This window comes from Sinohyriopsis cumingii, unplaced genomic scaffold (genome assembly GCF_028554795.1).
Source record: "Sinohyriopsis cumingii isolate HCF-2022 unplaced genomic scaffold, ASM2855479v2 utg002725l, whole genome shotgun sequence".
Lineage (NCBI taxonomy): Eukaryota > Metazoa > Mollusca > Bivalvia > Unionida > Unionidae > Sinohyriopsis > Sinohyriopsis cumingii.
Genome location: NW_028316283.1, coordinates 6,135 through 150,313, shown reverse-complemented (window position 1 = coordinate 150,313; position 144,179 = coordinate 6,135). Strand labels below are relative to the sequence as shown.

The following is a 144,179-nucleotide window of genomic DNA, read 5'->3' as shown; positions in this document are numbered from 1 at the left end:
CATTACCAGTATCACCGGATTCCTGGGATACAGTTATTATTGTGAGAAATGTGATTATGGTTATAACAATCGAGAGCAACACAAGAATTGTGGATTGAAATGCCCAGGATGTTTGGCCTCTCCACCCTGTCTGAGCGAAGAACCAGTGCCTTGTTCGACTTGTCTGCGCACGTTTGTCAGCCCTGCCTGTTACCAGCAACATTTGAAAACACAAGGTTCACAGAAGAAATGTGCTTGTCAACTCCTGAGATTGTGCCCTACGTGTGGACAAGGCATACTTACCAACAATGCCAAGGCACACGTATGTCGAGGAAAGAAAAAATGTCACATTTGTCACCACATCGTGGACTTGGAACACGAATGTTACGTGCAAAAATACCAACCCCCACCAAAGAAAGAGGACGGTCACAAGAAGAAAGGCAATTTCATCTTTTTCGATTTCGAATGGATGCAAGAGACTGGCATTCACATTCCTAATTTCTGCGTGGCTCATCGAGCGTGCGAGAAGTGCATTCAAGAACCTATCTTCAGTCATTGCCCTCACTGCAGCAAGATTCCTGGAGGGCGTGAAAAAATCTTTCGGGGACCGAACACGTTAGCCGATTTTGCCCAATGGGTCTTAAACCCCATCGACAAGACGTGGAGCCAAGAGGACATCGAACGTTACGGAGATTGTCATCGTCATGCCACGGTGATGGCTCACAATTTCTCCGGATACGATGGACAGTTTCTTTTGAGGTACTATACGGAACATGGCACCGAACGTCCTAAAGTGATTTTGAACGGAGCCAAAATCATTTTCATGCAAGTGGGACAAGTGCAGTTTAAAGATTCGATGAGTTACTTGGCCATGCCTTTGAGTCGAATGCCTAAAACGTTTGGAATGACAGAAATGGCTAAAGGGTACTTTCCACACTTTTTCAATACGGAAGTCAATCAACACGCCGTTCTACCCCATTTGCCTGAGGCTCACTATTACGACCCCGACAACATGCGTACCGAACAACGAGAAGCTTTCTACGCTTGGTACCAGGCTCATGCCTCTGACCCCTTCGACTTTCAGGAAGAAATGTTAAAGTATTGTCGTTCCGACGTGGACATTTTACGACGTTGCTGTGGAAAATTTCGAGAACTGTTCATGGAACACGGAGGGGTCGATCCTTTGAAAGAAGCTTGCACCATTGCCAAAGCGTGTTCCTTAGTGTACCGCCAACGATTCATGCCTGAAAACATCGTGGCTGTCATTAGTCCTCAAACGACTCACTATGTCAAGCGTCAATACTCGGTCAAAGCCCTACGTTGGTTACATTACTTGTGCGACAAGGAAAACAAATGGATTCAGCATGCCCGCAACGGAGGAGGCGAAAAGACCATCGGAACGTATTCGGTAGATGGCTGGGACTTAGAAAACCCCAAGATCGTGTACGAGTTTAACGGCTGCTTATTTCACGGATGTCCCGTCTGTTACCCTGACCGTGACACTAAAAATCAGTTTTTGCAATGAACCATGGAAGACTTGTACCAGGACACTTGTCAGCGGCGCCTAAAGTTGGAACAGGAAGGATACCAAGTGGTGGAAATGTGGGAACACGAGTACGATCACCGTATGAAAACCGATCCCGAGTTTAAACGCCTCGTGGAAAGTTACCAGTTCATGGACCCACTGAACCCGAGGGATAGTTTGTACGGAGGAAGGACCAATGCCACCTGTTTGCTGTACCAAGCCGACGAAGAGAAAGGAGAAGAAATCAAATACTTGGACGTGTGTTCGCTGTATCCCTACGTGTGCAAATATTGTCGCTTTCCTGTAGGGCACCCGCAATTGTTCACGGAACACATCGACCTGAAAAATATTCGACAATACGAAGGCTTGATCAAGTGTAAAGTTTTGCCTCCCACGAACCTATACCATCCCGTCTTACCTCACCATTGTCAAGGCAAACTGATGTTTCCCTTGTGCCGTACTTGTGCCGAAACGTGCAACCAGGACCAACCTTGCCATCACAGCCAGGAAGAACGTGCCTTGACGGGAACCTGGGTCAGCGTAGAATTGTTCAAAGCTCTGGACATGGGATACCAACTGTTAGAAGTGTACGAAATTTGCCACTTTCCCAAGACACAACAGTACCACAAGGGTGACCCTACTCAGAAAGGCATTTTCGCCGACTACGTGGATGCCTTTTTGAAACTGAAACAAGAAGCCAGCGGCTATCCTTCCTGGTGTCACACTCCCGAAGACCAAATACAATTCAAAGAGAAATACTACGCACAAGAAGGCATCTCTTTAGACCACATCGAAAAAAACGAAGGTAGGCGATCGTTTGCCAAAGTGATGTTAAATTGCTTGTGGGGTAAAATGGCACAACGACCGTGTTTACCCAAGACGGAATATTTGACAGAACCTTCCCGCTACTTCCAGATGATTCACGACAAAACCAAATACATGAAACACGTGGACGTCGTTCGAGAGGATTTGATCTTGGTCAATTACGAAGAAGATCTGGACTTTGTACAAGACGACCCTTTTGGAAATGTCATCATTGCGGCTTACGTGACAGCTCATGCTCGCTTAAAATTGTACGAAGCTTTAGAACTGTTAGAAGAACGCGTCCTGTACTTTGACACGGACAGTTGCATTTACATCCATCACCCGATTCAACAGCACCCTGACATCGAAGGAGACCGTTTAGGAGCCTGGACAGACGAGCATCCCGACGACAAGATTCTAAGTTTCGTCAGTGGTGGTCCCAAAAATTACGGCTACGAATACCGGGACAAACAAGGAGAAGTGCACACGACGTGCAAAGTGAAAGGACTGACTCTGAATCATCGTACCAGTCGAGTGGTCAACTTTGGGGTATTGAAAGAAGCCTTGCAATCGGGAGAGGATGGAAACTTTAAAGTGACCACCTATCAACCGAACAAGATTGTACGTTTACCCACTCACCACATCGTCAGTCGACCCTTGGAAAAAGTCTATCAAATTGTATACCAGAAGCGAGTGCGACTTCCCAATCACTTCACCTTACCGTACGGTCACGTCGGTATTGGTCTGTATATGAAAAGGAACCCTAGGCAAGATCGATAGTTCATTGTTCATTGAAGTAACTTACCATGTCGTTGACGAAGAAGAAACCAGATTGGTTAGGAGTCAAATGTTGGACATCACCGAGACCAGGGTTTTGAGGCTTTGGACACAAGAGGTGGCCCAGTATGCACGAGAGTTATTCAAGAAAAAAAGTTACTTTTCAACCTGTGTTAGTGACGGTGCCAGAATAACCCGTCACCCAGGACAGGACTGTCGTGGGCAGGCCTGAAAGACCCTTTCGGGAGGACACTTGTGTGACCTTACCCCCTACTATAGAACTGGTTAGAACTTTACCCAAAACATGTTGTACAGACACTTGTGTTTATTCCACGTTCATGGTTATCATGTGCCTTTTATTCTTGTACTTAAGCCTTTGACTTTTATGTATTTTTGTCTTTCGTATTCATGTTTGAAACATTCAATAAACGTGTTCTGAAAAAGTATATAAACTCTTGTCTTGTTCGTTTTTCGTGTCACAAGTGACATTTCTCACACCATGGCTACCTCTGCTGTCTCTGCTCCCTCTTCCTCTACTGTCAAAGTCATCGACGAACACTTAGATCGTGCCAGTTGGGAGGCTTTGTATCTTCGCCATCCCTTTAACATGCTCATTGCTGGACCTAGCGGTTCGGGCAAAACCGAATTCGTCAAACGTTTGATCGAACATAAACATCATTTGATCGATCGACCCTCTCAACAAATCGTGTGGTGTTACAAAGAGTGGCAATCGGCGTACAGCCTCTTGCGAGAAAGTCAAGGCGATTCCATCGTGTTTGTGGAAGGCATTCCTAAAGAAGACGACGGCATCGTCTCTGACTCCCGTCTAACCCATTTGGTCATTTTCGACGACATGTTAGGAGAAGACGAAGAAGAAATTAAACTGTGGTTCACGCGCAAAGGGCATCACCGTAATGCCAGTGTCGTTTACATCACCCAAAATTTGTTTCAACAAAGTAAAGCCCATCGCACCATCAGTCTCAATGCGCATTACGTGGTCTTGTTTAAAAGCCCTCGAGATAAATCGCAAGTGCAAGTCTTAGCCAAACAGTTAGGAACGCCTTGGCTGACTCAGGCGTACGACGATGCCACTCAAACTCCACACGCCTATTTACTCGTCGATTTGAAACCTACGACTCCCGAGGATTTGCGATTTCGTACCCACTTGTTTCACCACTGGTGCCAAGACGGAGGGCCTGTCCTGTACACGTCTCCGTCCTCGACTTCATTTCACTCCCCATAAAAAATCTATAAAAACCTCAGACCCTTTTTCGTCTGTCTCACTCTCAGTGCGAACATGACGTCCCTTCAGTCGCATCTTCCCGTCAAATTGATTCGTGCCTTGTATGGCATCAGTCGAGAAAAAGATCCACAAACACGAGCTCGTGTCTTAGAAGCTAGTCTCAAAGAAGTCTTACGATGGTTCACGGTGACGGCACGTCAATTACTCCAAGGAATCATTCAGATTCCTCATCAAACCAAACGCTTTTTCGATCGAAACAAAGTCGCTTTGGTCCAACTGGCCGATCCCCGCATCGACACTCAAACCAAAAAACAAATCATTTTGAAACCTGGAGGGAGCGGTACTCTAGGAGGGGTCATCATTCGCTCTCTCTTAAGATGGGATCCTAATGCCCCCAAAGTTATCCCCAAGACAAAAGTCCAACGAAGCCCCAAGAAGAAAAAGACCAGGTCCCCAAGGAGAACTTCTCCAGTGGCAGGACCCTCCTCTGACCAGACACCACCACCACCCCGGAAAAAGAAAAGAAGCCCCCAGAAAAAGAAAAGTCCACAGAAAACTAGCCGCAAGAGAGGCACTTCGGCCAGGACGCAACCTTACACTCGCAAACCACGACCTGCCACGGCAGTGACTGCGTCTCCGGCAGCTTCACGTTTGTCCACTTCTCCGTTAATGACACCCAGAACTGAAGAGTACTTGGAGACGTTGATCACACCAAGAACTTCTCCGTTGATGACCCCCAAAAGAACTTCCCCAGTGGCAGGACCTTCCAATTTAGTGGCAGTGGCTGCTGCTCACAAAGTACCTTCTCCCAAAATCAAAGTTCAAGAAAGATCGGGCATGTTACAAAGTTTACTGGATTTGTCCAAGCAAGAACTGGCTCGATTTAGTCCGTTACGTACCCCTGCACGACGTGTCATGCCTGTCCTCAAACTAATACGACGTAAAGACAATCAGTGGCGACGCGTTCCAGTATAAAAAAGGCCTGTGACCAAGTCGGGTATCAGTGTTTTTTGGTGCTCCTGAAGACTCAAAGATGTCACCCTCCAGAAAACCCCAAGGAAAGAAAAGGAAAGGACTGCCACCACGTTTAGCCAAACATGGGGACATGTTATCTGTCCTGTCCAAAGCTTCTCCACCCCTACGAAAAAAACTCATTCAAACAGCCTCCAAAGAGGTCATCGATACCGTGTGCGAATGTTGTTTGAACGTTTTGAAAGGCACGATCCCTTTGTCCAAACACCAGAAACAATGCTTAGGCAAACATCGTCACGTTCTTCGCCAAATGGTTCAAAAGAAAATTCCCATTCGTCAAAAAAAGAAGATGTTAGTGCAACGTGGAGGTATTTTACCTCTCTTGTTAGGCCCCATACTGAAAGGAGTCTTGGGAACCATGTTGGGAGGACTGGTGGGAGCAAGATAAAAAGGCCTCGGAAGTTCCAAGATCTCAGAATCGACCCCTGACAACCCCATGGAAGGACGAAAACTAGCTTTAGTGCCTTACAAACGATGGATGGAATACCATCGGTGGCAAGAACAACACACCCCGCATTTACCTCCCAATCCCCATTTGAGCGAGATGTCCCAGTTACAACACGAATTGCAGTCCTTGATGGATCGCCAAGATTTGTCCGAAACAGAAAAATCACAAAAGTACGGTCAACTCTTGCAACGACTGCAACTCTTTCACCAGAAAGCTTTAGACGAAACAGCTCTACCCACTCTGAAAGATTTTAAGACCTTGATGAAAAGTCCAGCACCAGTACCAGTACCAGTACCAGTACCACCAGTACCCGTGACCAAGACAGAAAAAGGAGAAGAAGAGGAAGGGTTTCAAACTCCACCAGAAAAAGTACGCAAGTTAACAACACCACCTACCTCCAGAATTGGATGGATTAAAAAGATGATGGCCACCCCTTCTTCCTCACAAGAGAAAAAGAAAGTGAAGACAGAAGTGAAGACAGAAGTGAAACAAGAACCGATATCCCCCGCTCAGACATCCTTCTCCTCTTCGACACCTATTGCTGGCCGCACACGCAAAGCATTGCAATCCAAGAAAGTACCCCAAGAGAAAAAGAGTAGCATCCTCCAAGAGTGGGTGTCTTATTAACACACCAACCAACACAAAAAAAAATGGAAAAAGTCTTAGCCAGCATTTACTACGATCCCTCCCATCCTGCAGGTTACGCAGGAGTTCAAAAATTGTATCGTGCTGCCAAAACGCGACTGAAAAGTCTCCGTTTACCTCAAGTGCAACGATGGTTACAAGAACAAGCTACCTACACTTTACACAAACCCATTCGACGCAAGTTTGCCAGAAGTCGCACCCGAGTGGAAGGCATCGATCATCAATGGCAAGCCGATTTAGCCGATGTCTCTCATTTGGTCAGCTACAATCGTGGCTACAAATATTTGTTTTGTGTCATCGACGTCTTTTCCAAATTTGCTTGGGTCGTACCCTTGACTTCCAAATCGAGCAGCGAGTTAGTGCGAGCCCTGCAACGGGTGTTGAAACAAAGCGGTCGTCACCCTCTTCGATGGCAAACGGACAAAGGCACCGAATTTCTGAACCAAGCTTTCCAAAAAGAATTAAAGAAACGTGACATTCATTTTTTTACCACCGAGAATCCCGAAACCAAAGCCAGCATCGTGGAACGTTTTCAACGCACTTTGAAAGAACGCATGTGGAAATATTTTACGCATCACCACACTCTGAAGTACATCGACATCTTACCGCACCTGGTGCAAGCGTACAACCAATCTTACCATCGAAGCATCGGACGTGCCCCGCAAGACGTGACTCCCGACAACGAAGTGCTGGTGTTTGAGCGCCTGTTTGGTACGTCCCCGACGAGGGCTGTCCCCAAGAAAAGTGGAGTGTTGGCCATAGGAGATTGGGTGCGCATTGGCAAAACCAAACGCACTTTCGACAAAGGTTACTTACCTAACTGGACGACCGAATTGTTTCGCGTCACTGGACGAGTGCATGGCCGTCATCCTGCCGTCTATAAATTGGAAGACATGAACGGAGAAGTGCTCAAAGGAACGTTTTATTTGCCCGAGTTACAACGTGTCACCAAAAAAGAAGACGACGTGTACGACATCGAAAGCATTCTCGAACGCAGAACCCGTAAAGTGGGCAAACGACGTATCAAAGAAGTCAAAGTACGTTGGAAAGGATATCCACCCAGTTTTGATTCTTGGATCGACGCTTCGCAAGTCATCGACTATAAAAAGAAGTGACCATCATGCCCTTTCACACAGCAGACGCAGCTACGTCGACCACTCCTCCTTCACCTAGTTCTTCTGTGCAAGATTTACAAAAACAACCCTTGTGGCTGTGGTGTGGAGAACGTGTGCCTAAAACGCAAATCGTCTTTTTCTGCCAAATCTTCGTGGTGTATTGTGTCATCGGGGCAGCCATCGCCAATTTGAGTTTGCAACAAGGAGACAAACAATTGTGGACCATTTTATTGAGCAGTTGCATCGGTTACCTGCTTCCTAATCCCTCCCTGAAATTCACCTCGAACGGGAACCCCGGGAACCTTGTGTCCAGTGCCAGTGCCAGTCACCACTTCAATCACAACCAGAACCCCATTTTAGACGGAGACACGCCTCTGACGTCCAGTAGCCCCTCGGACAGCCACAGAACTCTGGAATTATGAGTCACCAAAACCAATTTTACTTAACCTTACCCAGTGACAGTTCCATGGAGGTGTTTCCCAAGAACACGTTGTGCTGTTACACGGCCAAATTACCTCAAGCCATCCAGTTAGATCACGAAGCCCATTGGGAAGTGGCTTTAGTAGAAATGATTCACCCGACCCAAGTCCTCAATGTCCTTCCCAATCAAAATTTTTTTGATGTGGAAGTTCATGACGAGCAAATGCAACAGTGGATGGATAGCAATGTCAAATATGACAAGAAAACCCGTACACAAAAGTACACCACCTATCACTTGTTCATTCCCCCAGGCTATTATTTTAGTGGTCAACATTTGGTCAGCACCATAACCTCCAGGTTTAATGTCGTGTTTCTGAAAGCTTTGGAGCATGTCAACAAAAATGTCACCATGGAGTACCACAAAGCAGCTCGTCGCTTCTTGATGAAATTTGAACGGAGTAAAATCCTGTCCATTTTATTTTGTCCTGAATTGTTTGACATGTTGGGCGGAGACATGGACATGAGAAAGACCATGATCAAGAAAAACGAATTACCCATCGTTTACGACAACGAGTCTTTTAGCAAGTTATTTCGTGCCCCGGTAGAACTGAACCAAGGACTGAATTTGATGTTCGTGTATTCCGATGTGGTGGAGTACAACGTGGTGGGACACACCTCCGTACCGTTACTGCGTGTCATTCCTTTCAAAGTGGATTCTGCCACGAACACTGACGAGGAAGGTGGAAACACTTACCACGTCCACCGCGAATTTGTCCATCCTCACTATTTGCCTGTCAGTAAGTCGTATTTGGACACGGTCAACATTGCTATAAAAGGAGATCTGGGACAAAATATTCCATTCACCAAAGGAAAAGTCACGGTGAAACTCCATTTTCGAAAACGGTTCTCTCACGACTCTTAAGTCATGTATCCAGTGTACCGAGGGGTTGCTCGACAGCGAGGACACGGCTTAGGAGATATGTTAAAATCGGCCTTTCGTTCGGTGGCCCCGGTGTTGAAACCGATGGTGACACGCGGATTGCACGCCTTGAAAGATGCGGCACTGACGCAAGGCAAAGAATTTCTCCAAAATGTCATCATCGACAAACAAAACCCTAAAGAAGCCTTCATGAGGGCAGGCAAAAATGTCTTGCTGCAAACGGGCAAAGACATTTTAGGCCAACGAGAAACACCTATAAATGCCCTGCACGCTACCGAGTCAAGCATTCAGCAAGGACAAGGCAGAAAGAGACGACGAAGAAAACACCCTTTCACCAGACTTCAAGCGAGAAAGGCCAAGAAAAGAAGAACCGTTCGAGACTTAGACGTTTTCGATTATTGAGAAAAGAGACAAAAAAATGATGCACCGAGAATCTTGCGCTTGTTCCAAGACGGAACTGGATCTGTTTGCCATGCCCCCCACGATGATGACGATGCAAGAATCCCAGTGGGTGGAATTTCACCCCGTCTCCTCACTGACCGATTCCGCTCCCATCGAGTTTGAAATCAAAGGACAGCCCGAAGATTACATCGATCTGAATAGCAGTTACTTGTACCTGAAAGTCAAAATGCTAGATAAGACTGGAGGTGCTATAGACGATGAAGCAGTAGCTCCCGTCAACAATTTCATGCATTCCTTGTTCAGTGGAGTGGACTTGTATTTGAATAACAAACTGGTCAGTAGCAGCATGGATACTTACCCTTATCGTGCCTACCTGGAAAATCTCTTGACGTACGGAATAGATGCCAAGAACACTCATCTCAATGCCTGTGTGGTATGGGAAGCTGACGAACCTACCAAGTTTGAAATATTGGAAACTGATGAAAAGAAAGACAACAATGATGGATTTGTAGAACGAAGAAAGAGAATCACGGGAGCCGACACAAGTTTAGAACTGATGGATCGTTTGCATTTGGACATGTGGTTGCAAGAAAAGTATTTGCTGAACGGGGTTGATGTCCGCCTGAGACTGAATCGTAGCAGTGCCGCTTTCCATTTGATGGCTGATAGTGACGGTTACAAAACCAAAATCCTAGAAGCCAGACTCTACGTACGCCGTGTGGAAGTGTTACCTAAAGTGGGAAACGACATCAGTCAGACGTTGAGCAGAACGACCGCCAAGTATCCCATACGTCGCGTGGAAGTGAAAACCTTCACCATTCCCAAGGGACAGCGATCCATGATCGAAGATCATCTGTTCCAAGGACAGTTACCCAAACGTTTGATCGTTGGTATCATCGAGAATACAGCCTTCAACGGAGCTGCCGAAAAAAATCCTTTCTACTTTCAACACTTTGGCGTGTCCAAAATCGAAGTCAGTCGCGATGGCAAGACCTTGTGTACCGGACCTTTCGAACCTGACTTTAAAAAGAAGAATTACTTGAGATCGTACTTGTCCTTGTACGAAGCCACCGGACAGTTAGGAACCAATACCAGTCACGGTATTACGTACGAGGATTATGCAGGAGGCTACGCTTTGTGGGCTTTCGATTTCACTCCAGACCAAGGCAGCGACGAGGGACATTTCCACCCTATAAAATCCGGCCAGATTCGTGTGGAAATTCAGTTTAAAGACCGAGACCCTGATGAAACGGTGAACGTCATCCTGTATGCAGAATTCGATAATACGATAGAAATCAACAGTTTGAGAGAAGTCATCCTAGATTACTAGAAACCATGGAAGACTGTTATCCCTCTTTACCTAGTGGAGAAACTTTTAGTGTTGCATTGTTGTTAAAAAATGTTAGAGTTGTTGTTGTTTAGTGTTAAGTGATTTTTGAATAAAAAATGTTGTGTTTTGAAAAAATTGTTTGATGATATATTGTTGGATTATTGTTAAAAATGTTTGTTGAGTTGTTGTTTAGTGTTAAGTGATTTTTGAATAAAAAATGTTGTGTTTTGAAAAAAAATGCCTTTGTCTTTTGTTTAGCTATAAGAATGTTGGATTGATGCTCTTTCATTTCTTACTATCCCTCTCATGACACTCACTAAACGTTGCGACTCAAAAACCGTGTGGGGGATGTTTTCCTTCACGTCCGCGCTTTGACTTTAAGAACCGGGTTGTTTCCAGTCTAACCATCCATTGTCGACTCATCCTCCTAAGAAGATGTGCTCCAAACTAGCTAAACTCAACGAAGCCTACGTGAATTTGCATAGGGTCAGACACAGTCTGATACCGAAGCCAGAAGAAATAGAGAATGTGAGAATGTTAAAAATCACTGAAGACCTGATAGAAGAGCTCTTCAGAGAAGAAATGAACAGGGAAAAAGAAGAATGGACAGAGAAGTACAGACTTCAGAGACAGCAGCAACAACAACAACAAGAGCAGCAGCAGCAACCTGAAGCTGACAGAGGCTTTGTCGATTGTCGTATCGACACCAAAGAGTTCTTCTTCTCTTTCCGAAGAAGCAGACCTATCGCCAGAAAGTCTATCCTCAGAGGACATCGCATTCTTAGAAACTAAAAAGAATGCCATAGCAAACAAAAAAAACAGCCCTTTTCAGGGCTACCCAATACTCTAGAAAAGAAATAACAATAGATTTGCCAATGTGTGTAGGTAGAGTAGTGTGAAAATAAACACTAACTCTTTTTTAAAAAAAATGTGAGGGTATGTGTTTGTGTGTTTGTGTTTGTAAGTGGTTAAGTAAGTTGGTATGGATAGTAGATTAAAATGATGTCTTTTTTTTTTTTTTTTTTTTTTTTTTTTGGTGTTTGAGGTGTAAATTTGGGGTTAGATTGGATTGCTTTGCGTATGTGGATAGTCTATTGAAGTGATTTATAAAAAATTTTAAAATAGTGATGGGTAGCATAAAAAGTGAGTGAGTGTTTCTTTTAGGTCCACGCGTTGTTGTTTTTTGGTCATGATGTAGGTAAGATCAATTTTATGTTTTTTGGGGATGTTTTCCTTCACGTCCGCACTTTCACTATAAATTGAAACTCGTTCGGCAGTCCAGCTACCCTTGTTGATTGATCAACACCAAAAATGAACACGAGACTGGAGAAACTGTTGGAACTTCATGTGCATCTGGAATATGCCAGGCGCATATTAAATGAACTGGCCGCGGAAGCCATTGTGGAGGAGTGAAGGATAAGAGAGGAGGAGGAAAGAAGAAACAAAGAAGAGGAGGAGAGAAGATATAAAGAAGAAGAGGAAAGAAGATACAAAGAGGAAGAGAGAAGATACAAAGAAGAGGAGGAGGAGGAAAAGGAGAGAAGAAGAAGAAATTTCAGAATCCCAGAGAGCGAAAATTGGGATTCTGAAGCGACATATCCTGCCTCTGCTCTCTCCCCCAAAAAGGTAAAAAGTAACTGGGGGACAAGATGTGTATGCGGCGCCAGGCCTGGAAGGTGCCACCATTAACCAGGTGTCCATGAAGTTCCAAACAAAAAAACAGCCCTTTTCAGGGCTACCCAATACTCTAGAAAAGAAATAACGATCGATTTGCCAATGTGTGTAGGTAGAGTAGTGTGATTATAAACACTAACTCTTTTTTAAGATAGTGTGAGGGTATGTGTTTGTGTGTTGGTGCTTGTAAGAGCTAAGGTATGTTTGTGGGAATAGTAGATTATGGGTTTCTTTATTGTTTCTTAGCGTAGGTGAAGAGTATAGTTAGGGTTCTGTAAGCGCTCACGTACGATTGTGTGGATAGTAGATTATGGATTAGTTTATTGTTCTTAGCGTATGTGGAGAGTATAGTTTGGGTTTTGTAACCGCTCACGTACGATTGTGTGGATAGTAGATTATGGATTCGTTTATTGTTTCTTAGCGTATGTGTTTGTGTGTTTGTGTTTGTGTTTGTACCCGCTCACGTACGATTGTGTGAATAGTAGATTATGGATTTGTTTATTGTTCTTAGCGTATGTGAAGAGTATAGTTTGGGTTTTGTAAGCGCTCACGTAAGATTGTGTGGATAGTAGATTATGGATTTTGTTTATTGTTTCTTAGCGTATGTGGAGAGTATAGTTTGGGTTTTTATTATATGAAATGAGAAAGTATAGTTTGGGTTTTATTATATGAAATGAAAAAGTAGGGGGATGTTTTCCTTCACGTCCGCGCTTTTCGTATAAGAACCCATAGTATTCGTCGTTCAAACCATTCTGCAAAGAACAAAAAAAGAAGATGGCTTCTAACCAAATGGACAAAATGGAAAAATTGCAAAACGTCCTCGACAATTTAGGAATGATAGAACAAATGTTGGTTAACCTAAACGAGGATCACTATTCTTATAGTCCCCATCGAGTGAAGATGGAGATAAACAATTTACGAAAAATGAAGGTAATCATCAGTGATCTGTTGAAAGAAATAAAGGAGGAGAAGGAGGATGAAGAGGAAAGGATAAGGATGAGAGCATGGAATGAAAAAATTGAAAAAGAAGAAGAAAATGAAAAGAGGAAGAAAGAAGAGGAGGAAGAGAAGAAGAAAGAAGAGCAGGAGAAAAAAAAGAAAGAAAAGAAGAGAAAGAGTGTTGGAGATAAAATAAGAACTTGGTGGAGAAAAAGAAGAAACTAGAAGCAGAAGAAGAAGAAGAAAACCCAAAGGCCCTTTTCAGGGCCAGCCATATTTCTCGAAAAGAGATAGCCTTTCCATTGCCTACCCCTTTTTTTAAAATTTAAATTTAAATTTAAATTTAAATTTAAAAAAATTTTAAAAAAATAAATAAAAAATCCCAAAAGCCCAAACTCTATTCCCCATGTTAATTTCCCTTGTCCCTGACAGACCCAAACTCTATGTTAAATTCCCATTGTCCCTAAAGTGACCCACGATTTCTCTCCATGTTAAATTTCCATTGTCCCTAATCTGACCCAGGGGTCTTTTTAATGCTAAGTCCCATTGTCCCTAATGTGCCCCACTTAACTACTCATGTTCGAAAAATGCTTCGCTAGGAGGTCTGCCTTATCTTTATTTGTTATGGCATTTTTAATTTTTGGGGCTGAGGTAGTTGCTTTCCCTTTTATGGCTTTTATCTTGTCCCATATTTGTTTTGAGTTTGATTTTAGACTCAGTTTAGAGCAAAAGGTTTGCCATAGATTAATTTTAGCAGTTTTTATAGTTTGTTTTAGTGCTTTTTCTTTATCTTTATATTGCTGGAAGTAGATAGGATTTTTGGTGCGTTTATATTTATTTAAGGCCCTTTTTTGTCTTTATGTGCTATAGTGCACTGTTTAGTCCACCATGGTACAGGTTTTTTTTTTTTGGATATTAGTTGTCTTTGGTATGCATCGGCTAGCTGCTTCTATAATTGTGTCTGTTATGTTATCATAATACATGTCAATACCTGGGCTTTCTAAGTTATCTGGATTTACTCTAGCTAGTAATAACTGGAATTGGTCCCAGTCTGCCTGTTGGTACCTCCATTTAGGTGGGGTTTCGTTAGGAATGTGTTGAGTTTTTGTTTGAATATTGATTGTGATGGGAAAATGGTCACTTCCTAACGTATCTTCCTGATCCACCCACCAATTTGTGATTTGAGCCAATTTTGGGGTAGTGATGGTTAGGTCTATGGCTGAGAGAGCGCCATCCTCATGGTTTAATCTAGTGTTCGACCCGTCATTTAAGATGACCAGATTGTTCTCAGTTATCCATTTTTCAACCATTTTTCCTCTTTGATCTTTCTTTTTACCTCCCCATAATTCACTGTGTGCGTTGAAGTCGCCACAGATCATTAGATTGTTGTTGTTGTTATTAGTGATTGCCTTTAGTGAGATTACAAAGTAAAAAGACCATAATAATTTTAATATTAAGTTAAGTCTCAACAACGTTAACGTTGACTTTAATATACAGTGTATACGGACTAAAAGAAACACACCATTGACGCCAAAAATGATCACTATGTCTACCGTCAACCAAGGCATGATCTACAAAAATCGAGCTAATGTATACGCATATTTTACATGTTACACACGTAAAACATTGAGAATTGCACCATACCAACTCTAAATATATTACCTGAATTTTCAATTTTCACTTCAAGACCTACATTAATCGCCTTGAACGTAAAAATACACGTTAGAATGTAGCACAGTCAAAGCTACAAACAATTAGCATAATGCATGTTGAAATAATGTAACCAGTGATATCTGTTAGAAAATATATTACATTCATAATTCATTATAGCAACACTTTAAAACTTAATTGTGATAATACTTTTTAAAATTTACTTTTTGCTGTTACTCATAATAGGCTTACAGGAGATAACGGTCAGTTCGTTGACAATGTCAACAAAATTTGAGTCATTCGATATCGATACACGTAAATATACAGGCATGACATCATTTAAAATACGCTTCTGTATCAGTGACTAAACACTGCCTTCATTTGCATTGTGCCTCTATGTATATTTCATCCTAAACCACTATAAATAACGTCTTAATACGCATTCTATAGACGTCTGATGTTTTCATTTTTCCTATGAACAATTAACTTACTAAAGTTTGTATGTAAGTACTTTGTATAGAACGAAACTACCATATATCTTTTTTATATTCAATATATAAGTAATTATAGTTGGAATTGTTATCAAACAATTCACGACATAAGTGTATATCTTTCATCATACGTGTTGTATTCACCATAATGAGTATTGATTGTTACAAGTTCTGTCACAAGGGTCATCGTACAAATGTACATATGAAACTTTATTCATGTGTTTTCTTAATAAATAATCATCTTGTGTTTTGGTTCAAAATGAATCAAGAGTTCGAGTTTACCCCATTCTCCCCTCCTTCAAAAGAAACATACTCATCCATTCAGTTATACTCCTGTGTAGTCTTCTGGACCGAGCATGGCCGTTACAGTAAGCAGCCAATCAGAGAGAGAGATGATGATGATATTCTTTTATTCCTCCATTTTCTGAAGATTTTAAGACAAAAAAGAAATGCATTTAAATAAATAGAATCACAAAAATAGTGGATTCGTTACTTATTGAATTATTTCCAATAGCAAACGAATAAATAAATTAAAATCATTACTAAACTATATATATATATATATATATATATATATATATATATATATATATATATATATATATATATATATATATATATATATACGATAGAACATTTGAAAATGTATCCTCACAACAAAAATAGTTAGTTTCCTAATTGCTTTGCAATCCAGTACAAGTATTTCTTTCCTTATATTCTGAGTGAGTTCTCTATTGAATCGAATATATAATATCCTTTATCTTAATGAAATACTTGGTAGATAGTCTGATCATATTTATCCTTGCCTCAAATTCTAAACGTTCTGATATGTCATTTAAACCACCAAGTAGTATAATCAGTATAACATCATCGATCTGATCACAGAAATCACGGTAAATCACTGGAGGCGTATACGAAAATAGACTTTCCATCAAGTGGTTTCTGTCGTCTGAGGTTAAGGCACATCTCATCGAAATGTGCAAAATACGGTCTTGACTCATTTTGCCACATAGGGGACACAGTCCAGGTCTTGCTTGCATTCCTCCAATACGAATTAATGTCCCATATTCCATTTTTCTACTTGAGTCAGTGTAAGCTATTTTCCATAGATGATGCATTTTTAGTCCTGGATTAATTTTTAAAAATCGACCGAATGCCTCTGATGGATTTCTGATACTCATTTCATGTTTTCTCTCCTCAAATATCTGTATTCTTGTCCCAATTAAGTTTTTCCATGCTATTTTGTTTGGAAATTTTCCCGTGAAAATAAAGTCGTTGAGATAGTCTTCTAAATCATACTTTTTGAGTACAGTATTTATATCATATATAAAAGAGTTAAAGCTATGTTGGGGGTCAAAAATCAAATTTCCAACAGCCCAGAGGAAAACCTTTTTAGCAGTTAAGTTTGCTGATGTTCTACACATGCGACCAAGGAATACGAGTTTTTGCTTATCTATGCGAGCTTCCATTGATATCATCCCCAAGCATGATGTCGTAGATCCAATAGGCGATCTTTGAGGGAAATCTTGTACTCTCCGGGCGAAATATCGTTGTATTTTCTCCATTGATTCAATGCCCTGATATGACATATTAAACCAGAGTTCTGAGCCATACAAAGCAGACGGCAATATAACTCTTTCCCAGACTTTCACAGAAACAATAGGATTCATCCCATTTGCATTTAATCCAATTGAGTATAGTGAGTTTGTTACACGTTTAGCTTTATCGTACGATAGACTATACGATCATTAGTTTTCATTGATTGTGAAAAGGTAACTCCTGCATATTTCACTTTTTTTGCTCCAGGAATATTCTGCGATCCCAGAGTAATTCCATTTGATGAGTACACTTCATTTTTTTTGCTAAATATCATCCAATTACTCTTGTTAGAGTTATATTTCAATTTCCACTTCTGTGCATACTGATAAGCTGTATTCACGAGTATTTGCAATCCATTCAGCTTAGAGCTTAGTAGAGTAGTGTCGTCTGCCAAAAGCATCCCAGGTATGTTCATCTGATTCACTGTTATCCCGCAATTAGTCATTACTAGTTCATTCAATAGGTCATTTATGTACACGAGAAATAAAAAAGCCGACATTACACGCCCTTGACCAACGCCTCTCCGTAATGGAAATGTGTTCGATATACATCCTCTACACGCTACACAGGCACTTGACTGTGTGTAGGAATGGGCGATTATTCTCCATATTTTTGCATTAATTCCTAATATTTTTAGGTTTCTTGTAGTCGTCCACAATGCCACAGTCTATCGAATGCCTTTTCGTTATCCAGAAAAACAGCATATACATTAGAGTTATGATTATTAAAGTACATCAAACATTCTTGAAGAGTAAATGCAGCGGAGATAGCTCCAGCCTCGTTATGAAATCCAATTTGATAAGGATGTGGAAAGCTTATTTTGTCTAAATACTTTTGAATTCTGGTCATCAATATTTTTTCAAACAATTTTCCCAGACAAGATGTCAATGTTATACCACGATAATTCACCGGATCCTTTTTATCTTTACCATTTTGTTTGTATATCGGTATAATCATCCCACATCTATATACATTAGGTAAATACTCATACTGGATCATGTAATTAAAAAGGGCAGTTAAATGTCTGATTAAATATTTTCCATCATACTTTAAGTGCTCATTCGATACGCAATCAATGCCTGGTGATTTTTTTGTTTTTAGAGACTTGATATGCTGCAACACTTCTTCCTCTGTAATATTATTACATTTTATGTTATCAGTCTCTAGTTTGCTTTCTTCGTACATATTCTTCATTTTGACACAATCATTATGTTCCTCATCTGTTGTACCACTTAATTCAGAAAAATATAGTTTCCATAGATTGACACATTCATCCAAAGTATTAGATTCTACTCCTCGAAATGCAATATTACCAATGTCCGATTTATCTTTTCTATTTTCCCGTATGACTGCATAGAATTCGTCTATTCCCATTTTTGCACTCTTTTCTATCTCTTCAAATATGCACTCTTTATATACCTTTTTCTCTAGCCTATGTTTCTTTCTAAACTTTCTTTTCACGTCCTTGTATCTTCTTTTGATGTTACACTCTGTGCTTCTATTTTTTCCTGCTTTGATCCATTCTCCGCGCGCTTTTCTCATATTCTGATGTAATTTTTCAAGCCCACTTTTCTTCCAATATGGTTTCAAGTGCGATTTAAATTCGGACTTTGGAATATATCGGTCTGATGCAGTTATTATACTCTTAGTTATCAATTCATTATATTTCTCTATATCTTCTACCTTTTTACACTCATAGGTGAAATTCAAGAATGCACTAACATCAGATTTATACATGCTCATTTCTAATGGATTTGCCAAGTTCCATTTCATTCTTGGAGATACACGTCTTTTTATTTTCCTTCAATATATCTTTTGCAAGTGCCGCTGTAATAGGTAGGTGATCCGATATTGAGAAATCAATTTTGTCGTTTACTATGTGTCTTTTTACAGCACCTCTAATTATTTCAGGTATTAATATATAATCAAGTGTGGACGTTCGTGACATGTCTTTTGATGTATAAGTGATGTAATGTTCACGTGGTTTTATCACCAACGTAGCAACTATGTTTCTCTGTTCTATTCTTTTTTTGAGAGCAAGATCTCTTCTTAAAAATCTGACATACACATGACCGAATTATGAACTATATGCGTAGCAAATGTTACACTCTAATAGGTTTGGAAGAAACATGTATCTCATGTTCGTCTCTACAATATTCTGTAGAAGCCTCCCTAGCTCTTATCAAAAAGATCCAAAAGTATACTACTACAATCCAACACAGTGTTGTATAAGTTTCCATCAAATAATGTTTTAAATGCTTAAATACGACATTACATCAATTTCAGAAAATAAAAACTGTTGAATGCCTACGTGTAACACCTTGTCACATGAACTGTTTCAAACGAATACACCTATACACAAACCTATGCTAAGGCATGAAAACAAAACTTGGGTAAATACTTGTCATGGTTAGAAATGGTTCAAGACCCTTAGGCCTTTCTATAGCATTCTCCCTCAGTTATTTGTGCTAGAAGTATTGTATATATCTATCACAAATGTTATCCATGGCTCCAAACGACACGCCATTATATATATCCAAGGTCCTGCACATGGCTTGGAATCGAATCGTAAACAAAAATCATACTCAACTAATCTTATACCAACAACCATCAGTTCCTTGTCCTCGTACCAGTTATATTTGTATTATCGGAAGGAACTTATATATATATATATATATATATATATATATATATATATATATATATATATATATATATATATATATATATATATATAGTTATTTATATTTAATTTGCTTTGTTTGTTAGTTGTTTTATTTTAATTTTATTTCATTATATGCTGTTGTAATGTAACATTGTATGTTGGACATCACCTTGTCCAAAACTGAGTAAATTTCTGCTTGTCCCAAATTGACTTTTTTCATTTTATTAATTGTAAACAACTAATATATAATTCAATCATTCTCTATATGTATGGGTTTAAAACTAGTATTATTATTTATAGAAGAAGTAAATATGTTTATTTGGGTAAAAGTTTTGGGATTTCCTGAGTGAATTATGCATAATCCAGGCTACTGTTTTGTAAACATCAGGATCATTCTAGAAGGTTATTTTCCATTAGGTAATTTTTTTTAAAATAGAAAATGCTAATTGTGACCTGAGGTCAAGTAGAGAACTATGTTTAGTGTAACTGAGAGGATTTTATCAGTTGATTTAAGATCTAGCACCTTCAAATTGGATATTATTTTTGTGTCAAGTTGGGTTTTGAATTTTATTTCTTCAAATTATTGAATTCAAGTGATTACTGTCCCTGGAAATACAAAAGTGCTCTGATAAAATTATTGGATAAAGGCATTCACTAGAATTTATACTGAATTAAAACATGGAATTGTATTACTGTGATTCAACAAAAAGACTGTTGACACATCAACACTGTAGGGGTTATAACAGACACTTCATCGCCTTTAGTTTTGGGATTTTTTCCTGACTTCTACTGAATTTTATTCAGGACTTTAAATTACTAGGACTTGTGTCTGTAATTCTTGAATTATTTTGGGATTTAATTCGCAATACCGTAAATTCTTTTTTCTCATTTTCACTTTATATTCTAATGAAATAATGATTTGTGAAATTTTACAAAGCTTGTTGTCTTTCACTCTTTAAGCGCATAGATTCGTGTGTGTGTGTGTGTGTGTGTGTGTGTGTGTGTGTGTGTTAAATGTTTTTCCGTTGTTAGAAATGATGTGCCAACGTTAGACCTGTTATAAAGCAGACTACCTTAGGTCTTTGACCTCTACCTTTACTCTGTAATCTGCGAATAAACATGTGTATGTATCAATTCACATCGTATGTCTTCGTCGCTGAGTAAGACTCTTAGGAAAGCCTTATACATATTGTATAACATCCTACCTTCGGTCCTTGTCAGTGTCATGTACTCATTGAATGAGCACCTATTTATTTATATCCAGTGGAATTCTCAGCATCACTGACAAAAATCAGGAAGATAGAAGCTGGTGTCCCGCATACGAATCCTATCATCAATGTCGTATACACAGTAGCTTCAGCATCGACGACATGGTCACAACAAAATAGCTCTATTAAACATACCGCTGAGGTTATCGGCGTGTACAGGCACTCCGTGTTCAGGTCTTGAGAACTTTACGACGTATCCATGGCGTAATTCCACCGACAGCTTATCTGGAACCGTGTCGGTGACGTTAAATTAGCCCACCGAGGAAATATTTAAATTGGATCCCGAAGACAAAAACTTAACAGCAACTTATCTTGAATTTATTGCCAAAACGCCTCAATTAATTACTTATAGGATGCTTCACATAATGACCACTCAGAATGTTAACATTCCGAACGTCAACATCTCCACGAGCAATCATGCTACTAGTAGCCAAACCACTCAAACCACTAGTAGTCGAGCCACTAGTTGTTCGCCATAAAATAGCCTCCATTGTCGTTTGCAATTGTTTTGTCAGGATGCACTGGACCCATACCAACAATGGAATACTCACGATCTCATGGAATCAACAGGATTCTGTAAATTTCCTGAAACTCGTGAATGCGTAGAGATTCAAACAAGCGTGCTCATGGCAGGCATGGTTGCAAAGTATCACTGACACACACTCACGCATATAGAAAATATCGGCAACACATTACAACCACTGATGCCGTCGTATACGCGTCATCAACCGTAGTAGCTGAAAGAATGACGATATTTGGCACATTATCGGCAACCTATGTATTATCGCCAGTAATAGGAATCGGTATTGCCGTGATTGCTTCCGCTGCTGGGATCCTCAACATTATAGCAATGAAAATATCATCGTGTGCCGCCGGTAAGTTACACAAATATGCGGCATGCTTGCCCAAGAGTGACTATATTTGCGAGCAGGGCGCTAGCGCCCCGAATGATGGCGTTCGGAGTGGTAGCATTTGGAGTGTTACCACTCCATTAGGAATGAATAATAAAAATGAACGATCAGCAAACACGGTTACATGAAAAGGTCGCCGCTAATATACCACCCGCAAGCACAACAATGAGATCAGCGACGTCAACGAAACCCGAGTTCGACGTTATCTTCCCCACCACCATTCCAGCCAAAGAAATCGCACTAGCACAATTGAGTGTTTATAACAGATGGCCAAATATACGATTAATGTCGTCTGGGGGCTTCACTGGTATTCGCGTACAAGAATCGCGACGACGGAACGCCCGACTAGACAGTGGTCGGTCTGCCGACTAGGAGTTATCAAGTTGTACAAATCAACGATGAATTTGACGCCGAATTAAATCAATCACTGGCGCGTAAACTTCCCCAATTGCTATAACGGTACACGAGCCGATGCTGTCAGCGGCCATATAAATATCAATGCCGTAGTCGGCAACCCACGAAAACTCTTTTCCGAGTACGTAATTGAATACCGCGATAAGCATATGCGCTGTCAGATCATCGCGACAATACAACATCTGAACGAAGTGCGATATAACTTTGAGCTATTTAAAGATTATACCACAGACATAGCGACGAACGACGTAGAAATTTCCACGACAGGAATTGCCACGAGGAGTCGTTGATCCAATAGGCAGTCATCGACAAGTATTTTTGCTCGTGATGTCATTTATGTGATTAAATAATTATAATCTAATTAAAAAGATATTTTGCCTTAATTATATAATGGAGTATTCTCAAGAGTATTATTGATTAAACCTTGGGGCGGTAACGCCCCTGGAAAGTTTGATCTTGACAGACTCACATACGAAAAGGGGCAGAAAATCGCCAGAAATCTGTCCCATGCCAATGTACAATTACACAATCGTATTAGTAACGCCAAGCGCGAGTTTAACATCGATGGGGCAGCTCATGTTTGGTCAACGTTCAGAATCTGCACCATCGCCAGCGATGTCAACGTTATCACTGTTGATGCTACAGTGAACAACCAACGGGCAGTGGCGATTATTAGTTACCTTAGATTGACTAGTGGATCTAAGCAGAGATACTTCTTCAGAGCAGAACTGTCCGTTGCCGTTGCCAGCGAAGACATCGCTAGCGATGGTGATGTAACTGACGACGACGCTAATATAACTTGGATTATCCGCGATTTACGTGATCCTGAACAGGAATCAGTGCTCAGTCATAGTGTTGCCGTGTCATATAGAAATTCCTAACCAGGGATGCTGACTGACATAGACATACCATATTACGAGGGGGCATATCCCGTGACTGCAGTAATTTACACAATTTATCCGCTGTATAACCCCTCGATTGATGCTCTTCGACCAATTCGTGGATCTAGTGCTCCGACCACTTGTGGTCCGACTGTTGTTTTAATCTGTGTAGCCAAGAGAATCACCGAACACTTTATGAACGCATTACGAGGAAAGGGCCTTACAGATCTGCGACGCGCGAAAACAGCCGAGTGGGATGAAGGCGTTAGAAAACGTGGAGCCACAATAAGCGATATCTCTGAGCTGGAAAAGAAGCTGAAATTTCCGATAGAGGTGCGAACATTAACCAACGAGATCTTGCACGAGGCGAAGTAGCAATCGAGGGGCTCTCCAATAGTAATCGTTGATCACAACGCACACATGGACGCGGAGTATAACAATATTTTCATTAGAACAACAGGTTTCGTGTTACACCAGTAACATCGTTGAATGGATGGCGTATATCAAGGAGCGCGACCCTGTGTCGGTATGGCTGTTTGGGAGCGATGAACAGTTGGATCGTGAAAGGTCAAATTGCGAGCAATCAGACTGTGAACAGTCCTAATATGGATTTGACCAGTTTGTGACACCATCCGGTACACTCTATCGTCCGCAAGATCTTCATAAACAAATGACTAAGGTTGAGTTGAAATACAACAATGACAGGAATGCCATAAGACAGTTACTAAGCAATTATTTTATTACACCATCGGTGGTTGCCCATTTTCCTGAAGAGAAGAATTCCAGTACCAGTACTCGGCAGCACTTGGGTTGCAACATGTCAACGCAGTCATCGTGACGTTCTGATCACGCTTTCTGATGTAAGGATGGATTTCGAAAATGCTTGCCTCCCTGCGTTATGCCTGTAGTATAGCACACTACCATATGTCCTTGGCGTCCACCGATACCCAGTGAATGAGGATATATTTCTATGAATAATTATCCTTGGTCCCTTTACATGACTTAGATTCGTACACAAAAATAATGCTTATTCTATAGCAACTTCCCCCAGGTCAAGGACCTCTAAATATCCTGATTCTATCGAAAAAAGCTTTGTATATATCCATCATATATACTTTCCATGGTTCGAAATGCTGCGACAACGTAAGACCTGCCTTAGCTCCCTATCCTCTATCCGTACTGAATTTATTATCATATACTTATCTTGATATTTATCCTAGATCCCTGTACAAGACTTGGACGCTTTAAAAAGCGTTTTATCTATAACATAGCATCCTATCTTTAGTGCTTGTCCTCTGTTTTTGTACTCAATGAATAGTCATATGTTTCTATTAATGATTAATCTAGGTCCCCAGACATGACATGTACTCATACACAATTATTTCGCCCGTTCTATGCTAACCTCTAACAGGGCCGTGTCCTCTAAAGATATTGATAAAATCGTAAAGAAGTTATGTATGGTAAATGCTTTTCATGTTGCGATATGATGCGCCAACGGTAGGTCAATTATAAAACAGCCAACGTTAGGTGAATTATAAAACAGCCAACGGTAGATCAATTATAAAACAGCCAACGTTAGGTGAATTATAAAACAGCTAACGTTAGGTCAATTATAAAGCAGCTAACGTTATGTCAATTATAAAACAGCTAACGTTAGGTCAATTATAAAACAGCTAACGTTAGGTCAATTATAAAGCAGCTAACGTTAGGTCAATTATAAAACAGCTAATGTTAGGTCAATTATAAAGCAGCTAACGTTATGTCAATTATAAAACAGCTAACGTTAGGTCAATTATAAAACAGCCAACGTTAGGCCAATTATAAAACAGCCAACGTAAGGTCAATTATAAAACAACTACCGTTAGGTCCTTGCCCTGTCTCATTACTGAATGAATAACCACATATTTGTAATGGATATACTATGTCCGTGTACATGATTTTGGCTCAGAAAAGCGTAAGGTTTATAGCATAGCATCCTACCTTAGGTCCTTGTCCTCTACAGTTATTCAATGAATAAGCATATTTTTACTGTAAAACATCACAGGTCCCAGTTCATGACTTGAAATAATACATAAAACATACGCATTGTCAATAGCAACATCCCTCAGGTCCTTGATCTGTAAATACACTGATGCAATATCAAAGAACTTATGTATGTATCTATGATAAACTCTTTCCGTGTTTCTAAATTATGCACCAACCTATGACTTGATCTAAATCAGCCTACCTGGTGTCCTTGTCCTCTACCTGTACTGGGTGAATAAGCATTCATTTCTATGAATACTTATCTTAGGTCCTGTATATGAGATGGACTCGTACACAAACACTATGCTTATTTTTTAACAAACTCCCTCAGGTTCTTGGCCTCTACGTACACGGATACGATCGCAAATAAGCTATGTTTAAAACCGTTATAAATGTTTCACATCGTATCAAATACTGCGTCCATGCTAGGCCTACCGTATGTCCATATCCTTGTATCGGTACTGAATGGATAATCATATATTTATATTAATACTTATTATAAGTCCCTGTACATTAGTTGGATTTATACTCAATCATTTTGCCTACTCTATAATGACATCCCTATGGTCCTTGTCCTCAAAATATACAGAAACAATTGCAAAACGTTATATATGTTTCTATCAACAATGCTCTTCATGGTTCGAAATGCTGCGCTAACGTTAGGTTCATTCTAAAGCAGCCTAACTCGGGTCCTTGCCCTCTCTCGATAAATTAACGAAGATATATATATATATATATATATATATATATATATATATATATATATATATATATATATATATATATATATATATATATATATTTATTTATTTATTTATATTTATCCTAGGTCCCAGTACATAACTTGGAAAAAGCTTTTGGCTGGTAGTCTAGGATCCTACCTTGGGTCCATGTCCTCTACCGCTTCGCAATGAATAAGCATAGGTTTCTTTAATAATTATCCTAGTCTCTATACATGACTTGAAATTACTCACTTAAGTTACGAGTTTATGCTGATACATTGGCAAAAAGTTATGTTTTTATCCATCATAAACGCTTTCCATGGTTCGAAATTATGGGCAAATTTTACGTCTATTCTTAATCATCCTTCCTTAAGTCCTTATACTGTAATGGTACTCAATGAATACGCACTTATTTGTATTAATACTTCTACTAGATCCATGCACATGACCTGGACTTGTACACAAATCTTATGATTATTATATATCAACTTGCTGCAGGTCCTTGTCTCTAGATATAAATAAGTTATGTATATAAGAATCAAAACTGTGTTTTCCATGATTAGACAGGATGCGCCAACCTTAATCGTGTTCCAAAGCGGCCAACCGTATGTACTTGTCTTTTATCTGTAGTGATGAATACGCATCTATATCGATTAATTCCTATCCTAGGTTTTTGTATCTGTCTGGGACTCTTAGAAAGCGTTAGGCCTCTAATTAAGTATCCTACATTAGGTCTTCTCCTCTGCCTTCACTCAGTGAAGAAGCACATATTAGTATTAACGATCATCCAAGGCCACTGTACATGACATGGACTTTTAGACAAACAGTATGCTTATTCTATAGTAACGTCATTGTCCTCTAGTTAGTGTAATCATATCGTAAAGACAGTATGCATATATGTATCATAAATGTTCTCCATGGTTAAAAATAATGTGCAAACCTTACGTCTATTCTAAAGCAGCCTACCTTAGGTCTTTTTCCTCGACCTGTACTCAGTGAATAACAATATGTTTGCATTAATAGTTATCCTATGTCCCTCTACATGTCTTGCACTCGTAGACAAACGTTATACTTAATCTATGGCAACCTTCCTCAGGTCTTTGTCCTCGAGTTATACCGATACTGTCGCAAACAACTTATGTCTATATTTATCATAATTATTTTCCATTATTCGAAATCGTGCGACAACATTATATTTATTTTAAAGCATCCTACCTTAGGTCCTTGTCCTCTAACTCTACCCGATGAATAAGCATTATATATTAAGTCATATCACAAGGTGTTTTTCTATGCCTATGACTCTTTGAAAAGAGTTAGCCGTACTTCGAAACGTGCCAATGTTAGGTCGTAGTTCTCTGTACATTACTTGGACTCGATGACCGAAAAAGATTATGCTTGTTCTTTGTCATTTTAAAAGCGAAATTAAAAAACGTGAATATCAACGGAATCGTATTCTTTTGTTTCTGTTTCGCATAAGAGGCCACAACATTCATACAGGCCGTGGCCTTGATGAATAAGTACATTATATTAATGTATTCTGCATGCTGTGTCAACTATATTTGTTAAATGGAAAAATTAATTCTGTGAAAATATTTTTTTAAAATTTTTAATCAGCAACATGAGAACATGTTTTTCCGAATTATACTTTATTGCGTAATTAAAACATCAGCTATCCTGTTAATGGCACTGGAAAAGTGCTTATTTATCAGTCTATTCAAGTTGTGTGCTCCCATTGTTGTCTCGATCATATAGGAATTGTGTTCAAATTTGAACAACTTAACTTTGATAGGATCCAATGAAATTCACAGACCCGAAGCACAGAAATATCTGCCAAGGTGTAGATAGGGTTATCAGAACTCTGTCTAGCGAAGATGATGAAAGTGGTGCTAAGTTGTACTGACTGGTGATTTTAGAATTTTGACATATAAAAATTATTGAACTGTTCTCGAGATTTGTCTTATCTTTTGATTAACAGAGAGTGAAACTCAACCATACGTATTTTAAACGACCAGATTTTCAAAGTACTTTAAACTAAAAAGGAAGTGAACGTGTATATCTATATATACGATGGTTACAATGTGACAGTTTGAACTCCAAGGTAATGAAGTACTGTACCGACTTTACTGGTGTGTGCGGTCGGTATTTGAATAAGCAGATTATCCTGTAGTTTTGTTTTTCTTATCATACTCACGGATCCATATCATATAGTTTATTCCATCTAATGTGCTAGGAAATGATACTATATTCCTTCATTGGAAACAACATGCGCTCATTTGATCTTGCATTGAATACAAAATAGTCTGAATTTCAGCATTGGCAAATTATCTCACTCATCTTCGGGGAGATACGTCAATTATAGACAAATTTCCTTGTTTGAAAAATAAAACGTCATATGTATAAAAATTTGACATTTTGGTCAACGTCTTTTGCTCTAAAGGTTCTCTCTCTCTCTCTCTCTCTCTCTCTCTCTCTCTCTATATATATATATATATATATATATATATATATATATATATATATATATATATATATATATATATATATATATATATATATATATATATATATATATATATGGCGTAGAGCTTGGCGCCAGGGGTTACTTCTGACGGTGGGAGAGATCATCAGGTCTCACTGGACAGCTACCGCCCGCCTCAAGCTGGGCAGCCCCCAGTCAGTAAGGTGCTGCCCGCCATGGCCTGCCTGCTTCACTGGGTGCGTGGAGCTTAGAGAACCATCTCGACAAGTGGGCCACAAAACTCTGCACCAGGAAAGACTAAAAGAAGAAATAAAAAGACTCCAACTCTTCGTTTTGCAACCTGGAACATCAGGACCATGTGTCCTGGATTGACCACTGACCTACAGCAGATCGACGATGCACGGAAGACTACCGTCATTGACAGAGAACTCTCCCGACTGAACATCGACATTGCCTGCCTCCAGGAGACCCGACTGGCTGACAGCGGCACCATCAGGGAAGCCAATTACACATTCTTTTGGCAGGGGAAGCCCTTGGATGAACCTAGGCAGCATGGTGTAGGCTTTGCTGTCAAGAACACGCTAATCGCCTTCATTGAACCTCCGTCATCAGGTACTGAGAGAATCCTTGCCCTCCGGCTGTCAACATCCTTAGGCCCGGTCAACATCTTAAGTGTGTACACCCCAACACTCTACTCCACCTACGAGGAGAAAGACAAGTTTTATGAGGCTCTGGATCAGGCAATATCCAGTATCCCCAACAATGAAAGCCTTTACTTACTAGGAGATTTCAATGCTAGAGTGGGAGCTGACCATGAGGCCTGGTCCACCTGTCTCGGCTTTTACGGAAGGGGCAAGATCAACGAGAATGGTCAGCGACTGCTGGAGATGTGCTGCTCCCACAGCCTATGTGTGACCAACACTTTCTTCAAATGCAAGGAGATCCACCAGGTGTCGTGGAGACACCCACGTTCACGCAACTGGCACCAGCTAGACCTCGTCATCACCAGGCGTGCAGAACTGGCCAGTGTCCTCCTTACCCGCAGCTACCACAGTGCCGATTGTGACACGGACCATTCCCTCGTGGCCAGCAAGGTGCGAATATTACCCAAGAAGCTGCACCACGCCAAGAAGAAGGGTCACCCACGTATCAACACCTGCTGTGCAAGCAACCCAGAGAAAACACAGCAGTTCATCAGCAAACTGAAGGAAGCCCTCACCAAAGTGACACCTGATGACACCACTGATTCCAAGTGGTCCCATATCCGTGACTCTGTGTACAATTCAGCCATCACAGCTTACGGGAAGAGGGAGCGAAAGAATGTCGACTGGTATGAGGCAAACTGGGAGGAGATGGAGCCCGTGACTGAGGCAAAGAGGAAAGCCCTCCTGGCATACAAGGCTGCACCTAGCCCCAGAACACTACAAGCCCTAAGGATTGCAAGGAATAACGCCCAGAAGACCGCCCGCCGCTGTGCCAACACCTACTGGCTGAACCTTTGCAACAGTATACAGACAGCTGCTGACACCGGGGATACAAGAGGAATGTATGAGGGTATCAAAAAGGCGACAGGCCCCCCCAGCTACAAGACCGCCCCCCTCAAGTCCAAGACGGGCGAAGTCATCACAGACCAGGGGAAACAACTGCAGCGATGGGTTGAGCACTATCTCGAGCTATATGCAACCCAAAACAATGTCACTGGAACTGCCCTGGACGCCATTCCAGACCTGCCTGTCATGGAGGAGCTAGACACACAGCCCACCCTGGAAGAACTCGGAAAAGCCATCGATTGCCTTGCCTGTGGGAAGGCTCCTGGAACGACGGCATTCCGCCTGAAGTCCTCAAGAGCGGAAAACCAGCACTGCTCCAGCCCCTACATACACTCCTCTGCCTTTGCTGGGAACAGGGATACATCCCACAGGACATGCGTGACGCCAACATCGTCACTTTGTACAAAAACAAAGGAGACCGTAGCGACTGCAACAACTATCGGGGCATCTCCCTCCTCAGCATCGTCGGAAAGGCCTTTGCCCGTGTTGCCTTGGCGCGCGTGCAGATCCTAGCCTCCCGCGTCTACCCAGAGTCCCAGTGTGGATTTCGAGCCGGCAGGTCAACTGTAGACATGATCTTCTCACTACGTCAGCTGCAGGAGAAGTGTCGCGAGCAGCGGATGCCCCTCTACATTGCTTTCATAGACCTGACGAAGGCGTTTGATATGGTTAGTCGGAGTGGACTCTTCAGACTCCTGCAGAAGATCGGCTGCCCCCCCCCCCCCCCCCACGTCTGCTTGCTGTCATTATGTCATTCCACGAGAACATGCACAGCACAGTGTGCTTCAATGGCGCAACATCTGAAGCATTCCCAGTCATTAGCGGAGTCAAACAAGGCTGTGTCCTTGCACCGACGCTCTTTGCCATCTTCTTCTCCATGCTTCTCCAGTACGCATTCAAGGACTGCAGCGAGGGAGTGTACATCCATACCAGGGCTGACGGCAAGCTGTTCAACATCGCCCGTCTCCGTGCTAAGACTAAAGTCACAGAGGTACTCATCCGTGAATTGCTCTTTGCCGACGATGCAGCCTTGACATCACACACGGAAGGTGGACTCCAGCAGCTGGTATGCTGCCTCTCCCATGCATGTAAGGAATTTGGACTGACCATCAGTTTGAAGAAAACGAATGTCATGGCACGGGACACAGACTCCCCTCCCTCTGTCTCCATCGATGGGTACAATTTGGAAGTTGTCGAGAACTTCACATACCTCGGGTCTAACATCTCCAGCTCACTCTCCATTGATTCTGAGGTGGGCGGCAGGATTGCCAAGGCAGCAGCAGTGATGGCCAGACTTAACCAGAGGGTCTGGAACAACCCCAACCTCACAGAGAAGACCAAACTGCGTGTCTACCAAGCGTGCGTGCTCAGCTCACTTCTCTACAGCAGCGAAACATGGGCCACCTATGCAGGACACGAGAGGAAACTCAACAGCTTCCATCTGAGATGTCTGCGGCGCATTCTGCACATCCAGTGGCAGGACAAAGTACCCAACACAGAGGTTCTAGAACGCGCCAGCATGAACAGCATGTTCTTCATACTCAGCGAGAGGCGCCTTCGCTGGCTCGGCCATGTCAAGAGAATGGACCCAGGTCGCATTCCCAAGGACCTTTTATATGGGGAGTTAGCAGAAGGTGCACGACCAACTGGACGACCACATCTGCGCTACAAAGATGTTTGCAAGAAGGATATGAAGACAGCAAACATCAATGTCAACGACTGGGAGAGCTGTGCAAACAACCGTTCCAGCTGGCGTCTAGCTGTCAGGCAGGGAGTTCAAAACGCAGAGGAACAGAGAAGAATAAAGCAAGCTGAAAAGAGAGCTAAAAAGAAGGATAAGCAAAAGCGTACTTTGGAGCTATGCCATCGTCTCTCGTAGACGGACGGATGCCAAGAAGATATATATATATATATATATATATATATATATATATATATATATATATATATATATATATATATATATATATATATATATATATATATATATATATATATATATATTTATATATATGGGTCAGAAATTTCTCTAACTTTAGCATAGGCATCGTCTAACGTTTCAAAATTAAACCTCCTAACAAGATTTGGCATGTAATTCTTTTTCGATGCCATGAACACTGAGATGTATTGTTTAAACCGTCACCAAATTAAAGTACACATTAATATAAATCCTTACCTACCATGGCAAATACGAGTTGAGCATAAATTTAGTCCGTTCTTTTGTGACATAATTCTGCCGTTTCTGTATTTTTAACTTCAGAAGAGAGATTTAGAAAAGTGAAACTTGTTACAAGCTTAAAATGACCTAATGCATACCTTACCTACCACCAATTATTAAAGACAGAACAATTATTTTCGAAATCCAGGAATTTCAGGATCTATTATACATTGCATTTTGGACAAGAGAGAGAGAGAGAGAGAGAGAGATTGCGGACAGGGTGTTTATGAAAAAAAGGCGTTGTCAATCTGGAGCTTTTAAGTTAAAAAATAAATATCAGCATATAAATATCATCAATTCTGGACCGCTTAGCAAACTATTAAGATAACACTATTAAGTCAAATTACAGTAGGAGCTTAATTAATTCACTAACAGAGCTGGTAATATCAATTCACACTAAATTACTGACCAGTCAGTCTTGGTGGTGTTTTGAAGTCATATAAAAATCACTAGACCAGTCACTTTTAATGATGTGTGTCCATAATAGACATGCTTTCGTTATAGAAAACTGTCCATAATACAAACGTGTCCGGAATAAACATATTTCCACCATAGACAGGCAATGATTTCACTTACTAGTATGTGTGTGTCTGATTTGGAATTTTAATGTAGCTTTAACATTTTTTCAGTCATATCGATACGTTGTCTGCAGTGTGGCAGTTTATTGTGATGTCTAACATTGAGGCAACATGCCGCAGACTTTTAGGCATCATGTCCCACCCAGTCACATTATCCTGACACCAGGCCGACCAGTCCTAACACTAACCTCCTAATGCTGAGCGCCAAGCGAGGCAGTTGCAAGTACCTTTTTTAATAAGTCTTTAGTATGACTCGGCCTGAGTTTGAAACCGCGACCTCCTGCAAGAAAAAGCGACAAATCATGTCCCAGTCATTATTCTGGTGTTTCCAGAAATTCAAAGATGGCTGCCAGCAGAGATCATTAAAATGAAAGCGTAAATAGAACATTCACATATTGTCAGTTTTAAAAAAATCAAAATGAATATGTCAATCATTCCCTCGTCAATACACAGAAAGATAGAGGAGAAAATTTACAATGTGTTCCAATACACCTTTTAACAAGAAAATAATTGAAACCTCTGAATTTTGCTAATTATACAGAATGATAAAAAAGAACAACTTGGAGGTGTCAATAAGTACGGATTTTATGATGGCAACTATCAAGATTTGTGTGCAATCTTCAAGGACATTTAAGCATCCATGGAAAAGATCATTAATAGAAAACGCTGTGCCAATTACTATGGCAGATATTATAATATATTATTTAAATGTGCACGGAATAGTTCAAATAGATCTTGCTCGTTATATTTTAATACATGTTCGTTTCTGAAATTTTTTTTGCAATATATGCGACGTTTAATGTTTGCGCACAACGTCTCTGCAGTGTGTTGTAAATCATGTTCAATTCTACTGATGAAAGCATTTCGTTCTTGGACAGTTTTATGTGTGTATGATGTTGCCATGATGCCATCACTTGCATTTCCATGCAATCATCCGTAGGTAACATTAATTGCCTCATGCAACCTATCCAGCAATGACATTTAAAGAATCCAATTGTTATCCTTAACTGGTCCAAATTGCCGGGTTTCTTTCTACAGATAATCTTCGAGTAAGCTTCAAATTCCTAAATTCCTAATTGTTACCAAAATAAAATCGATTTTCATTTAATCTTGCGATTAGATTAATCATGAAACCATTTCTGTATAAATTCTATTTATTCATACGTATTAATTATTTTCTAGTTTGAAAGCGTATTAAAGTTGCGCGAATACATCCTTAAATAGCATTAGTCCGGCTGCGCTAGCGGTTTATCTTACTTTATATTTCACGATTTGTTGGTGAGTCATTCTTCTTCTTCTTGTTAGATGCATTTAACGGCACTTTCAGCATATTTTTGGCTATGTAATGCAAATGAAATTGCATCTAAATGATTTTCCAAATGATATGCCGAGATAGCCCACCTGGTTGGAATGGGCGGCTACGACCTTTGGACTACGAATCCGACGCACTACCAACTAAACCATTAATTAGAACAAAATCAGCTTCATACAATAATTAGGCAAAACACAAAATGTAGCAGTAATTAATGGTGTCAATGTAACAATGCAGCGACATGGCGAACAACCTAGGCTTTGATGGGCAATGGAAATGGAAACCAACAGAACATTCATAATGAACAAAGTTACATTACTTTTTCACTTAAACCAAGGTCTTCCTCATCAGATGACGATGAACACGCACACACACACACACACGCACACACACACACACACACACACACACACACATCAACACACACACACACACACATCAACACACACACACACACACGCGCAGAACAAAAACAATTTATCTTTCTGCACCGTGAAGCTAAACTATCCAGAAAAAATGGAGAGGTCAAAAGTTATATAAAGAAAAAAAGAGAAATATCAGAAGAAATAAATGACCGACTTGAAGTAAGCAACTATCTATGAATAAGGCAAACAAATTTGGATGCAAGCTATCACCATTAGACTGACTGACGCGAGTTGTTGCCGCGCAATCGTCAGGAGATTTGGGTTTCATTTGTAACGCTTCATTATTTTTCGCTTACAGCCTTACATTCTGGAGATCTCATTTCCACAACAAGAAACAAAATAATATTAAAAAAACACACAACTCTCTTATAGTACTTATGGAACAAAATGTGCTTTTTAAATTATTTTACTGGTTGTAAAGGGATTTTTAGGATCCTTTTTTTCTATATAATGCTGGAGAATTAGGAAGAACAAAACGGATAGTGTAATAATGCTTATTTCGCTACGAAACGTCTTTGCATTTTTAGAACCTAAATTTAATTCGGCAGTATATAGTTAGGATTGTGCTGATAACACGTTACCGTTTACATAGATGTACAAGGATCTACCAACCTACCTAACAATCTACCGCCTATCTACCTGCCTGCCAGCCCTCATAACTACTTACCTACCTACCCACCTACCTACCTAAATACCTACCGACCTAAATACCTTCTTACCTACCTACCTACATATATACATACATACATACATACATACATGCATGCAAGCATGCCTACCTACCTACCTAGCCTACCTGCCTGTCTGCCTACCCACCCACCTACCTACCTACCTACCTACATACCTACCTACCTACCTACATGCATGCATACATACATACATACATACATACATACATACATACATACATACATACATACATACATACATACATACATTACGAAATGCGGGGTACTTTGTATTAATTGATACTTTAACATTTCTGTAGCTCATTATGGATTGAAATTATCGGTCATCAAGTTCAATTACGAAAACTGAATATGAAAATTGCTGTAATCTTTACATAATTAGTATCAAATGCCATTTAGTCATAACATTTCTGTTAATCCTGTGTTTAAAGTGCATTTCACTCCTTCACTGCATTAGAACAGTTTGTATCAGAATAAAGCAATACTATAGTATTTCTGTATACAATGAAACGTCTAGAAGATGAAAACAATTATCTATGTTGAGCCACCACTCCACCCCTTCTCCCCATACATAACCATAGTTGGATCAACTATCACAAAACTCCAAAACTATATAATCTTTGCCAAATCTACAAATACCCAAAATATGGCGATTCTCAAAATCATTGTGAAGGCAGAAAGTTGCTTTTACTCCATGCCATTATGATTGTAAAATATACGTGTGTTTTGGTACACGAATTATGAACAGTTTATCAATCGGTTGTTATGTATATTTGCTTTGTGACTGAACTAAAGCGGTATTTCGGGATTATTGTGAATTCATTCAAAAACTTTCTGGATTATAGTGTTGTGATACATCAATATTGTTGCCACATCGGCATATTCTAGGCTATTGGTACGTCAGCACATTCAAGAACTGTTGTTGTTTTTGTTATCGGATTTAATGCCATTTTTCAGCACAAGATAGGTTATACATGGTGGCCAGTATTAATGGTGGAGGAAGAAGACGGGCAAAACCCCTGATAGAACCACCGACCCATTTCAAGAACTATATTTCATTAGGGACTCAATTACTTTTGACTCGTCAAAAAACAGTTAAAATTAGCTGGGATTTAATTCACAATGCTGTAGGTTCCTTTTAAGGTTTTACTTTGTATTCTACGGAAATAAATTATTTGTTGAATTTTACAAAACTTGTTGATATCGCCTTGTTCTGATTAAATTTTAGATTCGTAACACAGTGTCTTTTCTTTTGTACCCCTTTCTGAACAAATGGAATGTAGTTTTGGCATTATTGTCTCTTAATTAGTAGATTTACTTTTAATTTTGTTTCTTATTATAAGATATGCTTTTCAACCAGATGTATCTGAGTGGCGAGACATTTGTATACGAGCACCACACGACTGAGCGTAATGTGTTATGATGTTCCTCCGTCTGTTAGCAGTTTTGTTTCTACACATTACCTTTGTCCACCATCTACAGGTAACAAATGTTGTGGATGTCTCGTCCTTTGTATAAGTAAGAAATCTTTAGATTTCATGCACAAGAGGTTAAAACTCAAGATCACTGTGACTGAAAGAAGAAAAATGTTTTCTGCTTATTACCTTGCATTATCTGTGACTGATGATTCTCACTTTGTGGATGGCTTGAACTTTCTACAAAGAAGAATGCTATTGGTGTCAAATGGTCAAAGTTCATGGTTACCGTGACTGAATTATAAAAATGGTTTCGCATAATATTTTTTAACCATGACATGCCTTAACCAAACTTTGTAGTGGCTTGCACTTGGGTTAAGGAAGAAGAAATTTGATATTGGGGTCCAACGTCCAAGGGTCAAGGGTACTGAATGAATGAAGAAAAATGGTTTGGGCACAATACATTGGATCTACATCACTGACGTAGTCCAAATTATTGTGATTCGTTTGTACTTCTAATAAGAAAGCGTACACTTAAACGGGCAAGGTCATTCTGCCTGAAAGCTTCAGTTATTTATGTAGAGAACGATTATTTTCCTTGTGTGTTTTTTTTTCGGGGGGGGGGGGCGGTTAACGGCACTTTTAACACATTATTAACCATATAAGGATGAAGAAATGGTAGCTAATTGTGGCCTGGGTGGGTATCGAACCCGTGATCGTTGGTTTAAGAGTTCGACGGTCCACCAACTGAGCTACAGATATTCTTGTTATGAGTGTAGATTTCTAGCTGACTTTTTATACGCATGACTTAGTACTCTCACTGCGTGTCAATGGGTAATACTATTGAAAGAGGTAGTCTTTGCTTTGAACTTACTGCATTGCTAATTAGTACTGAATGTCAATAAATAAAACTCGTTTGAAATATCATTATATTGAATTGTGTATTGATATACAAAAGGTGCAAGGTTGTTAATTCTTTTTAATATACTATGAAATGAATTTAGAAGGCACTCGTTATTTCTGATCATGTTTTCATACACAATTAATAACTTTAAGATTTTTTTCTGTTATGATAAATCTTGTTCACAGTAAGTAATCTCAAAGCTTTATAAGTTCAGTGAAGATAGATGTGAATTTTAACAGTTCTTACGCAGTTGGGTTTTTGAAAGTATCTCGTGACAAAAACTGATGATATCATACATAGTCCGTAATTTCTTACAATCATCTGGTCAGTGAAGGATTCTGAAATGGAATCAGTTTAACTGTTCTGAATTTATAACGTCATCTGGACAGCGAAGGAGATGGAAATGGGAAACGTTTAGTTGTTCCAATTTTATTACGTCATCTTTTGTAAGTGAATGATTCTGAAATGGGACCAGTTTAACGCTTCTGATTTTATAACGACGTCCATGTTCAAACATTGTAATCTTGGCTGCTTGTGTATACTGTGACTTTATGCATTATCCTGGGTATCGATATTTGTGGTTTCCCAAGAAGCAACACATTTTTGTCAGTACTTAAACTTATGGATTGGGAACTGAGTCCAGTTGACTTTACAGAGGTATCCTTATTCATTCTGCCTTTATGGTGTGTAGCAACTAAATAAATCTCCAAAACTTGACAACCCAGGAATAAAAGTGAGTTCACTTTAGGATTTTATCCCATACATGTTTTTATGAACAGCTGGCGAGTGTGTTATCCTGCACATCCGGACATGCGTAATTTCGTTCAACTCCTCCTTTATCATTTGGAGACTTCAAATTTCGAGATATGGATCTGATGTGCTTGCATACGAGTAGCACGGCTTTGGAATTTGGATCCATCACCTGGTTAAAAATGCTCGGAGAGGTGGGGTTGGGGACATATATTTGTAAAGGTGGGGGGTAGTGATACATGACAAAATCGTAGAAATAATGCTGCCTTGTTAAAGACTTACATGCTTTAACAAATATTTGCTGTAGGTATGCGGTATATAATCTACATACCTTACAAATGATCACATGAGAATAAGGTTTATACACGGTTTGCTATGCACAGACTTAGAACCCTAGGGATCAAACTCCTCCCTCACACATTACAAAATGTTTGTATTCCTAGTAAATGTATGTATATACATTAGAATGGAACACCATTGTTAAAGTGCCCTGTAAGTATCAGAAGAGGTAACACTCACTGATTCAAACTTTTATAAGTAATTTGCATCATTTTCTTCAATATACACTCATTCACACACACACACACACGCGCGCGCGCGCGCACACACACGCACACACACTAACATCAGCGGTGTCAAAAACACATTTGAGACACAAAGTTAATAGTCAGAAAGGAAGTGGATGCTCAGACAAATCATTATTAATTTCCCCAGAGAAACTGGTTAAGCTAGTCCCTCATTAGAAGATAACAAACTCTGATTAAATTTTTCCCAGCATGCCCAGCGTGATTTTAAAATATACATATAGTGTTGTGGATCCTATCCATCACCTCACATTTCCGGAAATAAAGTGTTTATATTTGACCCCGTAAGAGGAGGGGGTCAGACACACTGAAATATGTTACAATCAGGTTGGAACTCCTATTGTCCCCCAAAATGTAATATAAATGACAATAAAATCTTGATGGGGCTAAAATCCTAAAATAGGATAAAGTTTTGCATTTACATAGGTTTCTTATGCATTTCTGACATTGGCAAAAAAATAAATTCTGTCCTATAGTATCCCTGAGATGAGCGGATACCAACGATTGTTTGTTATGCTTTTTCATATGGTTATAAACTGTAACAAAAACATAACATACCGTAAGTAGATAGCCTGCTTTGTTCTATAATTAAACTAATCACTTCTAAATAACTGATTTAGTACGATCAGTTGATAGTTCTTTTCAACCACTGCTACGATCATTATGCATGTATGGTTAAATACATTTTACACATTAAAACGATTTCAGAAAATTAATTTAAACAGACAGGTGCTCATAAGGGACAGTATTGCTTAAACATCTTTCTTAAGTTTACTTGACCTATTTACCTTTTTATACAGGACACCTACTGGATGTCCACAAAGGACAGGTATATTTGCTTATATTGGCAAATTGATCAAAATATTGCTGATTTAAGAAACAATGAATTGAAAAGAAGTATCTCTTTCAACAAATACTGGTAAATACACCCATTAAAACTAGCTTTTTTTAAAAATAATCTCAGAGCATACCAGTGTCACAGAATTAGGCCCAAGAAAACAATAACTTGGTTTTGCCTTAGAATTATTTGACTATTTCTCGTTGTACATGTGTGTGTGTGTGTGTGTGTGTGTGTGTGTGTGTGTGTCTTTAACAATCTTATTCCTTGAACCACTTGAGTAATGTGTTGCAATTAGGTGACACATAAAGCCACTACGAAAAAGCCAAAATTATTATGCATTCTGGTGATGTCTAATGCTGACATTGACACCCATAGTACTCTGCATTTTCGTGGTGAAGATCGGTAACATTTAACTTACGTTAAGGAAAATTACATTCCTGCTTTATCAGGAACATCCTATCTAGCGTAATTGATTAGGTCTCTTGGGCTGATGAAAAAGGAGAATAGAATACTGTATTTGATTTTATGTCAGTTTATTTTTTAATTTCATGCACAAAGCAAAATTTACAGCAGAGTAAAAACAGTCATTGTGTGTAGGAATTATTTTCTATGTAATTCGTTTATTTTAAGAATGATTTTGACATTAACATAAAAACATGTTAAGAATTATTAGCTCTCTTACTAATGATTTTCAAGTTGTCACCAATGTAGTCAGATAAATCAACCCCCAAAATATGTCTTGATACTGGTGGACAATATGTGGGTCTGATGTCAGCTGTTCATTAAATTTTGCTGCATGGAAATCATTCCGCGACAAACCTGCGTACACTTTAGACACTTACCGGTATTAAGTAACAGCCATATCTAGCGCGAAATTCAAAATGACCACAGGATAGAGGGTTGTTCTATTCCACGTGGATTTATAAGTCACCAAACAAGATTTACTCCGAAAATATAATGTACATGTCACCAAAAGAACCATTCAGTCGACGGTAGCTCAACAAACAAGAGAAATACCGGTAAGTGTATAAAATGTATACCAATATGTGCAGCCAAAGGTTTTCTGCAGATTTTTGTAGGTTTTAATGAATAGGCGATATCAGCCCCAAAACTGCCATTCTGTATGGTCACGGATAAGGATATAATTTATCGGCCTATCACCAATGATGCCCCTCGGTCGTTGAATATTGCCACCATTACTGAAAATGGTTTCACCTTTACACGACGTATCAAATTTGCGTTACCATGTTTGCTCAGATTTGATGCCATCTTATCCTGAAAATGTTAAAATCTCCTTTTGTATACCTTAGTAAAAATACACAATACTTTAAATACTGTTGGTTTTCAAAGTGCTTAAGCAGTTTTGACCAGATCTACTTTTAATATATCACATTCTGGTTATATCCCGTCATTAGTTTGAAGGCATGAATAGTTCCAGGTGAGTGATCATAGACCCACTGTGGCATTTATTTTATGTTATTTGTTTTTTCCATTTTAATTTTGGATATTTACAGCATACACACATTATAATATAAATTCAATTACATTGTAACGTGTTGTGATAAAGGGACACAACTATGATTATCTACCAGACATAAACTATAAAATATTTCACGCAATGGAACACAAACGACCGCAAATACAGTACATCACAGAAACTGTAACTGTATATAATAAAAAGAAAAAACATGGTAAATGCAATAGCACTGTGTGCTTCAAAAAAGTATTTGGGTACATTTTGTGAGACCATCATGATAAGTTCACACTGATGATGTCAAAAGCTATATTTTAATCACGTGACATACACGTGAGAAGAGTTAACTTCCTTAGTCTATCTTCGCGCGCGCTTCTCATTCTTGTGACATCTTCGTTCCCTTTCTTGTGACATGGTCGTGCTGAATACAACATATGATAAGGAAACAATTTTGTACATTATTTAAGTAAATTTTGTGAGAATAAAGCCCATCATTCTCTACTGGGACATGGTCGTGCTGGATACAACACAATTTAAGACAAATGATTTACCCAGACTCATCATCAAAGTTAAAGTATAAGACACCGCCAGACATGATTGGTAGCAAATTCCAGGAAAAGTGGGATGCTCTAGGCAAGTGTTAGTAGCCATTCACATGAGTTTAGACCTAAGATTGGTGTGTGAATTTTAAGTATGCAGTATTGTGCCAAATAATAATAATTTAAGTCCATCGTTAAATTTGCTAATTCCTGTGTCTCATAAAATGCTTGAACCATAGTTAAAAACAATTTAATGCAGCTATGCTTTATTTTTTGCAACTATTTTAGGAATCTACCACTGACATCGTTGACTTTTATATTTAAGTTTGTTGGGTTTTTTAATATCATAAAGCTGAATTCTAACAATAAACCATTCTTAGAGCACATACAAAGTTGCAAAGACGTGTACAGATGTGCAAACATAATTATGATTATTATTATTAAAAAAAACTTTTTTTTCTCATTCAGCCTACGTTGATTTGAAGGACTGAATTATTTTCTGGCACTGTGCCATTACAGCAGCACACACCAGACCCCACTGGGAGCTTGAACTGGAGTAACAAAACAAAATAAGTCATCATCATTCCTCCAATCTAAAAAAAAAGAAATCAAGAGATCAGTTGAGAATGCATATTCATTTGTGCGTGTTCAAACTTTATTATTATTATTATTATTATTAGTAGTAGTAGTAGTAGTAGTAGTAGTAGTAGTGGTGGTGGTATTATTAATATGATTTTATTGTTGTTATCATATGTCAATAGAACATACTCTCAACAGCTGGGATGCTGTATGAATTTGCCATGGAGGTGAAAGATAATAAGGAAGAGACAGGAAACATTTAGAATGACCATGCATGAAACCTTGTCCATGCTGGAACCAGGAAATTAAATTTGGGGATGCAGATGTACTAAGGGAAGGTATTACTGCTGTGTGCTGTCCTTGCACCAATAACAGAATCAGAACTAAGATACAAGCAAACAAACACGTCTGTATAATAATACATTCGCAGATTGGAATTTACTAAATTAATAATTAGTAGCTTCCCCTCCGAGGTCGGTAATTTTTGTGATTTTCTATGTTTTCTATCTTAAAATCACTTCACGTAAGCGACTTCATTTGTCTGATTCACATACAAGTAAATGCAAATGTAATGCTTAAAACCTGATTAAAACGAAATCTCCATAGTCCTTCCTAGAGATCTGGCAGTCAAACTATTACTAGTTTAATGTTGTTTTTTCTGAGTTTATTATGATATAAACTGTCAGTTGCCGAATCACACAGCAAATAATGCCAGTGGGGCGTTCTGTAAGCTGAGTCGGCAACTGACGGTTTACACCACGATAAACTCAGAATAAAATAACATCAAACTCTTATAATTGCAATACTCGATAATTTTATTTCTTTATTTGATTTAATTTTGTGTTTGATATTTCCTATCAGTTTTAGAGCTTTCTTTAAGCGCATGAATTCTTATTGAGGATGTGTGCTACGTAGCTATTTATAGAACAAAGGATTCTCGATCTGTAACGTAAAAGCTACATCAGCATCAAACCAATTCTACCAATGGTAGGCTATCTAAAGTTTTGAGCATTCCACAGCATGGTCTTAATATTTTATCTAAATTAGCATATGTGATCTGTTCACTGTTCAAAGCAAAAGAATGACTCTTGGATTCGATGCTTGATGAGTTAGTTCATTGTGATTAGGACGAATCGTTATTGTCCAGACAAGTGAGTAACCAATATTCGTTTCTTTAAATCTATTTTCATATTCATAAACAGTTTAGTCTACCTACAAGTACAAAATATCGACCATGACAGTTACGATGGGGGACTAGCGGATCTCTCTCGCGCCCACCCATCCCCTCATCGCAACTATCAGAGTCGGCGTCTTACATTGTAGGACTGCGAGTCCAATTGTTATAATGTTAGTCTTCGAACAACCCATCTTCTCTCAGTCCCTATATCCATTTACTTATAGTTTTAAATTCACTTGTAACAAGCCGCACTGAAAGTGCTGTAACCCCAATGTTCTTATTGGCAGATTTTGAGTGTCAGTGCTTTGTTTTCAAATCTGTTCAAAGAAATAATTATTTATATTCAGAAGAATTGTAAAGACTTGTTATTTGATTATGTCAAATCAATTTATTAAATTTTCTAAATAAAATTTCAACCCACCGTCTTCATTTCGTTTTCAAGGCCTGCACAGTATGTATGCCTTCCAGTTCAGTGTTTATACTTCGCACGTGACTATTTATAGAAGTTAGTAGAAAGTAGTTCTCCGTACATTTTAGCCAGAAATAAACGCAATTGAGTCTGATCACATGGTTATGTTCCGGACCAATGGGAATCGTCCCTACATTTATCAACTGATGCAACTGCAATTATTATAAGTTAACATTTCGGTAACCTTTGGCATTTCCGGCCACTTATATTTAGTAGCCAATCCTATAAAGCATTGTATTTCGTTTTAGGGAGAGTTATCGATATTAACGATATATTCCAAAATGAATGTCACATTTAGAATTTGAAAGTTGTGATTTGACTGTTGAATCGCAAGGTCAATAGGCCTACCTCTTATCGACGTTTATCAGATCTCCACGGTGGATTGTGGAGATCTGATATTAATCAGGTTGACATACATACATACATACATACATACATACATACATACATACATACATACATATGGACGAACTATACCTGCTTGCATGGATACATAAATGCATGCATGCATTTATGTATACATATGTGTACATTTTTGTTGTTCAAAATGTGAGATCTAATTTTAAAGGTGTGATCGGCACTTTGATTAGTGTTGACAAAGTATCTCCTGTCTTGGGAATCGTTTTATTATTTGGCTGTTAACGTCCATTTCCAGAAATAGCCAAATAATTCAATGATTACCAAGACAATAAACTCGGTGCTTCGTTATTCTTGTGAAAAATTTGAGAAAACTAAAAGTTACAAGAGGAAAAGGCAATATTACATGTCTCTTAGCTGCTGGCAACAATTTATAAAATCAGTTAGACTTAAAAAAAAACAAATAAAAAGACGACACCGCTCCCTAATCATACCGTGAGAATAGTTGGTCTATCCACGACAAAAAGATGGCAGGCCGACAGTCCGATCTGCGTGCCAGTCAAACGGCTCAGAAATATAGTTATCTGGAAAAGAACAAATTAAGCATTATCCATCTCTCTGTCTCTGTCTCTTTCTGTCGATTCCAAAAATGTGTTTATTCGGGATAGGTTTATATTTCGAATACCTGTCTGAAAACGGGAATATATCTAGTATGGAAACCTGTCTTTTACTGAAATCCGACCTGTTGGCTTCGCTTTTTATGATTTTCAAAACACTCCCTAACTGGCCAATGATTTATTGAAGATATAGATTTTGCCGGCTCTGTTAGTGAATTAATTTTGTAGTGAGTTGTAGTGAGCCATTAATTAAATTAAATTAATTCAGTACAATACGAGAGGTCGCCATTATTGTAATTGTAATTAACAGTTTTTATTTGATAAATAATAAGTTGTCCAGAGTTAGTGTGTGCGTGTGTGTGTGTGTGTGTGTGATTTTTAACATAGCTTCAACAGTCTGAGCCATATCGCTACGATGTCTGCAGTATGACAATTTATAGTGATATAGCATCATGTCCCACCCAGTCAAATTATCCCGACACCAGGCCGACCAGTCCTAACACTAAGCTCTTAATGCTGAGCGCCAGGCGAGGGAGCTGCTTGTACCATTTTGTAAGTATTTGGTATGGGCGGACGAGGTTCGAATCCGCGACCTCCCGCCACCGGAGCGGTCCCAGAATTTTCAATATATACCTAGTTTAATTCATTCTTTGAATTGAAAATCTCCAAATTGACCAAACCAGCTAATAAATCCTTACGATCTCTGTCTGTCTGTCTCTTTATACATGCAGCTGTTCATAAAATGAAGGTGATAGAGTAATTGCACTCCACGAGCCCAAGCTGACCCATATCTCTCATTGGCTGAGGTAAATATTTAACCACCTGAAGTGGACACCAATGCATAAATGAACAACTTGAACAACAGATCTGGTTTGTGTTTGTGCTTCATTCATTTCAGACTCTAGCACACACACACACACACACACGCACACGCACAAAATCTCAAAAAAACCTGCAAAATGTAATAATAATAATAAGAAGAAGAAGAAGAAAAAGAAGAAGAAGAAGAAGAAAAAGAAGAAGGAGGAGACGGAGAAGAAAATTCACAGCAAAATCTACTTAGGTCATGTACATGCACATTTAGTGAGGTTTATCACACTTATTCTTGAATTTATTCTGTTTTAATTACTAAAAGTAAGTTTTTCCTTTTAAAAATCTAAAGAACAAATAGCGTTAAAATTTATGAAACAAAATCACTTTTAAATTGTCAAAATCATATCAGATATTTTATATGATAAAGATAACTTTCACATTATATTTACTCGGCTCAAGTGCTTTCTACGTCATCATACTTGCAATGTTTAATCGAAAGGCGAAAGCAAAACGTACAAATAAATAATAATAAAAAAAAAATTAAATTTAGCATAAATGACCTGAATTTCGAATGTCATCCTTGTATGCTGAAAGAACATGCCTGCCAGATTTCATCTTTCTACATCAAGAGTACACAATAACTATAAAGCTTCTTATTTGCCTCGCCTGCATCAGCGTACAGCAATACACACTTACAAATCTCAATGTATAGATCTATTGTCCTGGGGAGTCAAAATAGCTCAGCTAGCAGTGCGCTGGACTGGCATTTCAAGAGCGGCGGCTTCCATACCGGAACAAGCAAGCCTGGGTTGGCTGCTTCAGTGTTTCCTTAGGAAAAGCAATTAGCTCCTATTTGATCCGCATGACACAACCATGTACCTGTTCAAAGTGCCGTTAAAACCAACTACACCCCACCCCCAACATGCCTGACAGTTATTCCCTTAGTTTACTGGGTCAGTTTCTAAGTCAATATTAGCTAATACACTAATGCGATTGTCCATCCTCAACACCATGCTGACGTTTGCGGCGAATTGCATGGTCACGCCGCTTGCCCATTGTTGGCGATCCTACAGACGGCGCTAATCAGGTATTAGAATCTTGCGTGGAATCTGTCAACTAGGGTAGGTTTGCCGAGGAAACGCCGCTGTTTACGGGTCGTTCACAATTTTGTCATTCATGCAAAGTCTGTCCGTGACAAACTCATCTCTCAACTTTCTCATTTTCGTTGCTTTTTCTAGAAGCTGGCAAAATCAGTTATCGCCGTTTTTATGTGCAGGTGCCGCATGTCTTTTAGTTTCGTGATCCTTGTAGCGACAGAATTTAGCAATAATCGGAAGAAACTTGGCACTTCTTTCGCTGTGTATCTAAAGAGGTTCCCTTTTCCAGAAAATAGACTCTTTGCTCTCGTTCAAATACAACGTTTGTCTGGTCATTTTGCAGCTCATTTCTGATAAAATTCCTTTACCGCTACCTATCTATTGCGATCTTTATTTTCATTTTCAGTTATCGCAGTAAATATCAAATTATTTCTCATTCTGCAAACTTTGATATCATCCGATGGAGGGAGTGTTCTTCTTTCCAATGTGCGTGTCTTCTCTAGATTTATTAGTTGTCTGTTCATTATCGTGCATTCATTTCTTCTGATCGTCTTGCTTTTACTCATGAACTGCAGACATTTGTTAACAATATCATACTGACTTATCATTTCCTGAATTTCATTATGTAGACCCCTAATAACTGCATGACTAAATCATCAATTTTTGTCGATTTTTGCACATCCAGAAATACTGTGCGATATTGAAATTCTGTTTGACATTCCTGTAAGGAGGTCACATGAGCCAGTGAAGAATTCCCATTTTGATGCAAGTGCATCGGTACATCTTGGACAGGCAGAAGTGACGGTGCCAATAACTAAAATTCGGGTGGAGGCGCCGATCTATATATTGACACTGAAGGCCAGTTTTGATGCAAAGAACTGCTTGATACATTTGGTGTAAAAGATGATGGCGAGCAATAAAACCCAGCAGGATTCATACTTTTTTTAAACCTTTTTAGGACTTGATATCCGACTGGAAGACGACATTTTTGGTTTGTTTTGGTTATAATTGAGTACATTTTAGACTTCTTACATTTCTTTACCTTTCCATATGCTGCATTTAATTCCCTCATGATCAGGTATGGTCAAAATATTAGAGAAAAGAAATCAAAAATGATACCACTAAATATCATAAATCGTGAATTTTCTCCATTCAGAGCTGTTGCAAAGCCTTCTTGTTTCAGACACATGTACCTCTTTCACAGTCTGTGTAATTGGCCCACAATCGGTCGTGATTGAATGCGTCTGCACACGGGGGTTTAAAATTCTTCTCATATCGCTTTGTTTTCATGTTAACATTATAGGTACTGATCTGCATGCGCATTACAGAAGATATATCTGGACCAAGATTGTTAGCAGTTGCGCGCTATTTGCGTATATAGAGACAGAATTTCATCTGAAAAATTATATAAAAAAAAAACAACATTTCAAGGATTTTACGTATCTTGTATCTGCCGAAAAACCGAAATTACATACATTCAGTACAAAAGAGGTAGTGGTGCCTACTCTTTATTGTATGTCAGCAATCTGCGGGACTTACCTGTAAGTGTAAATCTTTTATGGATTGCCCATACGCACGAAGCCTGTATATATGTTCAAGAGCAGAGTGTGCCTGCAACAGACAACAGCGAAGAACATTGTGATGTATTTATATGGAACGTGATATGTAAGGAAATATTTTGTACATCCAGATCTGACAAGTGAAGTTGGAATAACGCTATTTCCAACCCTCTATATGCAAGGAAAGGAACTTATGTTGTCCTTTCGTAATTCAGGCAGTTGCATGCGTGAAAATATATTTTACTGAATCGGCAGGGCAGACTTTCATGTTATATTTCTAAAGACATATGATCATGCGGACATTTTTAATATCTCCGACATTTATCTTGGGTGTGTATGACTTAGCAAAAATTCCTGGTAAATATTGTACAAGGATCTATTCGAATGTCCTCCCACGTGACTTACTATCAGAAGGCTACAAGTTCCGTCAAAAAATGGGAACAAACAAAATATTCCTTCTCTAAAGAGACCTACCCCACCCAAAAACAGATCGGTGCCTAAATTTCATGTCATGCCCACGTCGTTCAAACATCAAAGTTGTCTCTTTAGAAGTTGAAATACACACTGAAGCATTTCTTAGATTCGTGTTGCATTTTATCTTATTCTTTTTCGTTTTACTTTTGTGCATAAAAAATCAGTTTCGTGCACATGTTGATCGCAATGGGATGCAATATTCTTGCATCTTTGTAAACTCCGTTTGAAAATATTATGTCGTAATCCCCCGGGTGGAAACAATAATCGGTCAGTGTTCGATACTATTTTTACCCTAACTTCAACTCTACAAAGACAAAAACATTACAGATGCAAATAATAAATTTAGACGTCTGGATGCTGCACATTGTATCTTCAATCAGAACATCTCGTATATTTTCTGTAAAATTCCAAGTGATAGAGAGATAAAAAGAAGAATTAATTGGAAAATTGCGCAGAATTAGAGTCATACACCAAAGTTTGTTGGGCAAAATAAAACTATGTCAAACGCAAAATGATACTTTATTTGCACAAGTCCAGTTAAAGAAAGTAATACAGTGAATTCTTGTTTGAAAAAAATAACTTCGGAATGTTTCGGCAAGAATTAGTCATCTCAGTCGAGTCGCCCGTGATGAACTCTGTGTCTGAAGTGGTTATGACGTCATCTGGTAATCAAGGTACGTTTTATATGCAATGGCGGCAACTGTAACACTTTTGAGATGTTCTCGTGTTTCGATTGTTATATCTTAATTTTTACATGACATTTAGATCGAAGTACACGTTATTGTAGTAACTGTCTCTGAAAAGTTAGTGGTGTGGACCTGACTAAATTAGTTCTTGGAATTGTTGCTTTATTAATACCATTCCCTGTAGGGCTATGGTATAATTATCAAAGCCTATTTGCAATTAGTGCAAAATTACTGTAAAATTACTTTCACATTTTCTCAATTCTGACCGCATTGACGACGAAAGTACGCGTAAGATGAGCCAATAATGGCTGCTTTTTTAAAAATCATTTTATAAAACAAATCCTGTTTTAAAAAAAAATTGTACCGACTTTAATCTGAGTATTCTCTTTCATAATGACAGCTATAAAAGACTGCATTCAACCTCAGAATAAGTAAGTTCTGAGAAATGTCTAAGGTGGGGTGTAGGGAGTTCAAAGATTAGCCATGGATTCACATAAATAACTGAAATTAAACATGCATAAAACTGATTCGCTTCGGAATGAGTGAATTCAGAACATATTCAAATGACCCAACACACACACACACACACACACACACACACACACACACACACAAGGAGCTGAGTGTTGGTTACTTTAATATATGGTGCACTAAGCCCTTTTAAAAATGTAACTTATTATAGGATGTGCACATGAATGCCATTCAGCCAATATCGTGGAAATGGGAGCTAAATTGTTTCCTCCATATTAGGTTTTAAATACTTTTCCTGTTGCTTTTAATTGTCATATTATATGTGTTGATTGCCTCTTGTATTTTCCTCGAATAATGATTGTACACGAAATTGCCTGCGACGAATAACGAGAGACCCAAATTAACAATGGACCGCAGATCTGGCAAGCATTGGTCTAAATGCCAAATGCAATAACAGTTTAAATGGTGGCTTCAGCTGATTAAGAAATTGTTGATAGGTATTTTAAATATGTCCTGCTTTTATAAAATAGGTCTCACTACACTAGCTGAGCCTGTCAGTTACTATTGCAGCCAATCAGTTAATATTAGAAAATAGGTATCACTTCATTAACTGAGTAAATCAGTCACTATTGGAGCTAATCAGTTACTACTGCATGTTACTATAACAGCCAATCAGTTACTATTGAAGCCAAATAAATGTGTAAGACATTCCATGGTATTTCTTTTTTATTTTTCGTGGTGATGTTTTTTTTTTTTTGAGCCAGTGAAGACTGTTACTTGCATGCATGAGAAAAAAGCATTAATGTGTATACAAAAACCCAAACCGTTTCTCGAGAACGGTTGAATCCAATTTAGCGCAAGACGTTAGTAAAAAAATCTTTGTGCACCTTTTGGACCAATAACTAACAAGCACACTTTCATCCAAAATATAGAAAATTGGAGGAACTCTATCAGGAACTTATTGCTGTTTTGATACATAATCATACATAATTGTACATAATTGTACATAATCGTACATAATCGTCAAGTGAGCTTAAAAAGCTAATGTTTTGTAAGCAGACTGAAAATGGTCAATTTTTTTTCAAACGCTAGATGCTAAGTGGCCTACCTGCGAAGAGAGCCAAGCAGCTACGGAGGAAATGATCAGCAGGTGCATCAACAGGAAGGTCAACCAGAACAAGTTGATTAACAGTAGGGATATGTGAATATCGACAGAGTAAATGAGGGTATACATCACGATACAAAACATAGGGATATTTGCAGCATAGGCAGCAGCAATTATTGGCATATAGACCCGATTGAGAGTGGTCACCAGTGAACAAAGGTCTTCATGACGTAACCGGAAGTCCTCTAGATTTCCTTCAAGGTGTCCTTCCTTCGAAATGGCAGACGATAGCTCTTTGGTGAGTTTTTGGAACTGTAGGCCCAGTGCAGAGCAAAGGATCGTGTAGAGTGCAATCGGAAATAATGAGGACGATGAATTGAATATTGCGAGCCCACCTAACAAAATTTTAAATTGGTATTTCGTCTGGTACAAGTTGGCATGGCGCCAACTGACTTCCAGATAAATGTCCTCAAGAACCGGTACGTATATCAACACGAGGGTGAATACCACTGAGTTTCCGATGATGAAAATCCATGTAGCCACAATCGCTTTAGTCAGAAGTAATTTGCAAAATTTTCCCAACCCAACGCCATGACATATTCTACTCCAAATATTGAAATATTCCGGGAATCCGTCTTGGCGATAGCAGAAGATGAATAGTACAACCACCTTTAGAGTACATTCTGTGCTCCAAATTAAGAACATTGCCTTTTGGAAGAATGGATGCTCGTACCCCTCACCAATATAGAATGTGGTCATGGAACGAAGGACGTTCACAATCATAAATACAGACACGAAAGCACACCACCAGATGACCCTTTCCGTGTGCAATTTGCCATCCCGTGTTTTTGTTCTTGTGAAGTAAAGACCAAATAATCGCATGCAGACCAACAATGGACGTAACTGACGATACATTTTTGTCTTTCTAAAGTCAGGTTTACCACCTTGTTGATCGCTCTGCATCACGGCTTTGTCAGTGGGAGTTTCGTCCTTAGGCTTGTGATTACTATTAAATGTTTCACAACTTTTACAGTCACACCGATCAATAGAATTGTTACGACAACGAAACATAGCTATCAAGATGCGAGATATATACGTTACAAAATGTGACCAAATCCGTCAATGTCCTAGACTCTGTATGTATTCAAGACAAATATAGTTCCAATTTGTGGCTGTGTTAGAGCCCAAAATTCTGCAAGGAAATATGGTACGAAATAATGACACATAAAATGAATGGTATTATGAATCAACAAGGATCACACTTTGAGTAAATGCTCATCCTTTTGCAGACTTTATTTCACACAAAAAATCATAAACTTAAATTGCGCCTGATATGAACTTTGAGGCTAGTGTTAAGTTCTAATTTCTTCTATCTATGACAATGGACTAAGTTCTGTCATTAACGTTGATTACAAATATCTGACATGCCGCCTATATTGTATCAGAAATTTCCAACTTTGATTTAAAAGATAGCTTAGGAATTCATTTGCTTCCATCGGTCGTCTTGAACTGGAAGAGGAAAAAAAACAACAGAATGGTTAATAATGGCGTCAGTGATTCAAAATCCGTAACTATTACAGGATATAACTAAGCGTCTGCAAATCTTATAACAGGCGTATACAAGTCATAAAAGGATCGAATGTCTTTTACGGGCAATTCAATATTTACTTTGAAGAGCATTGGTAATTATTGTTAGTTCTTTATTTCATTGTTTTCTAAAGTATTTTTGGTTGTGCTGTTATCTGTTTTTATGTTTCCAGATACAGGTCGAAACGTAATACTGGTGGTCAATATCAAAGTGTCACAATACGCACCCTTTGCTCACATCTACGTATCAAGGTATCCTTATTAGCACCCTTTGAACTGATCCCATCCATGAATCAAAGTGTTCTAATACGCACCCTTAAATTGCTCCCATCCACGTAACAAAGTGACCTAATACGCAAAAATTGCTCCCATCCACAAATCAAAGTGATCTATTACGCACACTTTAAACTGCTCCTATGCACGTATCAAGGTGTCATAATACGCACCCTTCAAATTGTTCCCATCAACAAATCAAAGTATTCTAATACGCACCATTTAAATTGCTCCGTCCACGTAACAAAGTGTCCTAACATGCACCCTTTAAATTACTCCCATCCACGTATCAACGTGACCTAATCCCATTTAAATTGATTTCATCCACGTATCAAAGTGACTTAACACACACTCTTTAAATTGGTCCCATTCACGTATCAAGGTGTCCTAATACGCACTCTTTTAATTGCTCCCATCCACGTAACGAAGTTACCTAACACGCACCCTTTAAATTGGTCCCATCCACGTATCAAGGTGTCCTAATACGCACCCTTTAAATTGCTACCATCCACAAATCAGTGACTTAATAAGCATCATTTAAATTGCTCCCATACACGAATCAAAGTGTCCTAATACGCACCCTTTATATTGCTCCCATGCTTGTAATAAAGTTACCTAATACGCACCCTTTAAATTGCTCCCATCCACGTATCAAGGTGTTCTAATTTTCACCCTTTATGTTGAACCTCATCCACCTATGAATTGTGTCCATAAAAGCTATTATGCAGGTTGTAGGTATATATTTAACAAATGGGATCCTGATGTAGTTTCAATATCTCAAATTACACAAAACAAACAGCCTTTTATGATCGAAAGAAGATATTACTGCTGCATTTATTCATTAAAAACCACACTTGTGAATGGTTTTGAATTCATCTGGAGACGACGACAACATTTTACTGCTGTTTAATATGTCTATATCTATAATATTCATGTAAATTATTATTAACAAACATTTCACTAAAAAATTCTAAATATTCCGTTGACATACTGCTGTCGGAAGAATGTTTGTATCGTCAGTCCATGAGTAATCATCCACATTTGGCGTGGCAATCCTTGTAAATGAAAGTCAATAACAATTACTAATGGAAGGAATATTGACTTTTTGTCATGTATATTACTTCATTTGGGGTCCATAGCCCAGGCATTGTCAGGACATGCCATATGACAACTCCACCAAGTCTTGTTTAAGAAAATTCGTTCATGGCTCCAACAAATACTTCTCCATTAAACTTTTCGAAGTCTAGTTCAACCAGTCTTTCGATCATTTTAAAGAAGTCTCCGTGATTCAGAAGAACCTCCTCGCGAAACGAGACTTGGGCATCGTTCGACGGAATCGCATGCATCAAAAATATATGTAAATTTTTCAGCGTGCGTCTGGGTCTTCAATGGACATACATGATATGCACGAAAATTCCTGTCACACTGTAATGCAATTATACAAAACTGACGGAGACCTTAACATTTTATCATTTCAACATATTTGGTGAAAAACACCGGAGTAAAAATGTCGTGAACAATTCTGAGTGATATTTCACAAATGAATGTTCGTTTTTCTGAAAGTGGTTCCTAACAGCTTTAGTCCACTCGGCCACACGTGGACCCCATTTTCTTGTAAGCTTTAATACACTAATAAACATCAATGAATTTCGTAGATAATTTAATATACAAATGAAAGGAAACCAAATTGACGTGGCATCCAAAGATTTGCAAACGATCATGGTGCGACGCTTGATTAACCATACATTTCAAATTAACAGTTTCCACAAACAAATTGTGGTCACTGTCAAAAATAACTGTTTACAGATATTCAACTTGTCGAAATAGCCATCACAGTGATTTTTAAAAAAAATCTTTTCATTTTATTGTTATATTTCGCCATCATTGTATGATGTTACCATTCTTAGGATCACAGGGTAACACTGTCCGACGTTTGCAGTCGAACAAAAAGGTAACAGAAAAATAGCATTTGACTAATGATGGTACGTGTTATAATGCATTCGTATGTAAGCCGTATCGACCTAACCGTAGATTAAGCTGTATGGTCGGTAAAACTGGATAAGTGCCATATGGATCCTACCATCACCGTACGAATGCACTTTTTTGTTACCGTCTTGGTTGAATGCAAAAATCGCAATTAGTAATTTCTGCATGACCATGCGAGTATGTCTCTTACCATACGATGCGAAATTTCGTCTGTAGATTGAACAAAATGTTATAAGAGTGATCCCTGGTCCCAGTTTCACGACACTTTTCAAACTATTCCCTTAAACTGAGATTGTATATTGTCATTTTATATTTTATACTCTTATGGCACTTAAAACAGTAGAAATATTTTGTCATGTCTGGAGATTGTCAAAAGGGATGGACAAATTACCACTTAGTTTGAAAACTGAATATGTGGGAACTACTTTATTCATAAAAAAAAAAAACAGCTGAGGAATTCCTCCAATGTGAGGAAATTATCAAAACATTTCCAGAGATAAAAAGCAAACCATAAAACTTGAGAATTCAGGATACTATACATTTATTTAAATACACCATTCCCGCTGAATGTTATATTGAAAATTCATTGTTACCAATCATGTAATAAAAAAGATATGGAAAAAATCTGTTTCAGGAAGCTATTTTAAGATGTTCCGTTAAACTGGATCCAGGGTTATGGGATTTACTTGTTTCATACTTGTTTCATACTTGTTACTTTATATTTATCACAAAATCGACATCCTTCATACGTTCTATTTTAAAACTGAAAAGTTAATTTAATTTTGCACTATCTCTACCTCTGAAAAAAAGTAACGATACTGCCCAAGTATGAAAATGTAAAATCTAATTTTTGAGGAGAAATATAGTGAAATTGTATCTCTGTGGACAATTTTCATGATTTCCTCTCGTTTGATTAAATCTTCAACTCTTATTTTCAAAAATAAAAATATATTCCATTTTAAAACTTGAAAGCATCCCTTGTGGCTCTCTCTACCGCTGCCAAAAATATTATTGTCTGAAGTACCATTTCCAGTTGAGGAATATACCTAAACTGGGGCAAAGGAAAACAGTTGAAATTCCTTATTCAATCAAGGAATGAAATTTCGCATTGTGTGGTAAAATCATATTGACATGGTCGTAGAGTCATTACTTACTTGCGAGTTTTGCATTTGACAGAGACGGTTAAAAAAGAAAGCGTTACTTTTGTAGGCTCTTACAAACGTAACAAGAAAAAAAAGTGAAGACAACAAGCTTCATAAATTTTAACAAATAACTGATTTCCCAATAAAGTTAAAAAAGAGAAAAAGAACTTACGGTTTTACAAAACAAATCCAAAAATAATCCAAGAATTAAAAATTTGAAGTCCTTCAAACAAAAAGTCCTAATGAAACTGAGTTCGAATCCCGATGAAATCCAGAATGGAAGGCGATGACGTATGTTGTGGTCAGCGTTGTACTGACGTGTCAACAGTTCTTTGTTGAATCACAGAAAATAATATTCTAATTTGAATTCTGTACAAATTTCGATAAATGTCACTGTCTAAGAATTAATTTAGAGCACTAGGAATTCCAGGAAAAAGAATCACTTTAAAAATAAAATTAAAAATAATTAGCCCAAAAACTGGTCACAACATAAAACTCCTGGACGTCTCCATTGTTAAGGCAAGTATGACTATTATTTCTCAAAACATTAACAATAAATTTAGCTGCAACGCAAAACAGATGCCCTGATGTGGGTCAATCCTCTGAAAAACCTAATTGATACATGTTATTTAACACGTAGTCCAAGTATGGCCTTGATTCTACTTTATGAATCTTACTTTGAGAAAAAAAAAAAAGTTGTTTACTACAAACTATCACCACCTCTGAATGAAGGTCAGGAACTAGGTTAGCATTAGATACAATGTTTCTATTAAGTAGTTTACGCAAAAAATACGGATGCGGGAGGTCGTGGGTTCAATCCCCGCCCGAGTCATACCAAAGACTTACAAAAATGGTACTAACAGCTGCCTCGTTTGGCGCTCAGCATCAAGAGGTTAGTGTTAGGACTGGTCGGCCTGGTGTCAGGATATTGTGACTGGGTGGGACATCATGCTACATATCTGCGGCATGATGCCCCAGTAATAGACATCACTATAAACTGTCACATTGCAGACATCGTAGCGATATGACTGAAAACTTGTTAATGCTACGTTAAAAATCCAAATCACACACACACACACACACGTCAACAATATAAAAAAAATAGTCAAAACTGAACTCTATTCCAAGAACAAAAGCAATTAATGGAATTTAAAAAAACAACAACTTACAAACAAACAATTAAATTAAATCAAATATAAATTAAATTAAATATACATAACAAAAAATGTAATTCAACTGATAACGGTAGCCGCTATTTCGCATTCGATTCAGTGCTGGCTCATGCGAAAACTATCCCAAATTCAGCTCAGCTGAAATAATTTTATAATTTTGACATTGCTTGTACTTAATGAATCAGAAGTGCTTATTTCAGTCTCTTTTTTTGTGAAGTGACAATTTGTTTAGTGTGTGACCTTTAAAATCCCTTACACACCGTGGTTCATGTACGGTGACCACAGAGAGTATGTATCGAAGCCTTAACGCTGTCCTCTGTTGTGAAAGACAATTCCCATTTACATAAAATTAATAATAGCAAAAATTTGAATTGAGGTACATATAATTTTGGGTATTTATCCATAATTCATACCCAGCTTGCTTAATTTCTAATTTCTAATTTTGTAAAATATTTTGCGAAACAATCAGTGCTGGAATGCGATTGATTGCTTCATGTTTTTGGGGGTTTTTTTACGACACCTCAGATGAAATATTGTTGTTGTTGGGTTTAACGCCATTTTTCAGCACACGATAGGCTATACATGGCGGCCAGTATTAATGGTGGAGGAAGAACCCGGGAAAACCCCGGAAAGAACCACCGACCCACGAGAAGTTGCTGGCAAGCTTTCTCACATACCCACGTTGGCTGAATCCGAGACTCGAACCCACGCAGACAGAGGTGAGATGGCAGTCATCCGTAACGGAGAGCGCTTTAGACCACTCGGCCACTCGGGGCCCCAGTTGAAACGTTATGTCTTGCTGAGAGTATCTTGTGCAGAGATATATCTTGGTGAATACTCTTGTGGTGTTGGCAGGATTCAAACCCATTTTATTTGAACGAGAGTCTGACACTAGGCCACAATATAAATTCGAGAAAAGGCAAATTCAACACACATAACTTCGAAAATTTCGTATTTTTCATAAATATTAGGATATATGTTATCGGTCGATAGATCTTACGCGAGTACAATTCTTTCGTTAGAAAGCAAACGTTTCGTAAATGGCAAGTTAATATTCATTCCTAATCATATCTTCAGTTAACCCTGAGAAATCCCATGACTAAAGTTGTTGCCAAAAGGACGAACTGGTATTATACCAAATATTTTCACCTACCGGAAATAATCTAGATTCTTTGACAAAGTCGTGGGTTTATAGCAGTCATTGAACTTTTATTAAGATGCAGAAAATCTAAATATCTGATACATTTAAAATATTATTTTCTTCAGAGTATAATAGTGTAAACATGTCGTCTACGAAAATAGATTGGCAAAATCTACTAAGCATGAAGAGTATACAAAATGTTGCTGAAAATTCAGAAACTGACAACCACTACGTGATCCATTACTTCCTTTGAAATTTCGTCAAACATGTATTGCAGAAGAGCGAATCTAGGAACCGTGGAAAGCCACGTTCGTATAACAACTTTATAAAGAGATGATCATGATCGAAAAATTTTGAGCTTGTGCTCACAAAACCGTCTGAGAACGAAAAGGTCAAATTCAAAATCCAGAAGAAATCAAATTTGTTCAGATGAGTAGGCAATCAATTTTAAGTTGATTCTGATTTTTTATGGGTTGTTCTACCTGCATTGCTAAATAATTAGTTTCAAATCAATTGTTTGCCTCATTTTTAAACAGGTGACTTGCAAGCTGCATACCAATGCAATTTTAAAAATATACTGTACACAATATATTTATGCAATGTATCATCTGCGAAGCCTTTAAATTGAAAAGAACAACAATAAAAATACACCCATTTAGTATGACACGTTGATTAAGAAGGAACTAATTCAGAAACAAAATTAAGAATTTATCTCATTTTGATACAGAGTGTAATCTTTTCGGGGTAACCTTTCAAAAGAGGAAAGAACAAGTGGAAAGGTAGAAATGAACAATTTATTTCTAGACATTTTTTAGTTAATTATACCAACTCCATCAACTTAATTGCCTTTAGAAAGATCATACATATGTAGCAAAACCAAAGCTGACAAACGTTTGACATTTATACGGCCCCAACGTCAGTTGTTGTACGGCCCTAACGTCAAATGTTGTACGGCCCCAACGTCAGTTGTTGTACGGCCCCAACGTCAGTTGTTGAGAGCGCAAGTCTGATTTTTCAACTATTTTGCTATCAGAGCGGTGATGCCTGAAAGTCTGCTTGTAGGACTCACGACCAGCAGAGCCGTGATGCCTGAGACTTTACATACAAGACTCAGAACCGCTGGAAACGTGGTGTATGAGATTTTATTTTCCATATTTTCCAGACCAGAAGAGACGTGGTGACGTGACTGAGACTTTGCGTTTAGGCCCACGCACAGTTGAACCACAGCGGCTACGAGTTTTCATCGAGAACTTACCATCAGAAGGCGGCAGGTTCGAAGGATACCATCCTATCAGCCAGGATGGTTTAGCATAGGGTGTCCATGGCAAGGATAATTTCTCCAGTTGCCTTGGCGCGATATAACTGTCATATCTTGGTGTGTCAAAGAACACAAGAACTTTCACACCAGTAGCATACTTTAAATAAGCCTTATAAAAAATGAAATTGTATGCGCATCAGTAGGCTGTAAGGTAGGAATTACAAGTCAGTGGAGTAAGTCGTACAGAAACACCTTCGGTTACAAGTTAGTGGAGTCACCGTACAGAAAACCCCTTCGGTCATCAGGGTATACACTTAATATACAAAGAATACTTTTAAATATTAGTACTCAATAAAATGTGCATTTGAAAATCCTTTGACTATATATTTGACAAGAATTGCAGTTTGCAAATATTCACATTAAAGGATCAAAATGTAATTTTTTCTACCCCAGAGAGTACGATATTTAGTCTCGCCACATGATTCGTTTCAATTAAACTTATTGTAAAACATTTGAGCATATATACTTTCATTGAAACTTTGACCCTTATCTGCAGTGTGTTTCAAAATACAATTCAGTAAATAATACAGTTGTGTACAGAGGCAATAAAAACTGTTATTGGAAGGTAAACAAGTCAATAGTCAAAACAATGACACTAGATAAAATTGGCTATTTTCTGTGAATATTGTCTTCATCATCTGTGTTAAACAATTAATGAAATTTGGCAAGATTAGAACCTAATAATTAGAAACAGACTAACATCAAGAAACAGTACATAGGATTCTGATGTGCAGTTTCTTGATACCAGTGCGTTTCCGCAATATTTAAAGAAGTGAAATTAAAAGGACACAATGATATTCATGAACTAGTTGGTTTTGTACTGAAGAGTGAAATATAAAATACATACCTTCGTATTTGGAGAGAGACTTTGCGTGGCTAGGATAGACTATGTGTGGCTAGGAGAGAGACTGCATGGATATTCCACACATGGCTGTTGAAGACACTGTTTCCAGATTAAAGCTATTGCTAAATTTCCCACTTAACTACTAATATACATTGTCTGATTGATCCAAATTTCATGTGTAATATAGAAAATTGCTAATATTTCATTGAACAGAGAGCGTTTTCCCGGCACATGTCAACTCTGGCATTTAGTTGGCATTATCAGTGACATGTGCTATTATGCTGAACTATCTATCAACATGATGCATGTTTTACATTTTTCCAATGCATTTGATGAAAACCATTTAAAAGAATAATTAATCACTTCCTAAATGTATTTTCCCTCTCAATGATTTATACCGACAGTGATAAAATATATTTAGTACTCTATTCCTAATAATTTAATTAAGCTGTTAGTGAAAATGTGGTATAAACGAAATTGAAAGTCCCAAATCATTCATAATTGAACACGCTCTTTGTCCAATACGTTTATAGCAACAGCGTTAGCTTCATTGCTCTCTTCTGATTCGCCGCCTCAGCAGTCACATAACTGCAAGCCACTTCATTCAGCTACTGGGGACTACTTTATAACAACAGTTAATCTAGTACAAAGAAATTCCTGGTAATCGCCACCCATCTACCTAGTTCTTCTACTTCGCCTAACGTATAATTTAATTTGGCAAAAATTGGAAACTGTATTAATTGACAGTTGAGAAAAAGCGAAGAAAAACAACAATAAAAAGGTGGAAAATTGTCAAACAAAGTACACAAGATATCAGCAATGTGCATACAAAGAAAGGGTGATTGTAGATATTCGATGAATTATTATTACATATCGTAAATAATTGGTAATGAAACGTTTACATGTTAATGTGGTAGGATGAAAATATATGGAATTGAAAGTCAAAATTTGTAAGACATGCCAGTAAATGAAAGAAACAAATTTTTGAGCACATTCACAGGTGTAAGTCATGCCTAGACATAAAAGAAAGAGACACATGTTTGAGCACAGTCACAGGTGTAAGACATGTCTGTATATAAAAGAAGAGACACATGTTTGAGCACAGTCACAGGTGTAAGACATGTCTGTACATAAAAGAAAGAGACACACGTTTGAGCACAGTCACAGGTGTAAGACATGTCTGTACATAAAAGAAAGAGACACATGTTTGAGCACAGTCACAGGTGGAAGACATGCCTGTACATAAAAGAAAGAGACACATGTCTGAGCACAGTCACAGGTGGAAGGCATGCCTGTACATAAAAGAAAGAGACACATGTTTGAGCCCAGTCATAGATGAAACGTTAAATATCAGAGCCAAACTAGTTTGCAACACAAAGATAGTATATACCTCGTTCTATACATGGTATGTAGCATTCAATAAGTTGGATGAACAAAGAAATAAATATTAGTAAGAATGTTAACCGACAAGATTTGCAAAGTAAAAAAATAGAAAGAAACCAGAGGCAAAAAATTTTATCTTCGCCCATCCACGCCCTCGATGATGTAATCCTGACGGGAATCGCCCATAACTGAAATGGATCACTGAAATAAAAAAATAAATAACCTTCCAGAACTAGACTTTGACTGTGATGACGTTCCGTCAAACCTTAAAGCTACTACTACTTACTAAGTCGTAACACATGTTTGTAATAGTCCTTCAAAACTAAACATCTACTAATCTGATGTCATCACCAGTCAGAGCGAGATATTATATCCAGGATAAATTTTAATTGGACAGTTTTCGGCAATGACGGAGATGGATATAGAACACAATTAATTTTACTATATGTTCTCTACATTTGTTTCTCAGTACCGACCTTTCCACTGTGTGACAATCAATGCAAATCATATGTTAATCTAAAATACCTTCAAAGATGACTTCACGGTGAAGTTCTTGTCAAAGGTTGACCTGCTCTTTTTTGAGATGCTGGACTGACAACATAGCAGCATGTAAACAGAACACAGATTTCACTTCCGGATCATCACCAAGGCAGTATTACTCACTGTGCACTGTCGCCGAAGTAGACACAGACAACAACAACCTGAACTCATATTATCAAGAATAAACGGTTACCTTTAAATCCCTACCAAAAATGCATAAATAAAACTCTTCTATCACCACCAAAATGAGAGAGGAAAAAATGTTCTAAAAATAGACTAGAACTATATTCGTGGCTACCGAACTGGAAGTATTAATTGTAACCCGATTCCTGACAGGCTCCATGTTTTACGCCAATTTTAGTCAAACCTTTATATTTACAAGCTATCCATGTTTCAACTTTATAAATGAAGTCTTTTTGAATTTCCTTGCAAACAAAACACGTGACACCTGTCAGAAAGTATGTAGTGCTGGTATTCCACGGGGTGCAAGTTCTGGTCCAAGTGCTCTTGAGAAACCAAAACTAAATTTGTTATGTCTTTCTTAATTATAGGAATTTTTTAATGCAGTTAAAACCTAATTGTAATACAAGATAAGCCCTGTCTTAAATTTGTTTGAAAGTTACACACATTGATAAATTCAATTTTAATGGCAAATTAAATAAACATTTAAATTTTAAAAGCTAAATTTTATTGAAAACGTAAATTTTCATACAAGTCATAAAACACAGTTTGAGAAATTTTAGACAGAAAAGTTGACTAATGAATTGTATTTAAAACAAATGGTAGATTGGGTCTGTACAACTGATAACATTTTTTCCAGGTGTAGTGAAGCAACATAGCTCATAGTGATTTTTGCAGCAAACCGCAATATGCCTGTCCAGATGCATATAGGTATACACACTAAAGAAACAATGACAGGTGCTATATACCACATGTATTGTGTCAGGTACTTAGGCAGTTGTTTCCATAACTAATAGCATATTCAGATTTAAAGTTCTGATTGGACCACTACCATGTTTTAGAGCAAAAATGCATTCCATTTCAATGTCGATAACTACAAAAGGTGGCAATGGGATAGGAAAATAGTTTCTAGGGAGGCTCTACCTTACTGAAAAATGGTGCTGATCTTTCTTGTGAAGACCTAAGCCATGTCTTTGATGTGCTATATATCAGTGTGGTGATGTGAACTAATCTTGGTCACTTATGGCAGTACACTGCACATGCCCTTATGAAACCTTGTTATCACCACTGGACTACTGGAGAGCTTCCAAGCTGATCCAACTCTAACACTTTGTTCCAGATACCAGGCTAGACCTGAAAAGATACAATATGTTTCACTTAATTCTAGAAAACAGTAAGATCTATGTAAATGAAGTTAAAATGTGTTAGATATGGTGATTTCAAAATAACATTAAGGTTGCAAGCATGGGGGAAAATATTAAATTTGACAGATAACACTCAGAAATGTGAAGCAATGGTCATGTATGAAAGTGATAAATTCATCCTAAAAATATATGAGGTTTCTAGAAGCATATTTAACCATTTACAAGTTAAATAACTAATCAGGTAGACTAAGTATCATAAAGTTTAAGGCAATGTTGGGGCGGTGAGGTTTGATCATTGTTGCAAACATTAGTACATACCAGTATACAGGAAAGTCAAGTGACAATGTACTAAATTAGAATATATTACTAAAAGCAATCCTATTCATGAGGGAAATACCAATTTTGGATATTGCAAGTGAATACAGCCAAATGCGGTCACACAGATCAACTATAGGTACCAATAAATCCTATATCATCATCTAAATGTGAAATTCTGATCCCCAAAACTTGTAAACAAGGATGGAAATTTGCATATGTGGGACATATACAATGTACTTATTAAGTGGCTAGAAAGTCCGCCTCGGATGCGGGAAGTCGCGGGATCGAATCCCTCCCGAGTCATACCAAAGACTTTTAAAAATGGTACTTTCAGCTGCCTCGAATCACAAAAAGGAATACATAAAACATACAGGTAAAAAAGATAGACATTAATTAAGCAAACAATTATGAGAAGAAAACATCAAAGCAAAGGAGAATCAGGAAAATAAAGGCTGTTTTACTATATTACGGGATGATTTAGTTTAAATAATGAACTTAAGACTTAAAAAAACAAGCAGTTCGTGTGAAAATGGGCATGCAGTGAAAAAACTGGTAAAAAGTAAATAACTAGTATTTGAAACGAATGGACGAGAAACAACTCAAGAAAACCTCCGAAAAAAGTTGTTAATGCAAGACCAGCTGAATCCTTTAAAGTATTATTTGATGCTGCTGTCCTGGCAGCAACATATCTTGTGAGTAAATTTCAGTCCAACAATGATTGTAATGAGTTACAGAGTTAAAAGGCTATATGACATTAAATGTTATTATATGTTTACTGGTTTCTTAGCATTCAAGTTGGAATTACCGCTATTTAACGCTAAGTTACTATTATTAAAGCAAATCATTTTTTTTAAAAATCAACAAAGGCGAATAAAAAACAAAACATACAATGACATAAAATATTGTATTGGATGCTTTTTTAATCAACGTATTTGCACTTACGATAATAATGGTCAGACTTTTGTTATTACTGTCTATTACGATGTTAAGCTTTATCGGGAAGCAAAAGAAGAGATAAAATAGTTTAAAAATATGAACGCACGTTCCTCAAGGATACAAAATTGTATCCTATACGTAAATTTTTACGTTGTTGAAAGTTTAAACTTTTGCATCGTTCTCTTCTATCTCGTTTTCATCAGGTATTTTATAATTTGTCACCTAGTAGTTCCAGCTATCATATATCTCGTATTTTATGTTAGAAAACATTCTTATCTACTTTTCAGGATCACAGAAATAAAAGAAGAACATGAAATAATATGATTTATGTGGCATTATTAATAATGTCTACTTGTACTTACAATTTTAGTTATCCACTGTAGCAATAAAACATGAAGTATTTTCAACGTTGTAGCAGACTTCAATAATCTGTTGAATTAAAATTCCAACTCTTGTCATATGTATTATGGTATCTTGATTTATTGTTTTTTCATGTATTTATTGTATTGTTCTCTGTTTTGCTCCTTTACTATTTTTAAAGTTTTTATTGCTCTCTTCACGCTTTAAGGTATTCTTTCATACAGAGTTTGCAATATTTTAACCATTATGAAACGGATTTGTCTTCCATTTTGAATTTTAAACATTTCTTCGTATTTATCGTTAATACTTTATTATTTCTATGTAATACTAATATTTGACTATTCGTATTTCAAATGAACGTTTTACTGTTGATATTTCATTACTCTAACTTTCGAGACATTTGTGCAAGTAATATATTACTTAAAATATGGTGTAGATTAATTTGCAAGTAACCTTAAAATTGTGCTAGCATTTACTTCTTAATTTTATTATTTCCAATAAATGGATGATGGGGAAAACAAAAGGAAAGAAACGGGGAAGACTGTGTTACGACTATATGGTCATAAACTAAGCAACAGAAAGAAACAAAACCAAAAGGTTTTGTTAAACTTAGCAAATAATTTAATTATGTAAGTCATAATGAGCATTTAAGAGGAACTTCCATTATGAATTAAATCCAAATAATCCTATAAAAACATTCTACGCAAGTCCAAATGATTTCCAGGTCCTCGAAGGTGCTAATGTGTCAACATTCTTGATGTATCACAATGTCATTGTCCAGAATTCCTTTGAAAAAATTCAAATTAATCATATAAAAATATTTTAGTCCAGAGTCAATGAGCGTTTTGTTATTCCAATGAAAATACAAGCAAATGTTTCTTCTCACAACATTAAATATATCTGCAGACTGATATGAAAACAAGAACATATAAGATATGAATGAATTAAGTGTCCACAACTACGTCCTTATATACACCCATACGGCTCTAGATGGTAATATTTTCCTACTCGATACGTGACTGTCCTCACATCTCCACGTCGGAGTTTTCTAGCACACGAACCAACCATCCAGTAGGTTTCTTATTAATGTTAATAATAAGGATTGTCGTCGGCATCCGTCCGTCTTGGATGAGACGATGGTGTAGCTTCCGGTTGGGTGTCCTTTCTGCACCTTCGCGAGTGGCTGAAGAGTCCAACCCTAGAGTGACAGTCTCTGTTGGACGTGCTGAAGGTGAACGTCGAAGCTTGTTGAGGCTGCTGTTGTTTTGCCTTCCTCCTGGTTCTCTTTGAAGCGAGGTTTGTGTTTCTCGTTTCCTTGGCTTTCTGAACGTCCTGTCTGACAACAAGACACCAGGTGGAGCGGTCGTCAGCACAGCTCTCCCAGTCGACGTTAATGTTGGTAGTCTTCATGTCCTTCTTGAAGACCTCCTTGTAACGCAGATGTGGCCTTTCAGTCAGTCGTGTCGTATAGCAAGTCCTTGGGAATGCGGCCTGGGGCCATTCTCCTGACGTGGCCAAGCCAGCGAAGGAGAGTATGATGTTCATGATGGTGCGTTCCAGATCCTCTGTGTTGGGTACGTTGTCCTGCCACTGGATGCGCAGAATGCGCCGCAGGCATCTTAGTTGTTGAGTTTTCTCTCGTGGCTCGCGTAGGTGGTCCATGCCTCGCTGCTGTAGAGGAGTATGCTGAACACACAGGCCTGATATACGCGCAGTCTGGTCTTCTCAGTGAGGTGGGATTGTTCCAGACCCTCTGGTTCAGTATAACCATATCTGCTACTGCCTTGGAAATCATGCTGTTCACATCAGCATCAATGGAGAGAGAGCATCGTGAACCCAAGGTATGTGAAGTTCTCAACAACTTCCAGGTTGTACCCATCGATGACGATGGTGGGAGGGGAGTCTGGGTCCTGAGCCATGATTTTCGTCTTCTTTAGACTGATGGTCAGTCCAAACTCCGTGCAGGCACGAGAGAAGCGACATAGCAACTGCTGCAGTCCATATTCCCTGTGTGATGTCAAGGCTGCATCGTCGGCGAAGAACAATACACGGATGAGAACCTCTGTGACTTTAGTCTTAGCAAGGAGACGGACTATGTTGAACAGTTTGCCGTCAGACCTGATGTGGATGTACACTCCCTCGCTGCAGTCCCTGAAGGCATACTGGAGAAGCATGGAGAAGAAGATGGCAAACAGCTGTGGCACAAGGACGCAGCCTTGCTTCAGTCCGCTGCTGAATGGAAAGGCATCCGATGTCGCGCCGTTGAAGCACTGTTCTCGTGGAACAATGTGACAACAGCGAGCAGTCGTGGAGGGTAGCCTATCTTCTGCAGGAGCCTAAAGAGTCCTGTCCGGTTAACCAGGTCAAACACCTTAGTCAGGTCTATGAAAGAGCTGTAGAGGGGCATCTGCTGCTCACGACACTTCTTCTGCAGATGGCCTAGTGAGAAGATCATGTCTACAGTTGACCGGCCGGCTCGAAAGACACACTAGGACTCTGGGTAGACGCGAGAGGCTAGGGTCTGCAAGCGCGCCAGGGCGACACAGGCGAAAACCTTCCGACGATGTTAAGGAGGAAGATGCCCCGGTAGTTGTTTTAGTCACTACGGTCTCCCCTGTTCTTTTACAAAGTGACGATGCTGGCTCCTCGCATGTCCTGGGAGATGTGTCCCTGACCCCAGCAGAGGCAATGGAGATCGTGTAGGGTGCTGTAGCAGAGCTGGTTTCCCGTTCTTGATGACTTCAGGCTGGATGCCGTCTCTCCCAGGGGCTTTCCCACAAGCGAGGCAGTCGATGGCTTTCCTGAGCTCTTCCAGGGTGGTCGGTGTGTCTAGTTCCTCCATGACTGGCAGGTCTGTGATGACGTCCAGGGCGGTGTCGGTAAGGACGTTTTGGGTTTCATACAGCTCGAGATAGTGCTCAACCCAGCGCTGGAGCTGTTTTCCCTGGTCTGTGATGACTTCACCCGTCTTGGACTTGAGGGACGGCGGTCTTCAATGGGGGGGAGGGGCCTGTTGCCTTCTTGATACCCTCGTACATGCCTCTTGCATCCCCGGTGTCGGCAGCTATCTGTATACTGGTGCAGAGGTTCAGCCAGTAGGTGTTGACGCAGTGGCGGTCGGTCTGCTGGGCGTTGTTCCTTGCAGTCCTGAGGACTTGTAGTGTACTAGAGCTAGTCGCAGCTTTGTAACCCAGTAGGGCTTTCCTCTTCACCTTAGTCACGGGCTCCATCTCCTCCCAGTTGGCCTCATACCAGTCGGTTTTCTTTAGCTCCTTCTTCCCGTAGGCAGTAATGGCTGAAGTGTAAACAGCGTCTCGGAGGTGGGACCACTTGGAGCCGATGGTGTCAACAAGTGTCTCTTTGGTGAAAGCCTCATGCAGGTTGCTGATGAACTGCTGTGTCTTCTCTGTGCTGCTTGGATAGCGGGTGTTGATGCGTGGGCGATCCTTCTTTTAGGCGTGGTGCATCTTCTTGGGTATTATTCGCACCTTGCTGGCCACGAGGGAGTCGTCCGTGTCTCAGTCGGTACTGTGGTAACTGCGGATGAGGAGGAGGACACTGGCCAGTTGCACACGCCTGGTGATGACGAGGTCTAGCTGGTGCCAGTGGCGGAAACGTGGGTGTCTCCATGACACCTGGTGGATCTCCTTGCATTTGAGGAAGGTGTTGGTCCCACATAGGCTGTGGGAGCAGCACATCTTCAGCAGTCACTGACCGTTCTCGTTGATCTTGCCCATTCCGTGAGACCCGAGGTATGTGGGCCAGGTCTCGTAGTCAGCTCCCACTCTAGCATTGAAGTCTCCTAGCAGGTAGAGGCCATCGGTGATGGGGATACTATATATTGTTTGATACAGAGCCTCGTGGAACTAGTCTTTCTCCTCTGGGGTGGAGCAGAGGGTTGGGGTGTATACGCTGATGATGTTGGCTGAGCCTGAGGATGTTGACAGCCGGAGAGCAAGGATCCTCTCAGTGCCTGATGACGGAGGCTCTATGAAGGCGACGAGCGTGTTCTTTATAACGAAGCCGACACCGTGCTGCCTAGGTTCGTCCGAGGGCTTCCCTTGCCAAAAGGTGTACTTGGCCTTCCTGATGGTGCCGCTGTTCGTACAGTCGGGTCTCCTGAAGGAAGGCAATGTCGATGTTCAGTCGGAAGAGGTCACTGTCAATGACGGCAGTCTTCCGTGTGTCGTCGATCTGCTAAGGTCAGCGGTGAGTCCAGGACATATGGTCCTAACGTTCCAGCTTGCGAAACGAAGAGCTGGAGTCTTCTTCTTTCTTCCTTGTGTCTTACCTGGTGCGGAATGTGTGGACCGCTTGTCGAGATGGTTCTCTAAGCTCCACGCACCCAGTGAAGCAGACAGGCCACGGCGGGACAGCACCTTACTGTCTGGGGGCTACCCAGCTTGAGGCGGACGGTAGCTGTCCAATGAAACATGGCGGTCTCTCCCACCGTCGGAAACAACCCGTAGAACCAAGCTCTACGCCAGTTGAGCTATGGCTTAGAACCGGTAGACTGCTGATTCCTGTGTTGTGCCGACGCCTTACGACGACGCTGGAGTGTCCTCCCCAGTGGAGCTACGAAGCCTGGGCAGGGTAGTATGGATAATCAGCTGTTGCCCATGCAGCAGATTTCCCTCTCCACGCAGCTGGTGAACCCAAGAGAACGAACAATGCCGATACAACTTCGTATCAACGGTGTCGTAGGATTTTCTGTCGGGATTTACTCCCTTAGTCTTTCCCGTGAGTGGGTATAGCCGCAAGGCAACGTGGGGTTGGAATCGGAGTTTTCCTTTTCCTAGATGAGCTACCATCCAAGGTTTACGAGCCCCATCTACCCGAAGCGACTGTTATTAAGGTGCCAGTGACCCGTCTTCACCCCTTCTCCTGTTAGTGGAAACATAGTCCGCCGGACTTAGACGCTAAGCCACTCGCTAGGGCCAGGAGCTAGATTTTGGTTGACAGAGGCGATCAGAGACGCAAGCCGTATGGGGCATTTATGGAGGAGTGGGGTGCTTTTCTCCCACTCCCACCCCGGCAAAGTCAACCTTGGATCATCGTAAGGATCCTAAACACCTATTTATAGATCCTATGCAATCTACAGGCACGCACGAAAAGTAAAAGTCACAATATAGCTATGCATAGCAACTAACAAATCTCCGGAATAAGTGACATCACAAATAAAAAAGAATTCCTGTAGAGTTGATCTTGGCACACAACTTTGAAACTTTCAAACGACTTTAAGAGTGTAAAAACAGAAAGGTTTAAACTTAAGCAAGAGAAAATCTAGTATCAGAAGACGAAAGAATCCATTGCTCAAACAAAATATATAAATAGATATGTTGTGATACTGTTTTCTTAGGCTGTTGTTATTGTATACAGAGGGTACATTTGGTTAATGTTTCATAACCAAAATGCCAAATGACATATCTATTCCAAATCCTGGTTTTTCAAAAGCTAGTGCTAAATCTAATCTGTTTTAAAATTGTACAGAAAAAACTGCAAAACCTTTGTTTCCAACTTGCCGATGACATTTGGCTTCAGATTGAAAAAGATCTGCGACACAGGATGTTTTTGGCTTCAGACTGCAAAAGATCAACTAATAACATACTGATTAAAGCCGTTGAACTTTACAAAGGTGTTAGAAAGAAATACAAAAGTTTCAAAGAACATTTTGAGCGGGATAGAGGTTTGCATCATTATGGTTTTCTGTGGGGTAGGTATAGCAACTGCTGGTTTCCAAGTCCAATGGATAGTTTCATGTTTTGCTATAATCTGGTTTTATTGAGCTTCGAGGAACTTTAATACAAATGACATGATAAGCATGGCAATAAGTGATAACATGCTTAATCATAAGGAATTTAACTTGGGTGACAGGGTGCAACAGATACAATGAGATACGCAATTAAATCACGAAGAAAATAAGTACATCTGAGATTCAGAATAATGATGAGGTAAAAACCTAAAGTCTTTGTTAAAGAAGAAAAGCAATAAAATGACAATGAGATTTTGGAGACGCTTGCAGTCTGTTATGATATCATAGATCGCTAAGTAAGTATAAACCACGTTAAAGCTTATACCTCGTGCCTGTTTAAAAATTTACATGTTTTAATTTATGACACATGAATGATGAGGTTTATTTCAAACGACAGTCTCTCTGAAAAATAAATTTATACCGACAATTCGGTTCACAATAGAAATGGTGAACTATCCGTTTTATTGTGGATACTACATTTTGTTATTGGGTATGACACAATTTCAAGTGATATTTAAAAATCAAAATTATCTCACATCAGCCACAACAAGATTTTTTTTAAAAACTTGCTTTAAAACCTGGTTGTCTTACAATTTTGAGATTTACTTGAACGAAATCAAGATGGAATAACAGAAAATAGTAGCAATGAAGAAAGTATTAACATCGAGTATATAAAACATAATTCTAAAGTTGTCATGAGTCTACAAAACTAATAGCAACTCAGAAGTGATAGGATTTGACAGGCAGAGATATACACATGTATATACCGAATAAGTTACATTTGTTTTGTTCTTTTGTTGTTTTTAAACCAAATAGTGCATTCATTTTTCTCGATCAAATTAATAACGTGGGAAAATATTGTTACTATTCGTGCTTGTGTTTACCTGTTAGAAATCTCTTTTATGGTAAAAGGAGGCAGCATACACCGGTTAAATATTGACATCAAAGATAGTACTGAATAGTGACAGGTTTCCAGGATATGCGTGTAACATGTTTTCCACAGAAATTACACGTGCAAAATATCTTTCAGATGTCCAAATGATTTTAATTTTAAATCCGTACGGAAAAAAGAGGAGAAATATATAACATTGTGTAAACGAATAAACAATGTCTTAAAACTTGAATGACTACCACATTACAAATTGAGGTGATCTAATAAAATCAATACAGCTAACATACAGTTCTGTACAAAGATATTCAAATAAGTATGACATGCTTATACTAAAATACTCAAATAACAATGACATGCTTATACTCAAATAACAAAGAGGTGCTTATACTCAAATACTCAAATAACAATAACATGCTTATACTCAAATAATAAGGAGGTGCTTATACTCAAATGCTAAATAACAATGACGTGCTTAGTGCTTATATTCAAATACACAAATAACGAGGACGTGCTTGCACTTAAATACACAAGTAAAAAGAACGTACTTATACTCAAATACTAAATAATAATGACGTGCTTATTGCTTATACTCAAATATTCAAATAACAAGGAGGTGCTTGTACTAAAATACTCAAATAACAAGGAGCGACTTACACTCAAATAACAAGGAGTTGCTTATACTCAAATAACAACAAGGAGGTGCTTATATTCAAATACTCAAATAGCAACGACGTTCTTACACTCAAATAATAAAGACGAGTTTGCACTCAAATACTCAAATAAAAAGGACGTACTTATACTCAAGTGACAGGGACGTGCTTATGCTCAAATACTCAAATAACAATGGCGTCTTATACTCAAATACTAAATAACAAAGACATGCTGATTGCTTATACTCAAATGCTCAAAATAACAAGGACGTGCTTATACTCAAATAAGTATAACTTTGACAGAAAACAATATAGCTGTTTAATCTGTTAAAAATGTGGCAGAGAAACGACAAACAAAATTGAACAGTACCAAAAACCAGATTAACGACAACAGGAAAAAGAGTCTTGATGCGCAAACTGCGTTTAAACAAAGATTGAATACCCTGTCAAGACTTGCAAACTGTTAAAGAATGAACATGTAAAATATGAAGCATTAAACTCTGGTTGTCTCCTATTCAGTGAAAGATAAACTCAGAGACATATATATTCTTGAATGACATGAAGATGATAAAGAAATCTTCAGAATTCCTAAGTAAACATAGCTGGTTTTAATGGAACCCAACGATGTTTAGGACCAATATCTTTCAAGATTGAGCATTATTCAGATGATATGGCTTACTGTTTGCACGTAACGGCGGCATTGGGGATTTAAGGGCTTTAATGTTTACAAAAGTGATATTTAAAGGAGAGTGAAATTTCTTATGACCGTATTGAGACATGTATGCATATTAATTTATTAAATTCAGTTTAAAATGGAATTTTGGTTGATATCTGGTACGTACAGTTTCTCATTATGAAATACGATCGCACAAAACTTTTAATTTTCGTAAGTAGTATAACATATTTATGGTCTCCTTCTTGCAACTCTCTCTCTCCACAGTGATCAGCAGAACCCGGAAAGAATATTTTACGTGATTCTACCGACTTAAATTTGTATACGTATATGCTGTATTGTGTACACTGAATTTGATGACATAGAACACAATCACGGTATCAAACTGGGCAACATTTCAACCAGGATGAATACGATCTTCTGCTTCTCATCTTTTTAACTTTCAATTTTTTGTGAGGAAAATTTTAAATTTTTTTTTGAAATTACTTATTTTAAATTATATTTATATTGTTTTGTGGTACGAGGATTGCTTGCTTAGATGTGATGGTTTATAAAGTATAGCAAAAATTCCCTGGTTCTCGATTTCTTAGATGTTAGTGACAAGTTTCATAACTTTCAAAGTCTTTCAGCTACGTAAGTGAATTTATGCGTTTGGTAAGAAAAATACGGATCTAAAGTATAATATGCTTTTACCAACTAAACCTACCAGCAAAAAATAACGGAAGACATAAGAGAGATTATGCACTTATGACGACGTCACTTGTTTTTTTTTTAAATAAAAAAATATAATTTGGTTTTCTGCTTCTCTACGTTTATACATAACTAACACTAGGTATTCAAGTACAGTTTCCATGGGAGTAGAAAAGGAGTTAGTTGAGGTCTTAAAAACTGCGACTCAATACGGAATCCAAGACCAAAACTTCAGTCAAAACAAACCTTGGGTGAGTTAATGTACGACTTTCCATTAGATCCATATTTAAGAAAGTTTGAAAAGTGTACGCAAAGGTTATAGACACGCAATGTACGCAAAGGTTATAGAAACGTAATGTACGAAAAGGTTATAGAAACGTCATGTACGTAAAGGTTATAGAAACGTCATGTACGCAAAGGTTATAGAAACGTCATGTACGCAGAGGTTATAGAAATGTCATGTACGCAACGGTTAAAGAAACCTAATGTACGCAAAGGTTATAGAAACGTAATCGTTGAATTGGTTGATCCTTCTTGAATTCTTTTAGAACACTGGATACAAAAGAACTGTCTCAAAAATTTTGTAAATCGTCTTTAACTGACATTTGGCAAAAATGTTTTGCCTCCGTAATATAATAAATCCCAACATACATCTCTCTCTCTCTCTCTCTCTCTCTCGATATCATATCATATCATAAACTGAACACCCACGAGATATGATTCAAAGGCTCGTTTATGAATTATTAAATTAGCAGTTAGATTTGACTCTGCCTTGTACTTGTTAAATTATAGTTTTGCTTCCCGTTGCACTGGAGTGCGATGTAACGGCAAGTACTCAATATATACTGAAACAAAGAAAACAACAAAGGTCTTCTGAGATATGTACCAGTTCATATGAGACTTACTAAATCTATGGATCCATTAGTCTCATCCATTAAAAGATGACCTTATCGAAATCTGCGTTATCAATAGGACGTGGACGTGATGATGTGGGAGTTGTCGACATTTTATGCATTGGAATCATCTACTCTTCAAGACTGGTCTGCAAAACAAAAAGAAAGGAACAAAATCGGCATTTTGACACATTAATTCCATTTTTATGAGTACCCAAATGAATTACTATTGACTAGGGAGGTTCAAAACTATCCAAACTGACACGATAACCCCTGACTTTTTTGATTATATAAAGTTCAAAAAAGCATCCAACAGTACCTGGAGAAGCAAAGTTATTGAAGCACCCTACAGTGCCTTGATAAGCAAAGTTATTGAAGCACCCTACAGTGCCTGGAGAAGCAAAGTTATTGAAGCACCCTACAGTGCCTTGATAAGCAAAGTTATTGAAGCACCCTACAGTGCCTGGAGAAGCAAAGTTATTGAAGCACCCTACAGTGCCTTGATAAGCAAAGTTATTGAAGCACCCTACAGTGCCTGGAGAAGCAAAGTTATTGAAGCACCCTACAGTACCCAGAGAAGGAAAGTTATTAAAGCACCGCACAGTGCCTTGAGAAGCAAAGTTATTGAAGCATCCTACTGTGCCTGAAGAAACAAAGTTATTGAAGCATCTTACTGTGCTTGGATAAGCAAAGTTATTGAAGCACCCTATATTGCCTGGAGAAGCAAAGTTATTTAAGTGCCATACAGTGCCTGGAGAAGCAAAGTAACTGAAGCACCCTACAGTGCCTGGAGTTATTAACATTATCCAAACTGCCAAGAAAACCATCAGTCACTTCAGAAAATAGCAGTCATAAGATTTGTTCTAGTTGGAAGATTTGCAATGAACTTCACGCATGAAAAAGTATTAAGAAATCAGAAGAAAAATTCTACAGCTAAATGATAAAGGTCAAGTGATTGATGAAGATGAAGAAATTTTGTCAAGGTTTTATACGAAAATAAAGGAACCAATTTTGCACTCTATTAACAATAAACTAAGACGTTACTTCAAATAAAAATTGCTTCTGAAAGCTTTCGATTCCGACTATACCAACTGATAGGCTTTTGAAATTTTTACAATTTGTTGATACAAACAAAGCAAATCCGTTATTATTATTATTATTATTATTATTATTATTAAAACATTAAAGCTGTGTAATATTGATGGAAACGAAATATTATATATATTCATATCTTTGTAATAGTCAATGATTTTTTACAAAGTTTTTATTATTTAGATAACTTGAGAAGTGTTAAAACCCAAAGTTAGAACCAAAGAGTACAAGAATTCACCTGGGTATTCGGCATACCTGGAAGATGGAAACCCATGTGTGATCGTTATTGGCACCAATATTTTAAAAATCAATCAACGATCTGCAATGTATATATATATATATATATATATATATATATATATATATATATATATATATATATATATATATATATATATATATAATCGAGTGTCTTATCATTGTTGATAACACCGCTGACTATTGTTGGCTCCGTAAGCGAACAAATGAAAACTGAGTTTGGTTTGGTTCGAGAACTCATACATATAACCGAGTTTTGTTTGTTGTTAATATGAATAGCTCAGTGGAATACAATATCAGGGAAGTAGTAGAGAATACCATTAAGCTGTGGTTCCTCTAAATATCATCTTTGATGTTTCAGTTCAGCTCACAAGAATAAAATATATTAAAATCGTTATAGAATAAGATTTATTCGTTGTCGGCATAATTATAACAACAATTCAGCATAAGCTCCAATGAGTTTCTTTTTTTATACACATAATATAAAACAAATAAAGAGATGATTTGCAAGACGCACAAAAACGGAATAATTCAAGAAAAAAGTGGGACAGATCAGATAGCACATGACTTAAAAAGGCAATAAGTACAAGTGAATTTAGTGTTTAGATAATTAACAGAAAAAGGTGATTGATGTTAAAAACATTTAGAAGTCTAGGTAACTTAAATTATTGGGTAAATTTTTAATTAAATGAAACTAAAGGTGCAGCATAAGATTGAAACTATACACACGCTGAGATGCACAGTAAGTTTTCTCTTTTAACAAAAAGGAGGTAACCGTTGCGCACTTAATGGCATATAAGGCAAAGACAGCAAAACAAATGGTATCCCAGATATTAGTTGTCCTCATCATGACAGCAGAATTGGAGGTGGGGTGGGTATTATTTGCTGGTATTACATTCATAGTCTTTACACTGTTAGATGTCCTTCTGTCAGTCAATCTTTACTTATCGTCGAATCAGATGTATTCAGTTTTCGAACAGTACATTAATATCCGATGTTTTGCACCAGTTGCAGTTAGAAAATCACGTGCCTTAAGCCAAGTGATTATATGAGAATTTATTTGTTTTGAGTGCTGTAAGTGTTGTATTCCGGAAAATATAGGAACAATATAAGGTATATAAAGTTGAAACGTTTACAAGCATGGATTCTGGTTGAGCTGTCTGTGGACGTTCCGCTCGATTGAGTACATTAATGGAAGTCACATAACTGTTGAGATCGAGTTCGTGCTTGAGATTTTATGAAAACAATCTTGGACCAAAATTCAACTTTTATCTCCAGTTACCTTTCCCAGTGTATTGGCGAATGTAAATATAACCCTGCCGAAACAGTTTTCTTAGAATGATGATACTAGTAAACACTCCACAAGGTTTTAAATTGTACAACTGTATACATAGCAAAGTACTTAGGGGGTATTCAGATCGTCACTTTAGTCGGCTTCCCCACGTTATTCTACAACTCTCTCGACACTGCACTAAACGAACTTGAGTAAAACTACTGTTTGCATCTGACACGTGACATTTCGACGTTAAAACAACATATCAAAACATAGTAACATGCTTCACACTAGCTGCATTATGATATTGGTGGATAAAAATTGTTTATTTACATCTTGTTCTTTGTAGCAGTTTTATTTACCCCGAACAGTTTTCTTTTTTTTTTCCGGTATAAGTCGTAAAAAGTATTGTCATTTGTGACCAATGTTTAGGTTAACAAGCGTTGTTGATTTTTTTTTAAATGATAGCCAAGTACGGACAAACCTGCTACATTGGTCACCGGTTGCAAAGAAATGATACTCCAAGTTGCTAAGGAATGATACTTGCGTAGATATTGCGGTGGCGTCACAGGCCACGAGCGATAAACCGTTATTACCCGTGGTGACATGTACTAGAATTTCCTCGTTTCTCATGAAGATGCATATACCTGCTTAACTAATCACTGTGAACATTTTCTCGCCAAGCTTGACCCACAGTGAACTATTCACACTGTTTGAATGAGGCAATGAAAGTTTCTTTATCAAGCAGTCACTTATCGATTGATAAAACGAGCACATACATTGTTATGTTGCATATTGTTACATTGTTGTCGATGACGTCTTCTTCTCTATGCTTGATCATGAAAAACAAGGAAGTATCAGTACGGGCATCCACGGGTGACAAAGGAGCGTAGCGGAGAGATCTTTCCCCATTTGGAAACGTTCTTGTTGGGTTTGACAAACAAGGTCACGTGAGATAAACACTACCAGCAGCTCTCCCTCCCCTCTCCGCTTTTCATTCAGTTTATTATAATTAATCCCAAATATATTTCAGAAATACTCCTGAATTTAGCTTAGGTATCAATAAAAACAAAATAGCATCGTTTGATCTAGCATGAAATAGAAATATATCTGAATTTGAAACTGGTCAACTATCTTTCACATCTCATCAAGTCAATATGGTCTTTTATTTCAGGGTTTGACAAAAAGGTCATATGGTACAAATATTTGCCATTTACTGTACTGTGTTCGAGATAAGTGTTTATATACATTCAGGTCATAAATGCACCCAAACTTAGCTTCAAACATGATCTGGCATATAAGTTTGCATACCTGCTACACAATATCCCTTGATTTAACTGTTTCATTATTGCAAATATTCAAACGAAACTAGGATGTACTGTTCAAACCATCGTCAGATGCAAGGATATATATTGAGAAGGGTTCCAATGTATCCGTCAGTTTGAAGTCCGATGTAATGAAGTACTGTACTAACTTGACTGGTGTGTACGGTCTGCCGATGTTAATATTTAAATAAGGTAAGTTTGTTCTTATCATGCAGACGGATCGATCATTATATGTTTCATTCCAGTCATATTACTAACCTGTTGCCAGGAGATAATACTCTTTTTCCCATCATTATAAACAAGTTATTCATTTAATCTTGCATTGAATATAGTCTTTTGAATTTCAGTATGGGAAAGTTACCAAACACTCTATGGAGACACTTCACTCATCGATAGAGTTTTTTATCTGAGGGTTCAACATCAAAAATCAAATGGTATAACACTCCCCATTTTACTGAACGCTTCTTGCGACAAACAATTCTATACAGATAGTTCAGAAATACCCTAAAATTTAGCTTAGGCATTGTCCAACGTTTGAAAATAAAACTGCCTAACATGGTCTGGCATACAATTGTTATTTCATACCCATTTAACCTTATAGGCTTGGTCGGGTTTTCCATAAAGCTGTTCAATCCGTATTTCCGTCTCACATATCCTGATTGGAACTAATTAGGTATCTTCTCTGACGTCCGCGCGTCAATATTTTTAGACTTGGTGAATCGAGTATCATTAAGTCCCAATTCGTTTCCAATTTTATTCACACTCTAGAGCCAAAAATATACTAAATGTTGAAAGAAGCGCCTTTAAATCAATACAAAACCCAATTCGTGGTTTATTTCAAGTCGGGGGAAAGAACTCGTTTGGTATGAATACGTTTAAAGTTTAACTCGTTTGGTATGAATACGTTTAAAGTTAAACAGCATAATATTGGATCCCCTGCAACATACCCAGAATTCTTGATGAACACAAACCCCAATATTAATCTAACATTAGAAAATATCATAAGTTTTATACATGAATCCACCGCTCCGGTGGCCTAGTGGTTAGAGCGTCCGCCTCGGATGTGGGAGGTCGTGGGTTCGATCCCCGGCCGAGTCATACCAGAGACTTAAAAAATGGTACTAACAGCTGCCTCGCTTGGCGTTCAGCATTAAGAGGTTAGTGTTAGGACTGGTCGGCCTGCTGTCAGGATAATGTGACTGGGTGGGACATCGTGCTACATGTCTGCGGCATGATGCCCCAGTGCTAGACATCACTATAAACTGCCACATTGCAGACATCGTAGCAATATGACTGAAAAATTGTTAAAGCTACGTTAAAAATAAAAAATCACATCACATCACATACACGAATCCAATCTAATAAAATAAAATCTAAGAACGTAAATCAAAGATCAGTCAAAAATATTACAAATCACTGTTTGGGAATTATGACGGCCGGCTCGGTCTCGTGGGTTCACAGACTGACACAGCCGTTCATAGCCCGAATAATAAAAACCAGTTAAGGACGAATATTACAAAATCACTGTTTGGGAATTATGACGGCCTGCTAGTTCTCGTGGGTTCACAGACTGACACAGCCGTTCATAGCCCGAATAATAAAAACCAGTTAAGGACGAATCTAATTAAAAAAAAAAAAACAATTTTTAAAAATAAAAAAATCACTGTTTGGGAATTATGACGGCCTGCTAGGTCTCGTGGATTCACAGACTGACACAGGCGTCCATAGCCCGAATAATAAAAACCAGTTAAGGACGAATATTACAAAATCACTGTTTGGGAATTATGACGGCCTGTTAGGTCTCGTGGGTTCACAGACTGACACAGCCGTTCATAGCCCGAATAATAAAAACCAATTAAGGCCACAAAAAATTAAAATAGGAAAATAGGAATTAATTAAAATAGGACTCCATGATAACATACAAACAACCATAAACAAGTTTTCACTCCAAACCAATAAGATAAGGAATCAAAATAAATCGTTATCTATACTGCCTTCCTGATCTACTCTTAACCGTCTCCTTGTCTCTTAAACAACATCTGGCTGAAATTTTAAATCAAGCTTCCACAGCTATTTCTACTAACATACTCAGCCAAATCCAGGCAATGTTGGCAGACGACCCTGAAGAATTTGAAACTTCCACGCTGGCAGCCGCCCTGGAAGTATCATCATCCAGCGGCGATGAAGCTGAGGAACCTGGGACTGGGAAAGGCAATTGATGATATCAAGAAAGCGGGCCACTTCGTCAATGCAATCCAATACATTAATTGGCGCTCTATTATGAAGCTTACTCAGAGTTCTCCTTACGCCAGCTGACCGAGGCGGCTAAATACATCGCTAAACTTCATGGTTATGCCTTTCCAGGGGAAACTAACGAAGCAAGCAAACAGCTCAGCTATGCAGGGAAGCAGAGGACAGACGGGGAACGTTTGCCTAAAAACAAAAGCCCTTCTTAGGGCTACTAAAATTGCCTGTAAATATCTAATAGGGATCCATTTTGGCTTGGTATCCCTCCTAGATCAACTAATCTTACATCTGAATGGGGGTCCCCGAGTGGCCGAGTGGTCTAAAGCGCTATCCGTCACGGATCACTGCCATCTCACCTATGTCTGCGTGGGCTCGAGTCTCGGGCTCGGCCAATGTGGATATGTGAGAAAGCTTGCTGGTAGCTTCTCGTGGGTCGGTAGTTCTTTCCGGGGTTTTCCCTGGTTCTTCCTCCACCATTAATACTGGCCGCCATGTATAGCCTATCTTGTGCTGAAAAATGGCGTTAAACCCCATAACAACAACAACAACAACATCCGAATTGATCTGTTTTGGTACCGCCGTTTAAATTCTCACACTTACTCTTTTACCATGCGTTACTCAATTGCTATAAGTCGTTTAGACTTGACCGATTGGGTTTTAATTTCAATAAGTATGTACACTATGTACACTAAATTCAAACTTGTTCGGAAAATTTTATTCAAAATTTATAACTCTTATGATTTGAATAATTGCAGAGGTGGCTAACACATTATTGGTATATTTTGTCCATTAGTAAACTGGACATGATTTGGAATAAGTACGGGCTGGCGTTTTGGGGAGTACATGACATCCATGGCTGGCTTTCCGAGTACTTTTCCTCCTTTACCACGCTCGGACAACGTACACGTGGCAGTATGTGGAACGATTTCCACCTGCCACAAGACCAGGTGTCCTAATGTGACGTCATCGCTGCCGACCAATCGTAGCGGGCGTCACATACTGCTTGGGTTGACACCTGGGGCATTTCAATCCAACTAAGAAACATGAGTGTGTGATGTGACTATTCACACTCATGTTTATTAGCCTTTCAGTCAGGTTGTTAAAGACTAGTTAGTCCTACACCTGAGTGGCTAAATTAAAAAGTACTCTGTGAGTACATAAAAGCCTGGGGGATGAGGCTCCTTTTCCTTCCCCCAGGAGTAATTAAAAATCACGCAGTGCGTGAATAAACAAGTGGTACATGTTCAAAAGAACGAAAACCACAATAATCCAACTAACCAACCAACGTTTCGGCCTGATGGCGTCAGCGCGTCCCAACGCCATATCAAACACCAAATAAAACGCGTATGTAGTTTTGTATGTTTTTGCTCAATAATATCATTTGACTAAGCTCTTTTGTGATTTACAAATACTGAAAAAAACTGCGATGTGCTGTTAAAACCGTCACCAGAAGCAAGTATGCATTGTACATTTTTACCTACCATGGTGCAAGATGGTTCATCGTAAATTTACGTCCGCTCTCCTACGTACGTTGTGGCACACTTTTGCTAATTTCTTTTTTAGTTTCAGAATAGAGATTTATAAAAGGGATGCAAAGTTTTATTTACGGACGATTATAGAACTTTGATAAATTAAAAGGTTGGCCTCATTTCCATAATTTTTTCTTCATCTTTTGATGAACTAAGAATGACATCTGAAACTGAAACTTTTGATGTCCAAGTTTTAAAACAATTTTGAAGTTGTCCACATTCATGAAGTGACCACTGTGGCATTTAGTGATCAGTTCCTGAAAGCTTAAATAGTAACGCTTTATATTGCTAAATCCATATTTACACACTAATTTCTTAGTCGAATAAAGACTGTTTTCGAAATCCAGTCTTTTAAAGCCCTATGTATTAAATATGGCTATTTGGTCTGGAAATGAAAATTCATTCTGGACACGATATATATATATATATATATATATATATATATATATATATATATATATATATATATATAGGAGAGAGAGAGAGAGAGAGAGAGATTTTGGATTTTTAACATAGCTTTAACAATTTTTAAGTCATATCGCTACGATGTCTGCAGTGTGGCAGTTTATAATGATGTCTAGCACTCGGGCATCATGCTGCAGACATGTAGCATGATGTTCCGCCAAGTCACATCATCCTGATACCATTTTTGACAAGTCTTTGGTATGACTCGGCAGAGAGAGAGAGAGAGAGAGAGAGAGACTCATCCCCCAGTGCATGTATGCACACAAGGTTTGCTCTTTAAATAAGCCAATAGGTCGTGGGACAATAAAGTCCCAACTGACCTGTCTGGAGGGTTATGATGAGAGGAAATGGACCCAGCACACACTCATTCTGATGAAATGCCTGTCTACTGCGGTATGAGACGTTGACTTTGATTGGGTAATTCTCATATAACATCACCCTGGTTCCGTGCTTACATGCTCTTCGAGGCACCTGATTTATATACGAGTGGGAATCGGCCCACACACTCGTCTTTTAAATGTCCGAGTTGGCAGGGAGGAGAGGGACCCGAGAGGAGATGCCAAACGCCAGCCGTAACCTTCTTAAAACGCCTTAAACAAACATTTGTTAAATTCAACCCAGTTATCTTCATAATGGATAATTGCTATCATCAATTTTGTGTAAGCCACAATCGTAATTAGAGTCGCGGTTATAAATTATACATTTTCCTATCTAGATTTTAAATTTTAAAGGTAAATAGTGTACATGTTTATAATTTATATTAAAGAAAACTGGTAGGTCTATGAAACCAGTTAACTTTTGTGTAATCGAGTTACAATAATTGATTGTTAATTTAGAACGGTGATTAAATGATCGTGTTTGTTTAGTAAAGTATTATCGAATCGGGATTTCAAGCCAAAACGAAATCCCTTGTTAAGAGGCGATGATATGGTAGCCTAAAAAGAACTGAGGTCAATCCTCGTCAGGAAACAGTAGTCTCTTCAGGTGTTTGGGCAGGATGATCGTCCATCTGACAGCTGATTCAATTAAACTCGGGCAGATGATGTCTCCAAGAGCTAGATGTATTCTGGCGGTGATAGGAATTTTGGTGTTCCCATGCGGTAAGCCTTGATTAGTTCGTTGGATACTAATGTCAGTAATGGAATTGGAGTCAAGTAGAAATCAGCCCCTATTTTCCAAAGTCAAAGAGGAGCAGCAACAAAATATATATATTCTCACGAGGTACATCCTGACATTTGATATGTATCCATCACCCGTCTTAGGTCTTCTACGTAATTAAGTGCAGTAATTTGATCAGCCGCCATGAATCCAATTCTAATTTTCCCGGCATGGTAAAATATATAATTGACCACGTCTGCTCTTTGGTTGACAGTGAGTCGAGTTTTCCGTTTTTGTCGTTTACTTGGTTGTGACTGTTGTGGAACTTCTGGATAAAAAAAGGCGAAAGTTCAGGGTTTTTTCTTTTTTTGTAGCCTTTTCTTGGGATTTGCTGGTGTACTTCCAGTGTCTGCTTTTGATGTTACAGGTTTAACTTTTGTCGATGTGACTGTTGTTGTTGTTGTAGTTATTTCTTTTGGTAGTGGGGATTGTAGTGAAGCGATGTTCGACATAGTTTTCTGTTTTTTTAAAGATTTTTCCGAGTTTTATTCTTCTTTTGAAGATTTTTCCGTGCCATATTAATGATTTGGCTTACTTCTATCGATGTTATTTTATGTTGATGTTGGAGTGGGTTCGGTGTTTGCTGTTGACGTGTCTACTGGGACTAATGGTGACGTTTTTCTTGTTTCTTGGTTTTTGCTTTTTGTAGTTTCTTTTGTATTCTCCATAATTTTTCATTGTATCCGAGTAACTTCCATTGCCTCTACCCCTTGTGTTACTTCTGGTGTTCTAATTTTTACATCCTTGCCCTTTTGGAGCGTCTCTATATGAGTAGTAGTCATTGAGGCGGTTGTTGTTGTTGTAATAGGCAAGCTAAGATGGGTCTCCATTGTTGTTTTCCCATTGGAAGGTGGAATTTCTCTCGATGTAGTTCCAGTAGGAGTACTAATGGTGTCGACGCTTCTAGCAGGTCGAATATGCGAATCTCTTGTTCGCTCCGTTTGTTGGATGCTAACTGGTCTCATCTGCGTCGGTTCTCTCTGGGGGCCACTTCTCCAGTTATTGCTAAATTCCCAAAATAGCAAGAGTGTAGTTCGTCTTGCTTGTGCTCGTAGGCTCCATCCTGTGGCGATATGGAGGCCTAACCCTCGCATCGCACTCAGGGCTTGTTCCGGAATGAGTACTTCCATATCTAACTCAAGTAATACCTGTTGTGCTGCCCGCTGTCTCTTGGTCGATAAACATGAGGCACTTGTTCAACCTACATAGCACGGTTTTATTACTTCACCGACGAGGATATGAGTTTTGATACCTTTATTTTCAATACGATGAGTCAGCTGGTACTGGGTTCTTATTGTTTATAAAATGGGTTTCTGGAATAGATGGTATGAAGAAAAAAAGTACAGTAAGACAGATTAATACAGTGTTTTTTTGTTGTTTGTTTTTTTAAATCCAGTGCGCAATTCTTCCCTTACCCACGATCTTATCACCAACATCGTTACTGTATCTTACCCATTATCTATTTTTTTTAAATAATTGTTATTTATCACTTAAGCTCATTAATATAATCAGGAAACGGTTTTAGATTCCGTTTTTGTAGAAAATCGTGCCATGTTAATGCATTTATGTCTCTGGAGTTTTTACAAATTATATGAAATGACTCGGAAATTAAGAATGGTGCATTTTAAATAAACAGATATACATCTTAACATTTTATCTTGATGAAGTTTGTATTCCTGGACACTTGAACTTCAAATAAATTGGGTCATACTGCACTGGGTTTCAAGGTGAGATGATTACATTTTTCTTCTTGTAAAGCATGTAAACATAGAACTGAACCTTGAAAAAACGTACGCCAGTTTTATATTTATGTTAGAATAATTAAACATGAAAATCGCAAAATTTCTGGTGCGAAAAATGTCCAAAATGTTTTATATATGCATCAGTATGGAGTTCATGCAAAAGACAAATTTACATAAATGCACGTGTAAATGTACCCGGATGAGCGCGCGGGCACACGCACGCACGCACACACACACACACACAGTCCAAGGACATTGAGCTATTTTAAAAGAAGTTGTTTACACAAGGAAACGTAGGCTTTTCCACCAGTGGTGAGCCAACAATCGAACTGTATGTTTATAATTTGATTTTAAAAATATGGAACAGCTATGGTAGATTATGACGATGCACATGCATAAATGCACTCGCATGTACACTTTAAGTTATAAGATAAAACAAGACAGGTATAACAGTCAAAATCCAGCAACTGATCAGAGGCTAAGATGCGAAAGATGGACCCCAATACGAATATTAGTAACCCTACTTCGTAGTTGTTGAGCTACGACATCGTACTTACGTCTCCTCAAATTTATTTTCATCGATATGGACATTCTCTCTCTCTCTCTCTCTCTCTCTCACACACACACACACACACACAGACACACACACACGAAAGATCATAAGCTAGATAATGACAAATATAAACTAAATAATGACAAATATAAGCTAGATAATGACAAATATAAGCAACCATTTGATACTGAAATATTTAAAAACAAATTGCTGTCACATTTATTTGTAAGCTAATTAAAATTTGTGGATAGATGATACGAGAAAAAAAAGAAACAAATAGTGTTAAAGGAACAAACTTAAGTCGCTGAAGAAATAAAAAGAAAACTTATTTATATACAAAAATATAAAAAGAAAACAATGTGCTCACATGCAGTCTTGATTGACGATTTATTGAGTAATGCACTACACGTCTATAACACTAGGATGCCCTACAACTGACAGGCAAATTATTATTATTGTTATTGGCATGTGTGTTATTTTTGGGGTAAGATCAATTACTCCTAAAAATTATGTTATCCCATTTTAAAAAAAAAAATATTTCGTACACGTATTTGCATTACATGTAGAGAAAAAATCATAACACCTGCAATACAATCCCTTTCTTCAGTAAAAATTTCTTCGATAACCATACGACAATGTTTTATTTTTGTTCCAGTTTAATGTCAGCTGGAGACCGAAATCTAGTCTTCAGCAGAGGATTCAGTGAAGAAGTAATTCGTCAGACGGGAAAGATACTTTGTATTATTATTTATATCATCACTCCATTATCTTTTAGACCCCGCTGGTACAAAAATACATAAACCGCTTGTTGTAATTGTGGGTCTTCTTCCTTCATGCGCCTCTTCTATATTTAACTTACACTCATAGAAAATCAAAATGTCCGAAAACTAGATAAGAAAAAGGAAAATATAATATAAACGACAGGCAATATTTGATTGTGAGCATTGTCTTTTTTTTTTTTTTTTAAATAAAAAAGGCATTTTGTGATGCTTTGTACTGGAATTGTGCTGCCCATTTGGAGTGGGACAGAAGGCTAAGCAATGTTGTTGTAGTTGTTGTAGGGTTTAACGCCATTTTTCAGCACACGATATACATGGCGGCCAGTATGAATGGTGGAGGAAGAACCAGGGAAAACCCCGGAAAGAACCACCGACCCACGAGAAGCTACTGGCAAGCTTTCTCACATACCCACATTGGCTAAATCCGAGACTCGAACCCACGCAGACAGGTGAGATGGCAGTGATCCGTAACGGAGAGCGCTTTAGACCACTCGGCCACTCGGGGCCCCGAAGGCTAAGCAAATAACACGATTTGTGTTATTTGTGTTTTCGTTGAGGGGCGGACAGTTTAAATGTTTACTTCATGGTTTCACTATATCATATATATTATATTAAGGTTACGGTGGACACAGTCATTTTGGTAATATGTCAAAAAGATCGTAGCAGAAAGGTCAGTTTATATTTACTTAATATTTGACCATCGTAGAAAGGCAAGATAACCATGAACGCTGACACACGCGAAATTTTATCATTTTTCACATGATCAACACGCAGGAACCAAAAGATATTCTAGCAAAAGGTTGTTTACACATGTCTTTATATTAGGTAAAAACATGAATTTGGTTGCCCTATGTGGACCAAACTAATTTTTTTTAAAAATAGCTCAAAATTTTTAGTACAAATGGCTAATTTATAGCCAAATATGACATCATGAGAGCGTATCTCTGACGTTTTCAAATAATTATTAAAAATAAATTGCACTTTTAAGTTTTTCGAATATTGATAAATTTTTTTGCTACGGTATGATCAGATCAATGAAGTTTTAGAAAATTTGTGAATTTTGCGACAAAAAGGGAAATTAAATACCTTCACCTTGGTGAAACGTGATTGTTCTTTATAATTCAGAACAACTGCGGCGAAGGGAGTATGACACCATATCAGTGCCAAGTGTACGGTATTACTTATCATTACATGACGTGTAGCTGATGTGTACCGAAATCTCTGGAGACAATTTTAATCTCTCATATAATTCAGAACCAACCCGGCTGATTTTACCCAAGAAACAAACGGCGGGAAGCCAACAAATTCGCCGAAAGAAAAAGTGACAAATCCTATCCCTGGGCCGATTTAGATGCACCAAAAACTTCAGAAATGGCTGCCACAGGGATAGAAATAAGATGAAGAGTGTATGGGCTCTGGCTGAAAATTATGCTAAAGTTCAAAGGTTAATTGTCACACAAATACATATGCGAATAATAGTTAAATATACAACTGAATAATGTCAAGGAGTAAATAAAAAATAATTATGTTCAAAAAAATTGATACAACTATATCAAAACTAACACGAGAGAACAGCAAAATTATTTTAGACTCTTTTAATACGCGTTTACACTAGAATACGTTTAAGACGTGTCAGCAGAGATAATTTAAACAATAAAATAGCATAAAGACTTGAAAACATTTAATCCAAATGAAAATATTTTTTAAAGTGGTAACAACAAGGACTTTAGTATATCTTTTTAAATGAAATTTAAGTATAATTGAAGATGATCAGCAGCAGAAAAAAAATCAGTCATTTGTTAAACTTATAGGTAGCAACATTCTATTTTCCTAATATCCGGTTTGTCTATTCTGCCTTCTTTTTAACACACTGTAGTGACATTTAGTATCTTGTTGTAACATTGTATGACAATTAGCTAGATTCGCTTCTTTGTGTTACTAACTTAAGACCTGAATCTGAATTTCTATAAATCATTTCAGAGATATAAAAAAATTAGATAAACATTGTTTCTGAATTTTCATTGTCCCTGGCGCAGGTTTTAAGTTCACATATTTAAGAAATCTGTATTAAAACCAACATGCATTCACGATAATAATAATAATAATAAAAATAATGAATAATAATAATAATAATAATAATGAGGACTTTGTATAGCACCTAATCTTTAAAAGCTCTAAACACTTTACAACATTAGACAACACCTATAACATAAAAAACATATACAATGATATGATTACAAAAAACAAACACCATGAAATTAGAAAACGTAAAAAACATGCTAAATATATTTAAGGTAGGAAACATTATTAGGTCTTTAAGGTTGTTCTTGCAGTCGAAATAAGTGCGTTTTAAGAGCACTCTTGAAGGGGATCACTGTGTCTTTGTGTCTAAGTTCAGTGGGCAATTCATTCCATGTTGATGGGCCCTGGTATGTAACGTTGTCCATATGACTTCGTTTTCATAGTGGAAATAATTAGTATACGATTGTCAGAAGAGGAGCGTAAGTATCTTGCTGGTGTGTACACCTGGGTGAGGTCGGATAGGTATGTTGGACTGGAGTCCGACAGTGACACGTAGCACAGAGAACACATTTTGTGTTTGATTCTGGATCGAATGGATAGCCAGTGTAGGGTACAGAGCAGCGGGGAGGTGTGCTTTGATCGTGGTACTCTAAGTATGATCCCAGCAGTTGTGTTTTGAACTTTTTGAAGTTTTTGGAGTAGATATTGAGATGAACCAGACATAAATGAGTTACAATAGTCCAGTCTTGAAAGTACTAATGAACACACAAGTGTTTTAGTGGCATCAACTGAAAGATATCTGCGAATGGAGCTGATGCGTCTCAGCTCAAGATAACATCAAATAGGTTCTATAAAATCTTATTGATAGATGTCCAAGGTCTTGAATATGGGGTCTGTGTAGATATTTGCCAAAACATCCGTCTTTGAAATTATAAGAAATTGGGTACTGCATAAAGGGATCTTTATAAAACAGCATTAGGTGAATCCATGAGTGTGTACTAAAATCGTCGTCTTTCAGCGGGAAACGGGAAATAATGGAGAATTATATATTGATACTTTTCTACACGAGTTGTTTCCCCTGCACCACTTACAAAATATAGTGTCTCGCATCTTTCCGGATTTTTAAGAATGTCCAAATTAAAACAAGAAAGGAAAAAGAAAAGAAGACCAATCTTATCTATGATAACAATATTAAACGCACTGAAACACGTTGTATGAGAATCGAATATTATTTTAGATTGCTAAGTTGTTTTGATGTTCTTTTTCTGCATGCAATTAAAAAACGAAATAGTAAACGTCATAAAAATGATTTTGGTAAATGACGTAGTGTTGATGAAACCATGCAAGAGAAATAATAATTTACTTACATTAATACACACCCCAAAAGAAAAAAAAAACAGACAAAAATGAAACAACAACTTCCCCTCTCGCAAACCCCCCAAAATAATTCAACCCAGTTCGTACGAGAGGCGAATCAGAACACTTTTAAACATGTTGCCTGCTATCTAATATATATATATATATATATATATATATATATATATATATATATATATATATATATATATATATATATATATATATATATATATATATATATATATATATATAGGTATGAATGTACATGAATGTATTATTTTATTCGTATGTATGTGTGGCAGGAGAGAGAGAGAGAAGAACGGTTTGCTTTAAATGCTACTAAAAAATGATAAAAACATGTAGCGACAATGCGTGCAGAAGTTAGGACACATATTCAGTGTCAAGAGGTCAACATTTGAGTTTTATAAGTCCATTTGCTGTCCCTGGACTGTCCATGCAATTAAGTTTTGAATCTCCAGTTGATAATGAGCCGGCTTGATTTATAATCTTTTCTTGTACATACCTCTGTATATGTTTCTAAGAACTTTAAACAAATGTTTTCCCTGTACAACAGGAGACAGAAAAACAATAAATTGGAATTGATTACAACGAAAGTGCTACACTTTAGATTTAAGAGCACATGTATAAAATATTGGCTTCCACCTGCGATTAATCTGTCATGATGTGCACGAGATTATCGTGCTTGAATTAGTCGGATTAAGAACGTTCAAAACATCTTATCGAAAACTGGGCTTTAATTTATTTGACTGAATCAAAATGATTCCCGTTGTTACTGGTCAGACACAATCTTTAAGGAAAGACTTCTTGATTAGCTTATACAAACAAAGGAATCGTCCACCGCTAACTCGTCAAAAGCCGACAGAGATATACTATTTAAAGCGGAATTAAAATTAAATAATTATGTATTAAAAGTAAAGACATATGGCAACAATAATACAATTCTGAAGATGCGCTCAGTGTGTATCTATGGCGATAGGAAAATTGAATGCAACTATTTCTGAAGGATAAACAAAGCAACTGCTCAAACACTTCTTTATCAATTGAGTTCTGGGAAACTTGGAGCTTTGGGGATATTCTCTAACACACACACACACACACACACACACACACACACACACACACCTGTCTGGTCTGATTAAGGGTCTTCTGCTTTTCACTCTGAAAATCAAGGGGTTTGGGAAAGATTTCATCAAACTTTTACGAATATGATTCGATCATATTTCTTTGATGCAAGAAAGGATTGTGATGAGGGTGTACATTCACTGTTGTTGGCTGTCAGGGAATCAGTTCAAGAATCAGTGGGTTTGTTCTTTTAAACTAGTTTTTGGACATACTGTCCGTGGACCGGTGAATTTATTAAACGATTAATCTTTTTCTCTATGTCTCTGGTTTCAGTTATAAGTTGTCAAAGGCTTGTGAAGCTACAAGAATTAATCTTCACCCTACTCAGTCAAAAATGAAATTAAGGTATGACAGAACTACAATAGAAAGATGTTTTCAGCCGGGTGATAGCGTTTTAGCTCTCTTGCTCATGCGTCAAAATTTGCTAAGTATTATGGTCCTTATACTATTGAAAAGAAAATTAAATTACTTAAAGTACATCATTAACACTCCTGGGAGGAGGAAATAGAAACAACTTTGTAATATAAATATGCTAACTGGGTATTTTGGTAGAGATAACCCAGTTAATTATTCAATCAATTTAGTTGTACCTGTTTCACACAGTAAGGATGAAAACGATGGAATGCAATCAGAACGTAGTAACTTTGGTTTAACCTGTACTCAGAAATATTAAACAATCTGGACCAGAAAGTTTCTCATCTACAGCCACAAGAAAAGAGTGAACTAAAACAGCTCTTATGTGAATATGCGCACTTGTTTCCAGATGTTCTTACATCGATGAGGTTATAATTAACAATGATTACTGGAAATATCATTTTGGAAACCAACAGACATTCATAATACATCTTGTGATGTAATTATATATATATATATATATATATATATATATATATATATATATATATATATATATATATATATATATATATATATATATATATATATATATATATATATATATATATATATAAATAAAATGTGTGTGTGTGTGTGTGTGTGTATAATGCAAGCTTTAGTGTACAAATCATTATTTCTCTTTATGAAGTGAGGTGATGTACATATTTAGATTATATTGTATGGTTGGCCTTTGTCCATGATGGACAATAGTTTTAGTTCGTATCTGATTTTGTCCTGTAAGTTATAAATAGATGTTTACGTGGGTTTGAATTAAAGACATAGCCTTGATTATAACCTTAGAAGGTTCTAGATGCGAACTTGTTTACAGTTTGAATAATTTTTCCATTAACATGATTTTATTCAGAAAATGCTTTTGTGCCATAGATCAAATGGGGATGTATATAATGCGGAGATCAACAAGATTATTCATTCCTCTTTTAAGTTTAGTCTCTAGAATTATTTACTGTTGTGTTAAGATACAATCTGAGAGGAATCTTTTATTTAATATTATTCATTGGAAATACAAAAGTGGTTATCGAGTTTACCACAGATATATGTGTATGTTTCATATATCGTAATTTATTCATTTGTTTCAGATTATATCAACATCCATATATTTTGCACTTGTTCGTATTTCACATTTCATTTGAGTATTGATTTTGATACTGCGGTTAATTGGTGTTACACTGCATCTACTATAATCAATGCCCGCAACACAAGCAAAGTGAGATACTAATAATTTTGCCATGTACGTTGCATAATGCGTCCGAGTGAAACAGATTTTTCGTCATGGTGATTGCCTAAACTATCGCACCAACCGACCTACAAAAAAGTACATTATGACTATTTGTATACGGGATAATCTGTATTATTTGCAACTCTTATCATATGAACAACCAGTTGTGTTAGATGGACATAAGAAAATATAACAAAGAATAAAATGTTTAAATAAATAAAAAATGGAAAATGAGGAATATTCTCATACTAGATTTCAACTGATAACTTAAGTAAGCTTACAATCTAAAAAAAATTGTTCGGTACTTTTCACACGTTCAAGTTGCAAAGTTTGAAACGTTCCTCTCTAAAAACGAACGACTGTGAAAAGTTCATGCGATAGCTACAGAGAACAAAATAACTTGCTTTGATATCGCTATAATTGGTTCCTCCAATAACTTGTTTTGATATCGCTATAATTGGTTCCTCCAAATAACTTGTTTTGATATCGCTATAATTGGTTCCTCCAAATAACTTGTTTTGATATCGCTATAATTGGTTCCTCCAAAAGTTGCACAAGACCTGAACATTATAAACTTAAAAACTTTCATAGCTGGAATTATGGGTATTTTTAAAATATCAAATTAACAAATAGTTTTGGGTAATTCTCATGACGTGCTGTACCTAACTTGTTTTCATTATACCTCCCTCAGTCACCACTAGAAGGCGTGATATTCACCGTAACAAGCCGTCTCTCCTCCTGCTGTAATAATTCGCATTTTCTTGACATATTCCATTAAACTTGTGATCGGCGTAGTCAAGCATTATCTAAATTTCTGAGCACACCAGTTTTATTTATTTATTTTCCCGTGGAGTACTTCTCACGCACAGCAAGTTAATATTATCACATTATTTGAACTTTAAAAACAGTGATTTGGATTTTCTAAGATTAAAATTTACGTCTATATAATAAGGCATATTTGTTTTCTGAAGTGGAAATAAGTTTTGTATTTGATTTTATTTCCTTTACAACGCATAGGGTTTGGGTGGCACAAGACAAATTCTCGCTTAACCTTGTTGAGTAATAAACACCGCGAAGGTCACATGGGTGGTATTAAAGTCATCCCGTTGCTGATGTTTATGGCTTTAACGTTGTCATCACAAGATAGGCTATACAAAGACGCCAGTATAACTGGTGGAGGAAGAACCAGGGGGAAAATCTTGGTAAGAACCACCGAACCACGAGAAGCTACTGGAACGCTTACATAACCGCATTAGTCAAAAGCCCGAGACTCGAATCCACGCAGATAGCGATTGCAACAAAATCATACTGGCAAATGTGTTGCTTATCTGAGAAAGACAAAAAAAAAAAAAAACTATAATACAACATAATGAAAAGAAGAAGAAGAAAAACAAAAAGAAAATAAAATAAAATAATTTGATTATTTCGAAGACCTTATACAGTACTTGTCCCTCGACAATTTTATACAGGAATTACACCTGTTCTTAGATTTATTTTAACTGTTCTGTTTAAACAAAAATTTTAAATACCGAGCTCTTGTCTCCTTAAGTTATAAACATTTCACACTATCTTCCTTTTCCGTAATAAAACTGCGATTCACATAGTTAATAGAAATACTGAAGAAATAACACAGCAGTACATTTGATAAGGTAACATCTTCTGACGACGTTAAAACCGAATTAGCATTAGTATTACCAGCAAGTCTAGAAAGATTGCCTTAAATTGGCGAATAAATCGGGTTTCCAGCTTTTTCACCTGTTTCTCAGAAATAATCTAATGACGTACTCTTCCTGTAATTACACAGATATCGACGGTCATTATCCCGTGTTGATTTCATTGACATCCGATTGCATTGTGGCGGGGTATCATTAAGGTGATGTTAAGTTTGTCCTGACTGTCGTCTGCTTCCTTCTTCAACCTTTTTCTCGCCCAAGATCTCTTGGTGTAAAACGGTACGCCACGACAGACATTCTTCTGAGTTTTTATGTTTTACGGAATGAAAATAAAATTATTTGAGTAAGTTGACGATGGGAGCGATGCATTGCTCTTTTAACTTACAGTCCTCCTTACTTGTATGGAAGAGACCTGTAACTATATGACACATTTTTCACCACGTAAAATGCTAACATAAATGAAAATGCAATTAACCTTGATAATGATCTGCTGAAAGATTTAAATGACATTTTCTGCACACAGAGAGAGAGAGAGAGAGAGAGAGAGAGAGAGAGAGAGATATTTCTTAAAATAAGAATGTATACATTATAAGAGATGAACATGAATAGCCAAGTCCATGTAGTTTAACGCAAGTCCATGGACAGCTGAAAGCATGGCAGGATAGGGGTTACTTGACGTTGTTCAGGACAGTAGGGATTTACTTCTGCTTGATCGCATTTTCAAAATCTTCCTCAGGGATAAAGTTCTAGCAATAAAGCTGCATACAGCATAGGAAATTAAGGGATTTAATGATCGTGTAAAATGTTTTTAATCCGTTCATTGGGAATGGAATAACTGGATGAACTCAAAAGGCTCTGGTTGTTTTTTTTTTTTTCCCACAGTAATAAGCTACACCTTTTTACACCGAACAGGTTAATTCCTTATTATATCATGTTTCTCTCGACATCTGAAAATTGTATGTTGAAATTACACGATAAATATTTTTGTTTCATGCATTGTATATTGTTGGCGTGAACGGTCTTCACCAGTGTATTAGTGTTAATGCAGGCAGAACACCGGATGTCCATGTTTTTGACAAAAGGGGGTGATTTAACATAACATCTGATATATTTACCCGACTACTCGGACTGTAACGGTTCCCAAAATTCTTAAGTCGGGTAGTCCTATGTAGAAATCAGATAAGGGTTGTATGTCTGATTCATAACTGACAACGATTATATACCTTTACTTTCTGCGTTTCAAAGTCCAAATTATGTTTTGTTGTAATATCATGGGGTTTGCTATCACTGTTTGAAGACGAACTGTCAGTACATGTTTATAGGTAGCGCGTAATTATTTAGTCATGATTACTGCTTTCTTCTCAAATCTAACGTTACTTTTAATGTGTGCAAAATAAATGGCTTACTTTACGATGATCTGGCATGGAATTCATAAAATATTTACGATATTCGGGCGATTCAGTTTAAGAAATCACACTTTTATTTCATTAAACGTCTTAAAAGTTACCGAAAAAGACTTTGCTTTTATTTAATGCCGCTATCGTAGTTAGCTTTTTTAAATATCGTCGTCTTCAGTATCAGGTCTAACCTGTGTCTTTTATTTGAAAGTTTTATGAATTCAAGGCATTGTTGTGGATTTAATGCTATTTTCAGTACCTGATCGGTTATACATGGCGGCCGGATTAAAACCCCGAGAAGAACCACCGACCCACAGGAAGCTACTGGCAAGCTTTCTCACATACCCAGATTAGCCGAGACCGAGACCATAACCCACTCAGACAGAGGAGATCGGTCAAGTCGAGAGATTTAAACCACACAGCCACCCTAATACTTTGTAAGTAAAGTTTTGTCGAAAAGTGAAGCTTACAAATTTTGTTTGCTAAAGCTTTAATATCGTTCCAAAATGTTACATTACTTGAAAAATAAGTACAGTTTTGCGATAGGCAAGAGGAATGGAGGCTTCAGAGCCCCGGATATCACCCGTTTCCTTTTGATATCCAAACGACATTCCCTGTGGTAAGTTCAGCAGTAAAATCAAAGGCATAACTGGTGTGAATCGGCCATATGCCTAGAAAACTAGCTGAGTTTACCTAGAGACCATGTTGATGTTGCCTGTATCAGCATTCTGCAATTTATATTTTCTGTATTCTCTTCTTTAATATTTGGATTATATCAGTATAAAAAAGTATTAACTTTTCCCCTCAGTTCTGATATATTTGTTGTAATTTTATTATATACAGTGACAAAATAAACTTAGTGAAAAGGTGTAGTTTGATACTCCCAAGTCAATTTTGATTTGTAAATTTTTAAAAGTATAATGTTTAAAATGAAACATCATTATTTGTGTAAATGTATTTTTCATTATATTTAAATTACAAAATTTTTTGCTTTATCCATGTCATTTGTGTACAAGTAGATTTTCTATGCAAATTCAGAATTAATCTGAATTTATATATTGGACCCAACAGCATCCGGTTTAATTGAAAAGTTACCAAGAACTAATCTCGGCTTGATAAATAATGAGCAAAATCCCATAGGCCTAATGACACCTCTGCATTAATGTTTGTGTCTGTAAAACATGTAAAAAAACCACTAAAGAAAACAGTGTAAAGTCCAAGAGTTCAAAAACCCGGATGAGGTCACAATCATAATTTTGATGGCATAAAAAAATAATCAGGTCATCTGCATATGTACATAAACATGCATGCAAAATCTCCTTTGTTGAAGTAAGGATTCTACAATTTCATGGTGAAAAAGCCCAATGAAAGAAAAATATTTCAAGAAAATGAATATAGTTCTGGTGCTGAAAGTTTGAAAATGTGGTTTAAACTGATTAAAATCTGAGGAAGATATTGCACAAGAAAACTAGGCTGGATGAGAAATCAATCTCCAAGAGATATATGATATCAAGAAAACTGGGCTGGATGAGAAATCAATCCCCAAGAGATATAGGATATCAAGAAAACTGGGCTGGATGAGAAATGAATCTCCAAGAGATATAGGATAACAAGAAAACTGGGCTGGATGAGAAATGAATCTCCAAGAGATATAGGATATCAAGAAAACTGGGCTGGATGAGAAATCAATCCCCAAGAGATATAGGATATCAAGAAAACTGGGCTGGATGAGAAATGAATCTCCAAGAGATATAGGATATCAAGAAAGCTGGGCTGGATGAGAAATGAATCTCCAAGAGATATAGGATATCAAGAAAACTGGGCTGGATGAGAAATCAATCTCCAAGAGATATATGATATCAAGAAAACTGGGCTGGATGAGAAATCAATCCCCAAGAGATATAGGATATCAAGAAAACTGGGCTGGATGAGAAACCAATTCCCAAGAGATACTGGATATCAAGAAATTTTTTAAGTCCATATCTGTGTTCCTTTTCAGCTATTAGGTCATTAATGGGTAACACATCACAGAAATTGTTTGCATGATAAATTTTTATTTTATAATATATATCGGGTATAAAAGAATGAACCGCACAGTTCCAAAAGGAACTGTCAAATTTTGTGCTTCTTTTGTGGGGGTTCAGTTCTTCCTCTTTTCTTTCCACTAATGCGTTCTTGTTTCTTTTCCAGATACTCCTTCATGTTGTCAACTTTAAACTTCTGCAGACCAGTATACAGACTTGGCACAGAGAGAGAAACTGTGAAATAACAAAGAATGTACACCAGTCATTTTAGAGAAGCATCAGAGTGTACATGTATTTTTTAAGGAGCTGAGGCAGACACATGTCTATTTTTTTTCTTTCTTTTGTAGACTGGCACAGAGACTTTATATTATTACAGAAGCTGTATTGTTATAGACAAGGTCACTCCAACAATAAAAAGCAGCCTATAACAGATGGAGAAATTATTAAGCTGACAGTCAGGGTGACCTCTGATCATGAAATGGCATATCTTGCCATGGGCCTCTCAAAAGATGGAACACTATCTTTGATAAAGGCAAAGTACACATCTGTCAGTCTTATATTTGGTACTATAATGAACACCTGTAAAATGTCACATCTACAAGTTTTAATACTGAATTGTATATACTGGGTATACTAAAACGGCTAGGTGCTCAGCATTAAGAATTTAGTGTTAGGACTGGTCAGCCTGGTGTCAGGATAATGTGATTGGGTGGGACATCATGCTACAAGTCTGTGGCATGATGCCCCAGTGCTAGACATCACTATAAACTGCAATACTGCAGACATTGTAGCGATATAACTGAATTTTGTTTATAAAGCTACATTAAAAATCCAAATCACAGAGTAAAACTGCAAGCATTATATTTCATAAATGGATAACCTTTCTCATGTTTCTAGAGCTTACAAGACTGGAATGATGAATACATACATGTGATACAAATCACCAGGCAAAATTGCCATGGAAACTGAATACAAATGACAAATCCCCAAGCTCTTCCTACTTTACATCAGCTGTCAGAAAAGCCTTGTTTTATTTAAAATTATAATGGAATGCTGTCCACTATCAAGCCAAGCTTTCTATGATTTATTACAGAATAAAATCTAAGTGTCTTAGCTTCTCATAAGGTTAACTGATGGTCTGTTGCCATGGCCAATTTTATTATTTAACATGTACAAATTCAAACTGTTATAAGTTCACCCAATTCAAAAATGTTTATTATGAATAAAATAAAAAAGAGTGTTTTATAAAATAGCAAAACTTTCGAATACAAATATTTGATTTTTTAAAAATGCTATAATAAATAATGAACATGGTTATCTCTTATTTGGGGATTGATCAATTCTGATCAAGTATTTTCAACTCAACAAGAGTCCCTCGAAGGGACTGATACTCTACTGGGCAAAAATAATTTCCAGGATTCCAAAACAAGACCATTTCTTCCTTGTAACCATCTCTAATATTCTTCAGCAATAAGATTTTCAAATTAGCTGCTGTGGTGGCTATAGTAGATGTCAGATTGACATCATTTTTATTCAGTTATTTGGTTATTTAGAAGTCTCTTGGTGAAAACCCCATGCTAATATGACCATCCATTTAGGTGGGAATAGTGACAACAAAAAATAGCCACTGTGGCAGCCATGCTGGATGTATGATTGGCACAATTTTCATTCAGGACCAGCTATGTACCATAAGTTTATTGGTGACGAGCCTCATGTTGATATAACTGGGATAGGAAGAAATAACAATATTTTCAAGATGGATATCATAGTGGCCATACTGAGAGTCAGTTTTCATTATTGTCATTAAGGATAAACTTGACACCATTAAAACTTTTTTGAAGAAAATGATATGTTAAAATAGCATTCCATTCAAAAGGAGCAGCTTTACTATGATTTTCAAGATGACCACCATAGTGGCTATACTGATGTCAGATCAGCACCATTTTAATTCTGGACCAGTAAGACATTATAAAAAGTTTTCTGTTGAAAATCCATTGTTGATATGTCTTTCCATTTTTCAGGAGTAACAGTAACATGATTTTCAACATGGCTACTATGGTGGCCATATTGGAATCAGGTGTGCACAATATATATTAAAGACCAGCTAGACATCAAAAAGCCTTCTGGGGAAAGCACAATGTTGATATGACCAGCTATCTAACTGAAGTAACATTAATAACATCTTCCCAATGATCACTGAAGTGGCCATATTGAATTCAGACAGGCATTATTTTCATATACAAATCAACTAGATATTGTAATATATCTTTCAGTAAAAATGATCATTCAGATTAAGAAGAAATGATAACAGGATTTCCATCTGAACAGCACTATTTTCATTTAGGACCAATTAGACATAAGTATTTTAGTAACAAGAGTCCCTAGAAGGGACCAAAGCACAACTGGGCAAAATGAATTATGGGAAAGTAATATAAGACCATATCTTGTATACTTCATTGATGCATCAGGCACAATAACAATATTCGTTTGAAAAGTACACATCAATACGATGTTTTGAACATATGGAGTACCGATATCAACAATATCAGAGGCAGATATCAAATTAATAACAATGATACTGATGAATAAGATGATATTAGCTATGACGATCACAATAATTCATCAGGATTTGTTGATCTACCTTGGCTTTACCCTATGGGAAACAGCACAATGGAAAACTACCACAAACTACCCTGAGAGGATGCCAAAGACAACATCCAAGCTGATGGAAATACATATACTAGAAAATTTCAATACAAACTTTAATTTAAGAGTTTTTAAATACTGAACTGACATAAGACATGAGAGAATTCAGTTACAGGAATTTAAGTGAAGTATTAACAGTGAAAAACATTAAATTGAAATAGGTTTAGATTGAATTATTTTCCTGTATGAAGAATGTGAGAGTATACATCTGGTTTTGAAGTACTGATGTATGATATAGGTCTTACATATGTCCCCCACCCCCATTCCCACAACAACAAAAATACCACCAAGAGAATTTTCACTATAACAGTGAAGTTTTATAATATCAATGCTATTGGTTACACATCACATAGTAGAATACATTCATATATATATATCTAGTCACAATACAAGTTTTTGAGAGCAATAAATCTAAACACCCTGCTGTTTTAGTATGAGGTCAGATTACACTGGAGATATGCTTAATTATTTTAGTAAGGTGTCTTGTTTATATTGTAAATAGTTTCTAAAGCAAGCAGTCAATATCTTATGATTATTCATTCATCTAGGATTTTATTCATCATGGATATTGTTCACTATGTACTTTAATGCTTCTGACCAAGCCTCATTATGACCGATTCTGCAAAAAATGGTATTATTTTTGAAAATATTTATAAAAAAAATTAGCCAGATTCATGCAAACGAGAGAAAACATGGCTGTAAATCTAACAATGTCAATACCACAAAATTTTGTTAATGGATCCAGACGATTTGAGTTCTCTGGAATCACCAAAGAGGACAATAGCGTTTTATTTATACAGTAAGGTAATCCTAGATTTTATGCACATTAAAATAGCTCCAGATAATGTCACTATCCATGTCCCTCAAAGATCACATTAAAATAGGTCTTGTAAAAATATTTTCCTGTAGACAGAATATGTCTGAATATGCAGTTTTTATAAGTAGGGAGGTATGATATAGGGCTTAATTATGCCCCCCCCCCAAAAAAAAAATTCAAGAAAATTTTCTTTGTAACAGTAATCTTTTTATAATGTCAATGTTATAAGTTATGCAACATATAGCTGAATACATTCAAATATCTAATCACAATACAAGGTTTTGAGAGCAATAAATCTAAACACAGCTGTTGTAGTGCGAGTACACATTTTTGAAGGTATGGTTAACTGCTTAAATAGGGTATCTTTGTTTAAAAATGTAAATATTTCCAAACGATAGCAGTGAATATCATGATTATTTGTTTATCTAGGATTTAGTCATCATGGATATTGTACGTCTAAGTACTTGAATGTTTTTGGTAAAATCTTGGTATTAGTGTTGCTATAATATAAACGGTATGTGTAAAAACAAATACTTAACCCGAGTTCAGCCCAAAAAATGATGGTAAATCTAATGATATCACCTAGAAATTTTTGTTAATGAATCCACTATATTTGTGTTCTCTGCATTCACGCAAGTGGATTCTCAGGAGTGGATGTAAATTCATAGTCATATGTAATCCCTGATTTTATGCAGATAAAAAAAAATTCCAGACAGTATTCTATCCATGTCAGTAACAACTCATCACTGAAGCAGCTGAATGAACTTATCATGATGAAACTCTATCACATTTACTCATAGTAACATGGATATGTGCTAAATATCACTACTTTACATGAAAATAACGTTTCACTGCCATGGATTAAAAATATATTGGTTGATGGGAATTCAGTACATGTAACTTTATTGTCAAGCTGACTGCTATGGTAACCATCTAGAACATCAGATACAGTAGCATCATTTTCATTTTCATTTAGAACCAACTAGACATCTTAAGAAGTCTTTTATTGAAAATCCCATGGTGATATGATACACATTCAGGGAACCACAGTGGCTCAATGGTTAACATGTCAGACCTGTGACAGTAAGGGTTCAGGTTTGAAACCTATCATCAGACCAACCTGGGTCAGCTACCAAGGTGTGTCCTTGGGCAAGGCACTTTACTCCAATTGCCTCAGCATGAAATAACCTATTTGTGCTGCTGTGCCATAAAGCACCAAACCAAACCAAATATCCAATCAGGAGGAGTAACAATAACAAGACTTTTAAAATGGCCACTGGTGACAATATTAAACATCAGATAGTACCATTTTCATTTGGAACCAATTAGATATCAACAGAAGTCTTATGATGCAAACCGCATGTCAATAGGACTTTCCTTTCAGCAGAAGAAGCAATAACAAGATTTCAAGATGACGATAACAAGATTTGAAAGATGGCTGTTGTGCCAGCCATAATGGATGTCTGAGCAACACCATTTTCATTTAGGACCAACTAGACTATGGAATGACTATGTCTTTAAAGTTTCATGGCATTCTCTAATCAGTTTGGGAGTAGCAATAACAAAGTTGTGCTCATGGACAGACGGACAACAGATGATAGACTATGCACAACATCCATAAGTTCTTCTGTCCTACAACCAGTTGAGATAAAAATGCATGGAAATTGATTCCTTTGTAGTACAGAGAATAAGAACCTTTTCAGAATACCATTATAAGCTGTCATATTGGATTACAACTCTAAGATTCTAATACTGGCTGTATTGTGAGATGGGTCCAGAACAATTCTTTGAATCTCAAAGTATATTATAAAACAGACATCAGTAAAAACAGACACAACCTGGATTTCTGCTGGTGGTATAATTTATCTGTGCATTAGTAATTTGTGTTATTTTAACCCAGCAATACTTGTTAAAATGGCAAATGTTGGTTGACTTATAAAAGGCCAGCTGCCCGCTTGTACTCAATACAGGCAAAATACCACTAGGCTTAAAACTGTCTGCTATTGGCTTGAATCAATGGGTCTATATGTTATTGCCCTTAATGAAGGGTTTATGTGTTATTGCCCTTAATGAGGAGTTTATGTGTTACTGCCCTTGATGGAAGAGTTTAAGTGTAATTGCCCTTAATGGAAGGGTTTATGTGTTTTTGCCCTTAATGGAAGGGTTTATGTGTTATTGCCCTTAATGAAGAGTTTATGTGTTATTGCCCTTGATGGAAGAGTTTGTGTTATTGCCCTTAATGGAAGGGTTTATGTGTTATTGCCCTTAATGGAAGGGTTTATGTGTTATTGCCCTTAATGAAGAGTTTATGTGTTGTTGCCCATAATGGAAGAGTTTATGTGTTATTGCCCTTAATGGACAGGTTTAATGTGTTATTGCCCTTAATGAGGAATTTATGTGTTATTGCCCTTAATGGAAGGGTTTATGTGTTATTACCCTTAATGTAAAGGTTAAGTGTTATTGCCCTTAATGGAAGGGTTTATATGTTATTGCCCTTAATGGAAGTGTTTGTGTGTTATTGCCCTTAATGAAGAGCATATGTGTTATTGCCATTAATGGAAGGATTTATGTGTTAGTGCCCTTAATGAAGAGTTTATGTGTTAGTGCCCTTGATGGAAAGGTTTATGTGTAATTGCCTTTAATGGAAGGGTTTATGTGTTATTGCCCATAATGGAAGGGTTTATATGTTATTGTCCTTAATGAAAGGGCTTATGTGTTATTGCCCTTAATGGAAGGGTTTATGTGTTATTGCCCTTAATGGAAGGGTTTATGTGTTATTGCCCTTAATGGAAGAGTTTATGTGTTATTGCCCTCAATGGAAGGGTTTATGTGTTATTGCCCTTAATGAACAGTTTATGTGTTATTGCCCTCAATGAAAGGTTCATGTGTTATTGCCCTCAATAAAGAGTTTATGTGTTATTACCCTTAATGGAAGGGTTTATGTGTTATTGCACTTAATGAAGAGTTTAGATGGCGCTCTACAGTTTCGTATTTTGCATAGGGTTAGGATTTTAAAGAAAATGAAATTTCCCCGGTTTAATGTGTTATTGCCCTTAATGAGGAATTTATGTGTTATTGCCCTTAATGGAAGGGTTTAAGTGTTATTACCCTTAATGTAAAGGTTAAGTGTTATTGCCCTTAATGGAAGGGTTTATATGTTATTGCCCTTAATGGAAGTGTTTGTGTGTTATTGCCCTTAACGAAGAGCATATGTGTTATTGCCATTAATGGAAGGATTTATGTGTTACTGCCCTTAATGAAGAGTTTATGTGTTATTGCCCATAATGGAAGGGCTTTCCTCACTGGTTATACTGGCTATTTAAAAAAGACCTTTTATGTCTTAGGTATAATTGAAAGAACCTTTAATTCCCTTTATTTTGGTGTATGATTGATGGGTGTAATATGGGTAATAGAGTATACAGCTTGGCCTTACTCCAGATGTGCACCTTTCAAAAAAGTGCTAGCTCCACTTGGTCATTTTCACTTCCTGAACATCAGAGGTCAATTGTATAAAGAAGAGCCAATAACTTTTTTATCACATTTTATATATTTGGGAATTCATTCATTGCACTTTCAGAAGCTGGTATTGTCTAGTCTGACAAAATTCATTTTCCCTATTTTAATAGCTGCTATGGATAGTGTACTTTACCCTAATTCAGGCTGATTTTTTTAGCACAAGGGAGCAGTCATTTTAGTTAGCAGTGTGTTTAACTCATGTACAATTTCCAAAAGTACAATATCCAAAGAAATATCATTCACATAACATTAATGTAGCATAGAGGTATGCCAACATTCTCTCCACTGTGCATGTTTTAAATGCAAACAACTTCACCTTACATACGTCACTCTCTCAAAAGTACACAATAATTGGTGAGTGCCCCCTTATGTGTTATTGCCCTTAATGGAAGGGTTTATGCGTTATTGCCCTTAATGAAGAGTTTATGTGTTATTATTGGCTTGAATCAATGGGTCTATATGTTATTGCCCTTAATGAAGGGTTTATGTGTTATTGCCCTTAATGAGGAGTTTATGTGTTATTGCCCTTGATGGAAGAGTTTAAGTGTTATTACCCTTAATGGAAGGGTTTATGTGTTTTTGCCCTTAATGGAAGGGTTTATGTGTTATTGCCCTTAATGAAGAGTTTATGTGTTATTGCCCTTAATGAAGAGTTTATGTGTTATTGCCTTTAATGGATGGGTTTAAGTGTTATTGCCCTTAATGGAAGAGTTTATGTGTTATTGCCCTTAATGGAAGGGTTTAATGTGTTATTGCCCTTAATGGAAGAGTTTATGTGTTATTGCCCTTAATAGAAGGGTTTATGCGTTATTGCCCTTAATGAAGAGTTTATGTGTTACTGCCCTTAATGAAGAGTTTATGTGTTATTGCCCTTGATGGAAGAGTTTGTGTTATTGCCCTTAATGGAAGGGTTTATGTGTTATTACCCTTAATGGAAGGGTTTAATGTGTTATTGCCCTTAATGGAAAAGTTTATGTGTTATTGCCCTTAATGGAAGGGTTTATGTGTTACTGCCCTTAATGGAAGGGTTTATGTGTTATTGCCCTTAATGAAGAGTTTATGTGTTATTGCCCTTAATGAAGAGTTTAGGTGTTATTGCCCTTAATGAAGAGTTTAGGTGTTATTGCCCTTAATGAAGAGTTTAGGTGCTATTGCCCTTGAGAAAAAGATTTGTATGTTATTGCCCTTAAAGAACGGTTTACATGCTAATGACTTGGTCTGCTTATTGCCCTTAATGGAAGGGTTTAATGTGTTACTGCCCTTAATGGAAGAGTTTATGTGTTATTGCCCTTAATAGAAGGGTTTATGCGTTATTGCCCTTAATGAAGAGTTTATGTGTTACCGCCCTTAATGAAGAGTTTATGTGTTATTGCCCTTGATGGAAGAGTTTGTGTTATTGCCCTTAATGGAAGGGTTTATGTGTTATTACCCTTAATGGAAGGGTTTAATGTGTTATTGCCCTTAATGGAAGGGTTTATGTGTTACTGCCCTTAATGAAAGGGCTTATGTATTATTGCCCTTAATGGAAGGGTTTATGTGTTATTGCCCTTAATGAAGAGTTTATGTGTTATTGCCCTTAATGAAGAGTTTAGGTGTTATTGCCCTTAATGAAGAGTTTAGGTGCTATTGCCCTTAATGAAGAGTTTAGGTGCTATTGCCCTTGAGAAAAAGATTTGTATGTTATTGCCCTTAAAGAAGGGTTTACATGCTAATGACTTGGTCTGCTTAGTCAGCAGATCTGCCAGCGAAGACTTTCCAGAGGAAGCCAGGTGTAGCTGTCCACTCAAGGTCACGTCACATGTAGTAGTGTACTGTTACTTAAGCAGCAGGTGTAGTCTGACCTGACACTAATCACATTTTTTAAAACTGCTCAAGCAATATAAACATACAATATTTAAGGAAACCTGACTTATTTAAATTTCAGCATGTCAATCAACCTAAATTTCAGCATGTCAATCAACCTTTATAACACCCTAATTATCTTTTTAGCTATCAGTGTGTGTGATTTGGATTTTTAACATAGCTTTTTCAGTATTTCAGTCATATCACTATGATGTCTGCAGTGTGGCAGTTTATAGTGATGTCTAGCACAGGGGCATCATGCCTCAGACATGTAGCATGATGTCCCACCCAGTCACATTATCCTGACACCAGGCAGACCAGTCCTAACACTAACCTTAATGCTGAGCACCAAGCGAGGCAGCTGTTAGTACCATTTGTATAAGTCTTTGATATGACTGGGGTGGGATTCAAACCCATGACCTCCAGCATCCAAAGCAGATGCTCAAACCACTAGGCCACCAGAGTGGTCCTTTTTAGCTATGAAAAAACAGCAGGGCTACCAGATAATACTGAAATTAACTCACTTTATGTGATCAAAATAATCATGCAGAATTTTATAACCTTTGTTCATTTGATTATTCTGTGAAAACAATAATGGGCCATGATTAGTGCAATAAGCAAAACTAATGATTACACATGTAAATGAATTTGGAAATAGTTCCTTGATGAATCAGATATTTGCTAAGCAAACAAAAATCAGAGTGTTTTAACATACAATAATCCTGTGTATAAGAATCTAGTTGATAAATCTCAGCCCCCTTCCAGATGCAAGTTAATACATTGTTTATTCTCAGTATTCTACAAAGACTGCAGAGCTGGCTACATGTGAAATGTTGCACAATTACTCCCGAGGGAATAAACTTGACATACAATGCTGCCACATGTTTTACTGATAACAGACAAGCAAAGCACTTGTACTATATACATTAATGTGATTCTACCAGTGGTAGGACAAAAATTGTTTTAAATTCTACCTACTACACCTACCATTTTATAGCTAAAATCCACTGATTTACAAAATTAAATGATGTTAAATACATTTTTGGAGGGAAAAAATGCACATTTTTATGTGTTATGACAATACATTACAGAAACCAGTCAAAACCATTTTATTGGAGACTGGAACCGTTCCACCAATGCAACAATTAATGCAATGATGCATGCAGAATATTCTAATTAAGAATTGTTATACAACAGCTCTTATGTTTACACACAACAAGCTGTAAATTAATTACATTACTGCTGTAATTTGGACAGCTTACAACCAATGGTGAGATCCTGATTGAGGATGTGAGTGAAAAAGGAGTCTGACCAAAACATGATTTCAGCAAAATGACTTTCATAAACATTTTGACTGTCATGTTTGTTATTGTGTTTTTTCAAGATGTTTTACTTGTAATTAGAATATTTCATTGAAGCTCTTATCTATTTTTTTTCAGTCAGTTCATGTCAAAATTTTGAAATGTGCTTTTCCCAGTGCTAAAAACCTGTCACTAAAGAATATTACAAGTTCAACAATTTAAGTTGGTGATGGTGAGCAGCAACAATTCTAAGTCTGCATTGTATGTTTCATGCAAAGTGGATTATAAGTCAGTGAAGGTGAATAGCAAAGGTTCTGAGTTTGCATCGTGTATTTCATGCAAAGTAAATTTTAAGATAGTAGATGGGGGAAGAAATTATATCCCTAGACATAGGCAGACATCATTGCTTAGGGAAAATGTGGTCCAGAAAACTACTGAAAACCTGTCAGATTTGAAACTTAATAATTGCAATGAATATTATCTGTGGACACCAGGCAGTAAACCTGTGAAGGAAACTAAAAATGCTTGTGAATTTTTTTTCTCTAAAATCTCTGCAATGAACTGTGAGATGTACAACTCTTCCATTTTCATTTAATTGACATTAACTGGCTCATGTTAATTATTAAATTACCATTGCTGTCAGAATTTGCTTTATGTTCAAAACTTGATGTTTTGTATATGAAGATAATACATATTATGGCAAAAGCTTGTTTTGTTTTCAATCACCTTAAAATGCATACAATTTATGTCGATAAGAAATCCTACTGATTTAGAAGAAAATCTGATCATCACAATTTTTAAATCTACTGTTACGATGACCTGATCCTGACAGATATATACATAACATGTGCAAATTAAAGTCATTGCAACCTTATTTTTTTTCACTTGATTTTCAAGAGTGTTTCACAATAAACAGAAAATTATGTCTTTATAAATTGTTTAAAAAACCCCAATGAAAATGTCTTTGAATTAAAAGAATTTAATATGCTAATGAGTTGGCATTGTCATCTCAGTTTATCAATTTAAAAATAATATATGCAAAGATTTTATCAATTTATAAACAATGCAAACATTTTTCATCATATAATGGTCGATTAGTTTACTGTTTTTTTATTTATCTAAAATTTGCTATAACTGTATAGACTATACTGCTAGAAGTGAATTGTGCATTGCATACCAAATAATTGTGGTACTTGATGGATACAAACATACTCAGACAAGCCCCTTTATTATAAGGCAGTGTGTGCCAAGAATCTCAATGAACTTTATAATGAGGGAGTACATTAGCATGTTTTTTTTCATCCACTGCTGGATAAAATCTAGGTGCAAAATTCTGAGGCAAGATATTAATTCAGCATTTGTTGTTTACTTTCACTGGGTACTGGAATATCAGTTACACAATATTTAGACTACCTTCAAAGAATTCCCAGTTCAAGCTGACCTCTTTCAGAATAGATGCAATGTCTTCATCAGTGCACTGTGTTATCTGCCAAAGACAGAAAAGCAGAAAAATACTCAAATTAACTTTTAGTTCTGATGTGTAATTACTTTTCTCTGAAAATAGTTATAACTCCACTGCTTTTTTATTGTAATGGAATTTAAATTTTATTTAAAAAAAAGTAATTACACATCATAGCTAAAAGCTAATTAAGTATAGATTTCACACAAAAAACCACGTATAAACTATTCCATGTACACCTCTCCCTCGATAACTTGCGCACAACAGGGTCCTCAAACACAGATTGCACTATAAGAGAGGCTCGAGTTACCGAGAGAGTTCCAAAAATTGAAGAAAAAAAATCGCTTTGACATTGAGAAAACTGTGGGGGAGGGGAGCGGCGTTAGGGAACTGGGCTGTCTATTGACTGAATCCTTATTTTACAATCACGTCAACAATAATTTTTAATAACACGCTTTTTCGAATGAAGTTGTTTGTTATTCTGTTTAAAAAAAATTATTTTCAAAATGTCCAACATATGAAAGATCATTCCAACTGGTTTCAACAACCATTACGTGTACGTGAAAAAAATCTGTGTATTACATCACTGCTTTTGTTTTCTTGATGAGTCTGGTTTCCTCATAGTGGTATTTAATATTATCCTGCCAAATCGGGAGTCCCAAGAGCAGGGAACTAGACTAAATGTTGATACACCACCAAACAAGATTCCTTTTTTTTCAAAAACACGCGACATTTATTTCGTGAGACAATCGTCTACATCGAAACTCAATTTTCGTATTGCTCAATTAGTACCATATTGATGTAGTGGTTTCATTGGAATTAATAATGAAACTTCTTATTATCCTTGAGGATATCTCTAAGTGTCAGTGCAAGAATTCTCTGAAACTCGCTTTCCCACAATGGTCCGTATATGTGAAATAAAGCTCTTTTATTTTACGAAGTATTCATTTTGCTTGGCTGCCTTATCTTTGATCAAAGTTCTGAAAGAGTCAGTTAATTTAAGGTAGTTTATGTTACATACACAATAACATTTATAAGTGTTTCATTGATCACATGAAGTGAACTGACCCTACATACGATGGGGCCGCTAGATTTTTAGTTTATAGAATTTTTGTGCCTTTTAACTTCTCTTTTATTCCACCTCCTTTATTTGATTCAAAAGACATAATTAATGTGATAATACAAAGGAGGCCAGCTTTTAATTCAGTGCAACAATACAACAAATACTTCCGGAAGTCAGTTATCAAAACACGGTTGGCACTTAATTGGATTCTCAGAGAAACAATCGTGGACATAGCTGTTATGGTAGATTGATGCATTTTACACTTAATTACAAGAGGACACTTTGCATTTATGATGATTACATTTAAAAGGAACTAAAAAAAAGAACTAGAACTATAAATTTCAATTGATAAAAAAATTATTTAATCTGTATTTATATATTTATTAAAGTTTCCATTACCAATTTTGATCGCAATTTTCTCCATGTTCAACAAATAGGGATTAATTTTTGGTGTATTTTCTGGTTTAAAAAATGGAATCCATGACTGAACTCGCGTTATAAGCAGGTATGCGAGTTATCGAGGGAGTGGTGTAGTTATTTTTTGTACTTCTGAAATTAAAGATTTTGATATCTCAGATTTAATTAATTAAATAATTAATTATCAATATTGTTTTATTATGATTTAGAATGCACTAATTTATGAACTCACAAAACATTTCAGGTTAAAATAAATGTAGTGGCATTATGTGCCAGTAGATGCTGATTATAAACAACTAAATATGCTACCTGGAATGAGTGTGATTCATCCCGCCAACTCTGGAAGACAAGCAACGTTTGTTCTTTACTTGGCTGAAGTACCCAAAGTCTGCCTTTTTCATCAAAACATATATCCCAGGGTTCCTCAGTCACAACGACTTCAGTCAGGAACTTGATGCTCGATGAATCCTCAGATAAATGGTACAGGTGGAGTACATTCAACCTGTGAAAGTAGATTATTGGTTTAGTATAAGTAAGCAAAATGGCACTGCACTACTAATATGGATTAGGAATGGTTGCTTTAACATAAAATTGTAAATACTTGTTTGTGATTATGTGATAAGCCCAGGGGTCCAACCTATATCAATTATAAGAAACGCAATGTTAGGCTTACAAGTGTTACTCTTAAGAAAAGCCCTGGAGTCAATCAATTAACAATTTCAAAAAGCAGGGATGGGCTTATAAATTACTCAAATGATAAGCCCTGGGGGTCAATATGTAGAGGTTTGGAGGAGGGATGAGGTAAACTAATTTTAATGATAATGACTAACCTGGTGCTATTTGCATAGCCTACTCTTTGTTGTTGTTGTTGTAGGATTTAACGCCATTTTTCAGCACAAGATAGGCTATACATGGCGGCCAGTATAAATGGTGGAGGAAGAACCCAGGAAAACTCTGGGAAGAACCACTGATCCTCGAGAAGCTACTGGCAAGCTTTCTCACATAACCACATTGGATGAGTCAGAGATTCAAACCAATGCAGACAGAGGTGAGATGGCAGCAATCCATAACATTGAGTGCTTTAGACCACTCAGCCACTCAGGGCCCCAGGATGGAAATGAACCTAGTTTGTTTGATGAGAATTCATCTACCCATAGGGTGACTTTTATTATGTATATTTAATTTAATCGTTTGTTGGTTTGTTTTAAAAAAATTTTATTCCATTGCATGCTATTGTAAGGTAACATTGTTTACTATATTTGACATTGTCCAGAATTGATTTTTTTATATTTTCTATGTAAACAATTAATAATAACAACATTGCATCTAGTTTCTGACCATGTTCCAAAATCAGTGACAGTTTTGGTAAGCAACTTTTTATTTGCTTTCTTATCTGTCTCAGAGTAAGAATCATTAAGTTGAGTCAAAGTCATACCTGGACTACGTGATATTTATCATCTAACAAACTTCTATTTTTTCCAGAAGAATGAACTCTTGTCCCCCATCTGGGAATCTGTTTTGCATTTTACTTAGTCTTATAACTGATGTTATGATAAAGGATTGCCAGTCAGGCTTAAAACATTTGACATGTTAACTTGTATTATGTTGTGACCAGTTTGGACTGAATTTTATATTTCTTCAAATTATTGAATTCAAGTAACTGTTTTCCTTATAAATACAAAAGTGCTCTGATATAATTCCTGAACAAAGACATTCACTGGAATTTATATGGAATTCAAAACTGGAATAATATTTTCTGTGATTCAACATGAGACTGTTGACACATCAGTACAATGCTGACTATCAATGCCTTCCATCTTGAATTTCATCTGGATTTGAACTGAGGTTCACTTAGAAATTTTCATTGACAAGACTTGTTTTTTTTTAAAATTTTTGGATTTTTTTAACATTTAATTCATAAAACCTTAAGTTCTTTATTCTCATTTTCACTAAATAAATTATTTGTTAAACTTTACAAAGCTTGTTGTCTTCACTCATTTCTGTTACTTATTTTAAGAGCACAGACTTATAACACTTTCCAGAAGTTTTGGAAGTCAACTCTGCAACCCATGCACATTACCAGTAGTCCTATCATTTTCAAGGTTGTAGACCACATGTGGGAAATCACTGCGGGTTGGGAGGAAGGAATCTGCCAATGGTAACAGGTAAGATCGTTAAAATTAATTTTATCCTACCCACCCCTAAAAAAGTATATATTAGTATCAGGAATAAGGTAGCTGTAGTGACTGCATAGTTGTATTTGTGAGATTAGTGGGAGGCTGATTATCCATAAAGCTGGAAACGAAAAACAAGGAAATACTTACTTTTATGGTACAAGTGTCTACTACTGTAATATATCCTATTTTTTTGTGCCACGACTATGGATCCTAGAGAAAAAAAATGCTTTTGCCTTGGTGTAAAGGAATGCAGGTTGAAGAAGATAGTGTGATCACCAAAATGTGGATCTGATAACATCCTCTAAAGACAGATGACTTAGATTGACTCATGAGGTAGCATGGCTTGAATCTCATGGGACTGAATCTTCTTGAAAAAAGGGACTACCGGTGAAAAGCTCACTTGAATGTTGTGACAATCCACCTCAAAACAGTGGAAGATGAAGTATCAGCTGTGTGTCCTTTTGAGCAAGGAAACGATGCTTCATACAGTTTCTTCTCTCTTTAGAGGCTGCCAAATACAAAAATAAAGCCCTAGCTGGGCATTGTTTTTGTTGTTGTAGGGTTTAATGACATTTTTCAGCACACGATAGGCTATACATGGCAGCCAGTATTAATGGTGGAGGAAGAACCCAGGAAAACCCTGAAAGAACCACCGACCCACGAGAAGCTACTGGCAAGCTTTCTCACATACCCCCTAACTGGGCATACAAGTTGATCTAGATCATCACCAGCACATATATGACTGAGACTGGAAGTATGTATTGGAATGGACCTACTGACAGAAGCTATTTTTTTCTGTGTTTAAAAAACCTAATTGGCAAGGAGAGAAACCAACTCATAATTCCCATTAAAATGTAGACAGCCTGGTTCTATGGATAGGGCATGAAGCTTGCTCTTTCATCTCACGGATGCTAGTAGAGCAAGAAAACAATCTTTTGGATAAAGTCCTTTAAAGAAGCAGGTGGGGGTATACTTAAAACCACAAAGACACAAAAGAGATTCTACCTAGTCATTAAAAACTAAAACAATAGTATATGCACTTAAAAATCCCTCATCAGGATGGCAGTGTGAGAATTCAAACTGATAGCAAGGCCTTTTGAAAATCTGAATGTGTTGGATAGGCTGCTCTATAGCCCATGACAGTAGAAACCAGTCTTTGTCTCTTTAAAAAGGAAGGGAAGAAAATCAACCACTGTGCTCATAGAAGGAAAGCTGGGATAAACACATTTCCTCCAGCACCAATCACAAAAGATTCTCCATTTGGCATTATAGACCATAGAATAACTACATGTCCTGGCTTGAATGATGCACTTGAGCAACATGGCTTGAAAATGTGTCCTGGCAGATAGATCATTGGAGATGAGCCAAGGGCGAAGGTGAAGAGTTTGTGGCAATGTCCTGGATTGGTCTACCAGATGGTTGAGAAGATCACTGAACCATGTATCATTATGGCCACAGAGTAGCTGTCAAAATAAGCTCAGCTGTGAAGGTCCCAACTTTTGAAAATACTTGAGAGATCATTCTGAAGGGCAGGAATGTACAAGTGAACAAACAATCCCACTCTGGGATGAAAGTGTCCATTCATCCCAATGTATGTGAAATCCTGTGATGGAACCAGTTCAGATTTCTCTAAGCTGGGTAAAAGGCCCAGTCAGGTCACATGAGTCAGATCTTGTCTGAGGTACTCAAACCAGCCAATGTGGATCAAACAGTTGTTGAAATACTGGAGGATAAGGATTCCCACTGACTTTAGATGGATGGCAACTACTCTCATAAGTCCCCCACTGACTTTAGATGGATGGCAACTACTCCCATAAGTCCCCCACTGACTTTAGATGGATGGCAACTACTCCCATAAGTCCCCCACTGACTTTAGATGGATGGCAACTACTCCCATAAGTCCCCCACTGACTTTAGATGGATGGCAACTACTCCCATAAGTCCAGTAAAAGCTCTGGTTGCAGAAGCTAGGTCAAACAGCAGAGCATGAAATTAGAAGACCACCCCATCAAAGCAAAACTGAAGTTACTTCCTGTGAGGAGAAAAGATCAAGATGTTATGGTATGCATTCTGTAGGAAACAGCCCATTTACTGGGCCTTATGGTGTTCCTGACTTAGGCTTTGATCTCCATCTTCAAAGGGTCCTCCTTGCAGAAATTTGTTTACGGTGGAAAGGTCGATAATTAGTCATAACTTCCCACCTTTTTGGGGAACCAAGAAAATCTGGGAGTAGAAGATTGGAGACCAGACAGAGACACCCACTGTAATTCTCCTTTTTTAGGGTGGCTGAATCCTGTTGCCACTAATGACTGAACTGTGGACAAGAAAAAAAGGGGGTGGGGAGGGCATGCCTTATCTGCCCTGTGGGATTGGAGAGGGTGCTGCTCCTCCCTCACCAATGGGTGTGACTTACTCTCCACCCATTTATATTCTCCATTGGAAGGGGTCCCATGGTCCTTATTAGCCTTTAAAGAGACTGATTCGATACACTCCTAGGACCTATAAGTACACTTCTTCCCTGAGGAGCAGAGAATTTCTCTCTGAGACCTGCAAGACTCATAGATTGAGAAACCTGAAGACTCTGATGAAGAGAAGGACAGCCCTTTCTTCCAATCTTTTTATGTCCATATGCAACCAGGTTCCAGACCTCAACTGACCAGCGACAACAAAAAAGGGCATCATCTGTTCTCATACAATTGGTACACACAAGGCAGGTGGGGTGTGTCTCACAGGGGACTTTCTTGTATCCACATTTCCTCACATCTTGTTTCTTAGACACTGCTGTAAAAAACAAACTCTGAAAACAAAAACAATAATTTTGTATAACAAATACAATTGATGAGAATTTGCATGGAACTTGGACTGAATGTAAATTAAAACAGCAATACTTTACCTGCACAGCTGAGTCTATAAAGAACAACAAAACTGATGTGTCAACTACAGTGACACCACCAATACTTAATTCTGAGTACTGGAAATAAAGAATAGTAAAAAAACCCAGCAACAACAGAATAAACTGAACACTAGTCCTTAAAGACTTTATAAATAAAATAAAATAATACTGTGCATATTACTAAGCACAAAACTAAATCTATAACAGCTCTTTCATGTATTGTTTAATTAGATAAAGTAGGGCATCATGGTTTTAAAGTAAAATTGACCTGAAAACTCTGCACTTTTTAGTTTTGGAAGGGGGTAAAATATTCATGATATAACACATCTACTGAAGTCCTCCTAACATCATTGTGCATTCACTGTCATGCACATATTTGATATAACACGTCTACTGAAGTCCTCCTAACATCATTGTGCATTCACTATCATGCACATATTTGATATAACACATCTACTGAAGTCCACCTAACATCATTGTGCATTCACTATCATGCACATATTTGATATAACACGTCTACTGAAGTCCTCCTAACATCATTGTGCATTCACTATCATGCACATATTTGATATAACACATCTACTAAGTCCTCCTAACATCATTATGCATTCACTATCATGCACATATTTGATATAACACATCTACTGAAGTCCTCCTAACATCATTATGCATTCACTGTCATGCACATATTTGATCCCCATGCTGAGAATGTTTCTTGAGAATTGACACAATGCATTTTATATATATAAAAAATAGGTAGGACTTGAAAATACAATAAGCTATTTTTATGCATCTGGTTGGTTTTTATTTGTTGGAATTATCATGAACCTGCAATCATTCATCCTACAATAGAGGATTTAGAGTTATTTAGTTCATGAAAGTTCATGATCACATTAAATATTTATTGCTGACAAATGAAGCAAACTCTGAAAATTACTGGCAAACACTGAGGATTTACTTGAGATCTTTGTACATCGTGTCCAAAATCATAAGATGTAGACAAAAATTATATTCACACAATGTCTGAAAATTACAAGGCATTTACATATTTTCTTCACCAAAGAAGTGATGTGTCTGAAAAAAAAAGTGTTCGAAAACATACCAAAAATAGGGTTTACTAGAGATTGAACAGTGAACTGGTATCACACATGCTTTGCAACTGCACAGTCCCAAGTTAATGCCACACAGCAGGAGCAATAGCTGTGGATGGTTTCCTCCAGGTTCTTCCGGTTTTAATTACATAAGATGACCAAAACAATGCTAACATCTGAGCAATCAAAACTACTGTATGTTGCATGCAGTGTTTCTCCCAAGATAGGTCCTGGGCTGATGAAACTTGGGGGAAAGCTTGTCCTCAAGCATGAGTTTGTCATCAGTGAATTACAAGTCAGCTATTAGAACTTGTTGCACACTTGACATAAAATGTTTTAATGTAAGATTACAAATGTAGATGATATAAAATGTACTTGCATACTTGTAAAAGATAACAGCTACAATATGATGCAGGGAGCAGTATTCTATAGATTTCACAGCCATATCTGAGCCTGTTGTTTCTCTATCTTCACCTTCACCTTGTGACCTCTGACATCTGACATATCCTTTCTCCTGACCATTCAAGTCCCAGGATCTTATTGTACCATCCTGAAAAGGTAGTGGTGGGTGGGGTAAAACTAATTTTAATGCTGTAATACTTACCTGTTGCTACTGCATAGCTAGTATTAATCTGGAATGAAAATACCTTGACCTAATGATAAAAATGTCATACTCCCATTAGGGTGAACCAGAAGCTTCCAAAACACTGGATCACCCTGCAAGAGATTTCCAAACATACTGGGCATGTGTGCTGGTGCTCTTTATTGTTCTGAGGGAGCAGCCTAACTTAGTGGGCCATCAGTTGGGGGTAGTAGGAGTCTGGCGATAACAACAGGTAAGTATTACACCATTACAATTAGTTTTACCACCTCAAAAAAATTACATCTGAATATCAGTAATACATACCCGTTGCTATTGCATAGCTGAATTTGGCAGTTTGGTGATAGGCTGATGATCATACAAATGGTGAATAAAAACAAACATGAGGAATACTCACCCTCAAAGAAGACCAGGAGACTACTGCAAGATGGAATCTGTATGTTCTTTTTGAGCAACGAATAAGCCCAGTGAGAAATTGTGTCCACTTTGGTGGGCTTACAAGCAAAGCTAAAAGAAGGCAAAAGTAATGAGAAAGCAATGACTAGAATCTCATGGGCTTTCATTTTCATGAAGACATGTCCCTATTAGAAAGGGACTGGTAAACAGATGAAACCAGCTGAGGCTGAAAATATCTACTGCCCAGGCCCTCTAGTCCAATCCATAAAATGGGAGCTTGTTGTTCAGTTTGCTATTGATTGGTGAAGCACCTCTTCTGTACAGACTATCTTTCCTTTCCTTGACATGCAATATGCCAAAATATTCTTTCTGCTGGAAATGCGTGAAACTAGGAGGAATATTCCTTATAAGTTGCCCAGTGAAAATGGCTCCAAACCTCCATATACCAAGAAGGTGCATGTGTGCCTCCTTGACTCCTGAGATACTCTACCACAAATGTGTTGTCAGACGAGCCTATCATGCCGTGACCTCTTATATTTGGTAGATGCACTCCTGAAGGCCTAAAAATACTGCTCTAATTTCCAAATTGTTTTTGTGGAGGGTAGATTCTTCCTGAGACAATGAACCCTGAAGACTCATTACCTCCATCTCTAGGTGAGCACTTCATCCTAAATCTGATGAGTCTGTGAACAACAGGTAAGAGTGGGTTTCAGAGGCATATATAGGAGACTCTGACCAGAAACTAGCCCCAATTTGTCCAATAATTCAGATAGTGGATATCCCAACCCAAAGAAAGTGGAGCATTCAATGGGTCCCTATGCAGTTTCCAAACAGCTAAAAGAAGAAACTGCAGAGGTTACAAGTGCAGTCTGCCAAGGGGAACCAGGTCCGCTGCAGAGTTCAACATCCCCAGCATGGAGAGAAAAAGATGAGCTGACAATGCCGTCTTTACTCTCGGAGTCTCCAACAGGGACAGGATCTCATCTACTCTGTTGAGAGGGTCACAGACTAATCCTCTGTGAAGAAATTCATCTTCATATAGACAAAATCTTGAGATGGACTGAGCACTGATTGGTAGAAGACCCAGCCTAGTCACTTTGGACCATCGAGACAGTTGTAGTCTGAGGAACTGCCATTGTGGATTGACAAATAATCAAAATATTGGAGGGATTGGATACCTAATGATCTTAAATGGGATGCAACTACTCCCATGATCCTAGTAAAAGCTTGGAATGCAGTGGCAAGGCCAAATGGCAGAGCTTGGGACTGAAAGACCTCCCCATCCAAACAAAATCTAAGGTGCTTCAAGTGTGGAGAAAAGATAGAGATGTGAAGGTACACATCTTATATTTGGATGAAGACAGCCCAATTGCCAGGTCTTTTGACATTCCTAACTGAGGCTGTGGTCTCCATTTCGAATGGTTCCTCCAGCAGAAATATGTTTAGGGAGGAAAGGTCAACAATTAGGTAAGACTTTCCTTCTTTCTTGGGAACCAGGATAATCTAGGATTAGATGGTCAGAGATTGGTCTTTTAACACCCTCTCTACTGTGCCCTTCTCAGGAAGGGAATGAACCTCTTCCTTTAAGTGCACCAGATTTAAATGATGGAAGCAAATGGGGGACCTTCTTAGAGGAGGGAGATTTTCAAACTGAAACTGGTAGCCATCTCTTATGACAGGAAGACTCAGCCATATCCCATTATGCCTGCCCATGCCAATGAAAAAAGTTTAATCTGGCAACAACAAAAAATGAAGGAAAAGGTATGCTCTGCAGAAGATGATGTGAGTTCCTAGAGCTGTCCACCGTTTTCCTTAGGAAAGGGTAGAGGGCCAGCTAACTTCTTCCCTGGGCCTTTATGCCATGCTCTTTTAGGGCCTGCCTGCTGAGGGAGAGCCCTGAATTGGAGTTGTTACTTTGATTAGGGTTGCTAGGCTTTGTTCAATGGGCCCTGATGGCAGTCAGGGTGACTTCATTTCCTGCATGGTTTTAAAGAACAGAGGTCAATGCAAGAGACTGGTATTGGTGGTCTCTCAATCCCTATCCTATCTTCATACCATATACCCCTACCCAGTGCCCAGTCGCTTGGCAAGGATTAGATATAGGAATCAGATCTGAATGAAGGTTCATGCTCAGATCTGAGCCCTAACCTTGTCCAAGGAATCAATCACATTGGTGAAAACAGGCTTTCTGTGTGTGTGTGTATGTGCATCCCAATCAGCTCTTGCCAAGCTATGTGTCAGTAGATGGTGGTACTTCCTCCCTCGGGGGGATGGGATGTGACTCACTCCCTTTTGGATGTGAGAGGGTGCTGCTCCTCCATAAGGGGAAGGTGGAAATCACTCTATCCTAGTGGTAAAGAAAGGTTGCTGTGTCTCCCTCTTGGAAGAATATGACTTACTCTCTGTCCTCAATGAATGAAGATGGTGCTGCTCCATCCTCTGAGGTTGGTGTGATTCACTCTCCACCCATTTATAACCTCTCATGGGAGTGGGCCCATAATCCTAGAGTCTCTGACGAAGATAAGGGTAATAATTTTCTGAGACCTAAGTGACTCAGAGAAAGAGAACCTAGTAAACTCTGATGAAGATATGGATACCTTTTTCCTCTTCGTTGACTCTCTGCAATATCCCATAACTCATCAGACCAAAGACAACAAAATGGACAGCTGTATGTCCTCTTAAATCGTGTGCATGATAAACAAGTGGGGGGGGGTGTTCTAAAGAAATTTCCTCTGGCCACACTTACCCACACCTTGTTTAGCCATTGTTCCTGAAATAAATATGCTGAGAAGAAGATTTATTATGCAAAAAACTTCTAAGTAGCACACACCAGATAAAGTGAGTCGATATATAATGTAAAATGCAAGGATAGGGACATTAATATAAAATACATCCCTTTTGCTGCTTAGAAATTCTTAGAATAAAAAACCAAATTCAAAACACTAATGCCTTGAGAAAGGCTAGCAAAGACAAAAGGACAATTTAATGTCAAGATGTACACCACATGTATGGAACAAACATTTAAAAATCTTGAAGACAGCTTAAATAAACAGTGATAAAAGTCAATAGTAATTCTCACTGCCCAATGAAACAGCATTTGATCTTCTTTATGGAAACATTGTTGAACACTACAACAATGTGACAGAAAAAAGTAATGAATAGTGCCTGCATGCATGCCAGATATGTGTGGGTTTCTTCTGTGGCAGGAGAGGGAGGACAGTATTCTGGAAGCTTCTGGTTCACCCTAAGGAAAAGACAACATTTTTGACATTTTTTATGGGTACTTTCCTCACGGGAAATTATACTAGCTAAATAACAGCAATAGGTATGGTATTACTGATATTAAAGAGAAATTATATCACTATCAACAATACCAATAATAATAATAATAATAATAATAATAATAATATCAACAACTAACAAAACCTGCAGTAGTGGTTGCAATAATAGAGAATATGGTAATAACACTGATTATCAAGACACTGGTTATATAGACTTCTTATGCATTCTGATTAATCGAATGTGCCCTTGACAAAAATTCTCGTCAGAAAAATTTCTTGGTTTTCAGGCAACCATTAGGCTGGACAAAATGTGTCTTCCAATGAGTCTAGATTATTAACATCCACTATAACAACACAAGAAGCAGTAGTGGTGGCAGTGATGTTGGTAATGGCAATAGAAGCAGTAGTGGTGGCAGTGATGTTGGTAATGGCAATAGAAGCAGTAGTGGTAGTGGTGATGTTGGTAATGGATGGAAAAGCAGTGGTAGTAATAGTACTAATATCATTAAATAAAACAGACTGGAAGAAATAACAATATGTTAGGACAGATTCTCCAAAGACTCTTGACTACAGAACATCTGATTTGTTTGGCCAAAATCCATTTCAAACAAAGAAGAGGAAGAAGGAAAAGAACAAACTGAAGAAAAAGGAAGAAAAAAAAACCTCCTGATTTGCAAATTACCAAGTCAACATGTTGGTTACACAACAGCCACTCATGCATGTATTTGGTATCTTCCTGATAATCTATGAGACTCCGATTCTAATATTTGGCTAACAAAATGAAACATGATTCACTTGATGAAACTAATCCTCAACTGTCCAAAGAGAACTGAAACAAATCCAAGATAAGACCATTTTTTTTTACTGATGTCTGTTGAAAATATCTCTAATATTTATTACTAATAAGATTTTCAAATTAACTGATGTGGCAGCCATGCTGGATGTCAGATCAGAACCATTTTCATTTAAGACAAACAAGAAACCATTCAAATAATTTGGTTCAAACCCCATTCCAAAATGACCATCATTTCAATTAGTGACAAGATGTTTTTTCTCAATATGTTCATTATGATGATGTTAGCGGGGCACTGTTTTCATTTAGGACCATCTACACATCATAAAGTCTTTTGATGAAAACCCTTTGTACATTTGACCATAAATTCTGTAGGATTAGTGATAACAAGATTTTCACGTTAGCTGCCATGGTAGCCATACTTGATGTCAGATCACCATCATTCCCATTCTGGATAAATTAGATACCACAAGATGACTTCTGATGAAAACCTTGTTTCTAAGTGACTTTCTATCTAATAAAATTAGTGACAAGTCTTGTCGGAGATTATATTGGCACCATTTTCATTCAAGATGAGCTGGATATCATAATCAGTCTTCTGGTGAAAACCCAGTGTCCACTTTGCATTCCAATTGGTCCATTAGCATATTTAGAACAAAGAGTGACTGTAGAATTTTCAAGATGGCCTGCCACCATTTTAATTAGGCCCAATTAGACTTCACATGTTTTTTAGTGAAAACTCCATGTTGATATTACTACCCTTTCAGAAGGAGTAGGGAAAACCAAGATTTTAAAGAAGGTCATTGTGGCAGCCATTATGTTGTCTGAGCAGATCTATTTTCAGTTGGGACCAATTAGATATATAATAATCTTCTGGTGAAACCCCATGTTGACATGACTTTCCATTCAAAAGAAGTAATGATATAAAAAAAAATCTAAATGGCTGATATGGTAGCCACCTTGTATGTCTATGTAGTGCCGTTTTCATTTACGATCAACAAGACCTTGGAATGAATGTGTGTATAATGTTTCATTACAATTCTCCAAGTAGTTTTGGAGGAAAAAGATGCAATAACAAACTCGTGCTAATAGACAGATGGACATGTGACAATGGACAACATCCATCCCACAAGATCTTCTGGTCATTGAAAGAGTAAAAGGTCACCAAGATCAAACCATCCAACTTAAGATCCTGCAATACACTGTTAACTAACAGAATGTATTTAAAGCCACTTCTACTAACATAATAAGTGACTTTTATTCATTTGTTCAGTCACTAATTTATAGAGCATGACCTTGTTATAACACTGTCCACTGGAGCCTTGTAATGAAACCACCTTATAATGAAGTACACCATAAATATAACTTTACTACTACATAATAAAATGAATTCCATAGTAAAATGAACTGTGTTATATGAAGGGCTCTATTGTGAATGATTCTGAATTACTTTGAACAAATAGAATTTTAGTAACTTATTATTCTGAAGTGAAAGTAGGTGTACATGTAAAGGCAGTGTAGTTATTGTGACCTCTTTATAGTTCAGTGAATCTATGTGCTGGGTCACTATGTAGTCATTCATTATAACAAGATTTTGTTTAGACAGCAATTATGGATTCCATTTTATTATGTGGTAGTGCACTTCATTAAAGGGCAATTTTGCTATAAGGTGATATAATCCACAACTCCCAATGATAGTTTGTTTTGTTTTTGTTGGTTCTAACAACACTTTTAACACATCACTGGTTATATCATAGAAAATGGAAACTGGAGCTAAATGTCATTCTGAAGGTGGGGTACCAGATGGCTGAATTGTTTATGGTGCTCACCTTTTAACAGATCATAGACCACTCACATCACACCTCAGTCCACACCTGTTTGTTGCTCAACCAACATGGTTACACGAGAAAGCTTGCCAGTGGCTTCCCATGGGTTTGTTCTGGGTGTTTTCTGGATCCTTCTTTCACCAAATATACAAACCGCCATACACAGCCTATAATGTGCTGAACAAAAGTATTAAACTCCAGAAAATCAGCCTGCCTTTCCCAAGGACATATTGTCACAGCCAACCCGACTGGCCTGGGCAGGTACTGAACCCACAACCCTTTGGATTACAAGTCTAAAGCACTACCACCTGAGCTAGTTATATTGAGGGAATGCTGCACCAATGACGCAAGCTGATTAAAAAATTCCGTTTTATTCTCTGTAGCTACTATCTTCATCAAACTATTTTTCTTTGACAAAAGCTTGTATAATTTTATGGGGAAATGGGATTGTATGTGTGTGTGCCCTTACCTAATAAATCTGCAAATTACCATATATACTAATTTATAAGTCAAGCAAAACTGCAAACAATAAAGATACTGATCTACCGCAGCATAATGCACCTGCAGATAAGGGTCTATGTTTTTTGTTCTAATGATTACTACTAACAAACTACACAGACCCAGATCTAATATCACTGTATGCAACTGCAGATCTGGGTCTGTGTAGTTTGTAGTTGGACTTATAAGCGAGTAATGACAGTATTTTACAAGTGGATGGGCTTATCATCAAACACGAGTTTAACATGTGAAAATAGAAGTTTTTGTCTTCACTTACCCCTGATCCAGACAGCAGGCAATCAGACTTATTAAGATACATAATCTGACTGACAAAACTGAAACAGAAAGGAATTACTCCATAAGTTAAGATTCATTAACATTCTTCTGTGTAACAAGATAACCATATTAAGTACACACTATCAACTTCCACTCTCTGTGAATTAAGAAACTGCTACTATGAACACTGTAATGACAAAATTCCAGTCAGCTGCCAAATGACTTTGGTCAATATTTTCATGCTCAATTATCATTGTTCTGCTTTGAATGTAAAGTCTAACTGTTCATAGAAGATATATCAGAAACAGGTCTCACTTTCTCTTTATAACACTCTTCATGAAAGCCATATAAGTAACCCGTGTTATAAGCAAAAACAACCTTATACTGAGGTATGCTCCAACAAGAATTTGTCATATTTTGAATATAAAACTGCAAAATTACGGTGTTTAATGATAAGAAACCAATAAAAAAGGTGTTTAAATTATAAGAAACCAAATTAAAGCTGGTTCCAGACCTGCCAACCCTGACGAGTTCTTCTCAGTAAGGCAGTTGATTTTTTTTCATAAGATTGACCAGTTTTCAGTAAGGTCTAACACAATATCAATAACTGCCATTGTAAAGCTGAAAAACATAATTAAAAGTTTGACGCATCGACGAGAAACATTATGTTCAACTTATAAGTTTGTAAAGTACACATAGACTTTATTTACCACTAGTACAGTTGCATAAACTCTAGTTCCAAACCCTATGCAGCTCAATGGCTTGTTGCTATCTCTCAACTTGAAATAATTCTTGTAAATTCTTTTCTATTTCACATGACAACTGCAATCATATCTCCCACCACGAGACATACTAAAATTCACATGTGATGTCCAATAAACGTAATTCTGTCCTTTCCAGCTTTTATTCACAAGAATCTGAATACTCCTTTTCATTCTTCTGTGTTGATTATTAACACTTTTCTAAAAGCTTATTTTCCCTTTAGTCTTAAACATGCATCGCTTTCTGGATGGCATTTTAAAACATTCCATAATCAACAGTTTGATCATGCAGACACTTTGCATGAATAAACAGGTGCAGTTTAAAGCATCTGGGGTACTGCTGTAAAGTTAGTCTGGTTCCCTGGCTTATTTCACTAATTCTAAGATAAAACCCAGATCCAAATAAAACATGGATGAACCAATTAACCGGATTTTTCAGCAATGATCATTTTTCTGTAGTTTTTGCTAGTATGCAGTAAGTCCGTATTTTAAGGGTAACTTTCGTAAGACTTATGGCAAAATCGTAAGAGTTGGCAGGTCTGTAGTTCTAGTGAGCCAATGAGGAAATAATCAAAATTAATTGAAATAATTTTAGCAGCAATAATTAAACAACATTTAAACAATTAAACGAGGTTGATGACTTTCATACACATTATACTAACAACTTACACATTATAATAACGACTTCCACCCACATTATAATAACAGAGTGGTATAGAAATGAGGGACCACTGTACAAGCTCAGTGGCAAAGGTGATGGAATAAGTTTGATAGCTTCCACTGACTTTTGTCCCCAAAATGGCTGAATACATTTAACAAATCCTGTTTATACATACAAACAGCCCTGACTTTTACAACTGTAACATTTGTCTGAATTATCTACCCAAATATTTTCCACCTAAATGTTTTGCTTGCAGATGAGAAATTTCTACATATTTTCAGGAAAAGACATACTGAATACCAGTCAAAATTTATATATGCACTGATACAATTAAACCCTCTATTTGTACATGTACTATCATGAAAACACATGTACTTCGCTAGCTTTATGAGCATAAAAACAGTCTCCATTTCCAAGCCACCAGATCTGAGTAAAGTTGATATTCTGGTTAGTAATACTGCCTTAATTATAGTTCTAAATGTCAACTAAGAAGTCTTGTTAAACCTGTACATGGGACAAAACTACAAATTTTCTGACTACATGCAACACCAGATAAATAATATTGGTAGAAAGATCTGAAAGTACATGACTTTAATTTAAAACTCAGAATGGTTAACTGCTACAAACACATCTTTTCATGAACTTTATTTTCTGTAAACTGACTTTTATTCATGGGGTCACATTTTTTATGGTATTTTTTCTCTGAACCACCAATTTATAAGACAACCAAAAAAATTACTACATTTGAAGTAAATCGATGTATATTTAAATACAGGACAAAAAGACCCATTAGCTAGACAACAAAAATGAATACCCATAAGAATAAATGAATTTGCAGTATTTAATGTCAATGAACTCATCCATGCATGCTGTGCATCCAGCTAGCATATCTGCACCACTGACCTTTTTATGTTCTTTATTTCAGAAGTTGTATTCATGAATAAAGGCAATAGAGAACCAAGTCCAGAAATACAGTACATTTATGTCATCTCATGATAGAATAGAGTAACAGATGTGTGCCATACAACTTGTACTAGGTAATCCCATCAGCATGTAGGAGGCATGAGGCAATCTCTGTAGATAAGGCAACCAAAGAAATCCTGGAGATCATTCAGGAAGATGACCACTGACCACTGCATGTGTCAATAGGATAGGTTACAAATTCACCTTCATGCTAAAAATAGAATTTGATGTAATTTACCCACAAGACCTGGCATTCACTCACATACAGCTTTTGGACAAACAGAACAAAACTGGAGTGTACACAATGTGATGCTTATGCCAAACTATAACTTATACTCTGTGAACTATGACTTGTACTCTGTGAACTATGACTTGTACTCTGAACTATGGCTTGTACTGTGTGAACTTGACTCATACTCTCTGAACTAAGACTTGTACTCTCTGAACAATAACTTGTACTCTCTGAACTTTGTTGCTCTGCTCATAACATTGAAAGATAAAATATAAACCAGATTTATATTAATAAACCAGATTTAGTAGATAAAACAAATAAAGACTTGTTTTATACCCTAAGTCTTCTAATCTGGGGAGATTAGTAATTTGTCATTTCAGAAGATAATTGTTTAATTGTTCAATCTAATAAAAAAAAGGTAAAAAAACAGAAACCCCATTCAATAACAACTTTCATTCATTTGTATATTTTACATGTTTCCTGGTTTCAGTAAAATTATAATTCATGTTTTGCAAAATTGTATCTCCTTTTATTATCCTCTTATTTATTTCTCAGTTATGTGGAAATTCATATCTGTTTCAATTTTCTAATTTGCCTATCTTTTCTTTCATTCATTTATTGCTGATTCTCCATACTGAAATTCAGCTGCCATGGTTTGTCCAGAGAGTTTAAGACACTGCCAATGTGGTTTTTTTTGTAGTCATGTGTTCATGATGTGTTTTGTCTCATCTACCGCATTTGTAAACTTCCCTATTTCTGGATTGAATCCAGACCTACAGTAATAATAAGTAAGTGACTTAATTATTATGGTAACTCTACTTTATTGATGTAACAAGGATGAAAACCACCTATATGTTCCCTGCTTATTTCAACAGTCTACAATAAAAATTAATCAAAAACTTCCTCCCACCATCCAAACCAAGGGATTGTATCACATCAGTCCTGTCATACTTGTAAGCCTGAAATAATTGCTGTAGGTACACTAAACTTCATGACCCAAAGCTTCAATATGTAATGGTCTTCAAATACATAAAAGGCTCTGGATGGATTGATGGATGGAAGCATGAATATATGTAGTAAGGGTTGCACAGGACTGAATCAAATCATTTAGCTGCCCCAATCGGCCAAAAGATAAACTATGGTCTGTGCATGCATGTAAGGCTCAATGAACATGAAGGATGAGATACAATGTGTAACTACCGGTACCTAATACCTAAAATGCACACATTTCATTAGGTTTGGATTTTGTGGGTTTAATGCCATGTTACAGTACATGATAGGCTATACATGGCAGCCGGTATAATTGGAAGACCCTGGGAAGAACCACCAACCCACGGAAAACTACAGGCAAGCTTTCTCACATATCCATGTTGGCCAAGACGAGACTTGAACCCACACAGGCAAAACTGGGATGTCAGTGATCTATAAAGGTGAGTGCCTTAGACCAATTGGACACCTAGCTCATATGGACAACTATCTGACCCCTATGGACAAACAAAAAGAAAATAATGTTCCATGAGCTAAATTATCATTCAATCTGATAGAATGTCAATCTGTTATACAAATTAAAAAGGGCATTTACAATGTGATTTTCATACAGATCAAAATCAAAGTCAATATATATTCTGTATTTCAGTAACTAGGCTACCATCGTATAATCATGCTTGCCATATTACCAGGCAGTGTTATAGAATTTATAGGACTCAAAAAGTGTGTTTTGAGGTCCCAAGAAGGGGAGTCAATGGGTACAACCCAAAAAGGTGAAGTTTTTCAAGTGCAAATAGATTATCTTTCCATATAAACCTATACAAAATTACCATACTGGAAATACAAATCTAAAGGAAAAGAAGACACATTCTCTTTGAAGTAAATACATTTACAATTCAATAATAGTTGGTAGACTTTGTATTGTCCAATATCATCACCATATGCATTTTTCGTTCACATCTCTACGAGTTACCTAACTTCAAGTGAATTGAGTTGCTTTACTTAATGTACTCTACCTAATGCTCTCTCCAATAGCAGTGTTCAAAGGTCCTGACATGGAACCACCCTTGCTATTCTCAGGTAATTAAGTAATCTGTGAAATGGTTGTTGCTTATCTCTGACCACCATACCTTTCACTTGCCTTGATGATAATCAGCTGTATAAACTGCCCATGGATAGTTTTACATGGGTTCTAAGTAGGATCATGTACTGTTCATGGATAGTTTTACATGGGTTCTAAGTAGGATCATGTACTGTTTATATAGACTACATCCTTTGGACATGTAAAGTGGCGGTCAAAATGTCTATCACTCAATTTATTTTCACTAAGATTAATGAAAATCATGTTTTGTTTATTTAAACACTACCAAGTCTGGAGGTCTGGGAGTAAAAAGTTGTGTTCTGTCTGACACATTGTGTTATTGCCGGTAGGTATAACACATATAAGAAAGGTCAATACATTGGAGTGCAAAAAACTTCCTATAGTATAACTGTCAGATTCTTTTCAAGCTAATAAATGGTATTTAAACTGGACTAAAGGTGACACCACGCCACATAATTTTTCTACAGCTGAATGGGAATACCAGCTTTAATCATATTTTTTCTCTAATATGTTGGTCAATTTTACAAATAAGAAATATTATTCATCATGGACCAAACTTTATAAAAATTAATTTTAATCAGTGGCATATTCATATCCACCTATCTCTAAATTAAGTTTATGGCTAGAAGACCTAATTATTGCCAAGTCCAAAGGAATGTAAAGAATTTATCATATGCATAAATATTTCTCAGCCTTCAGGAATGATGTGTTCTTTTATAACACCTAGACTTTGTTGACTGATTTATCTTTTTATGCCAATTTTGATACATACAATCATTTTACTGCCTGAGTTAATGACAACAATAAAATATATGAAAGGTTTTTAATCATGCATATTTCTGGTTAATAAAAATTCAAATAATCTTCAACAAATCGTTTACCATAGCTGTATCAATATTATTATAGCCATGTGCCTTATGATTTTTCTGATTTTTTTTTAAAACTCCAAAATAATTATTAATGAGACTTCCATAAATAACAATATATATTTGATTTAGTTGTCAAATTCACCAGTCATTCTTGAATGTACAACGAAACTGACAGAGGCACAAAAAAGGGTAATTACAGGGATAGCTGTAAGAATAAAATCAATGACTAAATAAAAAAAAAAATGAAACCAAGAATATTGAGTCTAATAGGAGAATAATAAAATACATGAATTTACATATTAATAAATAAAAACAAGATAACAAAATACCATTGCATTTCACAAAATGACACTCTAATTTTACTGAAGCTAGAAAGAGAAACAAGATACAAATTATAACAATGAATGGCCGTTACTTTTGAATGGGGTTTTATTTACTGTTTGTATTAGACTGTGCAATAATGCAATTATCTCTTTAAGCCAATGAATCATTAATCTACCTTAATAAGTGGATTTAAAAAGTGAAAAACAAGCTTTTATTTCTTTGAACTATAAAATCTGGCTTGTATTTTACACTTGTTTTTTCTTAGTACACACTGGTATTGGTAGAGCAAAATAGTCCAGAAAGTATAAGACAGTGTAATGTAAGCATCACATCCACTCCAATGTTGTTCTGCTTGTCTGTCAGCAATATGGCAGTACATGCAGTTGTGGTAGGTAAATGACATCAATACTATTTATAGCATAATGGTGAATTCATAACTTGCCCTATTATAGCAGTGTTGTACAATCATATGACCTTGACTTCAAAGTAAAAAATCTGCACAATCATGATTTATCCAAAGTATAAATTAAAATCCATCAAAGGGTTTCAGAATAATAAGTAAAATTTAAAACAAAATAACCCAAACTTTAATACAAATGTTCAATGACCCTGACCTTCTGTCCAAGGTCAAAGAAGCAAGTATGCATGCCATAGAATGAATTGTCTTACCTTTGAAGAAAATCCATCATGGGGTTTAGGAAATATAAGCAAATGAAAGAATTTGAATCAAATCCTTAATGCAAATTTTCTATGAGAGCATCTTGTAGAATAAATTGTCTTGGATTCAAAATGATTAATACCAAGTATGACGAGAATCTATCAAGGGTTTTTGTAAAAGGGGTGAGGCAAGAATTTGATTCACAATGGATAGTGCCAGGTATAATTAGAATTTATCAAGGAGTTTAGGATATATATGCCAATGAAAAACTTTAACAATAAGCTCAACAAACTGTTGACACCATCAATGTCACTATGCAACTGAATTCTATGTCTTACTTCCTAATAACATGGACTTGACAAAAAACAATGAACAGACTAAGTTAAATAGGCTACAGAGACCCAGTTTTGGTGTATGTCACATGATTGCTACTTTGATCACAAAAAGGTTATAAGGTATTGGAATAATAGACTTGATGAGAATTTTGAAAAACAATACTGTACATATAGGTCATAGTGATCCTGGTTTGGAACATGTACAGACCATTGGCTCAAGCAATACATACATACAAGTTTTTGGAAAATAGATCAAAAGATATTGGAATTGGAGCCTAATTACCATTTTTAAACAATATTTGAATAAACCTGGATGGCGAGCCACTGTAACCCAGTTTTGGTTTATCATAGTTTCATCCCAAGAAGCAACCATGCTGCAAGTATTGATAAATATACTGAAACAAAAGTAACAGTTTGGAAAGGGAAGATGGACAAACAGCAAATGCATGGATGAACAATTATTGATCCCAATATAACTGTAAATGGTTTTTTGAAAAACTGGGAAAGGATTTTTTTAAAAAAAATGTTTAGAAGCAAAAGAGATGGGTGTGGGGCAAACGGATTTAAAATAAGAGATGATATATTATACATACATACATACATACATACATACATACATACACACACACACACACACACACACACACACACACACACACACACATATATATATATATATATATATATATATATATATATATATATATATATATATATATATATATATATATGAAACTAGATTCTTGAAGAAAAGGGAAAGGGGTTTAAAAATACCCCCCAAAATTAAGAACTATCAGAAAGATATGGAGTGGGGGAATTGGTCTAAAAATAAGAGAATATACATAATCAATCATAAACACTGGAGAGGGATTAGGAAATTCTAAACAAGACAGCTGGTAGGAATGAGATATCGATAAGCCAAAATAATGTGCGCATCCTTACTCAGTATGCCCAAGACAAAAAGCATGGATGTTATAGGCATTTGGGTAATGGCTAATTCTCGCTTTCTCATCCCTGTCACAGGTTATGATGAATTTGTCATCTGGGGTCAGTGCCTGTGATAGATGAAGAAAAAAAGAAGCAAAAACACTTTTTCACTTTTAAAGAAAAACAACTACAAACAATTTAAATATAGGGATAAACTAAGTAATTTAGTAAAAGAATAACAATCATTAAATGCACAATAATTGGAAAGCTGAAGGAGTGTATTAGTTATCTTGACCGACTTTTTGAAAATTCTGGATTATTTTGGATATTTTAATGATGAGGTGAACAAATTTAAAAACCATTTAACTAAATGAAGCAACTGATATTGAATTCAACTTGATTAGTTTTTGTTTCTTTTGTTTGCTAAACAAGAAAAACAAAAGATACATCCAAAATCTGTGGTTGTATGGTACTTATGAATATGCTTACCATATGTACTTGCTTATATGTCCAACTGCAAAATGCACAGAACCAGATCTGCCATCGCATAATACACTGACAGACCTGCATCTGTGTAGTTTTGTTAGGAGTAATCAGCAGAACAACAAAAGACCCTGATTTGCAGGTGCATTATGCAATGGCAGACCAGGATCATTGTTGTTTGCAGTTTCACTCAACTTATAAGCAAGTGTATACTGAAGGTAATTGAGACTCCAGCTGTATATAATCAGAACAGTTCCATTTGGTTTGACAAACAGTTATAACTTTGTAGCATCAACCACTCTAAACCACTGGAATTCTGTGCAAATAAACAGTTTTTATTACAAATACCATTGTTTGAGGCAATAATATGATGTAAATGCTCGACACCGAATTTCTGAATAAGACCAAAAGCAGGCATTTCTGTCCTTCACAAGGCAAAATTAGGTGAAAAATTTATTTTCTTTGGGAGAGTATAGAACAGTTGATTAACTGAGTTCAAAATAATGTGTTAATTAACTGAGTACAAATCATACTAGTTAACTGGGTTAAAATCATACTGATTAAAATGAGTTCAAATCATACTGATTAACAGAGTTCACTTCTCGTGGGTCGGTGGTTCTTTCCGGGGTTTTCCTGGGTTCTTCCTCCACCATTAATACTGGCCGCCATGTATAGCCTATCGTGTGCTGAAAAATGGCGTTAAACCCTACAACAACAACAACAACAACAGAGTTCAAATCATACTGATTAACTGAGTTGAAATGTTTGCCATGCGAAAGGAAGAGTCTGGAGCTGTATACAATAGCGAAAGCTAGGTCCTACCAGATCTAGCAGAATGGAAAGATGTCCAAGAACCATCCGGGGCTCCTGAAGGGGATCTGTCACAGAGTATCTGTACACATCGCCTGCTTTGTCTGCAGCCAAGACTTCCATCTCTTGCTGTGCAAATATTACTGCTGTGCATCGTTTTGGAGCTGTCCTGAAAAACATACCCAAAAATCAATTCTTGATAAGAATACATGAGCATGGTAGTGATATCTTTTAATGAATCAAAAAAGTAAAATGTTTAGAATAAAAGATGGGGAATATACGATGTGCACACCTCTTCCACCAATCTGCCAATGAACATGAAGATATTTTATGGATCAAAAGCATCAATAATCAAATGATAAAATAGATCTTTTTAAGTTATAAGTAGTTTAAAAGTGACATGAAAAATCTTTTATATGAAAATGTAATTTTTCACTGTTTACAAATAATTTATAATTGTCACCCAATTCTTGAGTATAACTATTGGCAATTTCCAGTGCCTAATTTGCAATGTCTAATAAAAAAGAATATAAAACTTTGCATGAAAAATTAGACAAATATATATAATATTTGTAAAGATAAACAGTATACCAAAAATTAGAAAGTATGAAATATACTTTATTATCTGTAATTTTTCATACATTTTAGGTATTAAGAGAACTATAGTTAGCATTGTTTCCAGCTGTTTTTTTTGTACACCTGAAAATATAATCAATATGCAGCCAAACAAGCCCAAGATCAATCACCTGGCTGATATCTACCTGATAAAAAAATGCAACAAAGTGGAATGATGAGTCATTTATTTTGGGTGCACTCTGGAAAAAGGAATAGAATACAGTACACCAAGGTATTAAAAGTACACCGAGGTATTAATAGTACACTGAGGAATTAATAGTACACCAAGGTATTGACAGTACACCGAGGTATTAATACCACATGAAATTCAATGCTGATACAGAAATATGAAAACATTTATACACCTCGCCCAAGAATGCTGCACATGTATTTTAATATAAGTTGTGAGATGTATAGTTTTCATTTTGCACCACTTCAAAATATATAAAAATTTATACATCAGACCTTAGTTGGTCTTAGAACTTATTTCACTGGTATCAGTGCTGAAAACCACATTCTCTCTCTCTCTCTCTCTCTCTCACACACACACAACACATAAATCCACCAATACAATGGTGGATTCTTAATACAAAATTTAATTGACAGAAAAACTATTTTACAATCATTGGTTACAAATTATCCAGTAGCTGGACAATATGATAGCATGCTCAGTCATACACACCCATGGGATGGCCTCACCTGTAGCTACCAAAGTAACATGGAGATATACTACATTAAAAAAAAAAATCTTGCTCATTCAATCTTTCTGTTATTGCATCATAAAAACTGTTTGCTCAATTAAATCTAAATTTGTGGACACTAAAAGTGCATATTTTAATGCATCATTTTATGAAATAATAACAAAATGTTCTTTTTTCCCCCAAATCAGCCATCCATTTTAGCATAAAACCATAAATTTTCTGTCAAATGTGGATAAATTATATTAAGTATTTTTTTAAAGAACTCATTGAATGAATCTTCATTCTTTAGTAACAAAGGCCATATTTGATGGCAAATCCATATCATTTGCACAAATGTACAAGCCCTAAATTTCCAGGATCTTTTTTTATATCAAATTTGATCATGTTCTGCAAAATAGATTTTGCAAAGTCATTTCAAATTATTTTCTACTAGTCACCATACTTGATGGTGTATCTGCATTGATTATACAATTTTATAGGCCTTCATGCTATGTTGCTTACAACCAAATCTGGTTAAAGAAAATTATGAGAATAGGTCATTTAAAGGTTGTTCTATTTATAAAAGGGGCTTTACTTGACACCAGATCATCATTATTGGTACAAATTGAAAGGCCTTTATGCCAGGATGGTTCCTGTCAAAATTGGACAAATTCTATAGCAGTTTTTTAGAAATGTTTTTAAAGGCTTTTCTCTTTTTATTAATGGCAACCATATTTGATAGCAGACTTATATCATCTGTATATGCCCTTCATGGCAGGATGCTCTCTGCTATTTTGGTTCAAATTTGTCAATGAATTTTCAGATAAAGCTATAAAAAAAAACAAATGCTAGTGGACAATGCAAAATGAATTGCAAAAATAAAATACACAGGTCATTCCATAAGATCACTTGGCCTTATAATTGGCATGTGAACTAATGAAAGTTAGCAAAAAATTACAGACTTTACAGCACTGTATATGGTCTGAAGACTTATTCAAAAACTTCCTGATGAAACAAAAGCTTACATCATCTTTGCAACCTAAGGATCATCACTCCAATTTGTCGCACATCAAAATGAAGTCGATCAATGATGCCTGAGTAGTCAAAGAAGAGTTTGTCTTAGAAATTCTGAATCTTAAATATATAGCTAGGTCTCCAAAATACGAACCTCAGCTGATCTATAACAACTGTAAACCAAATATTATTTATCAGTGACTCCAGTGGACCACTGATCAGACTAAGCTATCTGACAGCAATTACCCATGTACTGCTTGTTTTGTCTCAGACTCCAATGACAGAAGTAGGACATTGCACATTTATGCCTATATAACATGTAACGTCATGAGGTACTAGTAATCTGTACCATAATGTACTTGCTTGTAAGTCAAGTGCAACTACAAACAATATACATGCTGATCTTCACCAATCTGGAAATTCTCAAACTGTTCAGATAACTGTTCATGCAAGATTGAAGAATTTGGGCATCTGAATATATTTAAGTTATCAAAAATGTATTTAAAAAATTCATGTAACTGTTACAGAATTTTTTTAAAAATTGAACACTTAAATATTGGGTGCTATTGATTTTGAATCATTTGATTGATTGTGATATCTACTTGGCTAATGATAAAAGTCATCCCTGACATGTTCTTTGTCAATGATACAAGTCATCCCTTGAGTATGTAACAATTAAGATTTTTTCCCTCAAGGAAAACTTTGTATTTTTATCATGGCAACTTTTCCAATAAAATGAATAATGCCAACCTTACTACACTGTATGCAACCAGACATGCAACCACAAATACTTGACCATTTACTTTTGAAAGTAGTTCTAAGTCAAATGTATTCCTCAGAACACAAATGCTTAACCACTGACTTCTGACATCAATTCTTAGTCGAATGTTGTCGTTGTTGTAGGGTTTAATGCCATTTTTCAGCACACAATAGGCTATACATGGCGGCCAGTATTAATGGTGGAGGAAGAACCCGGGAAAACCCCAGAAAGACCCACCGACCCACGAGAAGCTACTGGCAAGCTTTCTCACATACCCACATTAGCTGAATCCGAGACTCGAACCCACGCAGAGGTGAGATGGCAGTGATCAATAACGGAGAGCACTTTAGACCACTCGGCCACTTAGGGACCCCTTAGTCGAATGAATTCCTTAGACCACAAATATGTACCCATTTACTTTTGACTCTAATTCTTAGTTCAATGTATTCCTTAAACAGAAATACTTAACCATTTACCTCTATCTATAATTTTTAGTGAAATATGCATGTGAAACTTGCACAAATGGTAAGGTTCACTGTAGTGTGAAACAAGTGTTATTCATGCACAAAGCTGCATGCCTCTGTTACTAATAATACCCAAGAGATTGATGTTCGTGCAAAACTTAAGTACCTAAATCATGACATGTAGGTGATAGTGACCTACTTTTGGAAAGAAAGAGTTGTACTCAATAAGACACAGCTACGTACAAAGTTACTGACACAAATGCAAAATTATTGTCATTTAATTGTAAAATGTAGGTCACTGTGATGAAATTTTGGTAGAATGTTATTCTACTCATCAAATGTATCCACACGAAAAGTTGCATGCCTCTGCAGCCAATAACCTTAGAGATTTTGACCTAAATGCAAAACTTTGTCAAAGTCACTGAATGAAAAATAGATCAGAGAAACCTATGTTTAGCATGCTGATGTACTGACCAATATACATCTACATACCAAGCTGTTATGACTGACCAATATAATGTCAGAGAAACTAGCATAAATTCAAAACTTAAGCAATGTCTGTGAAGCACAAAATAAAGGCCAGTGACCTAATTTTGGTTCGGCTGAAGTTGTACTCATCAAGACACATCTACAAACCAAGCTGTATGACTGACCAATATAATGTCAGAGAAACTGGCATAAATTCAAAACTTAAGCAATGTCTGTGAAGCACAAAATAAAGGCCAGTGACCTAATTTTGGTTGGGTTGAAGTTGTACTCATCAAGACACATCTACATACCAAGCTGTATGACTGACCAATATAATGTCAGAGAAACTGGCATATTCAAAACTTAAGCAATGTCTGTGAAGCACAAAATAAAGGTCAGTGACCTAATTTTGGTTGGGTTGAAGTTGTACTCATCAAGACACATCAACATACTAAGCTGTATGTCTCTATGACAAGCTTTAATACATGAGAAACTGACCTCAATGCAAAACTGAAGCAAATCACTGGAACATGAAAAATAGGTTACAGCGACCAACTTTGGCAAAGATGTTGTACAGAGCAATATACAAAGCTATATGCATCTGTGGCCAAAATAACAGAGATATTACTTAAATGCACAATTTGACCTAAATCCCTAAAAGCATGAAATACAGGTCACAGTAATCTACTACAGGTAGCTGATGTATTCATCAAAACACATCTACACACTATTGAGCATGCATCTGGGGTAAACAATGCTTCAGAAACTTAACTCAAAATGCAAAACTTAATCAATGTCAGAGAAACATGAAAATTATGTTACAGTAATCTATTTATGGTTGACATCTGTATTCACCAAAGCATATCTACATTAAAAGTTGCATGGTTCACGGTTCTTGGACTTACAAAGAAACTGAGATAAACACAAAACTTAATCAACGTGTGATGGACAACACAAAGATGGACAACAACAAATAGATCAGGTGAGGGCCTCAGAGGTGAATAGATACATTTATATAAGGTATTGAAAAACATATAGACTCGTAACTCCTGTTTGTTTAACGAATCTCCTGTCCCATGATGAGTCTAACTACCAAGGTTATACTTATATCCCAGAATTGATGTACTAAAAATAAATGGCAAATGGAATTATATGTCTCCATATCCTGCAATGATCTTTCATGCATTTTAAAACAAAATCAATTTCCAATATAATATGAAATGTTCTTCAACCTTGATACTGTGATGATTTTATAGTTATTTTATGGTGATGTAAATTTACCCAGAAAACCTTACTCACACATGCAGATGACATTTTGATGACAAAATTTTCATCTGATACCTCCCACTTTAGAATGCAGAATCAAAGATAACAATTTCATCAAGCAGCAAAAAAAAACAAAAAAATGATTTACGGCTGCTCAGCGGAGTGTAAATTTGTGCAATTATAAAGATATAAAGGCATAATGACTCCAGTGTATTTAAACAATCCTGTGTGCCGTTATGTACTAAACTAAACACCATTACATGATAGTCATCAGGGCATTTCTAAAGTCACTATGGCAACCTAATTTTCATAACTTCTCAGTTTTCTGGACAATTTAATTTTCTCATGCTGCCTCCCACAATTTGATTGAGTTTAATTGACAGTTATTAACCTCAAGTTGGTTATAGTCGGCCCAAGATTACGATTGACAATGCAAAATACAGCAGTATTACTCAGTTTGCAGGAAGGAGAAGTATTTTTTTGGCAAGTCAATTACTCCTATTCCAATGTATTTGTAAGTGCTTTATTTAGTACCTTTTTTGTATTCCACTCAATATTTTTTTTATAAAACAGTTCAGGCTCCTATTTATTTTTCTAATCACTTCAGTTTCTTTTTGCTGAAAGAAGATAAAAATACTATATAATAAAAGACAGCAGAAAGCTCAGTTGTCTTCTGATATGTAAAACAATAAATGTCATTAATCTTAAATTATTTTCAACCCTTATCAAAATGAATAATCCTTCCCCTCCTCTACCACAATGGAGAGCCAAAGTTATTTGTCTTTTAAACCTTTATTGCAGCTTCATATAAAAAAAATTCTGCTTTTACTACCTCACTATAATGCCCTTCATTATAACACCACTCCTCTTATATGAATAGTATGTATGATCACACATCCTATATCATTATCTGGTACAGTAGTAAAATTACATCATGTAATTCATTATAAGGCAGTCTCATTATAAGGTGGAATATGCATGACTTCCATGGACAGTATTATAGTGAGGGAGTACTGTAATGCCCATGTATAACTTGAAATATAACTGTGCAATGCTGGCAAAACCAAGATAGATGAAATTTTTCTTTTCTCGAAAATTGAATAAGTTAAGACAATTTCATCAGTAAGTAATTTTACGAAGATTTAGAATGTTTGTTATGTCAAGACATTGTGATGTCATACAAGATGAGGACAGTCAATCTGATAAGACATTATGACATCAATACAAGGCGAGGACAGTCAATCTGACACAAGACATTGTGATGTCATACAAGGTGAGGACAGTCAATCTGACAAGACATTATGATGTAATATATGGTGAAGAAATAGTCAAAATCACCACACTGTAATTGAATGGCATTTAAAAAAAGTTTGTTGGCAGTTTATTTTGCTTTGTTTATACATTTGGTTTTTACAGTTTGTACTTGGAAGTACAGTGCAAAAGAACAGTGAGGAAATAAAGAATATTTTATTTTTATTTTATTTTGTTTCTCATTTGAATATAAAGATAGAAATTACTGGTGTCAAATCCTATTCATAAGTTTTCACATGAATGATTGACAGCCCTAACATTAACTGTTGAAAAAGACAACTAAGAGTGATGCACTCATACGCCAGATAAAAATGTATGGAATGGAAAGAAAAATTACACAAATATTTCATTTTATCTTTTACAAAATAATAAAATACTTACACAATTTGTGTTCAAGCATTTATCATGAAATTATTCCCAGAACTAGGCTTGCCAGGTTGTGTACTGAGTTGAGAAAAGACATCATTGACCGTTAGAACTAATCAGTTTCTACCACAATCATGTTATCAATTTCACCTAGTGTAAACACATCCAGACTGGAGAGAAAAGTTTTCCTACTTATCACCCTGGATAAAGTTGCTTTTAATTACTTCCATAGCATTCGTTATCATACTATAGGCAAGGCCATGCCAACTGAATGCATCATGTAAGGTCAAGAAATATGGCAGTAATTTGTCTGCGACCAGCAAATTTGGAAAAAAATGTCCATTTCTCATCAGTTTTTGGGCAACCTTTGGTAGTTAATGTATCAATTAGCTGTCAATTCTGATTTATGTAGAGTGATAGTGGTAGATATATGTAGATAAAGATAGTTTTCAAAGCTAAAGATCATGCATATAGAAATAGGCAGAATGTTTTGATAACTGCCTATGGCTTGTTATTAAAAGTCTGACTGCTTACTCTAATTATCAAGGCAGATGATGAGACTTGGTCTGAAACTGATTTGTCTGGCATATGTGGTAGGAGTTTGTTTGCACTGATATTCCCAGACACAATAATCACATCACGATTGGATGCAATGAAACTTTCTTAAAATGAACTTTATTCCCTAAGTGCAAGGTAAACTTCTTAAAAAAAAGAACTTGAAACAAAATAGGAGGTATACATTAGTATCTTTTACTCGCATTATGACAAAAGCTAGTAGATGCACTTTTTCTAAACAGTCGTCTCCTTTTAGTGAGTCTACCCCTTCCACAATTTTTCAATACTTTTTTTTCTTCATTTTAACAGCACTTCTAACACTTTTGGCTTCTGCCTATATCAAGCTGGGAAAATGACAGCTAAGTGCCTTCTGCCTATATCAAGCTGGGAAAATGACAGCTAAGTGCCTTTCTGAAAGTCACATAGAGACAACCAACCTGAGCTAGTGTAAGGCCAAATCTGGTATCTAACGTGTGACCCTTGGATTAATATTCCAATGCTCTACCATCTAAACTACCATGGCTCTTCTGTAATAAAAGAATAAGGTGCCTTCCAGTGATGGGGAGAAATTGGTAAAAGTATACCTTTCTTGTGAGGCTACCTCAGGGCACCCTCTCACGGCAGTGATTACTGTATCTGAAAAGTTACTAAAGGGGTGAGTGTGATAAAGGATGGGAATGATAAAGGCTATTTTTATTTAACAAAACATTAAAACTAGTATAAATGAAAATGCTCATGCAAAGAAATAAAGGAAAACTCTAATTCTGGAACTTGGGCTAAATATTGTGCCTTGTTCCATGACTTTATATACATGTACTGGTGTACAGGGAAAAATAACCTGAAAATATCATCAATTAAATACCATATTTTTCAGTACTTGAACATACATATCAGAAAATGAAGAAATAATAATCTAAACAAACATCATCAGAAACCTGTATTAAGTAAATATATGATAAATGATCTATGTCCTTTTTTTAAAAAAAGCCTCTGCTTTGCATAAAAATAATAGGATTTTAAAGGGATTATGGATAAGTATAGTCCGGGAAAATATACAGGAGTTTTACAGTGATTAATATAAAATACACGTATATGGATGCCAAGGATGTCTGCGACCAAGCCAGCAATGTGTGGTTTATAAATTTACAAGTCAATGACCAACCCATGATGGGGCCCCGAGTGGCCGAGTGATCTAAAGCATTCTCCATTACGGATCACTGCCATCTCACCTCTGTCTGCATGGGTTCAAGTCTAGGATTTGGCCAATGTGCGTACATGAGAAAACTTGCCAGTAGCTTCTCGTGGGTTGGTGGTTCTTCCCAGGTTTTTCCTGGGTTCTTCTTCCACCATTAATACTGGCTGCCATGCATAGCCTATCGTGTGCTGAAAAACCCCACAACAACAACAACAACCAACCCATGACAGCCCCATATATTTCCCACTTCCTATGAAAGATCCATTCACTTGATATCCTGTGCCATTTTTGGATATCCCTGGCAATCATTGAAAATACTGAATTAAACATAATCTGCATCATTTACACAAATACAATGATATGGGTAACTAAAGAAAAACTCTTTATAGTTCATTAAGTCAGCATGCATATTTTAAGTCTATTTCAGAAATAAATCAAGAGAGTAAAAACTCTAATACTTGGCAGCAGAATAGAGATTTCTGTTCCTTCTTAAATTTTCCAAGAGTTCTCTCCCCTCAACCATACTGATAATTTCAGCTTCACTTTCCCATTTTGTATGCATGAACAGCTAACTAGCTAGTCAGATAACAAGACTGACAAAATATTGACAAATCATGGGGAAAAAATATGTTCAACAAAACAGTAAAACCAATTAGTAGTTTCAGTTTTCCAATTGGTTCATCCATAAAGTTTGCTGATAATGTTAAAAATGTGATCAGTAAAATCAGGCTTCAAGACTCATAGAAGATTTAATGTTGTCTATTGCATGGTAAGAAGGCAAAAAAGAGAAATCAATCTTGACAGTTCATCTT

The 144,179-nt window shown here is 37.0% G+C and overlaps 2 protein-coding genes across 3 annotated transcripts; both read right to left on the bottom strand.

The window, feature by feature from the left end:
- Positions 1-40,160: 40,160 nt before the first annotated feature.
- On the bottom strand, positions 40,161-61,096 carry LOC149770071 (uncharacterized). Of its 2 annotated transcripts, XM_089949435.1 has the most exons (5): positions 60,528-61,096; positions 51,065-52,570; positions 48,306-48,377; positions 44,734-44,823; positions 40,161-42,250 (listed from the first exon to the last, which is right to left on the bottom strand). In XM_089949435.1, exons 2-5 carry the CDS (start codon positions 52,130-52,132, stop codon positions 42,122-42,124), a joined length of 1,359 nt encoding a protein of 452 aa, XP_089805561.1. In that variant the 5' UTR covers positions 52,133-52,570; positions 60,528-61,096; the 3' UTR covers positions 40,161-42,121. The 2 variants fall into 2 exon arrangements, with proteins under 2 accessions (XP_089805561.1, XP_089805562.1); XM_089949436.1 differs by lacking the exon at positions 60,528-61,096 and having other exon boundaries at positions 51,065-54,461.
- Positions 61,097-98,618: 37,522 nt separating this feature from the next.
- On the bottom strand, positions 98,619-140,576 carry LOC149770070 (tRNA (guanine-N(7)-)-methyltransferase non-catalytic subunit wdr4-like; the record flags this gene model as incomplete). Its single annotated transcript, XM_089949429.1, has 8 exons — positions 98,619-98,842; positions 110,204-110,276; positions 112,039-112,231; positions 118,274-118,440; positions 125,563-125,620; positions 133,396-133,508; positions 134,686-134,842; positions 140,475-140,576. Coding segments are annotated over 8 exons (1,009 nt in total), but the record flags the coding sequence as incomplete, so codon positions are not given.
- Positions 140,577-144,179: the final 3,603 nt, after the last annotated feature.

Bases quoted from the DNA above. Each gene is read 5' to 3' on its own strand.
- LOC149770071 (XM_089949435.1), bottom strand. From the start codon at position 52,132: ATGTTTCGTTGTCGTAACAATTCTATTGATCGGTGTGACTGTAAAAGT. The intron at 44,824-48,305 runs GTAAGTCCCGCA...GTTCTTTTCCAG, and splicing joins TAAAAGATTTACACTTACAG to ATAACTATATTTCTGAGCCG. The intron at 42,251-44,733 runs GTATGATTAGGG...CTTTTTTTTTAG, and splicing joins ATAGACCAACTATTCTCACG to ATTGGAGGAATGATGATGAC.